Source organism: Gigantopelta aegis, chromosome 4 (genome assembly GCF_016097555.1).
Source record: "Gigantopelta aegis isolate Gae_Host chromosome 4, Gae_host_genome, whole genome shotgun sequence".
NCBI classification, from domain to species: Eukaryota; Metazoa; Mollusca; class Gastropoda; order Neomphalida; family Peltospiridae; genus Gigantopelta; species Gigantopelta aegis.
In genome coordinates this window covers 113,478,536-113,588,980 of record NC_054702.1, presented here as the reverse complement: position 1 = coordinate 113,588,980, position 110,445 = coordinate 113,478,536, and the positions used below count along the sequence as shown (strand labels likewise).

General features: G+C 36.5%; 2 protein-coding genes across 9 annotated transcripts; one reads left to right on the top strand and one right to left on the bottom strand.

Moving 5' to 3' along the window:
• Positions 1–2,331: 2,331 nt before the first annotated feature.
• On the bottom strand, positions 2,332–71,265 carry LOC121371834 (phosphatidylinositol-binding clathrin assembly protein LAP-like). Of its 7 annotated transcripts, none has more exons than XM_041498017.1 (21): positions 70,962–71,265; positions 48,126–48,268; positions 47,438–47,513; positions 46,498–46,600; positions 43,399–43,438; positions 42,802–42,858; positions 42,316–42,427; positions 41,842–41,948; positions 41,116–41,157; positions 37,614–37,637; positions 33,327–33,415; positions 32,188–32,308; positions 28,651–28,957; positions 27,658–27,729; positions 24,808–24,873; positions 21,187–21,216; positions 17,799–17,967; positions 17,144–17,270; positions 8,551–8,637; positions 7,794–7,930; positions 2,332–6,612 (listed from the first exon to the last, which is right to left on the bottom strand). In XM_041498017.1, the coding sequence occupies exons 1-21, from the start codon at positions 71,089–71,091 to the stop codon at positions 6,597–6,599; spliced, it is 2,055 nt and encodes a 684-aa protein (XP_041353951.1). In that variant the 5' UTR covers positions 71,092–71,265; the 3' UTR covers positions 2,332–6,596. The 7 variants fall into 7 exon arrangements, with proteins under 7 accessions (XP_041353951.1, XP_041353952.1, XP_041353950.1 ...); XM_041498018.1 differs by having other exon boundaries at positions 7,788–7,930; positions 32,185–32,308; positions 70,962–71,262; XM_041498016.1 differs by having other exon boundaries at positions 32,185–32,308; positions 70,962–71,262.
• A 21,375-nt stretch (positions 71,266–92,640) lies between these two features.
• LOC121372537 lies at positions 92,641–109,677 on the top strand. Of its 2 annotated transcripts, XM_041498918.1 has the most exons (9): positions 92,641–92,749; positions 95,507–95,735; positions 96,445–96,508; positions 98,028–98,189; positions 99,436–99,545; positions 100,356–100,690; positions 104,118–104,195; positions 106,674–106,882; positions 108,276–109,677. In XM_041498918.1, the coding sequence occupies exons 2-9, from the start codon at positions 95,659–95,661 to the stop codon at positions 108,945–108,947; spliced, it is 1,707 nt and encodes a 568-aa protein (XP_041354852.1). In that variant the 5' UTR covers positions 92,641–92,749; positions 95,507–95,658; the 3' UTR covers positions 108,948–109,677. The 2 variants fall into 2 exon arrangements, with proteins under 2 accessions (XP_041354852.1, XP_041354853.1); XM_041498919.1 differs by lacking the exon at positions 104,118–104,195.
• Positions 109,678–110,445: the final 768 nt, after the last annotated feature.

The following is a 110,445-nucleotide window of genomic DNA, read 5'->3' as shown; positions in this document are numbered from 1 at the left end:
TTTTATCTTGTAGACACTGTGGTGACCCGTTTAAAGGGGGGGGTTGAGTCATGTTTTGTGTTTGGGTGCAGCATTCAAAAGGTAAAAACCCCTGTGCGTGCTGTAACCTCACTGTGGTGCAGGGGTGTAACATTCTCTTTGAGATTGGCCAATACAGCACAAATCCGCTGTCAGGTTTTTTCCAAGAGAAAATAGAAATTTTGAGTAAAAGTCTATCTATCTGTGATATTTGTATATTTGCACAGTTGTTTACACTGTTTTTATTTAAATTTTGAATTTTTATATTGATGTTGATCATCACTTTATTTGTTTGCATTACCATAGTTTGACACCCAATAGCCAATGTATTTTTCGTGCTGGGGTGTCGTTAAACATTCATTCATTCATTCAAAAGGTAAAACCTACAGTACATGTACAAATCCATTCAATAAATGGAATAACTCGTCAATGGACCAATTTTTTTGCTACCGATTTACCAAAAAAAGTTTGTTTTGTTCGACACCACTAGAGCACATACATTTATCAATCATTGGCGATTTGATGTCAAACACTTAGTAATGTTGACATTTTAGTCTTAAAGGAAACCTGCTACCTTTTTCCATTAGCAGCAAGGGATCTTTTATATGCACTATTCCACACAGGATAACACATACCACAGCCTTTGATAAACCAGTCGTGGTGTACTGGATGGAGAAAAAAATACCTATTTCCAAAGGCATCTTATAAACATTTCCCCTTCCACGGTCTGGTATCAAAGTACTATAAAACGTTATAATTATTCCATAAAATTGTTAAAAAAACCTTCCATATTACAAATGAGGCCCATGGTGACTGGGGTAAATCATTGACTGTCACCTACCAGACTCACGAAGTGTAGAACACCCATTTTCGGGAGAGATGTGTTTCAGAATTACCAAAATCATAATTTAGTTTTTCCACAAGTAAAGGAAGCTTCCTGTGAGACAATTGTAGGTCAGCTGCTCCATACAGCTAGTAAACCTGGGACACTATAAACCATAGGACGGCCCTCGACAAAAGTTGTGAATGATTGATCAGGTCATGTATCCGTTACAATTGTTTTTTCATAATGAATACTTCATTCGCGATCAAGTTTTTGTTTGCAATGGATGCAGTGGCTTTGATGATTTTTTTCAGTCCCATGTACTAACTGTTACAAATATTACACTAAACAAAATCATGTTGGTTTCAAGCACACATGAACATATTGTGGAGTGCAAATAATTTGACAGTATAAGTAAAATTCAACTCAACTAAATGCCATGCTGGGCCGAGATTGTTGAAGCCATCTCAGCACTACGATATAAAACCATTACAACCGTTTTATAATATTGTAATGCTAAGATAGCTTCGGGAATCTGTAGCCTGGAGTTTATATGATCCATTTGTTCAGCATTTAGTAGTCTATTTTGATCAGCAACCAATTTGGCCGACATTTGGAATGTTACCACAAATGCCACATAACCTGCTAATCAGTTGCCCAGACAACAGCTTATTTCGAGAATTGATATAACTGTTACATATATAATTCAGTGTTATTTCTTGAAAGAAACTAATTTTTTAAATATTGGCTTCATTTAGCCCCATTTGGACCCCACCCATGGGTGTGAGCATACATGTCGGAATTGCCCTGGAAGGGTTGAAATAACCAAATCCACAATTAAAGTAATGCTGAATTTTCCCCTTTTGAGCCCTGACCTTACAGCGCTTGGAGGGTAAAAAATATAAAATTAGTTTTTCCATGTGCCAAGGAAGCTTCCAAAACAATTTGGTTGGAATTGGTCCAGGGGTTTTGGAGAAGTCAAAAGTTTATGCAGGACATGAAACAGCTCGCAATAGGTCACAGAAGTCTTTGGTTCAGTGGCCTAATAATATTCAAGGCAGCTACTGCAACACTAGTTAGTAGGGGTGCAACGATACGGTCAAAACCGTATTGCGATATAAGAAACCGTATTGCAATATAGTTGATATTATTTAATATTTATGGATTAATTCCATTATCTGTAATCTAATTCGGTCATTTAATTTCATTATCTGTCCTGACTGGCACTACAAGTCATGAACACATCTCGGTAACAAATGCAAATAATGTAAAGACCGACTGGCATGATTGTTACATTTCCTGTCATCACCAATTAATAACATGATGGTTTTTTTGTTTGTTTGCCTATTTCAAGTCAAATAAGATACAAGGAAAAAAATAGCGTGTAAAAATCGCAATATGCAAAACTGTACCGCGGTTTGTATCGAGCCGATCAATTATCATGTGAGACCAACATGATAACCTCGCATAAGTAAATAACAAGACAAAAGTATGTTTTATTATTTATTTACCGTTTGGACAGGGTTTTCTCTATATTTGTGATATTTGCTCTAATCACAGTATACATCGCACATGATGCACAACAACAAATATTCTTGAGGCTTGTGTAATGACTGCAGAGACAGAGAAGCCAACACTGATGTGAATATCTACACACACTTTAATAGCTAGACACCCCTGTTTGCTTTACACTATCAACAACCAAATACATTCTAAGTGGGCTGGTTTTTCACTAACAGTACCCACAGATTAAAGAAAACTTGCAAAAACATCTGTTTTGCTGAAATAGATTTTAAGTATTTTACAAAGTATAGTCGGCCAATGCAAATACTATTGTGACGATCTGATTACAAGTTCTAATTAAACTGATTACAATTCCCGATGTAAAATGCAATATTTACACGTACACATCAATCAACAAAGAGATCATCTTCCTCTCCTTCATTGCTAACTACAACTCTTTGTTTACAGTTTCATTTCTCACTAAGAAAACATTGTTAACAATTAGTACAAAACTGCAGACAGCCGATAAACGATGTTAATTGACTAACAACCTGGACTGATTTGAAACCCACTGATGAAGAAAAACCTATCCATGCCACAAGTGTTCAGCTCATTCATACTAGGCTTTCAAGTTATGCTCTTTGACCAGTTACAAGCTACCATTTTCGCACGAAATTAGAATGCCCAGACAGAGATCTTCAACCAGAATAGAAGTCTGCCACATCAATCATCAATTTATTACATATTTCAAGGAAGAAATACAGAAAGCTTTATTTGCAGAATTCACAACACACAACCAAAAATCTGCCATTTTTTTTACCAGGAGTAACGACATTGCTTTATGTGACACTTCCACAACGCCTCACAGTAATCAGTGTTGATAATAAACATGGAATTAAGGAGCATACATTCCTCCCAGAAACCGTTAACAGGGGGCGTGCATTTAGGTTAGCTCAACACACCTTCAGTAGATTCTCAAAATTACAATAACCTGTGGCATAGAAAAATTATAAAGTATTTGAAAATTATAAAGATTGTAAAACAAACAAAACCAAATTAAAAAAGTCCTAGGTTTGTCAATTAAAAAAAAAATTGATGTTGAATTAAGTTGTGACCTTAAGAAATGGAACTATTAGTGTCTATCTAAAGCTAGCTGTACACATTCAAACTGGTTGCTATCAAAGTCATCAAGACACTGGTGATAACCAAACCACCCACACATGCAACAAAACAGCAGACTAATGAAGTGGAATTTGCCCAAACAGTTTTACATCATTTCCCTTTGATTTATGCAAGATGCCTATAATATGAAGAAAAGTACATTTTATTGAAAACCAAACCGTGTTGAGTATTATCCAATGAAATATTTGTCTGTACAGCACTGTGAAAGGTTGATGCCCTGATACCCACGGATATATACATGTCGTACAAAGCAAACAACACAACATAGACACCAATCATATCACTCTCTTCAGCATTTAACATGACAAGTCCCGGGAACTCAGTCTTCTGTATGCATATTCATATATTCATATATGTATATGTACATAAATATAATATATACTCAACATCGACAAATAACAATTATGTAAATCAATAAATACATATGTGAACAAGAGCAATTCATCACATTTTACAACATTGTATCCTAATGAAATGCAAACATAATTTGTGACAGTGTTTATAATGTAGAATATTTCTAGTAAATTTGTCATTATCATACACAGTAACTATAATATAGCTTTGTGAATTGGTGACTTGGTTATACAATATACATAATGTAACTTGGTTCATGATGGGGCGTACGTTACATCGTATCCTAGTGAAATGGAAACAGTCTGTGATCCATGCACGAAACATGTAGCACTATACCGGACTATTCAAGCTTCTCTTACAAAATAAAAACAACAACAATACTTTCAGCTAAACGTAATAACATTATTGCATGATATAAATAACATGAACAATAACTGCTTACAACAATGTTATTTTGCATATATTACAGAAGTATGCACACCACACAAACTATAATTACCAACAGAAAACTATTCTTCCATTTGTACTCCTACCAATTCATTCAATGAAACTTTTAAAAACTTAAGACCACAATAAATGTCATGTGAAAAATTATATTACTGGATTTTGTTTTATAAAAACTAAAGTTCATTTTTTAATCATTACATTAGTATATAAAATGGTTTTTATTTTTAACCACTACATTAGTAATACTGTATATAAGATTTCATTTTTACATTAAGATTTGTATATAAGATTTTATTTTTTATTTTTACTAAATTAATATTTAAGTCTTCAATGGGTTTCAACCATCCAAACCTAACAGGTCAATTCCTGTAACAGTCCAGATGGTCTGAGGCCATCTTTAGAGATGTTCTCAATCACATACTGGGTTGTCCCACCCTCGTAACACTGCAGATTTCAAATGTCAAGAGGAGGATCATAAATGAAAAACTAACCCAGCTTATCCAATATGGCTACCATTATGGGATACAAATACTAATAGAGGATATATTCAGCATATCTTGAACCCAATTCAGCAATCTAAGTAAGCATTCACTGTTGTAGTTTACCGTTTCTAGTAATAACAATTCAAGTTTAGCTTCATTTAAATGGTCCAATGATGAATTTGAAAACATTTTTTGCACCATTACCATCTGAACAGCTGAAAGCTACATTGTTTGTTTGGATGTTCTGTCAACAACTTCTCAACATGCCCTCGAAAACATTGTGCAAGCACTGACAGTAATTCATGTTCTGATACTTCTTGTTTTCAACTAGTCCTTTCTTTCAAGCACTAATGATCATTTATACAGCAATACATGCTGTTTTTAACTAGTCAATTCTTATAATATCAAGGAAGCATCTAATCCAATATATCAAAGAAATGTGACCATGACTGAATCACGGAAATGCCTGAAGTGAATCCACCAAATGAAGGAAACACAACATAAACAGAAGACAAATGATTATGGATCAGAAACTTTTAAATCAATAGATGAAGAAAATGTCCGGCCAGCTGATGGTCTGAACTGAGGTTGAACTAATTTTCAACACCAAGTCTAGCTTCAATCAATGTTGTTCAGTACTAATGCTTCCATCACATAAACCGACTTGTTAAGCAATGTTTTATTTCACCAATATTTTATATATTAAATAAAATTGAGACCAATTCTTATTTTAAGTTATGATTAACTATGTTTGCCAACTATCACATTCATAACACATCTGCTAATAAAGCCAAACTGTTAACATTACAGTAAATACATTTCAAAACTGGTGACTAGGGTTACTATTTTGACAATGGAAATACTTCAGCATTACAAAGCAATTTCAAAAGGGAGCTTTTTTCTGTAACAAATGTGAAAGTACATTTCATTAACACATGACAGATGCTGATCGACTTGATACTAAAGACAAAATATACACAATTATGGCTGCAAAGGATTATTATTTTGTTTTTAACCCATTCAAACATCTAAATATAACAGCTGTTACACAGATGGAAATAACCTCTTGTGAGTTGACCAACAGGTAGATGTGATATATTATAATTAAGCTAAATATAATTCTCTTCCAATCATCAAAAGTCCCTAACTGAGAACTTCAACATTATATGTTCTATATGTTTAAATACGTACAACCATCTATAGTAATACACAATACATTATAGATTTATTTTAAAATCTACCTAATATTGCTAGCACACTGGTACTATATATGCTTTCAATACAACCAGCTTTCCCCCATCTAATACTGTTTACAAAGATAATTATTTCTACCTGGTCAAAAACAAAATAACATGCATCACAAATACGTTAGACACTAATGCTAAATGTAGGTCTAGTAAGGTAGGTTTACAGAAACAACTTGGCACCATGATGACACTGCTTGTAACTATCATGCTCCCATCTCTGTTTACAACAGTCCCAAGTGCTCGGACCAGGCTACATCTACAACAATGTAGCCTTGATAAATCAACTAATGTTACGTTCAGGGCTAAATAACCTGGGCTACGTGGAAATGTATTCAACAAAGCAGTCATGGTAAATCAGCTAACTGTACCATAACACAAGTGGTCAGTGAATTTATTCTTCTATCACATATGTACAAAATAACAGTGAAAAGAGAATCTGTCGCAACAGAAAGTAATTCAACATTCATTGCCTGCCCAATATTGCACCGTCATTAATGGGCAGATAACTCAACAGCCACAGATTCCTGATAACAAATATGTTCATCTTTCCTGGTACCTGTCCAAAAAAAAGATGTCTTTAAATAAAAAAAAATATTTTTTTAAATTAAGTAAATAATAAAAAAAATATAATAAAAATTATATATATATTGTCACAGGTATAGCAAAAAGCTAATTCAAAATTCATCTCTTTTGAGAATGACTGTCTAATTAATGCCAATTCATTAAGTAATTATGTCTATTCATCGTGGCAGGTAACAAGAAATTTTCAGAATTAAATGTTCTGCCTGACATTAACTGTTTTGGTGTTGGCCAAATATGACTTTCGGGTTTTTTTCACTCCAAATTTTAACACAAAATTTATTATTATTTTTTAATTTGTGATGTGAAAATCATGACATTAGTATTTAGAAACATTTTAATTAAAAATTAATAAGTAAAATGTATTTTAACATGCACTGAAATTTAGCATCCAAACTAAGTTTTATTTTGTTTAATAACACCACTAGAGCACACATCTTTTAGACAGGACAGCACATACCACAGTTTTTAATACACCAGTCGTGTGTCACTGGTTGACACTGGGAAAGGCTGCTACAACTGGTGGAAAAGTAACATCGGTCTCTCACATTTTGACTTTATTGAGATGAGAAAAATGAAGAGAGACAATAAATGTAACCTGTTTGCTAGCTTGTCATTTAAATATAGACCTATACTCCAAAACCAGCCATTATTTGAAGTGTTTTTTGTCAATAATTCATTAGGCTTGACATAACAGGATTATTTTTTTTGAAATAAAAAAAAAGAGTTCTTTTTATGAAATATCTGTAAAAAATTCTCAATCATAGTGAACAATGTTGTCTGCTCAAGATCCTTCTTCAAGATAAATGAATGGGTCAAGTAAGTATGACCAATGCAAGCATGACACAAGACCATTTTTTTTATAGGTGTAGGATAAAAGAAGAAAAAACAAAATCAGAATTTCAAACTCTGTGAGCAGATGATCTTCAGTGGCAAATACTATTATTTTATTTATAATCTGACCAATGTTTTCTTAAAAATTGCACATAAAAATAACTTTTTTTTACATTTTCAAAACATATTTCCTTTGAAACTGGAATTATTGACAAAAAACACTTTAAAATCTTTGCTGGAAAGGGATATAGGTTAGACACCAACACACAAAATGAAATTGTAAAAACAGAAAATTGAGAATGTCCCTCATACTAATACCCTCACAATGCCCCAAACGGATCATTGGGTTTATTTGTCTGTGCCAGGTGAGGAGCTGGCTGCTGGTATCCCATTGGCTGTGGCACGGCACCATACATCGCTGGCTGGGCAACCATTCCCATTGGACGAACACCGGGCATGCCCTGAAAAACAACAGAGTTGTTAAGAAAACACAACAAGAGTTTCACAAAAACATGACATTGTTAAGATCCACTCGAACCCAATCCAGGGTTTATGCTTGCCATTCACCAAATATGATTAAAATCAAATGCAATGAATATATTTCATGATTAATTTGCCAGAAAGCTCATTCGAAAATTGCTAGCCTTCTGCAGATCTTCTGCCATTTTGACTAGTTGAAACCAAAATTGTCAAATTGCTAAGCATTTTGAGGGGGCCCCAGCATAAATGGGAAAATATAATAATAATAATAACCACCTGAATACAATAAAGTTAAAATTAGATTTGTAAGTTTAAACATATATACTCAACACACTACCGACAGTTATCACAAAAATATTAAATCTATTATTAGAAAATACATGTTTATTTATTTTTAGTTTAATCAGGAATGTGTGAAAAACTAATCCTGTTTTATTTTGTTAGCATGAGAGAACTGTGGGTAATGAAAATAAAGCAGTTTACAGAAGTCAATACCATCATAGCTGGCTGTGGGTAATGAAAATAAAGCAGTTTACAGAAGTCAATACCATCATAGCTGGCTGTGGGTAATGAAAATAAAGCAGTTTACAGAAGTCAATACCATCATAGCTGGCTGCGCCATCGGCTGGACCATTGGAACTCCCACTGGCTGTGGGTACGCCATCCTAGGGGCCATGCCCATCGGAGCCTGCAAAATTAGGTTAGTGTTTTTATAATCATCTCATTTTATTAGTAAACCATAACGTCTACCAGGGAATGAAAATGTCCATACTTTTAGGTGGGGTTCAATTTTCACATTCAAACAGGCCGACAGGCTTGCTTCACACTGCAGTTTTATACAAGTAATGGGACAACAACACTTTTGTGCTTCAAATGGTGAATCTTACATCACAAAATATTTCAGATTAACCACAAACCCCCTGCCCAAAAGTCTGTTAAGCAAGAAGAAAATATTAGCAAATTTAATGGTTACTACAAACCCATTACAAAGAGGCATTTAAACAAAAAGATATGATGTATATATATGACTGGACATAAAAAATCAGTGCTTGATTTACAGACTCTAGGTATTAATGTAAAGATATATGTGTATATATAACTACAATCGGTTAATGTAAAGATATTTGTGCTTGATTTACACTCTAGATATTAATGTAAAGATATTTGTGTATATATAACTACCATCGGTCAATGTAAAGATATTTGTGTATATATAACTACCATCGGTCAATGTAAAGATATTTGTGTATATATAACTACCATCGGTCAATGTAAAGATATTAGTGTATATAACTACCATCGGTCAATGTAAAGATATTTGTGTATATATAACTACCATCGGTTAATATAAAGATATTTGTGTATATAACTACCATCGGTTAATGTAAAGATATTTGTGTATATATAACTACCATCGGTCAATGTAAAGATATTAGTGTATATAACTACCATCGGTTAATGTAAAGATATTTGTGTATATATAACTACCATCGGTTAATGTAAAGATATTAGTGTATATAACTACCATCGGTCAATGTAAAGATATTTGTGTATATATAACTACCATCGGTCAATGTAAAGATATTTGTGTATATATAACTACCATCGGTTAATGTAAAGATATTTGTGTACATATAATGACCATCGGTTAAAGCCACACACCCTAGTTCCATCCAGCGAAAATAAATTATAATTTGGTTAATCTACAAACCTGTAACACACTTAGATCACGTTTTATCAAATGGAGTGAAAAAGCAGGTTTTATATCGATAAATACCATGTGAATCCCCATGTCCCAATTGCTTGAAATAATTTTGAAAGTTAGTATTTTGATGTCACCGGTAGATGTCGCTCGAAGCACAACAATGCCTACGTCACGACAAATTTCACAGACTTGGGGTGCGTTTCTTTCACCTCTCCTGGACATGTTCCAACTGTTCTGTCCTGGTTGTATCCCCTCTCCAGATATCGTAAGACTTAGCAAAATTATTGGTTTTAAGGGTTTGTAACGTTTTGTATTGAGACACTTACTTGTCTAAACTTTATTGTTACTGAAAATGTTCACGAACTGTGAAGAAAAATCTCACAAATGAACAACAACAAATCGGATGTTGATTGCGCGAACCGTGCACGAGAAAACAAACCGAACCAAAATGATAACGGCCACGTGGTATACCAACGTCTGTGACACTGAAATGGAAATATCCCCTCTAAAAATAGATTAGACCTTGTCTGCTCAACGGTTTTTTCTCAAATGTGCGCCCGTTTTTAAGAAATACGAAAAATGTATTTTGTGGTATTACAAACACCAGGATTACCAAAAAACACTTCAGGTGAATGGAAATGTATATTCTAAATAATAAACAGTATTCTAAATAATAAACAGTAAGTAAAGTGCAATTTTATTTGTGAAAAAAATGGGTTTAATAGCGAAAAACAACGCCGTAATGGTTAACAACTAGCCGTAACTAGGGTATGTCCCTTTAATGTAAAGATATTTGTGTACATATAACTACCATCAGTTAATGTAAAGATATTTGTGTATATATAACTACCATGGGTTAATGTACAGATATTTGTGTATATATAACTACCATCAGTTAATGTAAAGATATTTGTGTATATATAACTACCATGGGTTAATGTACAGATATTTGTGTATATATAACTACCATCAGTTAATGTAAAGATATTTGTGTATATATAACTACCATCAGTTAATGTAAAGATATTTGTGTATATATAACTACCATGGGTTAATGTACAGATATTTGTGTATATATAACTACCATCAGTTAATGTACAGATATTTGTGTATATATAACTACCATGGGTTAATGTAAAAATATTTGTGTATATATAACTACCATCAGTTAATGTACAGATATTTGTGTATATATAACTACCATCAGTTAATGTAAAGATATTTGTGTATATATAACTACCATGGGTTAATGTAAAGATATTTGTGTATATATAACTACCATCAGTTAATGTAAAGATATTTGTGTATATATAACTACCATCAGTTAATGTAAAGATATTTGTGTATATATAACTACCATCAGTTAATGTACAGATATTTGTGTACATATAACTACCATGGGTTAATGTAAAGATATTTGTGTATATATAACTACCATCAGTTAATGTACAGATATTTGTGTATATATAACTACCATCAGTTAATGTAAAGATATTTGTGTATATATAACTACCATCAGTTAATGTAAAGATATTTGTGTATATATAACTACCATCGGTTAATGTAAAGATATTTGTGTACATATAATGACCATGGGTTAATGTACAGATATTTGTGTATATATAACTACCATCAGTTAATGTAAAGATATTTGTGTATATATAACTACCATGGGTTAATGTACAGATATTTGTGTATATATAACTACCATCAGTTAATGTAAAGATATTTGTGTATATATAACTACCATGGGTTAATGTAAAGATATTTGTGTATATATAACTACCATCGGTTAATGTAAAGATATTTGTGTATATATAACTACCATGGGTTAATGTACAGATATTTGTGTATATATAACTACCATCAGTTAATGTAAAGATATTTGTGTATATATAACTACCATGGGTTAATGTAAAGATATTTGTGTATATATAACTACCATCAGTTAATGTACAGATATTTGTGTATATATAACTACCATCGGTTAATGTAAAGATATTTGTGTATATATAACTACCATGGGTTAATGTAAAGATATTTGTGTATATATAACTACCATCAGTTAATGTAAAGATATTTGTGTATATATAACTACCATCAGTTAATGTACAGATATTTGTGTACATATAACTACCATGGGTTAATGTAAAGATATTTGTGTATATATAACTACCATCAGTTAATGTACAGATATTTGTGTATATATAACTACCATCAGTTAATGTAAAGATATTTGTGTATATATAACTACCATCGGTTAATGTAAAGATATTTGTGTACATATAATGACCATGGGTTAATGTACAGATATTTGTGTATATATAACTACCATCGGTTAATGTAAAGATATTTGTGTACATATAATGACCATGGGTTAATGTACAGATATTTGTGTATATATAACTACCATCAGTTAATGTAAAGATATTTGTGTATATATAACTACCATCGGTTAATGTAAAGATATTTGTGTATATATAACTACCATCGGTTAATGTAAAGATATTTGTGTATATATAACTACCATCGGTTAATGTAAAGATATTTGTGTACATATAATGACCATCGGTTAATGTAAAGATATTTGTATACATACAACGACCATGGGTTAATGTAAAGATATTAGTGTATGTAACTACCATTGGTCAATGTACAGATATTTGTGTATATATAACTACCATCGGTTAATGTACAGATATTTGTATACATATAACGACCATGGGTTAATGTACAGATATTACTGTATGTAACTACCATCGGTTAATGTAAAGATATTTGTGTATATATAACTACCATCGGTTAATGTACAGATATTTGTGTATATATAACGACCATGGGTTAATGTAAAGATATTACTGTATGTAACTACCATCGGTTAATGTAAAGATATTTGTGTATATATAACTACCATCGGTTAATGTACAGATATTTGTGTATATATAACTACCATCGGTTAATGTAAAGATATTTGTGTACATATAACTATCAGTCAATGTACAGATATTTGTGTATACAGTGGGTTCCACCTAATCGCATGCCAGGTAATTGAATATATCGCCTAATTGCAATATTTGTTGAAACACCAAACCATTTCCAACAGTTTGAATGCAAGACGTGCCGTTTAATTGAATAGATTCTCGGATCAAAATCCGTGTAATTGCAAACCAAAATAGCAGAAAAGCGTGTATAATGTGTATAATTGAACAAAATAAATTAAGCATGCCTTTATTTCATGTCAAAACAAGTTGTAGTTTAAAATAAATTATTTAAGCGCTGTAATCAACAACTGGTAATGTATTACACTCCTGCGAAGTCGTCCATCTTTGTTGTGTCACGTGACACCGCCGGCTATCGTAAATCTGTATTACAGACTGTAGTAGTCGATAAAACTTGAGTGGTATATATGCTGGTTAATTGTTTAGTCCATTCACAAATTATCTTGCGTGGGATAACTGTTTTTATTGTTGTTTATTTTAGCTAATAGATACATAATAAAGGGATTATTGGCAAATAAAATAATTCTCTTGAAGTTTGTTGTGAGAAGCTGTGAATGTGAGATCAATTAATGTTTACCGCTGGTTGCTAAAATCATTGAAAGATTACTAGAGAAGAGGTTTATTTAGCGACTGAGCTGTCGACGATCAAAGGGCTGGGCTGGTAATTTTGTATTACAAGTATACTTTAAATAAAATAAAGTGACAAAAGAAAAATAGTTGTTTCTTTGATAATGACTACGGGTATTAATGAGCAATCAATTGTTTGTGATTTCTGCTTGCCGACTTCACAGTATACTCCACTTATTTAAAAAAAAAAAAAAAAAAAAAAGTTAATAAAATTAAAATTTACGGTCTTTTTAAAATCCTGCTAATTTATTAAATGTCACCTCACAGTCTTACAAATTTATAGCAAAACTTATCTAACAAATATGATTATTGTAAACTACTTTTATTCAGTGTACATTTAACTGCATTTTGTAGCCTATAAATACTGCATGTTCATTTTCCGCGATCACGATCTGCATGCGTGCTCTCGACCATAGGTACAAAATTAACAAAGACAAAGGAATAAACAAAAACTGCAGTTAGGTATTCATTGATGCGAACAACTATTTGTTTTTCTACAAATATACATCAAGATTTACTTTTGCGTAATCGTATTGTTTAATGACCGCAACAATGTCTCTTGACACGCGGGTGTCAGCTGACTGAAGCGTGACGTATATTTGCGCCGAGAGCGGTCTTCAGTTCAGACAACTATTTGATTGGTGTTCGTCATGTCCATTTGGTTTAACGTGAAGCGCACAAACCAGCCTAGTGAACGTTTTGTTTTCGTTTGGTCTGGCTGAACTCAGTCCTACATGTCTTTCGGCCCTGAACTGGCATGTGTATTAAAATTGACACGCATTGTCGGGCTGTTTTTATTACTTTGGTTCAAAGATTTTACGAAGTAAAAATAACAAGTTACAGATCTTCCAGACAATGCTGTCATACATGTTGAATGCATGCCGTTAAAATTAATAACGGTGATTATTAAAATAAGCAAACATTATAAGGCCTACGCTGAATTCTGCATGATGCCATTTGTTACCGGTCGCGAGATCGCCATTACGCTAATTGAATATTTGGTATTATTATTATGTTTGAGGTGTTGGATGGATTATGTAACTGTTTGTTCACATCAGAAGATAGTGCAATATGCAAAGGAAAAAAGTGTAACGTTTAAGCAGAGCGTAATCTTGCAAAATAGCCCGGCCAAATGTACACTGTTTACACTACTTCTTTCCGATGCAATGGATACCAGTTTAGTATTAAACGGAACGAATGTGTAGTCAGTGTATACATACATGATCGGGCTATTTTATGAGATTGCCGTAATGTGCAGTAGCCTTTCGCGTAAATGACTAGATCGGGTAATTGACTAATAGTCTATTTGAACGGAGACTATGCAGTTACGCGGAATCCACTCTATATAACTACTATCGGTCAATGTAAAGATATTTGTGTATATATAACTACCATGGGTTAATGTACAGATATTTGTGTATATATAACTACCATATACCATCGGTTAATGTACAGATATTTGTTATATATATAACTACCATCAGTTAATGTACAGATATTTGTGTATATATATAACTACCATTGGTTAATGTACAGATATTTGTGTATATAGAACTACCATGGGTTAATGTAAAGATATTTGTGTATATATAACTACCATATACCATCGGTTAATGTACAGATATTTGTTTATATAACTACCATCAGTTTATGTACAGATATTTGTGTATATATATAACTACCATTGGTTAATGTACAGATATTTGTGTATATAGAACTACCATGGGTTAATGTAAAGATATTTGTGTATATATAACTACCATATACCATCGGTTAATGTACAGATATTTGTTTATATATATAACTACCATCAGTTAATGTACAGATATTTGTGTATATATATAACTACCATTGGTTAATGTACAGATATTTGTGTATATAGAACTACCATGGATTAATGTAAAGATATTTGTGTATATATAACTACCATATACCATCGGTTAATGTACAGATATTTGTTTATATATATAACTACCATCAGTTAATGTACAGATATTTGTGTATATATATAACTACCATTGGTTAATGTACAGATATTTGTGTATATAGAACTACCATGGGTTAATGTAAAGATATTTGTGTATATATATAACTACCATTGGTTAATGTACAGATATTTTTGTATATATAACTACCATCGGTTAATGTACAGATATTTGTTTATATATACTACTCAAAAGAATTTAAGGGTCAGACGATATTTTCGACATTATTTTCTGAATGTCAATTATATTAGCTAGACCATAATGTCACGCATGGTATTGTTCCATTTTGACGAAAGTGGGTCTAAGCAACCCATAAATGAATTAAAATCCACTGTCATTGACACTGTCGACTAGTTCTAATGGCGAAAACATGCTTACATTTGCACGTAAATTAGGCCGAAAGCGAAAGGTCTGCTAAGTGCCCATAACTTGCTTTTTCACAAAGCGCTTCATTTGCATGCTTTGCATGTGTATTCCATGTTCCCAATGCTGAATTTCCGTATAATTGGAGCTTGCGTTCATGTACGGTGCACACTCCAAATTCGACAATGGTATGACGTCAACGGACTATCGAAGATCGAGGAAGGGCTATTGCTTGGCTTCAGGATGGCAATACGCAAAGAAATGTTGCTCTGAGACTTGGTGTCAGTCAGAGTGTCGTTGGCCGACTGTGGCAACGGTACCAAGCAACGAATTCTGTTCGAAATCGTCCACGTTCGGGAAGACCCCGAAGCACTACAAATAGAGAGGACCGCTACATCACCAATATGGCTCTACGTCAACGCACAACCACTGCACGCCGATTACGTGACAATCTGCGGACTGCGACTGGAACTCGAGTGTCTGATCAAACCATACGCAATCGTCTGAAAGCCAATAATCTACGCTGCCGTCGCCAGGCTGTTCGACCACCACTCCTACCACATCACAGAACGGCCAGACGTCACTGGTGCACGCTTCATCTGCGGTGGCAACGTGTTCATTGGGGTCGAGTGATGTTCACTGATGAGTCCAGGTTTAGTCTCCAGTTCAACGACGGTCGGGTTCGTGTCTACAGACGTCCTGGGAAGCGCTTCGCTGACGTTAACGTTAGACAACGTCACCGGTTCGGTGGTGGCAGCGTCATGGTGTGGGGCGGCATCTCTATCCACCACAGGACCCCCCTCTATGTGGTGGATGGCAATCTGAATGGAATCTGCTATCTGAATGAGATTATCCGGCCGTTGGTTCTCCCAGGCCTTCAGCAGATTGGCGGCGGGGCAGTTCTGCAGGATGACAATGCCAGACCCCACCGCGCCAGGGTGGTAACGGACTTTCTCAGACAACAAGGTATCGCCAGGAAGGATTGGCCAGCATATTCGCCTGACTTGGCCCCAATAGAGCACGCCTGGGACACATTAGGCAGGAGAGTTCGGGATAACCATGCCCCTCCGGCCAACCTTCATGATCTGGGTCAACTTCTTATGGCAGAGTGGCAGGCCATTCCCCAAGAGTTCTTCAGACGTCTGATCAACAGCATGAGGCAACGATGTGTCGAGTGTATTCGCGCCAGGGGTGGATTCACACACTATTAAACAAATGTTCTAATGTGTAAAATCCATGTTTGACAACCTTCAACTTTGACAGCATGTCATGTGACTTTCTTGTATACAGTGATGTTTATTTGTGTTTTTTTGTAAATATGGATCAATAAATTAAATTTTTGGTGTAGTTTACATCATCAATCTAATACACTCTGAAACTTATTTGGTTATAAATTTTTGACCCTTAAATTCTTTTGAGTAGTATATATAACTACCATCAGTTAATGTACAGATATTTGTGTATATATATAACTACCATTGGTTAATGTACAGATATTTGTGTATATAGAACTACCATGGGTTGTGGAGCATACTGCGGCTGCTGGCCCCACACCGTGGTCGCTCCTATTGCTGGGGTCGGCTGCCAGTTCTGGCCGCCCGTCAGTTTCTGTTCACCTTTAGGCTGCCAGTTGTGTTCAGCTCTGAAAATACAGAACACTCTCAAATGAAATTTCACGGGATTACTAGCCAAAATTCATTTATTTTATAATAAGCACATTCATATACAGAAAATTGGGTTCACAAGTTGTCCTACTTTACTACATATGTTCATATTATTTTCTTACCAACGCAAACACTTGGCTATAAAGCAAACATAGCTGATCAATTCACATACACTGACTTGCTATAATGGCAGAGATGATTCGAGGACATTTTACAAAAAAATTGGGCATTTTTCAGCCTTAAAACTCGACACATTTGTAGACAATATCCTTCTGATATGGAATCATTCTGATAACACCCCCATTGATCTTAATCAAAAATTATAAATCTGTCTACTATTACGTTTTGACAGTTCTAGAATGGTAGCTGTTACAACAAAATGGCGAACAACATTGATAAGAATAGTGTGTGTGTGTGTGTCCAAAATGACACCACATCTAAAAATTATTAGATAAGCATCATCTGTAAATACCCCCCCCCCCACCACACACACGAAGGACACTCACTTTTTGACCTGGTTGGCCGGTCCCCCTATGTGCAGGTTGCCAGCTATTTTTGTCAGACTCGTGTTGATGTCTTTGTCCAGCAGGTTAGCCGTGTCCTGGTTCTGTTGGGCCTGACTAGCGGTCAACCGGGCATTGGCCGGCTGCAACACTTCACCAAACGCATCGAATCCTGCAAACACAATGTATACAACATTTTACACATAACTATTGTATTTTATTATTACACGCTATTCACAAGCTACACCTGACACCGTATCGTATTTATTAATTTATGAAGTTACTTGCTTGCTACAAATATGACTCAACTACTAAATGATCTAAAATGTAATTAGATCTGTTTGGCATACTGTTTAAAAAAATATCAGTACCACTAACAAGAAAGATTTAATTTTATTAATTTTAGCTTATTAAATATTTTCAGCATACTATGAAAGTCTACCTAAGATATTAAAATCTCTCTAATGGTCTAAAATTAAAAAAAATTCTCAAATAGCTAAAATTCTCTTAAAAAGTCTGCTAAGATCATTAAAACTTTTAAGTCACTCATTATATATTATTAAAGACTTTTTAATCTCAAAGAGACTATTAAATTGTTAAAATAGTTAAAGATATTAATTAAATCTGAAACAGTCCTCTAACACCATCAGTGTTTTATCATAAAAATGTTCAGTCTTCTAAGATGATCAAATCTCAGTTTTAAGATTATCACAGCAGTTGAAAAATATTAGAAATAGATGCTGAAAATGAACAATCAAAAACAAATTCTAAATCATTATTTCATCTGTTTAAGAGTAACACTGTGAACAGCCACAAAAAAGAACACAATGAAACAAAAAACTCAAAGTTACAACACTGCACGCACTAACAACAGGTGGATGTAACCGTACTAAAAAATAGGGGTTCAAAGATAATACAAGGAAACGGGGTAACAGGGATTGTAAGACGTCACAGTACAACAGCGTATCACTGTCACCTGATGATCCAGGGTCACCCATTGCTCCCTGGGAAGGGCTCACCGAACGGCGGTTAGCAGCTAAGAGAAATAAATCAAGGGGTCACCGTTCACACAAGCATGTTAAATATAACAAACTTTAATCTTACAAATGTTAGTCTGTCTCTAATGAATTAAACCAGAACTATTCGATATTGTTATAAAGTAAACAATGTTAGGAAGAAAGCAATTAAACCAGAACTAATCGATATTGTTATAAAGTAAACAATGTTAGGAAGAAAGCAATTTAACAAACAAGCAGAAAAATAATAGCATGTCAGTCCATGTCGCATAAAAATATCAAAATCTGTAATTTTATAATACGCAGAATTATACAAACTCATCTAATTCATATGATACTAATTATGTTCAACCAATCTATGTATTAAAGGTGATTTAAAGCTAATCATTTTATTTCTATCTATTATACTAAAAACATAACAGGAAAAATAACAACTGTGATAAAAAGAGAGAAAAACAGCAAGTTTTAGATATAGTCAGATCTGAGGATACTAACTGTTTAATATCTAGCTTTTGTCCATAAAATCAAGAATCAACTGTAGTTATTTACCCTTCAAAATCTCTAAGAATTTAACTAACATAACCAAATTTGTGTAACTATACATGCTATCGACAAAATCAAGAATCAACTGTAGTTAATCACTGTAAACAACTGAAAATCTTTCTAAGAATTTGACTAACATTCTGAAGACTGATGTAACAGCAGCATTGATTTAAAAAACATTTCATTTTATAAATTTCAATACTCTAATAATATATATTATGAACAAACAAATTCAGTGCAGTGTATTGAGTTGAAAGACCTCATGCATCCATATTAAGCTATAACACAAACTGTAACTATACATGCTATCGACAAACAACCAGGAGATCGCTAAAAAGATAAACTCTCTTCAAACGTAAAAGATGATGATGCTGATGATTTGTCATGCCAAATGATCCTAGGAAACGTGTGATAGCATGTATTGCCAATATTACAAGACAATTACAGTAAGTAGGTTGTGGACAACGCCATACCAGATCACATCAAAGACGAGCCTATAAAAACGCTCATAAGAATAATCTCTCGGTAAGAAAACACCAGTAACCAATATATTATTTCATCATTACAATTTTTTTTTTTTTTAAATAAGAGTTTAATACAGTAGCTAGAATGTTCTCATCAAATTCAGCTTTAGCAATGCAGCAGTTGGAATGTTGTAATCGATGCATACTAATGCATACATCTTTCAACACGTCTCAGTGTACGGGTTTGACTGCTGGTTTGCATGCACAGAGTACTCAGGTAAAACTAATTAACAGGTTTGATAGTGAACATGTGTTCTCATTTCACCTGATTACATATTTTACTGACAGTTGAGCTACTTATACATAGAAGAATGGCATGCTGCTGGGCACGGCTTATGTCAGGAAAAGATTCAAAACCGTTTTCTTATTAAACTAAATTATTTTAAAGTTGTTTTGTTTAACAACACCACTAGAGCACATTGATTTATTAATCATTGGCTATTGGATGTCAAACATTTGATAATTTAGAGAGAAGTTTGTTTTGTTTAATGACACCACTAGAGCACATTGATTAATTAATCATCGGCTATTGGATGTCAAACATTTGGTAATTCTGACTCGTAGGCATCAGAAGAAACCCGCTACATTTTTCCTAATGCAGAAAGGGATCTTTTATATGCACTTTCCCACAGATACGAAAGCACATACCACGACCTTTGTCCAGTTGTGGTGCACTGTTTGGAATGAGAAAAACCCAATCACTCTATAAGCTAAATGGATCCTATGACGCAAGCACCTGAAGTGATCACTCAACCGACTGAGCTAAATGCCACCCTATTTAGAGAGGAAACCCGCTACATTTTTCCCATTAGTAGCAAGGATCTTTTATATGCACTATCCCACAGACAGGGTAGGACATATCACAGCCTTTGATATACCAGTCGTATTGGCCGCAACGAGAAATAGCCCAATGAGCCCACCAACAGGGATTGATCTTAGAATGATCACACATCAGGTGATCACTTTACCACTGGGCTACATCCCGCCCAAGTTTTTTAAATGATCATCATACTAACGGAACTAACTAAAATTGGATCATCACTACCAAACCAGTTTGGATAACTTAGGAATGAGCAATGTATGGATATCTGAGTCTTTCATATCAGTAAACCGTCTCTTGCAACAAATAAAACAAAGGCAATACGATCAAAATTTATAAACATGGAGAAATAACGTATCACAGTCATCAAGAGTCAAAAGTTACGAGCTATATAATGTAGTGTTGTTTTTTTAAAAATTACTTTAGTATTCTTCCTGAAAAGCTGTGATCAGTTATCATAAAATTTAGAACGTCTAATCATTACTTACCCATTGAAAATGGTTGTGGGAAAAACAAACCTATAGGTAAGAGACTTTATACACTATGTGACGTAACTGTTATTGGCAATGAGTTTTACTATATTTGTGTTTGTAAAACAAAATTATAATTCAAGTGTCCAGTATTTACATTCATATTACTATACATGACCAAGTACAGTACTTATAAATTTAAAGAATTGATGAACAGTAAGCAATATTCCTCAGTCATCCACAATCATAAATCCGAAATTTGAGCTCTGTATTGCAAGTATATTGTCATTTGGCTAAATGTGGTAGGTGTTAAACTTAACTAAAAAATTACACTATCATTTTTGAACTATTTATTTAAAGTCCCATTATATCAAGAAATAATGATTTGAGATGGACTGACCCTATAAATATTACTTGGACATTAGATGCAATGACAGAATATTGTTATTATTAATAGCTTCGTCGTTATAAATGACCTTTTATATGGATATTCCACATTATTTTCACCCTCTAACTGGAATGGTCTATTCTACGGTGGATCCCACAAATCCCCCTCCCTGGTTACCATTATCCTCACCATATACACATGTTGAGATTTCCTCAAATGAATTGGGATTTATCATCTCATTGTTACTCACTAGTTGTTTTTTTTCTTCTAACTTTTATCTTAACAGGTGTAAATATAGGCTCCAAATGAAACTACTCCAGTATATCACCCATAACCATGTTTTTTTTTATAACAAATGCACCACGATCGCTGTTGCATGAGAAATCTGTCTTGGAATCTATTTATTGTTAGTGGCTTCGTTGTCTTTCTGTGTAAACTCCTGCAGGTCACGTAATCATATTCCGATAGTCACTCCACATCCGCTTTGTAGGGAGACAACTCCTTTCTTAAAGATGGTCATCTCCATAAAGTAGAAATAATCAGGATTTTTTTTTATGAATTCTGGTAATGCACTTTTTCTATTTTTAGATGCATATATTGATATATCCACTTTGGATAGGCGTCTTTTCAATAATACTCCTCCTTTAAGTAGTAGTTGTACAATGGACAAATGATTAAAGGTTGCAAAACTGTACACAGGTGTACGAAAGTTGAGACTGAATAAAGGAAAGGAATATTTATTTTAACCACACCTCGGCACATTTTAAACTATGGTGTCCAATACATGGTTATTTTGGCATTTGGCTGAAAGAGAGAAAACCTGTGATGCCATATAGGCTACTTTTACTGACAAAACAGCAAGCATCCCCCGAAATAAGATGCGAACAACTGGTCAGGAATAACCGTAACAGCAAGTCCAGCAACTAATTGTGATTTACTTGTGTGAAAAACATTGGAGGATTGGTGATTAATGTAGGAATTAATGAAGGAATAGCTATAAAATAATACTATAATACCACAAACAGTATCTGAAGTATTAAAAAGTGACAATGATAACTTCAAGTTAACCAATTTTTTTTTACAATGATGACTTCAAAGTTAGCAAAAAATAATGAGTGACAATGTTAGAAGAGACAGCAAGATAAAAAGACCATTCACGGAAATCTAACTACCGTAGTGTTAGCTTCATGCAGCTAAAATATTAATGAACTAATTCCAAATACATTTGAAACATGTAACACACTAGGATAGTAATATTCTACAACACAAAAATTATTTAATTGTTAAATTATAAATTGATACTAATCTGTACAACAGTTTTCTGTGCATACAAACCATAGACATATATATTAAACAAATATTTTGATTAAACTATGTGACCAAAATAAAGTTTAAAAAATTCCAACAAGATTGTGCTTTCAACAAGTACAAATGTATAGTCTATCCCTCATTAGACACTAAACTAAGCCCAGCTTTAATCACGTTTTATACAGTGTCAGTTAACGGATACTCACAGTAGCTACTTGTAACAAGAACATGAGATTTCATGTTGCATTGTTGGTATTAGACAGACTACAAAGGTAAACAAAACCTTTTTTTATAGCTTGGGTATTTTATTTGCCAAGAAATCCTATCAGGAGAGTAGTCTTTTTTGTGAACTGGATATCTGGTTTATTTTAATTGCAGTTGTAAAGTTTATTCTATGTTGGGGTTAATATTCAGCTGTCACCGTATGCCACAACCAAAAGAAGGGCTCTTTTAAAAATCTTTTACAGTGAAATTTGTCCAGTTGGTTTTTAATATCTATGTAACAATTGAAAAGAAAATGGTTCCTTAAAGTATTATATTCACAAGCACTCTTTTATATTTTGTAGTTGACCTAAGGTCTGTAAATTTCTATTTCTAAATGTTCCACCCAGCCAACGTTTGTACAGATTGAAGAGATAAGAACAGTATTTTCTAACAAGTGACATAACAAGGGTTTATCAACTACTGGACTAAGCTACAACCAGAACTAGTACACCCTGTGAGTCACTATTTATTTGTAATCTCTGATCTACCTGGACTCATAGCTCTTCTTGGAGACCTTGGTGACAACTTGGGAGACTCACAGACATTTAAGCCCAGAGCTTTGCTTGCCTCCTCAACTCCAAAATCAAAGGGTTTTGGTGGTCCTCCAGTGGCCACTGCTTGGGATGGAGCGTGCCTGGGACTAGCTGCAAGAGGAGGGGGACCCCCGGGACCGGTCATTCCTGGAGGACCACCTGGGGCACCCATGGAATATCCCATTGGAGAAGGTCCTTGTGCCATGCCAACCATGGGAGCTACTTGGGACATGCCACCTGGAGATCCATGTACACCAAAGGCAGACATGAAGTCGGACCCAACAGGAGCAGCGGTAGGGTCTGGCATACCAGGAACTCCCCTCCCAAAGCCAAGACCTCCAGACATGAAGTCTGGCCCTGCTGAAGGCAAGGTGTAGTCAGGAGTAACTCGGCCGAAACTTGCAGACATAAATTCAGATCCTACTGGGGCCAAGGAGTGGTCAGAAATGGGTGTAACCCTACCAAGGTTTCCAGACAGGAAGTCTGAGCTTCCCTGAGACAGGGTTTGGTCAGAAGGAATGGGAGTAATCCTTCCGAGGTTTCCAGACATAAAGTCTGCCTCGGCAGGAGTGGATGCACGGTCAGGAGGAACAGGTTCACCCATCAGGTCTGCTACAACAGGGACCTGGGTGTGCTCGGCAGGCAACGGCTCCTGCTGCTCAGAACCCCCCAAACTGGACGTGCCAACACCTCCAGATGCAGACTGAGACGTCGACTCCATGCCTTGGGCTGAAGAAGCAACATCACTCCCAGCTACTGGCAGCATTAACAGGAAGGTTGCAAGTCATCACAAACAAAATTAACTTTCCTTAAAATATTACATTATAATTTAAACATTGTACCTGTATTAATATTATCAAAACGTTTCAATACAAATTTTATTTAAACCATGTACAAAACTGTAATACTAAAAAAAGTAAATATAATTTTAAACTTTAAATATGCATTAAGAAGAAAACTGTATTCCATTCTAAAAAGAATGTTTTGTTGCTTACTAATGTATTCCTTTACATTTTCTAAATAATATCCAATATAAAGAGTCACGTCCAGAGGCAAAGCACAGAGATAAAGAAAACAGATGTATGCCCATAATAATATGCTACGATCTGAAAGAAAAGCAAAATGTCTTCAAAGAAGCGACCGTACCTTGTGCAGTGCTCAAGATGGAGGGGTGCATCACCGCACCAGGAGACGGTGAGAGGTCCAAGCCAGCTGTTAGTTGATCACATGCAATGAAACATGCACCAGTTAGAGAGAGGTCACAGGCATCAGTTAGAGAGAGGTCACAGGCATCAGTTAAAGAAAGGTCAAAAGCAGCTGGATGTGCCTACTATTCAAACTCAAATGATTATAAAACATTCTCTCTTTTAGCCAATTTAAAACTTCTTTTTGGCTAATAAAATAATCAACTTGGACAAACTCCTCTTTGTGTCAGTTACTTTTGTTAACTCTGCAGATTGTGATAGAGTGATTCATCATGTGGAAACTTTAGAATGAGCACAACTGATAGCATAGCTAGTATGTCTTGGAACAGTTAACACCAAATTTTGAGTACAAGTGACAGGAAGACTCTAGAATTTTAAGACATCAATGACATTAGCACAGCCATCCAACTGCTTGGTTAGTTATAACAAAAAGACAGAAAGACGGAAAACTAACAAAATTCAGGATTAAATCATAAATCAGAAGATAACAATGTTCAATTATAACCAATTTACAATATAAATCATATATAACTTATGTTTATATCATAAATCATGTCCTCACCCGGGGCATGCAGCAGTCATCTCAATACCTGTTACTGTCATGGTATCACAGCACATTCACTATTTGTCAGTCATATGATCACTGCATATTAGCTTGTCAGTCATATGATCACTGCATATTCGCTTGTCAGTCATATGATCACTGCATATTCGCTTGTCAGTCTCATGATCACTGCATATTCGCTTATCAGTCATATGGTCACTGCATATTCGCTTGTCAGTCATATGTTCACTGCATATTTGCTTGTCAGTCATATGATCACAGCACATTCGCTTGTCAGTCATATGATCACTGCATATTCGCTTGTCAGTCTCATGATCACTGCATATTCGCTTGTCAGTCATATGGTCACTGCATATTCGCTTGTCAGTCATATGGTCACTGCATATTCGCTTGTCAGTCATATGATCACAGCACATTCACTTGTCAGTCATATGACCACAACACATTCGCTTGTCAGTTATATGATTACTGCATATTCGCTTGTCAGTCATATGATCACAGCACATTCAATACTTGCAAGCAATATGATCACTGCACTGTCACATGATCATTCCATATTCACTACTTGTTATTGTCATACAATTGCTACACATTCACTACTTGTTACTGTCATACAATTGCTACACATTCGCTACTTGTTATTGTCATACAATTGCTACACATTCGCTACTTGTTACTGTCATACAATTGCTACACATTCGCACATACAATCACACATACTTGTTACTGTCATACAATTGCTACACATTCACTACTTGTTACTGTCATACAATTGCTACACATTCACTACTTGTTATTGTCATACAATTGCTACACATTCGCTACTTGTTACTGTCATACAATTGCTACACATTCACTACTTGTTACTGTCATACAATTGCTACACATTCGCTACTTGTTACTGTCATACAATTGCTACACATTCACTACTTATCATAGTACCTCTGCACATTCACAACTTGTCACTGCCATATGGTCACTGTATAATCACTTGTCAAATGATCACTGTATATTCACTACTTGTCATTTCACTTGTCATTGTCATATATGATCGCTACACATTCAATACTTGTCACTATCATATGATCACAGCACAATCACTACTTGTCACTGTCATATTATAACTTCAGATTCTTCAACTACTTATCATACTGTCAATTGGATGTACCACTTCCACCATAAGGTTAAAAGAGAAGTGTCTAAGTACTAAAGGATGTACTTTGTTACAATGTAAATACTGAAGCTTAAAGCACAAAGAATGTGATGACTAAAAAGCCAGTGAGAACTAAGTGATCCCAAAAATAGTAAAGTATTGTTTGACAGTGTAACTCAAAGGGCGTAAAACCTTCTGATTTTACAGTTAAAGCTGTGGGAACATCTAGAAATTGGGACATCAAAAGCCTCAATAAACATAAAAATGAATGTCACAGTGTAGAAGCAACATAATGAGAGCAAATGCTTTGATAAAACCAAAATATAGGACACCAAAAGCCTCAAAAAAGTAAGCTATATCAAATATCTAAAGCCAAATCATTGAATGAAATTAAAAAAAAAAAAAAAAATCATAACCAAAATATATGATACCCAAAATGGTAGAAATAATCCATAAAAATTGTTAAAATATCCATAAATTGTTGGGGTTGGGTTTTTTTTTTTTTTTTTGGGTGTGTGTGTGTGTGTGTGTGTGTGTGTGTGTGTGTGTGTGTTAATGAAAGGTTGCCATGTTAAGGACCCTGGATGGGGATCACACTAGTGATTAAGTGGTTTTGAAAATGCTACCACCACAGTTTTTGCATACTGTCCACTTGTTAAGATATTATCCATGACCAAATAAAAACATGCAACAAGCCATGACATGGGTGAACCTAACAGCATGATTTTCAAAACCAGTCAGTATCTGCAAAACAGAATAATGGCCAAACGGTTGGGTTTTTTCCAAAACACCTGTAATTAAGAAATTCTTGTGCAACCACTGGTGATATGAGAAATGCCAAATGTCAGTACCTGTTTTTATTCAATGATTACGTCACTGGTCTAAGCACCTTATTCGTGAGTTTGTATGAATTGATGTAAAGCTGCAGAAATAACCCCGGCTAAATGTTGGGTATGGACCATTCCATCCACAACTATGTATGGCACACGATGATGTTAGCTATAATTTTATAATTTTTAAGTGACAAACCACTTGTTATTAATTACAGCCACAATAATCTCTGATCAGCTAACCTGCAGGAGTAGAGTTTGCATTGTCGAATGCCTTTGAAAAATCTACTTCATTGCTGTCGAAATTTGACCCTGCTGAAACAATAATAAACATATTATTAAATCACAAGGACAAATCTAACAAAGCTGAAATAAAAGAGACAATTTTTATAAAGAAACCACACACTCTAACTTAGGGATGTGAACCATTAAAGACTACTGTCCTTCAATGAGGTCATACTTTTATTGTGAACTTCTTCTTTGAGTACTAACAAACCATAACAAAACACTTTTCACTAAGGTGTCAACAATCAATTTCTCCTTTAATTAATTTCCAAATACTACAAAATATTAGGGCTCACACTAATAAATTTTGGTTTAGTAAATTTACAGATATGTAGTCTTTTTTTTAAAACTTATAAAAATGTGGTTAATTTAATGATTATTTTATAACCCAAAAACTAAATGTTGTAGTCATTTTGTATAAAAATTAACAATTCATTATTTTGGTAATGGACAGGGTGAGCCCTGAATAATGTAGAGCCCATACTTTTTACTGAATTACAGGGATGCTCATTATCTTTGAAAGTAGGATGCAGTTTGAGAACAAGGTGGTGGCTATATGTACTGAGCACAGCAAAGTGTACAAGTTGTACACATGAAGATATGGCAGCTGTAGCCACCACAAATCACCACTAGCCAACTAGTCTACTGATGAAGATCCTGGCTTTACCAACTTGGATAGCTTCACTCAACTATAGATTATTTATGCCAATAGAAATTCAGCCCCAAAAGGGTTAACAATAAAAGAGTAGAAACAGTGAAACCTGTCTAAACCAGATAACGCTGGGAACCTAATATTTATCCCATTTAAACAGGATTTGGTGTTTAGAGGGCTGCATTTTAGAATTTAAAAAGATTCGAGACCATGAAACTGAGGCCAGTTTTGACAGGATTCCGATTTGTTCAGTGTCTGGTTTAGACAGGTTGCACTGTAACCATCAAAAATCTTCTTACCATTCCAGGCTGTGTTTGTACTTGACACAAAAGGATTGCTGGATGTGGTGTAGGCCGTTGCCATGACGTTCTCTATGTTCTGCTGAAAGGGGTTTTCCGAGAGCCCCAGCAGGTCGTCACTAGGTTTGGTCCCGTTGGTGAGAGCATTATTGGCTGCCGTCGGTGATGCTGGTGTGAACAGGTTGGATGACTTGGGTGTACTGCTCGTCGTCGTACTGGCGGGCGGGGCAAACGGGTTGCTCTGTACCGGCGCTGTCTGGGTCGGTGAGGTGGTGCTGGTTGTCTGGAGTTCCTTGATCCGTTGTTCCTATTAGCAAGAAAAACATCAGTAGAAAACAGACCAACAACAGTTAAAACTTTAAAATATATATCCTGTTGTTATCATAAATCAATGTTTAACTTGAAATTTCAGTTCCATATTCCATATTAAAATTTAAGAATAAACCAAGGGTCACAATTACTGTCATTTTAACAAGTGTACAAATTGTACTCTCGTTTTTGTGTGTATATCCCTGCCCCTCCAAAATGTTGGTTTAGTCGGACTATTTATATCAACAATTCTGGTGGGGTTAAACCCCTTCCCAAACGGTTTGTATTTTCATGAAAGTATTGATAATAGTGAATATCTCCTTATGTGACAGGGATCATGTATACAGAGTTCATTCTGAAAAATTGTGGTACTAAAACCAAAGAAAATGTTTATGAGACAGTAATGTAAAACATATCAACTCCTGTTTATAAAAGAAAAAGAAGAAAAGAAATGGTATCATCTCTCTAGCAGCTAAGAAAGGTAGAAACTATTAGAATGTCTTGTAAAGGTAGTAAATATAGACAGTATTCTACCAGCAGGTAAAGAAATACAGGCAATATATTACAAGGTATATATAAATCACCGTACATTTATGATATGCTTTGTACTGAATACCAATAATAAATTTCACCATTTAAACCATTATGATCATCTTTTAATCAATATCAAGTAGGCATCAAGGTTATAAATAACACCTATACTATGCTGCTTGGGACTGTGGGAAATTAAAATTGATAAATAAATAAATAAATATTTTTTTTTTTAGCATAAATCATCAAAACAATCTGTACGAAGTTGTAAAGGTTACAAGGGGAACCTATAAAATTACATACCTGTTACATACTGAAAATGAGATAAGAAAAGGAAAACAACTTGACCACAGAATAAAGTGGAACATTTGTGGAAACCTACATGACCGTGAAAATCATCCTGATTTATTTTTGTCTTTCAGCTGCATCTAAATCCTCTAATTAAAATACAACCGCTTCAGTGGACTTGGCCCCGGGGCAGACATGCTTGAAGCTCTAGTGGCATGTAAGCATGTAAAAATTTACAACCAACCAACCGCTTCAGTGCATTTAAGCTTGTTCAATAAGTCGATGGAGTAAAATCACGAGTGACAGAAGACCTAGCCATGAAAACAACTGAGGGGAGTGATAACCTGCTTAATTAACTTAGACGATGAGGAGTCTGGGACTGGCAGAAATTAATGGAACTTAGAGGCATTATTTCTTTTCTGGTCTCCATTGCTTAAAATTGGCTTGGAAACCATTAAACTAAAAACAGGCATTACTTCAGAACAGAATTATTATATTTATTTTAAAAACCCCAAATCATACAGTGCGTATGTGACAATCTACTGGAAGTTAATTGTAATTTTAAAGTAATATCAATCACAGAATAAATGAATTAATTGTAGTTTTATCTCAAATTGTTTTGGTAATCCAATAAAAGTCTTCTATCAGCTTGTCACATCTGCTGATTAAAAAGATGCAAAAATTCAGTTCATTTGTTATTCTTCTCACATGCTTATTATTCACACTTCACCAATTTACAATACAAATACTCAGATCACTGAAATCACACACGGAAATTTAAATGCATGCAGACATAAGCTTAGCACATCACGTGAAGCCCACTTTATCAAAAAGCTCCTAGCAATTATATGGCTAACAGAACCCACCAATAAAGGGGACTGTTAGAACATGTTAGTAGAGAATGCAGGAGAACCAACCAATAAATGTGTTGATCATAAACTACCATTGTAACAGGCCAAACCTAACAGTAATGTTGTGTCCACCACTCAACCCACCCAGTACACAGAAGTCTACTGCTAAATCATTGACAATAAAAATTGTTTCATTCAAATGTGAGGGTAAGATTACTATTTGTTTTTTGTATTAAACCAAGACTATTTCTATGTTCTCCAGTGTACAACCACATTAAAACACTGATGACAAACATGTCCTATGATTTATCTAAAGTGGTGTTTATGTGGTGAACATATTCATATCCAGAGTTTAAGATGGACCAGAAAACATTCATTAAAACATGTGATGAATTTGTTGTGAAAATCTGTAACCAAATTCAAATTTCACTTGGTAAAAATAATATATAACAGTATTAAGACTATTTAAAAATCAGTATTTGATTTAATAAAGAATTATATCTTGCCAAACTCAACTTTACTTCACATCTGGTAATTTAGCAAAGAAATGCTTAACCTTCTGACTACTGCAGGTGAGAAATCTCACCCAACGTCACGGCAGTCGACATACTGTACACTGTATACAGTGCATTCTCCAATTTATATTTCCCGCCGTTTTGCACATGACACTCACAAGGAAAAAATTATATAACAGGAAACAGAAGACAACTCAGTTTCCTGTATCTTTAGGTTTTCATTTTTTTTCAATGGAAAATACCTTGAAATTTTGAGTTAAAAAAGTGGTTTTCTACAAGTATTTTTGCTTGACAACAATGGTGTCAGGTCACGGTATTTTCAGGGATCGATAGCTGATTGTGACAGCTAATTGGATAATACATTTGATCCTTTTTACCAACAACGAAAATCACCAATTTTTGAATATGAATAGTAGTTCATTTCTAAAAAAAATATTCTGGTCAGAAAACCACTGTTATTGGGAATAATGGATATAAAATGCCCACAAGTAAATGCACATTTTTCAGTGAACTTTATTTTATGTATTATAAAACATTTATGTGAATAAAAATTATAAATTTGTACCCACTCAATGTGGTTTTTGTCCAAAATTAATCCAGTAGTCTAAAAGTGTACATATAAACACAACATGTGGTGAAAAATCTCATAACAGATGTTGTTCCCACAAATCAGTTATCAATGTTCATTGAGAAACACAATCATTAAAAATTCTCCTCCAAAAACGTAGACAAAAAGCAAATACAACAACAAAAACAAAATCACAAATACTGCAAAAGGTCACAACTTAGTTATCCACTATTCAGATAGAATTAACGAAAATTAGTAAAACATTCATGACATTTTTTTTTTTTTTCAAAAGTGTTAACTGAGTTAATAGAGAAGTTGGAATACCTGTTCCTTTCCATGCACGAGGCATGCACGACTAGGATGTGAGGATAGCAACACTGAGTAGCAGCAAACAGCAGCAGTAACGTAGAGATCACGGGGCAGTCGACATTCAAGAGAAAGGTTGATGAGAAGAATAAAGGGTAAAACTTACTACCTTCAGTTGCTGTAGTCTGCGGTTCTCCTCGTCGAGGATTCTCTTCTTCTCCTCCTCACTCACGTCAAACGCGTTGCTGTTGTTGGTTATCGTGTTGAGTGCTGTCGAGAAGCCGGCCGGTCTGAAACACACACACACACAGTCTCATCAACATAACTCAACTGTGGTGATCATTGTCACATAACTTAATTGTGGTGATCATTGTCACGTAACTCAATTGTGGTGATCATTGTCACATACCTCGACTGTGGTGATCATTGTCACGTTGACAGGTACATGTGTTCGTCTTGTTATCAAAATGAACACCCCCAGTATCAGTGTAGTCACAGGATTGAAAACAAGCAATCTGAGATTACCAGGCCAAACAATGTTTTGTATCTCCTACATTCAAGGGCCATACCTGTGAAACATTAATAAATCCCTATGAAGGTCAAATGTGATCTGTAACTATACATGATAAAGCTATACACAAAATTTCAGCTCAATATCTAGAGGCACTGTGAAAAAAAGTCAGGAAAACTAATTTTCATATCTCCTAAGTTCAAGGGCCGTAACTGTCAAACTGTGAAACTATGTGTGGGTCAGACAGACAGACAGAACCTATAGTTCCCTCTGTTTGGAACAAATAAAATGCCACACCCAGTTTTAGGTTACCACAAGATTGAAAACAAAAGCATACAAATTATAAATGTGTTTTGTTTTTCTTTCTTTCCTTTTAATGCTAACATAATTGCAAGACAAACAACAGAATTTTGACAAATTAAAACTAATCAAAGGACCAAAACATGTGACTAACACTGATTGAAGACTAAGCTAATTATAAGCTTCCTAAACACCTCAAATACCTTCAGAATCTCAGAAGTTTTCAAATTACTTATTTTTCTTTCAAACTATATTTCAACTCATTAGTTGATTTGTATATAGTTAATAAAGTTTAAAAAATAGTTAACGTATCTAACTTTTGAAGACTTGTTAGAAATTTAAAACAAATTATTTTTAACTTACAACACAGTTCAAGATCATCTTTATTTTCCCACCCAACAGAAGAGGTATATGATGACAGAAGAGGTATATGATGAAAACACTTTATATTTTGCATGGTAACCCATACAACAGGAAAATTTAATATTTTTACTTACTTTGCGGTTCCTGTAGGAGTTGTCACTCCCTTCTTTCCCTCCAACTGCTGCAAGTGCTGTTCTAGCGCGTCCAGCAAACTGGCAGGAGCCTGCAACCAATCACAGAAATAATCACATGGCACATAATTATAAAAACGGTAGATTATAAAATGCCAAATAAAAAAACATTTAAGGGGAAAAAACAAAGAATAAACATCTATGAAATGGAATATAATGTCTGAACATAAAATTCGCCTTAATAGTCAAATTTTTAAAATTTATTAAACCAATAACTTTGTGAAGACTGTCAAGTCTATTTTAAATACAAATATTCAGGCGATTTTTAAATTCTATTGTTGAAAAGCAAAAAGGTCATTATTATGATGACACTGAAATAATACTTCTATCATTGGCCTGACTTTTGATTTGTATCAGATAAAAAGTATATCAGGGTCAGCTGAATATGAACGACCACATGGCAGGGATCTTGATACTACAAAATTGGGTAATGCAATATTCAGTGGGACAATGTTTTTCCCCCGTGATATTGATTAAAAAGGTAACATTAACCTGTGATAGACAGGAAATGAAGGACCCCATAAATATACTTCTACACCAGCACTGAATGGTATAACAAACTGGAGTTACTCAGAGAAATTTAATAGCCGTGTAACGACAGCTGATCTAAATATAAGAAACTACAATATGTATTGTAAAACTGGTGATTACTGGCATGTTGGGAGGGCAATGAACAAGACCGTTACATTGAACAAATAACATGTGAAGTCTGCTTATGTATATAAAACAGCGTATCATTATACAGCATGCTCTAACTGAAAGGAACTACAGGAAGTACCTAAACTTGCAGAAACCTCAAACCGAAATCATGCACAAAGCAAACAGCATAGGTGACTATAGCTCCCAACTTTTGACTATCTACGAGTACAATATGTCAACAGAAAACTAACTGCCTTCCTAACTGAACCATCGGCATGGTTCAAAACAGGATTCAACCCAATAGTGCATTAACCTTTACTGTAACACAGACATGAACTTTGAATCTAACACCAATTACTGAAACTTTGAAACAAGAGTTCAGAAAACAGATATGTATCTCCAAAACCAAAAAATGCATAGTACATAACTCCAGGTATTATTCCCTACAATATCAAAGAATATTTTGGATAATACTTTTTTTTTAGCATTGAAGTCAGCATTTGGTGTTGCAAAGTATGGAAAGAAAGAAAGAAATGTTTTATTTAATGACACACCCAACACATTTTATTTACGGTTATATGGCGTCAGACATATGGTTAAGGACTACACAGATTTTGGGAGGAACCCCGCTGTCGCCACTACATGGGCTACTCTTTCCGATTAGCAGCAAGGGATCTTTTATTTGCACTTCCCACAGGCGGGATAGCACAAACCATGGCCTTTGTTGAATCAGTTATGGGTCACTGGTCGGTGCAAGTGGTTTACATCTACCCATTGAGCCTTGCGGAGCACTCACTCAGGGTCTGGAGTCGGTATCTGGATTGAAAATCCCATGCCTCGACTGGGATCTGAACCCAGTACCTACCAGCCTATAGACCGATGGCCTAACCACGACGCCCGAGGCTGGTTGCAAAGTATGGGTTAATAAGCCTACAAATTATCACAAGGAACAAATAAGGACCAAGTGTTAAAACTTCTGACATTTGTATTGCAACAAGACATAGCCAGAAACTTTCAAATAACTGAATCACCACTATATGGAGCCACAGGACTCAAAATAAGATGTGAAGGGTTGTTCAGCTTACCAGACTTATTGCAGTAACCTAGCTACATTAGTTTTGGGAAATAATTATTTTCAAAACACTCAAGTCAGCATGGACTGTAGCCAGTAAGGAATAATTCCCTTTGAAACACTTCAATCAGCATAAACTGTAGCCAGTAAGGAATAATTCCCTTTGAAACACTTCAATCAGCATAAACTGTAGCCAGTAAGGAATAATTCCCTTTGAAACACTTCAATCGGCATAAACAGTAGCCAGTAAGGAATAATCCCCTTCGAAACACTTCAATCAGCATAAACTGTAGCCAGTAAGGAATAAACTCCTTTGAAACACTTCAATCAGCATAAACTGTAGCCGGTAAGGAATAATTCCCTTCCGAACATTTCAATCAAATCAGGATATACAATGGCTTTAGAAATTTTCTTTCTTAACCATTTGAAAAATAAAACCAAAACTAAAAAACCCAAAGCACCACGGCAAGGCAGAATTCTCCAATCTAAATAACCTAAGATTTGCTCAGTGTGCAATATTCTTTGATTACAATTCACAGCAAATGTACATACTGCAGCCGGGGTGCCAAATGCGAGTAAAAATTCTGACGGACAAGTTAAAAAATGAAACTACCAGTCCGACCGTTATTTATTTATTTTATTATTTTGCATTGAATCTGTGACTCCACCCGCGTCAGCCATTCCAGAATTCCAAACCATTCAATCAAACGGTTCAGAATGATGACGAATTACACAACAATACATGTAAAGTATTGCCAATAGACTACATGGGAGTTTCAAATGGCGCAAGCGCGACATTCCAGAAATGGGTTATAGTGAAAACGTCCCCAAATTAGACAAAACAGAGCCAAGCATTGGCTCAAACGGCACTAAAATCTATGGGTATATGGCTTAAACAGAAGTAAAAATTAAATTTATGGCTAAAATGGCATTACAAACATGCACTGTTTACATTATTCAACATTTAATAATGGATGTTCGGACCAAACATTTTCAGGTTGTAACACGCAAACACTGTTTTCGTCAAATGATTCATTGAAATGCAGTTACAGCTAAAACACCTCCCCCCCAAAAATCAACAACCCCAAAACAACCAACAACAACAAACAAAATAACGACAACAAAATCACAAAATAACGAAAATGGTTCCGTTTTGATAGTGATTCCGATTTAGTCTCATTCCCCGGAAACGGAGCCAATCAAAGGTCAATAGTTCTTACACATTATTTATTTACGTTGAAAATATGTTGCCACTGTGCTTTGAATGTACTCTTATGAATACTTGCAGGATGTCACCTGAATTTTGTAAAATCTATATGAAAGAAATGTGAAAAACCGAGTATTGACCAGAATATTTCAAAACGTTTATATATTTTCCGTTTCTCCACCCCTGTGCAAAGATATTATAGATTAATTCTAACTGCAGAAAGCATTAAATTTATTAATATTTGCATAAAATCCATCTTCACTTGAAAATACTAATACTCTAAGTCACTACATCAACACAAAATGCTAAGCTTTGGTGTGTGTTTTTCCTTTCAATATTAACAGATTCCAAATTCACAAGACAGATTATTTTATTGGTCAATAAAAATACATACCGTAAGTGCAGTGAAGTTGTTGCAGAACAAGCAATAAAAATACTTTTGTTTTTGTCACTGTTAATGAAAATTGCTACATGATATATATCAGCTTATGCACTAGTTATTCAAACAATAGTTGCGTTTATTTTAGTAATACAAATATAAATGTTAAAAGTTCCAGGTGGATAATTAATATACAGTACAAAAGAAAACTGCATCAATGCCAATGGGGGTAGGGGGAGATAAAGAAGAATTAGCTATAATTGTAAGCAAGATGCCTTAAAGTTATTATCAGTATACAAACTATAAAGCATCCATATAACTGATAATGAAAAATCTGGCTTGTTTCTAGTTATTAAATCCATGGACAAATTGTATTACCAATATAGTCCATAATCAAAAACAAGAGCAATGCAGTTGAAAATGGTCTTGCCTATCAATTTATGTGCAACCAGAAAGGCAACATAAAAATATATAAAACAAAATATATAAAACAAAATAAACCCCACACAAACAGATAAAATGTGCTATATGATACTTGTCTATGTCTTAATAAAATTTTAATGCATAATATTTTACACTTGATTTTTGATCGAGTGAGCGATTAGTTAAATAAATAAAAACCCAAAACCTTAACAGAGGGTGGACACCACTGGCCATGACAAACAAGAGAATAACCCATCCATACAGCATGAACTTTAATTTAATCACATTTTACAAAGACAAGGAGGCAAAAGGAGACAGTCAGATGTTTCATCATGGGGGGTTTGGTGTTAGGTGTTGAAGAAAATAGAGTATGTTTTTCATATCAAACAGCACTGGCAAATGCTGCAGGCCATAAGAAAGTTTTCATGTCAACAGTGCTGGCAAATACTGCAGCCATCAAAGGGTTAACATACATGTAGTTAGCAGCACTGGCAAATACTGAACACTTACACTGTTTACATTGTTCTTCATACCCTGGCAATGAAACAAAACAGGCAAACTCAAAAAGGAAAAAAAAAATATAATAATAACGAGTATGGTGCCCTTGAAGTTCGAAACATAAAGAACAGATATGAATTCCTTGGGGTTATATTTACCCCAAATAGATTATCTTTTCCCAATCAACCACCAAATTTGAAACAAGCTAAGGTAGAAAACACCCAAATTATTTACTGAAAACTAAAGGATGCATACAAATTGCTCCAACTTATTTATCTGCCAGCAATGTTTAAAAAAAGAAAAAAGAAAAGATAATAGCAACCAGAATTCTGCAGAATTAACTGTCTTGCCTACCATAAACGTTTTGGTGCAGTGATGAACATCCATAGGTGCAACTATAAACCAAGTTTCACTGATCTACGACTTATAGTTTGTGAGAAACTGACCTAAATAATACAAAAATTGACACCACTGCTATTGACAAAAAAGTGAAATTACATCTGGCCTTTTCAAATCAAAGGACAGACAATAAAAGTAACCATGTCTCATTGTTAAAACGGTGGGCCTTTCTACAGACAATCCCAGGTACTTTAAAAACATTAAGCCTGCAGGTGTTTGGATGCCTGGTAAATAGTGTGTATTTGGTTCACTGGCAGGATGTACTCAGAGATAGTGGGTAAAGGTGTTAGGGTAGCTGCCTGCCAGAAAAGTGCAAGGCAAGTGCCTTTAAATTTTGTGTTTAACATGCCCCTTTTGTCTATGCCCTAATACCCCCCACCCCCAGCCACCCAGTTAGTGAAGGGTAGGTAGAGTCCTGGTGCTGGTGAAAAAGCATTGTTTAGCAGGTCTTATGTCCTATTCTAATTCAACAAATTTGTAACAAAGAATCTGACTGGATATTGACTCTTGAATATATAGCCACAGAAGCCATGTTATTTTGTAATGGTGTTATGAACAGCTATACTAGTTAGCATACATATTGTGTGCAGTGTATGTTAACTGTTAGATATATGCAGGAGAGATATCTCGACAGACACCCTATAAACCACATGCAGCAGCATTCACCAATTCATATTCCCATCGATTTACACAGGCCACGGCCCAGAAATGATAACAGAACAGAAAATAGATTAATAGAGGCAACGTCTGATTTACTTTTTTGTTTTTCTGTGCAAAATACCTGGGAATTTTGAGTTTAAGAAAGTATTTTTGAGTATTTTTACTTGACAGCAAGGGTGTAAATTGATTGCGACAGCTTGTTTGCCAATATATTTAATTGCTTAACCAACAATGAAATTAATGAAATATTAGAATATGAATCTACAAAATACATTGTGGTGAGCAAAACACTGATTGGGAAAAATTGACGTACGTAAGCTGACTTAATAGGTTTTTTTAAATTTTAACATTAACTTTTATTTTTTCAAGCATTTTATGATATATATTTTAATATATCATAAAATGCTTGAAAAAATAAAATGAAATAATACTCTACCTTTTGACAGTAATGAACATTATTTATGTATTTATAAACTTTGTAAGTGAAAATAGGTGAGCAAAAATTATGAACTTGTACTCCCGTAATGTGTTTTTGGTCAATATTAGTCAGGAAGTCTAAAGGTTAAATACCGATTCATTTTAAAATCAGTAACAAGCACATTCTTTAATTAGACCATATCCATAAATTCTAGCTGATGAATCTTGGCTAATTAAGTCAGCCTAACTAAGGGTTAAGTCTTGTTCTTAGGTTTTTAATGAGGTCACAAAATGAGAATGGTAAAATCAGATAATTTGTTACAAAAATAGTTGAAATGAGAATAAAGATAATCCCACTGTTTTGTGATCAGGTGAAACATATTGGCTATTTTACTTCAATCAATTTCCTGTTTGACTGCATCACCAATAAAAACAAATTTGTAACTAAAATCACCCTTACTTTTAACACATTGTAAAACATGTCATTGGCTTAAAAAACCAGTAAGTTTTCATCATCCATGACTTATAATGTATTTCACAAAAATGACTAACAAATAACGTTATGAGATATTGAAGAATGCAAACTGGTTTTAAGTCAGAATTTGTCTTTTTAACATTATGTATAATGGGTATCTCCAATACTGTAGAGGACATTTTATACTGCACCTCATGGGCACCACACTAGGAACATATAGCATGCAAAGATAAATTACGCACAATATTTAATTTTAGTGGTTGTGTTGTTGATCTGAAGGAAAGCTTGACAGTAAAAATAATAAAAATAAAAACTAACTCATAAACAACATATAAATATACTGTAGAAAACTTGGAATTGTTTTCTCTAATAGTGACCTATGGCATTTCCCCGTTAAGACTGGTGTGAACATCCCAACAGCCAATGAAATTGCTTTATCTTTAAACAAGTCCTCGGTTACCGTTTCTAGCCACATGACAGCATCTTCTTTCTGCTTCACTCTTACGATCTGGATGTCTTTTGTTTTTCTATCAAATTTATCCAAGCCATCTCGTCTTTAGCGTTGGGTTGGTTTGTTAATATTTCATCTTTTACAAGTGTTATTTTTCACTTATTGAATTCGAAGTGGTTCCTTGTCTTTTGAGCCACAATTTTTTATTTTTTGTTTGATAAGCAGTTTGGTTTTTGATCTAATAAGAAGTCTTTGGATTCCAATTATGTTTTGCTTGTTCTTCTGTAGTGTCTTGAAAGATGTCTTTGGAATCAACTACTTTTGCTAAAAGGTATGCCTGCATTAAATGTAACTGTTTATCGTCGGGGAAAAATCATCCCGACATGTGTCCTGCTTGTTTGTCTGCTTGCGATCTCATATCCAAGTGCTCCGTTTGTGCTGGTTTGTCTGCTTGCGATCTCATATCCAAGTGCTCCGTTTGTGCTGGTTTGTCTGCTTGCGATCTCATATCCAAGTGCTCCGTTTGTGCTGGTTTGTCTGCTTGCGATCTAATATCCAAGTGCTACGTTTGTGCTGGTTTGTCCGAGGACTTCAGCAAATACCTTAACACTCTCACCGAATGAGAACAGAAGAAGTCAGACCAGTCTTAAGTTATGAGGGAGAAATGATATTGATCAGCGGTCAGGCTAAGTTAAAAAGAAAAAAACATTTATGTACTGACAGACAATACCAGAAAAGATAAGAGAAGGCCTACGTAATTATCATCACATACACTTAACAACCAGTTGTCAACCCATATTTAACAGCACAGTGTAATGCAATCATTGGTATTAGCTTGTCATCAGGGAGATGTGGGGTGTGTGATAAAAAGAGAGGAATGTACAGTGGGGTATATAGGGCGACTTCAGTGGGGTATATAGGGCGACTTCAGTGGGGTATATAGGGTGACTTCAGTGGGGTATATAGGGCGACTTCAGTGGGGTATATAGAGCGACTTCAGTGGGGTATATAGGGTGACTTCTGTTTTTTGTATAAGTGTGAAGCTGCACCTATACTGATGTACATTAAGCACAGACACATTAATCTAACAATGACATATAGTCAACACTCACCTTGGCTAGGTCAGGAATATCACCACGGTCAATGCCAACATTCTGTAATGCACAAAAAATAACAACTCATACTAACAATGTTTTTCAGACTGAACAAATGAGGTTATCCCAAAATAAAAAATTTAACAAACTTTTATTACTCTGCATCTATATTAATGGTTTATTTTTGCATAAAAACAGATTGTAATCAACCCCTTCTCTAAAAATACAGTTTGGTTTAGACTTATAAGTATAAAAAAAAACAATTAAAAAAACCCAAACTCACTACTCTAAAAAGGCCAAATATCAAACTAACCGAGTAATAGTACACGCGAACTGTCATTCTGTTTGCCAGTCTGTTAAGCAACTTTAAATTCACACAAACCGCGAATCAGTTTATGGCGAACCATTATAGGCCAAATTATCTCAAAAATGCAAAACCTATAGCTATTTTCCAACAAAATATCAATTATCACACCTTTTTTCCCCCCAAATTAAAATAAAATTTGCAATTGGCGAATTTGGTAAGTGGCAGAGCTAGACCTGCATTATAATCTGGAATTAAATATTCAATGTAAACTTCAGAATCACTGGCAATTTATACACGTTATACCATGCATTTCGACAATATTCTAGACCGATTTTTTAACACTTCGTGACTGGCTAATCAGTAGAGAAATTGAAAAATACTACCTTATAATATAAAATCATTTTATTTACGGTTATGCAAATATCATTCATACTCACCTCTGCAACTTTGAGAAACTCAGACACTTTGTCCATGCTGACCAGGAATTTTTTGTAAATGTCTAAACTGTCCTTGCACTGCTTTTTATTCATGTCAAAGTATTTTTCTGAAATACAAAATCAGCAAGTTACAAAACATTATTATTACCATAATATAATTTGAGCAGTAAAATATTTCATATTTCATTAATTTTATAACCTCACTATATTGACTAATATAAAAATGCAAAGATTAAATTTCTTCCTTTTCATGACTTTCGTTAATTATATATTGATTTTGAAAAAATATTTATGTGGTTAAGAAATAAGTTTAAATGGTCACAGGTAGAGATGGTCGAACCAGTCAATGAGTAAAGGGAAATGCATATATGTGAGAAGTCATGTTAATGTTTTAAAAGAAAATGAGTCTCTAAATACATGTGTGTGTGTGTATATTATTTTTAAAGTTCTTCAAAATATTGTAATAATACTTACCTAATAAGTTAATGATGCCATCATTGTAACAAGCAAACAGACGAATAAGGTCTTTAAAAAGCAGCATAAAACAGGCATTAATTACTCCATTGGTCAGTTCATTAGGTGTGCACTGGAACAAGACAAAAACACTGCAAGTGATTCAGGTAAATTTTGAAATGACTTACAAATGTTCAAGACTCTATGACTAATCATTCTTGAGATTTTAAACAAAATGTATATTGTTCACAGGTGACAGACATTCACATAATCAATAGCTATTTCAGATTTCATGTCAGTTTAAGTAGAAAACATGCTCAGTTTCAAAAACCTGTTTACAGCAAATCAAAAGTTGAAAATATGTCAACGATCTCAAGTTACTATATTTAAATTCCGTTAACACGAGGTCAGCCATTCCAAATTTTGTTTTTAAAATTCACCTATCAGAAAAGGTGCCCGATTAGTATAAGATGTAAATTAAGCTAATAAATAGAAAACATGACTTACATCAAATTCTAATAAAGCATTCAACTGTTGCTGTAAAACTGGCAATGTCTTCAATAACTGAAAGATAAAATGTTTTAAATTAGGATGATGATACTTGATAGAATAGACAATATAAAATTGCCTCACAAATAATGAATGTAAATAGAGCCCTGAATAAATTCAAGTTGACACTAGTTAACTAAGCAAGTAACTATTCAGTTTCAGCTTCAATAATCAATATTATTTGTAAATTTAATATTTACTTAACACTAATAGATAAGTATACATTTTTAAAGTCTAAAATCATGGTTTTAATCGGCTGATACTTGTTCTCTTGACATGGTTTATTATATAATATATATGCAAAAGGAATGTAATATACTTTTTGTCACAAACTTTAATTTCTGAATGGTTATCTTCATTTTGGATCATTTGTGTATGTGTTTACTTTATAAGAGGTAAGAAAAAGCATTGTACTGTACAGGATATACAGGGTAGCATGGTTATGCAGTTTTAAACACAAACGTCTTTTTATTTGAATTAAATATGTTCAATTCAGACTGAAATGAAAAAACCCCCAGCCCAAAATCTATGTGTACTGAAATAAACAGTACTTACCTTATCTGCATTCATTGTTCTGAGCAGACCATCATCCTTCCTGAAAAATAACAACAACCCAAAACAAATCTTTAACTACTAGTTGAAACGTCGAAATGTTCATCAGAATAACAGAACCTAACTTTATGTGCCCCAGTAGACATTAGGTGGCTGTTAATCTTAATATAGGGTTAATGATGGCCTGTAGTGGTTGTTACCCATGTTCCAAGCCATCTATGTGGCAACGAAGAAGTGAAGGAAGGAAGGAAATGGTTTATTTAACGACGCACTCAACACATTTTATTTATGGTTATATGGCGTCGGACATATTGTTAAGGACCACACAAATATTGAAGGAGGAAACCTGCTGTCGCCACTTCGTGGGCTACTCTTTTCAATTAGCAGCAAGAGATCTTTTATATGCACCATTCCATATACAGGATAGCACATACCATGGCCTTTGATGTACCAGTCGTGGTGCACTGGCTGGAGCGAGAACGAGATGTGGTTCTAAAACGGTTGCCATCAAACTGTCCTCCTCAGTCAATTGTTGGTGGAAAAAGAATCGGTATTTATGAAAACATGTCTCGATGGCCTACACACTCTGTCAGCCACTATGACAACTGCTTGTTTAAGGTGTTAAAGTTTGTTTTGTTTAACGACACCACTAGTGCCTATTAATTTATTAATCATCTGACTATTTAATCATCTGACTATTGGATGTCAAACATCTGGTAATTGTGACACATAGTCTTAGAGAGGAAACCCGCTACATTTTTCCATTAGTAGCAAGGGGTCTTTTATATACACCATCCCACAGACAGTATGGCACATACCATGGCCTATGATATACCAGTCGTGGTGCACTGACTGGTGTGAGAAATAAAGTTTGTTTTTAAAGTGGGCCAGAGCATGCTGAAGAGGATATCCTGCCATGTAAAGTTAAAGTTTGTTTAACGACACCACTAGAGCACATTGATTCATTAATCATCGGCTATTGAATGTCAAACATTTGGTAATGTTGAAATATAGTCTTAGAGAGGAAACCTGCTATATTTTTCCATTAGTAGCAAGGGATCTTTTATGTGCACCATCCCATACACCACGGCGTGGTGCACTGCCTGGAATGAGAAATAACCCAATGGGCCCTCGACTGGGATCAATTCCAGAACAACCGCACATCAAGCGAGCGCTTTACCACTGGGCTACGTCTCGCCCTGGTGACAGCACATCTGACGAGCATGTTGCCACTGGGCTACGTCTCGCCCTGGTGACAGCACATCTGACGAGCATGTTGCCACTGGGCTACGTCTCGCCCTGGTGACAGCACATCTGACGAGCATGTTGCCACTGGGCTACGTCTCGCCCTGGTGACAGCACATCTGACGAGCATGTTGCCACTGGGCTACGTCTCGCCCTGGTGACAGCACATCAGACGAGCATGTTGCCACTGGGCTACGTCTCGCCCTGGTGACAGCACATCTGACGAGCATGTTGCCACTGGGCTACGTCTCGCCCTGGTGACAGCACATCAGACGAGCATGTTGCCACTGGGCTACGTCTCGCCCTGGTGACAGCACATCTGACGAGCATGTTGCCACTGGGCTACGTCTCGCCCTGGTGACAGCACATCTGACGAGCATGTTGCCACTGGGCTACGTCTCGCCCTGGTGACAGCACATCTGACGAGCATGTTGCCACTGGGCTACGTCTCGCCCTGGTGACAGCACATCAGACGAGCATGTTGCCACTGGGCTACGTCTCGCCCTGGTGACAGCACATCTGACGAGCATGTTGCCACTGGGCTACGTCTCGCCCTGGTGACAGCACATCTGACGAGCATGTTGCCACTGGGCTACGTCTCGCCCTGGTGACAGCACATCTGACGAGCATGTTGCCACTGGGCTACGTCTCGCCCTGGTGACAGCACATCTGACGAGCATGTTGCCACTGGGCTACGTCTCGCCCTGGTGACAGCACATCTGACGAGCATGTTGCCACTGGGCTACGTCTCGCCCTGGTGACAGCACATCTGACGAGCATGTTGCCACTGGGCTACGTCTCGCCCTGGTGACAGCACATCTGACGAGCATGTTGCCACTGGGCTACGTCTCGCCCTGGTGACAGCACATCAGACGAGCATGTTGCCACTGGGCTACGTCTCGCCCTGGTGACAGCACATCAGACGAGCATGTTGCCACTGGGCTACGTCTCGCCCTGGTGACAGCACATCAGACGAGCATGTTGCCACTGGGCTACGTCTCGCCCTGGTGACAGCACATCTGACGAGCATGTTGCCACTGGGCTACGTCTCGCCCTGGTGACAGCACATCAGACGAGCATGTTGCCACTGGGCTACGTCTCGCCCTGGTGACAGCACATCTGACGAGCATGTTGCCACTGGGCTACGTCTCGCCCTGGTGACAGCACATCTGACGAGCATGTTGCCACTGGGCTACGTCTCGCCCTGGTGACAGCACATCTGACGAGCATGTTGCCACTGGGCTACGTCTCGCCCTGGTGACAGCACATCTGACGAGCATGTTGCCACTGGGCTACGTCTCGCCCTGGTGACAGCACATCAGACGAGCATGTTGCCACTGGGCTACGTCTCGCCCTGGTGACAGCACATCTGACGAGCATGTTGCCACTGGGCTACGTCTCGCCCTGGTGACAGCACATCTGACGAGCATGTTGCCACTGGGCTACGTCTCGCCCTGGTGACAGCACATCTGACGAGCATGTTGCCACTGGGCTACGTCTCGCCCTGGTGACAGCACATCAGACGAGCATGTTGCCACTGGGCTACGTCTCGCCCTGGTGACAGCACATCTGACGAGCATGTTGCCACTGGGCTACGTCCCGCCCCAGTTTAGGGTGTCTGCAACCCAGGCATATCAAGGTGAACTGCCATTTAGCAACTCTGATTTTCTCTAAATACTTTCTTCACAAGGCTACTGGAATGAAAACAAATTGGGTGATGTTTTTCTAGGACCCATTTTAAATATACATATCTAAGTTAGGTTAACAGCACTTCTAAAGACACTGGCAATGAAAACACACTAACTGATCATCCAGTGCTATGTGAACGTATTAATACAATTTTTATTTTATGCATACCCTCTCTTGACTTTGCAAAAGTCAAAAGCCATCGTCCTGTAGGAGGCAGCCTTTTCATTTAAATATTTTGCATATCTTCTGATAAATGTTGACATGTCATAACCTGAAAGAAAACACACAATGATATCAATATCATGGTATCTAAGTAATAAATATATGTGAAAATGTAACACCAACAATTGTTCAGTACATACCATGACCGTTGATGTACTAGTCAGAAGACACAAGTTAGAATGGGAAAATCCCAGAGACCACTGAGGGTGATGGATCCTACAAGCCATCACACCTAATCTGATTTCAATAACATCTTGTCGGTCCGTTACTTTACTTTGGAATTAGATTGCACATCAACACGTTGCACCAGTCTAGCATTGTTTGGTTCTATGGCAGGTTCATGTCAGTAATGCCAGAGGGTATTAATTGTTACTTTCATTTTAATGTGACACATTAATTATCAATTTCTTATTATCAGATTTTTAATGAAAATATTAAATTGTTTTGTTTAAATTTTATTACTGAAAGTAGTAGTATTGATTATTAAATATTACCATTTGAACAGAGTGACAGTGTTGAACATTTCCGAATGTACAAAAGATGAAAACGATATGTACTGATAAATGTTCAGTTCATTTATTTTTTTATCAAACTTCTCCCTTTTCTTCTGGGAAGGGAGAAGTCACTTCCACTTTTTCAAATTTGGGACTAGGCCTGCACGCGAGGTGGGCGTTCTCCCACTACGTCAGATCCAGCAGCTATTTTAACAAGTGTAATACAGAGTTAATAATCATACAAAATTGTCTTTCACTTTTCAGATTAAAGTATAAACAAAACAATATTGTGGCTGTATGAATACAAATCTTAAAATTTGTCATAATAAATATATATAGAAAAGTATGTGCACAAGTGCATGCGAATGATGAAACAAAAGTGTTGTGTTCACCTTGCATTCCTGCTTTGTCAATGAAGTTTCCCAGCTGAAATGTGCAGTTATTGGAGGCCAGATACTGAGTGAGCCTCTGTAAGAAAAACACACACACACATTTTAAAAACAGAGCATTTTCACACCCCACTACTCATAATATACTGACTCGTCTCTCTTCCACACTGCAAAATTTGGGGCCACAAGGATATTCTGTGCCACAGGGATATTCTGTGCCATAAGGATATTCTATTTGTCTGACAGCAATCAACCAAGTCCTACCATGTGTCAATGATAAAACATAAGAAAATTTCAGTTTGCAAATGCTGTATTATTATCATTCATATAAGTAATTTTATCATGAATCTTGTATTTTGTTTCAAGTAATACATGGCCAGTTAGTACAGATATAAACTGAAGTTACACCCAACTTTGATTTGAAGACTTTCAGCCAATTATATGAAATGAATCAAACCTCAAAATTACATATCTTGTTTAGTCACTGTCATTTCAAAATGTGGACTTAATTTTATTTAATTTTTTACTACCATCAAAGACATTTGTTAAAAATAATCATACCAAATATTTGCTGGAAATTATCATTACAGTGGCACTAAACTAATATATTAATCAATATATAAGTTTAAATAGTGGGTAAGCAGTCTGTAAAGACATTACGTTGAAGTGGTTAAGTTTACAACGTTCTCACCTCATTACCGTAGTTCATCATGTTGTGGATGGTGATGAGAGACTTGAAGACGACAATCCAGTTGGCGTGTTGCGTCCGCTCAATGAGCAGATCAGCCAACTGAGGTATGGACACGTTCGGCTCATTCGTACACTGGATCAGATCTGAAATATCAAAACAAGCTGAGGTATGGACATGTTTGGCTCATTTGTACACTAGATCATATCTGAAATATCATCAAATAGCAGGACACATTTAGTGACAAAATTAAAAACAGCACTGTGAGAGTACTGCTAAAGTAATGCATGTCCCCGACGGACTGAGACCTCACCCACTACAGATCCTGGTTTGGCTGCTGGTGCTCTCTTGAACCTGCCAGCATGGGCGTTCCCTACTCCCATTAGCCCCAACTCCTTTCCTGTCCTCGACGAAGGAGCCGGCATAAGTTTACACCTGTGCCAATGACAGGCATGCACTACAACAGCTTGCTCTGAATGTGCCTTATGACCAGACCTGGGCAGACTGATGGACCAACAGAGAGAGAGACATAAAACCTATAGTAATAAGTTATTAATAATAATAATCAAACAAATAAGATTCAACTTAATCAGTCATGTGAAGGGTGTCATTGCTTAAAAAGTTAAATTGTCAACACTCTGATGGGAGCTACTATGCACAATAAAAATTAATTTTCATTTGAGCAAAAAACACTTGTTATTGTGTCCAGTCCATTTGTCAGTAAATGTATCAGTGAAAGGATATTCCAACTGAGCAGCGAGACATTCTTCTCTCGGTCCTTTGATTGTTGCTTCGAATCGTGCGCCATTGATTCAGAGCTAACACCCTGTGATGTCACGCACTGTGGACGCCACCTTTATGAGAAGTTTCTGTAGGAGATAACCATGCAATATATGTGTGCACCCATTTGTGGATCTTTATGTTGGTAAACACTTAAAACAGGTTTACTGGTCAACACCTGCAACTGTCCACAACAATCAGCAATGCTGTGAAGACTGCTGTGGGTTTTTAATTATCCATGCCATTGACTATATTCAATTTTTCTTCTTCTTTTTTCTCTTTTTTTTGGGGGGGGGTGGGGGGGGGGGGGCGTTGCCATACATTACTCAATTACAAGGGTTTCTGGTGACATGACACAGATGCAAATGGGGATATCTTCAGTAGTAAAACAAGCAAAAACATCCTCAAGTGGCCAGATGCAACATAATTATTTTATTCTAATTTACAAAATGCCTGTTTTCAATTTGTTCATGTAAACATCACTTTCTTTGAGAACTCAGCATTAAAAAAATACAATGTTTCAAATCCATGTTCTAACTTAATTTTTTTTTATTGTTCCAATAATTACAATATATTATTTCCGATTTTACTTGTTCAATTATCACGATTTAACTGAAGGTCAAATATGTGTTACATTTTGGGTAGTTACCATTATTTACTTCCAAAATCCTGTAAGCATCAATCAAAGCCTATTGAACAGCATTTATCAAGGCAAGCTCTGGCACTCCTCAAATTTGCCAATGGCTATTGCAGCTAATTCTAAAAACTGGCAAATTTTAATTTAATTTGGTGAAATAACTGCTTATAATTTAACTGATATTTTGTTAGAAAATAACTGGGTTTCAGCAAGTTTTGAAGGCTAATAGATAATTGGGCCTTTAATTTTCAATGTTTCACACTGTAGTAAAAAAATAAAAACCGTTAAATGGTAATATTTAAAGAAAAAACTTCCACTATTTACTACTGGTCCATGGTTATTTAACAGGAACAACTAAAAACTAGCAATGTTTAAACATTTATGTACTTTGAAGGCTGTTTACAATTACCAACATTTTCACAGCACACAAACCATATACCAAGAGGAAGAAAGAAAGAAAGAAATGTTTTATTTAACGACGCGCTCAACACATTGTATTTACGGTTATATGGTGTCAGACATATGGTTAAGGACCACACAGATTGAGAGAGGAAACCCGCTGTCACCACTTCATGGACTACCCCTTTTGATTAGCAGCAATGGATATTTTATATGCACCATCCCACAGACAAGGTAGTACATACCACAGCCTTTGATATACCAGTCGTGGTGCACTGGCTGAAACGAGAAATAGCCCAATGGGCCCACCCACCATGCATCGAGCGAGCACTGTACCACTGGGCTATGTCTCGCCCCCAAGAACATGGTTCATACAGGCAAGGACCCATAAAATTCAAGCACTTTTCAAGGACCTACCTTATGTTTTCAAGGACCATAAATACAAACCGTAACCAGCCTTTTCATGCGATTTGAGTGCGCTCTCGCCCATGGCGCCAATATTAATATCCTTGCGACAACAGGAACACACAGCCTTTGACACATCCTTACTCTCTCTGATCCACACCTATTTTCGACACCACGTTTTGTTAAAAACACACTTTTCACTAGGCATGTTTAAATTTGAATATGTGCTTGCAAAAACTTCAAAATCTAAGTGATTCCGTGTCGTCTCGCCTGACTATTGTTTGCAGTTCTCAAAACAAGGCCATTACGCTCGTCAATAATCGACAAATCTCGGCTGAGGCATTCGGAACATAGCATTTGTCCCGGAATGGGAGAGTACATTCGGGTCGCGGAATGAAAGTGCGAACACGGAAGTAAAAATGCTACATTTCTTTCGAGATTGTTCCGTAATTTCTGGTTAAAATGACGCGCTAGTCGCACTGACATGAAATTCAAGCACTTTTCAAGGACTTTTGCACTTTTCAAGCACTTATTCCTCAAAAAGTGAAAATAAGCACTTTTCATTTCAAACTCCTAAATTCAAGCACTTTTCAAGACCGTGCAAACCATGAAGAAGAAGAAAACAAATAAAATGTTTCAATAAAAATATTCAGTATAATATCTACATTTTTAATGTACATTTTTACAAAGCATAACATAGTTTGTGCATGTCAATATGCTTATCAGTGTGAGCAATGCTTTGCTGTATCTTCGACAGCAAACAATATGTTAATGGGCTAACATCAACTCAACACAGAGAAAGGAATTTGTAAATAGATTACTGTATTTACCCACAAAATCTCTTACATGTCAATCAAATTCTGCTGCAAAACCTATGCAGAATGCATTAGTTAAAATTGTATCAGGTGTTGACGACCTTATTATGTGGAAAATGTTTATATTATAAAATGGCATATACTATCTACTAAAATGCTAGGTCACGCTGTATTTGGGGTGAATAAAAAAAAGTGTTATAAATCAGGCAAATTGTGTTTGCAAATTTTGAATTTCTCAACCAAAGAGCAACAACTGAAGGTGTGTTAATAATAATAATAATAATAATAATAATAATAATAGTATTATGTAACTCTCAAATATGTGAACAGCAGCTTACAATTAATTTAACAGTTGTGCACTGCATCACTCACCGACCTGAAAAATATCCCAAGAAAAACAACCTGGGTAAATTTCTGTAATCATCGACTATTGGATATCAAACATTTGGTAATTTTGATATAGTCTTAGAGAGGAAACCTGCAACATTTTCCCCATTTAATAGTAGCAAGAGATCTTTTATTTGCACTATCCCACAGACAAGATGGCACATACGACAGCCTTTGATAAACCAGTCGTGGTGCACTGGTTTGAACAAGAAATAGGTAATTTGTTTTAGAAGTGGATGTATGTACATTTATCTCATTTGTTATTTAGTTTGTGTGATTCTGTTATTTTTGATCCCATAATGCTCTAAAATATACCTCAGACGTTCTACATTTTCACATTACCACAAACCCTACACTGTCTTATTTCCAGTAGACCATATTTCTTTTTCTTAGCAGGGAATATTTCTTTTGGCCTGCTATTTTTGAAAAGTAATAGCAGGCCTTTATTTGTTCAGTTTCAAGCCCTGCAACACTAATCTAAGTACCTGCGATACTAATCAACATGGGAGTTTACTCCAATACATACTGACTAGAATAATTATTGGTAAGTAAGCTATGGCCTGATTGTGGTTTGCTAACGTTCAGTTTTGTGTTAACTTGAGAAACAGTGATCACTAAGCAATGTTGATCCGTATTAGCTAGACTACTCTATTCTGGGGACAGAACAACAGTCATTTATTGCATTTACAATGCCATGCCATTGCAAGATGTGTACGGTAGGTATTAATTATTAAACAGGTGATTTACGTTAATTATATATACATGTACTGTGGTAAATAAACAACTGTTAAGCTAAGTTTAACCGATGTGTCGTGAAGCACTGTGTGGTTGTGCAGTGACTGCTCGTGTCTTGTTTATACTCAAACTGATCGACCGACAGAAGGGGAGCCACTAAGCTATCATCGATCAATGAGGCTTGCTGCTGTGAGCGGCTTGTGTTCCCACTGATTATATTGACCACCAATGCGCTGCACAACTCCCGCAGACAGTTTCCATGCCGTTTAGGCCTTGGTTGCATTTAAAGCAAACCTGGACAGAGAATGTGGAAAAACAGTTCCTCATAATGAGTTAACCATTTTGTCCTGAACGGGACGCTGCATACAGCAAGAAAACGGTATGTCATACTCAACGGAAATAAATACCACAGTGGCTTCCTAACACAGTGTCAATAATAGCCAGCAGTTTAAAGTTTAAAAATAAACAAAAATCATATATATAGACAGACAGAAAGTTGAAGGAAGTACATGTACCTCAGTTCATTTTAACATTACAAAGTTTCTCCCAAAAGGGACCCTTAAAAATGGTTTAGATTATATCCTGGAAACCACATTTTTGTTTCATATTTTTATATTACAGAATTAAACAAGTTTGCTTATATTTACTTGAGGCTGTATGTGGTATTATGTTCACAAATACTGGTACATGCCTACTCAGGAATGCTGTTATAGAAAAAAACCATCTGTTAGTAGGCGTGAGATGTTTATTAACCAATTCAATTCACAGCACAGCCTCCATCAATGACCGTCATGGTCTTCAAGTTAGGAAAGCGCGACTGCAGTCATTTACAGAATGCTCTTTGAAGTGTAACATTCCCATCATTTCATGGGTTCATGCTCAGCAAGGAAATTAATACACCCAGCACAAATAATCACTAGTTACACCTGTCATGGTACTATAAAAGATTATTATTTTTGCAAACAATGTTGTACAAGCAAGGAAACATGAAGTGAGATAGTTTCTTGTACAGAAAAGCTTTATCAATCTCAGGTTACTCGTAAACTGTAAATTCAGCTATAGCCCAAACGAAGCTCTAGCATTTCCTAAGGTTATTAAAGTGCCAACCATTTAAAGATAATATTTCAGTTGTTGAATTAGTATCGCAAATCAGATGACCTCCCTGAACATAACACGTCACTAATGAATCAGTACAGTAAGATAAGCAGTTTGTTTTAATTAAGATACACGGATCACATTACCTGTAATAGACTGATCTGACCTTCCTACACCTGTATATGTCATAAGTAGATCGGTGGAGAACCGCCTTCTTTCAATTACAATACGTTAGTCACAGATAAAACACTGGTCTGGAGTCGGGTAATACACATGGAATGGCGACTCCAGACACACAGGTTACACTTTATCAAGGCTCACCATGCCCACAGCATAATTACCCAGTTGCATTTTTTTTTATACAAAGTGGCTACAGCATTTACAAATTGACTAGCACAATTTTGTTTGAATTAGTCATCATAAAAACTGGCTACGACAAAAAAAACTTCAGTGTTAGCCCTGCTTTGTGAACAAAAGCAAAGAATCTGTGATATGCATATTTTCCAAGACACAGGATCAGAGCACATACCGCTGCCTTTGATATATATCACTCGTAGATCACTGTAGAATGAGAGATAACCCAATAGGTCTAATAAACAGAGATGTCAAAAAGAAACGATAAAAACATTTGTAGTCAAGTTTAGTAGAGGAGGGGATGTGAAGCTCATAAAAATAGTCATCTGTAGCATTTGTGTAATATAAATTTATTGTGAAATAATAGACACATAGGATTTTTATTATCATTATTTTTATAAGCCTAATTACATATTCTAATAATAAATGTTAAAATGTTTAAAATGCACCGTTCCTTTTCACATACATTTGTACCTTGGTGCACTATAGGCTATGATAGGTTAACTTATGTCTGACTGCACGGATGTCATTAACACTACTAGGCCGCAGCCAGTGATTTTTCACTTTTTTTTCTTTTTTTTTAATTTGTCACCAGGTATCAAATTACAAAGACATAATGCTCATTTGCACATGTTGACGACCCTGTTATAGATACCTTTGTAAGCTTCTTCCTGATTGGTCAGTATTATCTTACTATCAATGTATACTTATTTAAGATAAACTAATGATACTGCATCATTCTTTAATTTTGGTATAATTCATGACCCATGACATGACAACAGAAAGCTATAATTTCAATTTCACCTGTTATTTCCATTCTTAATGATACCAATGCACTTTTAAAATGTATGGTTCATTGGCATAGCCAGGATTTTATATTGAGGGACACCCACACCACACACACCCACCCACCCACCCACCCACCCACCCAATGGCTACACCAGTTATTGTTACAATTACAATGATGTCTGTCATTCAACACCGAGAAATTGAATTGCGGACAAAATTTGTTTTGGTGAACTCATCAAAGTCCAAAAATAATTTCAAAAGATTTCAACATTACAGAAAAAGAATACAGATATTTGAAAGTGATCCCAAAATGAATAATAACAATAAATGATTCTGTAGTTCTTTCATTTCAGATCTTCCCCAAGTGAAACAACATCACTTACTAATAAATGCAGTTTTGTTTTAATAATGGCACAGTAAATAATTGTAATGAAAAAACACTACAACTTCCAAGGTGATATCCCTAACAAAATAAAATGTTTCTAAATAAATTTTTTTACTAATTGCTGATTAAACAAATGTGAACAAGTAACAAAAAAATCTTCACTTGCATCCAATTAAATTTGTGATCGAAGACAAAAATATCAGACACGTCAGTGGTCACAAAAGAATCGTAGTTACTGTTCTGATAATATGACAAATTACTTTTACACCAAATGAGTAGTTTCAGTCAAAGATTGCAGATGTTTTTATTGTTCAATATAGTATACATTTTATTATGTGTATAAAATAAACTATAGTGACATTGGTATTGTATTTCATGAGTGTAAGCAATAATTCAACAGAATTTGGACTAATATCCTTTTTTACTTTCCACTCCACCCCCAAACCCAGCATAAATGGACTTCTGTTGTTAGTATCTTTAATTCCAGTAACCAACAAGTAACCTGAATGAATGAATGTTTAATGACACCCCAGCACGAAAAATACATCAGCTATTGGGTGTTAAACTATGGTAAATGCAAACATTAAGTGAACATGCAACCTGAGTGACCGTTTGGTGTCTTATATCAAGTCCTGCTTCAGGTTGAGTATTCAAATCATTATACTGCACAGACAGACTTCAGTGAGTAATGTGATACACATAATGCAAATGTATGCTGGCAACTACATTATTAATGGCTTCTCTTTACTGGCCTGTGCAAAGAAATCTGATATACCCAACACCCGATATCCCACATATAAAATCACCAGATTACTCAATACAGTAGTGTTCTTTATCCATATATTTTCTCCAGCACATGATCTCATATCCCCCACAAAAATCATCACATCACTCAGCTTATACCACTATTACCAGTAATATGTAGTTGTTGTTCTGCATATAAATGTACATTATGTGTATTGCTCTGCCTATATATATTCTTATTCGTATATACCCAACACATACAAAGTCACCACATTACTCAATTATATTTGTGTAAATTGTCCTGTTGTAAGATTATCATTTATGCACTTAAGGTGATCTTAGCCCTTAACACAGGGCCCTGAAGCATCTAACACCCCATATAAAGAATCACTAGGTTACTCAATACAAAATTAAATTTCAGGGTACAATATCCTGCTGCAGGATACCTGATAATATGTCACACCCCACATACTCAAGGGTCAATCACGAAGTCGGCCCAGACCTGTGTGACCTGTATGGTTTCCAAAAGCAGCTTAGTTACTGCCAAACAACAGGGTTTCTAGAATTTTTTTAGAAATCCACTAGCCATGGGATCAGTGATTTTTTTTAATTTACTAGCCACGATTAAAAATTCACTAGCCCTACTTTACTTTAAATTAGTACAATTTAACCTAATTAATAGTAATAATCAGATATGTCACCTAAAGAGGGAGACAGAGCTTAAAAACACAAACACTGGGGTGTGGGTGTGAACTGAACTGCAACAAAAGATTTTTTTCACTAGATGTTGGGGATGGCAATAATAGTTATTTACTAGCCCAACATTGAATATCACTAGCTATGGGAGTAGGGCTATCATAATCTAGAAGCCGTGAACAAACATTAATTGAAACGTGAGTACTGAACATATTTATTTTTAATACAGGATTTTCAATATTTCTTTTACCAACCTGAAATAGCCTTTATTAGAAATGAAAACAAGTGTAATGTCATCGGATATTTTACTACAACTTGGCCAAATATGTTTTTGTCTGGTTTTAACTGTATTTCAGTTAACTCTTAAACACCATTCACATATACAATCACTCAGTTGGCCTTGTAAATATGTTATGTTGTTACTTTTAACTTGGGCATATACATACATGTGCAACATATACTAATTCAATTCTATTTGCAATGCTCAACTTGGGACTATTGATTTTTGTTACTGGCAAATCTACAAGCAGTCTCAATGCTTTGTTATTGTGGTATGATTCTGAGTTAAATATCTGCTGCATAGTCAGGGGTAGCAATCGGGAACTAACAACATCCAGTGTGGAGTACACACTTTTAATTTGATAGAGTACCATGTGTGCAGCTCAAACATACAGGTTTTTTTCATCAATTATTTCCTAATAATATAGTGTAATCATTGGAATATGAAGGACGCTATGACCTTGGTACATCTAAAGGTATTGCACAAAACAAACCTTTGTACATTTCAGGCTTCAGTTGTTTGTTTTTGGTTGTTTTACACAAAAACAAGATGGATTTTTTCACCCAATGCATTTAGTTATTTGCAAGTATACTAGAAGCAACATAAATATCCCTAAATGGTCATTTGGTCTCTTTTATTTACATATTCTGTAACTAAGGCTTATTTACAAGTATTCTGCTGCCATTGGACAATTAAATATATTTGACATTCACCAGATATGTTTTGTAAATCGGGCAAAGTGCTCGGAGTGATTTGGAATACATTATCCGGTTATAAACAAGTTAGAAAACATCACATTTGTTCATAAAATAACATACACAAACATCTCCATAGTAAGTAGTCTATCAGTCATTTCATATTGTGTGCAATGGAGCTGAAAGTACCTTGTTTTCCTTCATACAAGATTTTAAACATAAAGATAAACTAATATAAAAAAATCCACCTGCCAAATTACTGTATCAAGCAGAGATGTCCCATACTGAATGGGGAAGAAATACCATTAGACTGTACTAGGTAATTTAACTAACAAGCGTATTATGTCTTCAGTTGTTAACTTTACACCACCAGTACTACTACTACTACATAGATCTGGAAAGAAGAATGGGTATGTGCTCTATGACACTATGGCTACAATGTGCCAGTTAAAAATTAGTGTGAAATCAGGTGAAAAGCTCCACACATTATTTCTGTCCTATTTAATAACGTATATTCCCGTCTATAAGTCTAATGTTAAAATCAAAAGTTTATTACTTCACTGGGAGGGGGCAACTTATGGGGGTAAGAAAATTACACTCCCAAAAATATTACCATTTTTGGAACACTAAAGTTTTTATTACTGAAATTATGCCCATGGCATAAATACTCAAATTTATATGTCAATTTGATACTTGTAATTGAATTTTTAATAACCTTATTTTTTGGCAATTGGTTGTTTTTGGTTATAAAATGTGTCATGGGAAAGACGTGATCTCACACAGCAAGACAAACAATCCACTTCACTAAATTCATAACCACTACTAGGCAGTGTCAACCATCTGTTGCCCATGTTTATGCCGACATCTGGCCACTGTCATGAATTGTTGTCTTTTGAACAGTACATATGAGTGTATGATATAAACACTGACACCGCCACATTCAGTTTAATGAATGTTAATCAGTTTACACTGAGGTAACTTCATGTGATGAATCACATTTGGCCAGAAAACCAGTTCTGTTTCTACAACAGAATTACAATCCTCTGAAAATTGTGAGAATAATAGTTTTGTGCACACAGTGCTGGCAAAAGTCTGATTTTGCATAACCCTCTTTTTTTTTCATGCATTACCTTTAGGACATTGTTTACACAGTATTAACGGGTTATGCAGAAATGAAATGGATTGCCTATATTTGTTTTGCATAACCCATAATTCAATTTTCAGAAGCTTAGAGTTATCCACCTTTAAACAACAAAATATAGTGGATACAAACCTTGCTGTCAAAAAAAAAAAATTGAGGGAAGAGATTAAATGCTCTTCTAACTTAAGATTATGGGGAGCCTCATGACAGTATCATTGATATTTAATCCTATTGTAATACTATTCAAATTAAATTCACATGCCAAGGGGAGCTGGCCTCAGCAAAGCAATGTGAAGCAAGAGTGATAGTTTCCTTCAATGTGGTCTGTGGATGCATTCAACTTGAAATTTTCACACTAGATTTCATAATGATTGGCTGATAAACAAAGTTGTCTGTACACAATCGTAGGATAGGACATATTCTCTTTTGATGCACATTTATACACACATACACACAACTTAAAATTAACACTGTGAAGCACTTTAAATTAAAAAGTCTCAGTAGACTGAACTATAAACCAAAAAACTAAAAAAGCAGCCTTTTTTGACACTGAAGAAAATGACACAGGTGATCTTGACAGACTGAAGAATACATTGAAGAAACCAAGTGGTAAAAGGGTTATGACTTGAAACTTTTTTTCTCCTAAGGTTGGCTCAAGTTGCCAAGTTATTAGAAGAAGCCAGAAGTCAATCGTCCCCATCATATTTTGGACCTAATTTTAAAAACAAAATCACACAACATATGTCAAGACACTGCCTTGTTTAGTGTTATAGCTCCTTAAAATCCAGAATTTTTACTTGGTCCCATGTCCACCGGCCTCGGTGGCATCGTGGTTAGACCATCGGTCTACAGGCTGGCAGGTACTGGGTTCGGATCTCAGTCGAGGCATAGGGTTTTTATTCCAGATACCGACTGCAAACCCTGAGTGAGTGTTCCGCAAGACTCAATGGGTAGGTGTAAACCACTTGCACCGACCAGTGATCCATAACTGGTTCAACAAAGGCCATGGTTTGTGCTATCCTGCCTGTGGGAAGCGCAAATAAAAGATCCCTTGCTGCTAATCGGAAAGAGTAGCCCATGTAGTGGCGACAGCGAGTTTCCTCGCAAAGCTTGTGTGGTCCTTAACCATATGTCTGACGCCATATAACTGTAAATAAAATGTGTTGAGTGTGTCGTTAAATAAAACATTTCTTTTGGTCCCATGTCACTCAATTATTTTACTTTTGTGCCATACGTACAGTATTCTGCATGATGCACCGTTTGCAGTGACCAGTCAATTATTGTTTAGTTCTCGGCCAGATTCATTTTCGTAATGCAAAAAAAGAAAGAAGCTAATTATTACTTTCATTTTAAAATAACAACAATACATTAATTAATTATTAGCTACTTACAATGTAAAACTATTGTCTGTAATGAAAATATTCATTTGCTTAAATTTTACTACCAGAGGTGTTAATATGATTTGAACTGATTACACTGTTCATATATAATTTGTAAGGCAAAATTCAAACACTTTTTAAAGTACTTTTCACTGTAAATTTAGTTTTTAGGGCTTAAATGCATTTACAGTATCCAATTTTTTTTTGATATTTGTGATAAAATAACACTAACAGCTGACAAATTTTTGAATAACGAGAAAAACTTGAAGGTCAATTTTAATATTTATCAGCGAAATAAAAATGAATGAATGAAAGAATGTTTAACAACACCCCAGCACAAAAATACACATCGGCTATTGGGTGTTATAAAAAGGTTATCAGCAGAATAATGCAATTAAAGCATCTTTTAAGATGATGTTCTCAGGGTTCTCAAATGCAAACATTTTTCATGAGTTTTGACAAATTCAAGCACTTTTCAAATTTGTATGAACCCTGCATGGAATATTACAGTGAAAGCCCTCTAAAGCGGATACCCATGGTACCAACTAAAACATCCAGTTTTAACGAGTATCCAGTTTGGACAGGTTATGTTCTGTACCAATATTTAAGAAGCCTCTCTCTCTAACAACTCTGACAAAAATCCAGTGTTTAAGAAATTCCTGCTTACAGTGTCCATTACTGAAGGGTACCACTGCATTATTTATATTATAAGCCTTTGCCAAGTCTGTAAATTTTAGAACTACCAATGTGAGCATATGCATGCTTGTTTTAAAAAACCCAGCAGGATTTCATGATGCTTAACTACAGTTTTCCAATAAGATATTCAATCAACTTATACACTTTGCTATTTTGGTCTATGAGCATTGCTTAAAATAACCACAACAAAGGTTAAGTCAGATATCAACTCCTTAACATAAGTTAAATTACGCAATAATGCCAAACTGCACCTAACTTGACACATTACTGTATGTCTGTAATCAAAGAATGCACATGTGCATTGGCAGTAATCTTTTAGACCAGCTGCCAACCTGGGTGAATCATTTTAAAACTTGATACTGATTAATTAACCTCCTGATCTTAATATCTCTCATCAGACTAATGACATACTGCACCAAATGTGGTCTTCAATATGTTTTATTAACAACATGATTATCAGATTATGAAGACAAACATTTGTTTCTTTATAAATCATACCCATGGTTGTTTTTAGCTGGTTCCGAACAAATATTTATTATTTCTGACTGTCAATGTTTTATCAATTAGTCCGTTTTGTTAAATGGCACCACTAGAGCACATTCATTGATTTATTAATAACTGCTAGTGGATGTCAAACATTTATTTTTGGGGGGATTTGGAATGGGAAAAACCCAGGTTCAATTCTGCTTCATTCGATTTATGAGTATCAGACACATTATTTCTGACTATCATCTGTGTTTTATCAACTGGTCTGATTTATACAATCAACTGTTGATTTTGCTAATATCTCTCAAGACCGTACCCTCTCTAAACCAGAATTCTCTCACAACTGGACTTTTCCATGGTCCCGTATTTTACTTATCTTTTAACACTAAAGTTTACCTCTCTAAACCGGAAACCTCTCTGAACTGGACATCAGACAAATAATCAGTCTCAAACTTTTTATTTAGTGCAAATTGTACCTCTGTAAACAGAACAATCAAACCGTTATCAATTATTATGATGCCACTAATTGTTGCATTTGCCATTTCGCTGTCTGGATTACCTGATTGCAAACATAGCTAGTGTAATGTGCACATGCTCAGGTTAGCCATTAAATGTGTAATCACTTTTACATTTGACTGGGTATGGTTGACAAATAACAATTAAGCAATTAATGATCAAGTGGAAGCTTTGATATCCTCCACACACCTGTTTAGCCTACAATAGTTTGCTTCAAGGATCGACAAAACAAAATGAATTTAATTCACCATCTTCATGTTGTCTGAATTTGATTGTGTTTTAAAACCATTTATTTAGCAAAATAAAGAGGAGGCAAAAGTAATGTTGGCTTTGCAGTGTCGAAAAGATGTCAGTAGCATAACCATTTATGGAATGTCCAGTTAAACGTCTCTGTAGTAAACTATCACTTGATGATAAAACTTAATATAATTAAATGTATATAAGCAAACCTTAAAATATCTTAAGTCTAAGGTTTTTTATTGGATTATTATCTGTTGGAAACGTTTTCAATACATACATACATACATACATATATATATATATATAAAAGACCTAATATGAATACAACACCAGTGGAAACAAACAACAGAACAACAAAAGCTTTTGTGTCAATGCAAACACCTCAAAACCGGACACCTCTCACAACCAGACAAAATACTTCTCTTGGGTATCCGGTTTAGAGGGGTTTCACTGTATATAAATATGTTTGTATTCCTAATATTAACAACTATTTCACCAGATGTACCTTTATGATCATCATCTTTGGAATTTCAGAACAAAAACATTGATACTTATTTTATTAGTTTACATTAAGGACCATTACAGCATCCAAATGACTACTTTTAAAGATCAGTTGGCTTTATAATCAGATTTTTTTTTAACTGCACATACATTTAAAACTGATGTGGACAAAACCCCCACAGAAATAAGACTTTATATAACCTAGTAACTATGAGCCAGTATTAATGGTAAAGCAACATGTTGCTAGTATTAATGTAGTGTTTTCCCTAGGTTGTTTTAGCATGGTGCAGCACCATGCCTCAATAGTCTAGCACCATCTTGCCTCAATCAGTGCCATGTTGCCGTGAGATTAAACAAGCCTTTTTCAGTAATTAATTCTAAAATTGCCTTTATAAACTCCCAAAAAGGTATTATTAATTAATAAAATATGCCTTTTATATCTTTTGCCATTCATTTATTAAAGCAAGCACATTAAATTACATTGTTTATTTTAATTTAAAAAAAAATTGTATTTTTAATGAAAATTGTGAAGATTCCTCAAAAGTGTTTGGTCTACCATGCCTTGCCTAATTTCTAGGGAAATCACCATAATGGTATAACAACAAGTTGTTCTTAGGATATAGCCTGGACAAGAATTTCATTTAATGTGGAGCAATCTATGAAAAGTGGGTCACAGTAACATAGTCATGATATACGACAATCCACCATGCCAAGATGTACTTGCATGCAGTTTGATGATCCGATATGAACTGATAAGAAAGATATGCCCCAGACAAGGATTCACTTGCATGTGCAGTTAACCATGAAAAGTGGATTACAGTGATCTAATAATGGTTTGCAACACAACTCTCAGGGCTTCTAGATTATTGTAGCCCCACTCCCGTGGCTAGTGATACTCAATGTTGGGCTAGTAAATAACTATTGCAATTCCCTATGGCTAGTAACAAAGTTGTCAAATCTGCATTTTAGTCTATTTTGTAAATATGAATATCCTGACCAGACTCCCACCCTGTTTAAACATCACAGACTTTAGCTTCTCTCTGTCATAACCATATCCAAATATGTATTGCAGGTTTGTAGATTAACTAAACTTAAGTGTCCATTTTTACGGGCTGAAACTAGGGTCTTCGCCATAAAACAAGCTGAACATATCACTCTCCAAAAATGATGTCAGCCAAGCAATCATAGTTTCAAATGAAATTCATTACAAATTTTATAACAATGTAATTAAATTGCAGCTCTCCAGGCCAGTGTGGAGGGGAGTGGGAGTGATCACTTTCCTGGCAAACACTGTTACGAGATCACCCCCAACCCCCGCTCTTTTTGTGCCCAGGGTTTTTCAGGGGAGGGGTATTTTTAAAAAAATAAAAAATTGTGTGGTCATAGAAAATAATTCTGAGGATGGTTGTCACATATCTTTTACTACCACTGTTGCATGTCACTGGCTTTTTGAAAAGCATCCAGAAAGAATAAAACAATTGTTTTAACATTTATATGAAGAAAATATCAATGCAATTCTAGAGGTACAAATCCATATTCTAAGGAAGCAAATTCGAGAGTACAGATCTGTAGCTCACGGACAGGCAACTTTGAGGGTACAGATTTTAGACTGGAAAAATACCTGCAGGTAGACATTGTGTGTGCTATCGTAGGGCGTATCATAAAATATTGTTTGTTTCCGGTTACCCGACCGACCCTAAAACTTTTTTTGTATATCCAAAAATGTTTTTTTAATATAACAACGATTTCCACAAAAACATTCCAAAACTATCACAAGCACTAATTATTTTTTGTAAGTGGTCACTGGGAACTTCACGGGTTTCCGCTAAAAAAAGTTCATGCTGACTACAAAGAAATTGAACGCAAAATTATTTTAAAAAAAATATTTCATTACAATGTTCTTGTTAATAATTCTAACATGATTTAAGTTTTACATCAACATTCTTCTGAAAGAGTAGCCTGTGTGGCGACAGTGGGTTTCCTGTAAAACAGTGTCAGAATGACCATGTGTTTGACGTCAAATAGCCGATGATATTAAATATAAAAATCAATGTGCTCTAGTGGCGTCGTTAAATAAAACAAACTTTACTTTTCAACATTCGTTTGAGCATCCTGAGCATTTGTATTGCATTTCTATTCATTGGACCAATTGATTGCTTCAAACCAAGTGTGTACTTTAATACTGGATGCATACAGAATAAAACTAACATTGCAAATTATAAAATTGGCACGTCTACCATTTCTTAGATACACTAGGAAAGATAATATTCATAACATTATAGAACCCTTCTTTTCAGTTTTCATTAAAAGAAATTGTTATAACTTATTTACTGGTTTCTATCCAATTAAGGTTCAACCAAGTCTGTCCTGGACCAGTAAAGAAGTTAAGTGTTAGTATGAGAGTAAACTGTCTGCCTATTATTAAACAGCAAGGGGTCTTTTGTATGCACTCTCCCACAGATAGGTTAGCACCACGTTGCCGTCAAAATCAAAATGCCTTGCCTTTTATAAATTTATAAGTTGCCCATGTAAAAAGAAGCCTTTAAACACACCTATGTGGATAGCACTACATATTTCCTTTTTTTAATTAAGTTATGAAATAGATATAGAAAATAAAATGGCCATAAGGTTTTTGTCCTTTTGAAAATTGTATAATGGAAAAAAAAGCCCTTATATTTAAAACTGCACATAAAATATGCCCCCAAAACGTCAATTTACCGTGCCCTACTTCATTTCTAGGGAAAACACTGTGATGAATGGTATTGTTGGTTTGCATAATGCATTTCTATACATGCAGAGGTTATTTTGGATACCGGTAGTCAACACCTTTATTTAATATCCATAAATAAAATTATTTTTCAAAATAAAATATTTTTCCTACCTACCTACCCTATATTTTTCCAGCATGTAATAGGAAACAAGTAATATTTTTTTTCCGGCCTTGATCATTATTTCTAGCTTCCTCCCTCTCAAAATAAAAAGCATCCAGAACATAAATTTCAATAAACTTCACCGAGTGACAGGGGAGATTCAAGCAATAGCTGACTGGCAAATTGCAAACAACCGTAACCATGCTTTCGCTGCAAATCATTTTGGTGCATTAAATGTTTTATTTTATTTTCTGCAAAGTGCTAATGAAACTAGTGCCACTTTAAAAACAAAATCAGACATGCACAAAATAATATCCTGCATGACTAGTGCCCAATGTCATCAATGACTATATATAATTTGGGACGGGATTTAGCTCAGTCGGTTGAGGTGCCTGCGTCGCATGATCGAACCACCTCGATAGACCCATTCAGCCGATTGGTTTTTCTCTCATACCAACCAGTGTACCACAACTGGTCAAAGACTGTGGTATGTACTTTCCTGTCTGTGGGAAAGTGCATATAAAGGGTTTTCTCTGATGACTATGAGTCACAGGGCTAGCCCTGGGTGGCTATTTTTGTTCGCCAAAAAATTCGCCAATCTTCAATTTCTTTCGCCAATCTAAATGTATATTCACCAATTACATTTTGGCATTTCAGTCCAAATATTTTGTTTTTAATCTTGTTCTTTATGATAATATAGTATATGCTAAAATGTACTTATTATTCAGTTTACATCTTGTATGACATTGTTTTAGGGAATCTATTTTTTCCTAATCTAATAACGAAATGCTGCTGATGTCTTTAGGGCTGGCCGTAACCCAGTGGTAAAGTGCTCGTATGATGTGCGGTCAGTTTAGGGTCGATCCCTGTCGATGGGCTCATTGATGTCAGTCACAAGTGGTATATATCACAAAAGAGGCAATTTTATTTTTGTATGCATCAGATAATGATATAAATTGTATGTTGTTCTGTAATTCGAAAGAAGCAAGTGAAATTTGATCCAATATATGTTCCCCAAAAAGATTCAACAGACTAATATATACACTATACATATATTTTTGCAACACAAGTGTGAAATGATAAGTACCGGTATATAATGTTTACATATTTAATAACCTAATAACTTATATCATTTAATATCTTTCGAGATATGTGTGTAAAATGCTGGAATAAATGTAGTCCAGAACATAACCCAATGCCCTTTTGTTTTTATTACATTTTTTTTTAAAAATATGATGAGACATCAAAATAATTTGAAAAGGAGCTTATAAATGTCCAATTATGGAGATTGTCTCCCACCCACTTCCTTCTTTTCTTGTCACTGACATTAATTTTATCAACATTATAAATTTATAAACATTAGATTTTCTGTTCTTACTTTGGTTTTCTTTTTAGTTTTTTCTTTATATAAAGATAAAACTCGTCCCACCAGACACTGTGCTACCCTTCCAGATATTGTTCCAATGTCAGAGGCCTATATGCATGTATCTTTAATTTCTTTGGTAATAAATAGATGTATTATAGTATATATAATTGAAACAAAATGACCAGACTGGCTGTTTTATTTTAAGAAGAAAACAAATGGGGTTTTTTAAAGTGCGTAACTCTTGATCATACCCCTACCCCATGACCTCGTTTTGTAAGTACCTTCCTAACTTACCTGTATGATTTATTACTGAATACTGTTCATAATTGTTTTGGTGTCCAAATCAAGAGTATTGCCAGTCACCCAAAATAAAGACAAAAGAAACGTCTTTATATGTTATTGCTATCAAAACACTGGCGTGTGACTCTTTCTCAAGTGGAAAAATGCTCATTCAAGTTTCACGCCGGTTTTGAGAGAGTTGTATTTCTGTGCTAGAGGCGGAGTGATGTATCATGTTGGCGTTTATATTATATCAGTAGATATAGCAGAAATTAATTATAATTTCGCTATTTAATATGTTTGAAACATAATCTGTAAATGTAGAAAGTTTAAACTAATAATGATTGTATATAAGTGAGAAACAATAAGTGAAAAACAATATGTATTCCTCAACAACGTACCCATTTCGTGGAAATGAACTCAACCATGTGGCCTAGATTTACAACATTAACTGGTTCGACAAAACACTACTAATAAAATTTAAAACTTGTTGTCGCTAGTAATCAAACATTTAATATCAACAATGCAACATGTCTTAAACAGTATTTCATTTTATTTAATCACATTTTCTAACTTTACGACAAGCACCTGGCAGTACACTATTGAATAGTAGACTGGCCTCACGGACATGCAAATAGTGCTTATTCACACCACGAAGCGAATCAACAGAACAAACCTGGTTGAAGAAATGTTTGGTTCTAAAAATCGAGTTGGAAAAACATCTTTCGCCAAACCGAAAATTATTTCCCAATTGGCGACTTTGGAGAACGACTGCGCGAGCCCCAAGTCAGAATTACCAAATGTTTGACATCTAATAGCCGATGATTAATCAATATGCTCTAGTGGTGTCGTTAAACAAAACAAACTTTCTTTTTATATATAATTTAGATCTTTCAAGAGAATCTTTCACTGCTACTAAATTATAATGAATCTTTCACTGCTACTAAATTATAATATGTAAAATGTTTTAAAAAGACTAAATCAGACCTCTGGATTTCTCAGAAATTATCATTTCTGGTAGTGTGTTAGTAGCATTTCAGCAAAACCATCTTACAATCTACAAATACATCATTACTGAAACAGGGGAAAATGCTTCAAAATCTTAGGTAACCAGAAGTCAGTTCACATGATTTTTATCTTAGTAACTGATTGCTTGGGCATGTAAATTATACTCATGCAACTGGTGAGTTACAATTTGACTACTGGTGTGCTGCACATCAGGATTCAAAAATAAAGCCAAAAACAGTATAGAATAGATGTTATTATTGAACGATATGAATAAAGTAATGATTCACCACAGTTACTCAAGTAACTTTGTGTAACAAACATACAAAACAGAAAATTCCATGTGAAATATATCACCTTGCTCACGGCAATATTGCAAGTATAATACTCGCCTATGTGAGTGAAATGCTATGGTGATTACAGGGGACAATATTTAAAAACCGTAGGTAAACAGAAGTCAGTTCATGTGAGTTTTACTCAGGTAACCGATTGTTCGGTTACGTGAATACAGTTCTCGTAACCGATGTGTTAGGCCTACCTAATCCTGAAACACTTGAACTACGGTTCTGTGCTACACTGGTGGTTCAAATGTATTTAAAAGTATAAACTGATTTTCATTTTCAATACTGATATATGGTACTTTTTTAGAATGCAATTGTTCACCATGTAAACGATTGGCTGTTCTCGTGATTTTCAAGTTGCATAACCAACACGTGAACAGTTCTCGTGAAATATTGTGCCCTGCAGGGTTTATGCTAGATGTTAAAACGGGTATAGCACCATACCCAAAACATTTAGCAGATTTTATTTTTATAAGTTAATCTCTTGACAAAATTAATTACTCTTATCATTACTGTATGATTTTCTAAACCCTAACCCTAAACTTGACCCGTTTTCTATCTGGGGAAGGTCCCTCATACCCCCTGTTGACTGGTTGCATTCAATTTCATAGCGCCATACCCAAACATTTCTTTCTGGCAGAAGAACTGCCCTGTGATTAAAATTTACCAAACAAATGTCTTTTGGACAGCAGATTATTTTGTCAGCACCTGGCTGTCATTGTGATATATTTAATTTACAATGTTAGTCAAAACTAAAAACTTCAACAAACGTTTGAATGCTAACCACCATCGGAGACATTTACATTTTCTGATTATAATTCAATGCTCATCATGTTAAACCAATCTCTGATTTTGTACATCATTATCACCATGTGTTTACGTATTGCATTAAAATAAATAAACAAATAAATAAATAAAATTAATAAATTAATAAACCCACATTAAAAAACAAACAAGATCGTGTTATCTGTAAATTGTGTCCTCTGTAAACCATGTGATCATCTTTTAATTTCTTGATGACTGAAATGGTTTGTTTATACAAAATTTATGATTTTGCTTTAAATAAAGTGTTTCCTAAGGTGCCCATGGGAAAAATGTGTAGCATTTAGATATATTTTACGATAATAATATTAACTTATTTTTTCACTTTTAATTTGATCGCATGGCAAACATGTTTTTGCAGTGCTGCTTTGCACCCTGTTCCTAAAAATGTTTCCCATAAAATTTGAAATCCAATGCCTGCTAAATTTGTATGTTTTTTTTTTATTATCTTTCATATGCTGCAAGAGTTCAAGAAGTCTACATAAACTGCAGTAGTTGAACTTGAACTGTGGCTAGCAAAACCAGTACACTGTAGTCACAATCAATTCTAAATATATTTTTATTTTATGAAATTGTGTTTAAAATGTCAGCATACTATCAATTGATGACTCATAAGTTTTAAAAATGTACTCAAAACTCAGAAACTTTAGATTAAAAAAATAATAATGGTAGGCCCAAGTCTAGAATTGAAAAAGTAAGAGAAGTGACTTCTTCCTTTGCAGAAGAAAGGGGAGTAGTTCTATAAAAAATATGCAAAGTGAACATTTATTGGTATATTTCGTAATGTTTTGCAGGTCTCCTAGATTATGGTAGCCCCACTTCCATAGCTAGTGATATTCAATCTTGGGCTAGTAAATAACTACTATTGCCATGCCATGTTCCAATTTTATTTAGAAAAATTCCAATTATACACTTTGTTCTAATCATAATATTTTGATATAAAATACTACTAGTTCTGGTAATAAAATTCAAACAAAACAAAATTGTTTTTTTCATTAAAAACATGATACTATTAATTGACAAAGTGTTATTATGTTAAAATCAAAGTAATATTTAGTATTTACTAACATTACTGAAATGAATCTGACCTAGAATTAACGCTGCGACATTCCGGCGCCAAGGTAAAGACACAAGACTGACTTGGTGCCAAATGAGCTATAATGTTCAATAAACAAGTCGGGGCTGTGACGTCTGTTGTGTGATCTTGTTTTTGAAATTGTATGTCCAAAATATTACGGTGACTTCTAGTGCAGGGCGCACATTAAGTCAATACTTTTCTTAATGTGCAGGGTGAGTTGCTTCCCTCAATTTAGCAAATTTAAAATGATGAGGAAATTTTTATGTTGTTGTTGGAGGATTTATTTTGTTAATATTGATGCAAGTACTTAAATCGGATTTGGTTTGTGTTATCATTTGTTGCACTATTTCGGTTGAGAAATAGTTGAAACATGGTGCCACAAGTTTTGAATACCAACTATATATATAGGGTATGTAACAATATCCGGATGCAGAAAGAACCACACTTTCTATGTCCCTTAGGACTTGATGACTTCGACTTCTCACTAATGCTAATAACTCTGTGAACTGAGCGGACTCTTGGCTGAAGGACTTTCCTTTGGCACTGTCACATTATAAATAGGGTTAGTGACAGTCCTACAAAAAATTATATCTGACACCTGCTTCCTATGTTAATAGTTTACAGTGACAAAACTGAATCAACCAAATAGCTGATTGTATTTGTTATTCAAAAGATTTACTATTTTAATAATTTTCTGAAGAATTTTTTTTTTTTTTTTACCTGTAAATAATACCCATGCTGTCTGCATGACCAACCTTCCTTTACCGTGACATGTCAGACTCAATGTGTCATTCTCGGCCACCTCCCATTGTTGTATGATGGCGATGTATCACGACAATAATGGTAAAAACCACAATAATATGTTGCAGAGCACACACATCTTGACATTAAGAGTGATATTTTATACAAATGCAAATACTTACAATCCAAATGTTTTTTCTTAGGTCCGATAATTTCCTCGGTTGTCGCTTTGCAAACAGACTTAGCCAAACCTTGACCGGCGATGCTATGCCTGGCCGCTTGAACGCGGTCCATTATACTTTGACCAGACATTGTTAGATTGAAAGGAAGATCTAACCTCCAGACAGTATTGAAGGGGGTCAGTAGTTTGACCCACAAGCTTGAAAATGTTGTTTTGACACCTTACTGAATAAATAATAAAGGGGTGGCAATCTCCTCTTTCCAAAATGGCGGCAGAAGACCGATTTTTTTCGTCGTCACGTGATCAGGGACAGGTTATTATACTGAAATAATAATTTGATATAAATGTTTTTAAATTTTTAAAATGACGTTAATAAATATATAATAGCACTATAATGGCACTGCTAATATTATATATGGACTTTTGAAGTGTTTGGTAAGAAATTATTAAAACAAAACATTAATTAGTATAATGTTTAGACATTTACGCTATTTCTGAAGGTGCCATTGGTCATATCCGGTCGATGTCTTATTTATATCTTTATTGCATTAATATGTTTGTAAAACCTATAATAACCGCAGTGTGTGAAATAAATTGTTTATATTGCACACCTAGTAATTAATAAACTGTGAAGTGAACTGAACTTTTTAAAAGACTAATAGACAGACGAAAACGCCATAAGCTGTGTAAGATGTAGCCCATATAGGCCCTAAACTTGTCAACGATGGTACACCCACTTAGGCCTACTTTTCACTTTTCCTATCAAGTTCTAATATTAAAACATATGGTCTAAGGAATAAAGACAATTTAAAAACAGTACTTAGCTGGTCGTACAAATTCGTTCTGAAATAAGGTGGAATGGATTAAATGCTGAAGTCCGGAAAGCTGAATCACTGACATATTTTTAAAAATCTATTAAAATAATCGGACAAAGCTGTTTCTAGATATTTTTATCTGGGTTCTAGTCTAGAGCAGATACTCCACTGTAATCTTCGTCTAGACATCATCTTATTGGGAAATCCAAAATTTAGTGAACAAGAAAATGAAAAAATTATCAAATACATAACTGCTACTAGGCCTAAGCGTTTTTGCTATTAAAGTTAACACTAATTTTATGCTAGAAATTCCCCAATCCAATGTAAAAGTTCTGCAGTTTTTTACTCACTATACCCACACCCTTTTCTCTACCCTTCTTTTTTTCTTCTTCTTTGTAGGGGGCGAGACGTAGCCCAATGGTAAAGCGCTTGCTTGATGCGCGGTCGGTTTCGGATCGATCCCCGTCAGTGAGCCCACTGGGCTCTTTCTCGCTCCAGCCAGTGCACCACGATTGGCACATCAAAGGCCGTGGTATGTGCTATCCTGTTTGTGGGATGGTGCATATAAAACATCCCTTGCTGCTAATCGAAGAGTAGCCCATGAAGTGGCGACAGCGGGTTTCCTCTATCAATATCTGTGTGGTCCTCAACCATGTGTCTGACGCCATATAACCGTAAATAAAATGTGTTGAGTGCGTCATTAAATAAAACATTTTCCTTTTTCCTTTCTTCTTTGTTTAAGTCTAATATGTAACGTATGTGGTATTTAAACATGTAGGCATATCCGCAAGTAAAATGTAGGGGGAGGTCTTAATATAGGCTAAACCTGTTGACCAATCCCAGTATGTTTTTGTCAAATAGATCTATATTGTTTTCAAAATCAACCTTTTCGCAATCGCACCGTTACAGTTACGATAACGTAACAGTTATTCGTATCCGTAGCTAGATTGACAAATCGTTACGGTTATAAACGGTTAGAAAGTAATCGATAATTGAGTCTAAAACTATTAATGAGCTTATACACAAGATCGGATACTATTATTGAGAGAGGAATATATATATATATATATATATATATATATATATATATATATATATATATATATATATATATATATATATGCCTACTAGCCAGAGCGAGGTACACAGAAGTTGTTGCGTTCAGTAGGCCTACGACTTGATTAAGTCTTATAGTATCATATCCTGTGACAGATTCTAACAAAATACAGCACGTTTACCGTCAGCAGTGAGGTAGGTCCGTCACAAACAGCAACGTTGTCTGCTACAACTTCCTTCCGTGGCACATTAGAGCGGCTTCGCAACCACACCGTTACTGTTACGTATAGTGATAGTCACCACTTTAATTGTTGTTGGTGAAATCACAGTAATTTGCTCCTCGCTCTTTACGATTAAAAGGTTTGATACACGTAATGAGTTTCATGACTAATATATAATTTAATAATAATAAATAAATAATACTTCTGAGAGTGCCTTAATATTTAAGTCTCAAACCGTGTCGATCTGAGAAACTAACAATGTTCACGATTTGTAGCTTACTGTTACCGAATCATACTTGTGTGTGTTTTCTTAAACACGTGTTTTTAAGCATTGTAAATGTGTGTAGTAACAGACGAGTAAGACAAAAAGACTTTCTAAATTCGGTTCGATTATGACTGTCCGTAACAGTAACGGTGTGGTTGCAAAACCTATAAGTTAATGTTACGGAGTGGTCATTTTAACTGCATGGCCCAAATGCGTCCATCGTCCTCCAAAGTGTCTCTACTAGTAGCCTAAATTAAATTAATTGGTTGTAATTTTTTTATGAGCATATAGTTAAAGGTTTAACATTTCAAAGCTGAAGTTAATAAATTTTGCGGGAACTAGACAGACATTTCGCTCTCTGCCGTCAAAGACAACTCAATAACGAAAACGCGGGATTTTTACCTTCTCCCGAGCAGGTAAAGATTTCCGCTCTAGTAATAATCCTGTGAGTTTGACATTAAATACGTTTGTCATGATAAATACGTGTGCTGTTGGGGTTTTTTCTGTAGTCTTATTATAATGTGTGAACTCGGGGCTTTTAATTGACATCCAATAGCCGATGTTTAATTAATCAATGTGCTCCAGTGGTGTCGTTAAACAAAACAAACTTCTTCTTCAGTTGTACTCATTCATATTTATTATTATTATTATTATTATTATTATTAAAGTATAATTTTTCTTTTGTATACATGTATACTGGGTAAGAAAAGGAATATTACATGACCTATATAGGTTACATTGTAACAAGTATTTAATAGTTTTTAGTGGGGTTAAGTAATATATAAATATCACGATCCATCGTTTTAACAGTAGTGCAATATATTCACATCCTATCCGAGAATGGTAATGGACTAAGCCAATATACAAAGAGAAATCCAAATGATCAATGTGCCGGAGTATGTCAAAGAGGAAACCCCGCCATTTATAAATTACTCCTACCAAATAGCACAGACAGGATTAAAACGTATGATTTTTTTTTCTACTCTACATAAACAAAGATGACAATGTGGCTTATCCACCCCACCCCACCCCCACTAGAGACTGGCCCCCTCACTAGAGATTGTTACCCCCACCCCCCACTACAGATATCGTTGTAGCACATCGGCGTAGCCATGATGTTATGGGGAGAGCATTATGTATGCGAGCATGTATGTATGTATGCATGCATACATGTATGTATGTATGTATGTATGTATGTATGAATGTATGTATATGATTGTATAAAATTTAATACGGGGGGGGGGGGATATCCAGCTGGTCCCCTCCTTTGGATCCGCCCTTGATGCGACATATCATGGGCATTGGCTGGAACGAAAATTCCAATGCATCGATTGTGATAATTACCTCCAAGGACTTTACACTGTGCTACATCTTTAACATTCTCCGACAAAATCTCAGCCAACCAACAAACCACCATAATCACTAGGGAGCGGGACGTAACCCAGTGGTAAAGCCCTCGCCTGATGCGCGGTCGATCTGGGTTCGATTCCCGTCGGTGGGCTCATTGGGCTATTTCTCGTTCCAGCCAGTGCACCATGACTGGTATATCAAAAGGCAATCGTATGGTATATCAATGGCCGTGATATGTGTTATCCTGTCTGTGGGATGGTGCATATAAAATATCCCTTGCTACTAATGGAATAATGTAACGGGTTTCCTCTCTAAGACTATATGCAGAATTACCAAATGTTTGACATCCAATAGCCGATGATTAATAATCAATGTGCTCTAGTAGTGTCGTTAAACAAAACAAACAAACCATAATCATCTGAACAACACGTAACTACTATAATCATCCCGTAGTGATATCTATTATTAAATTCTATGGGTTTTATTCATTTTATATTTATCTTTATGGCTCGAAATTAGTTGTATTATGTTGCTTGTAGACCTAACACAATTTCATTTCATTTCAACTTATTTTCGTGTTTATATCCAATTAAGGTTCAAGCACGTTGTCCTGGGCACACACCTCAGCTATCTGGGCTGTCTGTCCAGGACAGTGGGTTAGTTGTTAGTTGGTTAGTGGTTAGTGAGAGAGCAGAGGGTGTAGTGGTCTTACACCTACCCACTGAGCCCTTAAGAATTCGCTCTGGGTTGGAGCCGGTACCGGGCTGCGAACCTTGTACCTACCAGCCTATAGTACGATGGCTTAACCACTGCGCCACCGAGGCCGGTTCTTACACCATCCCGACCTTCCCCACGCGATTGCTTTTAAAACGACAAAACATCCTAGTATAAAAATAAGCACAACTCAGCAACTACTGGAAGGTAAATGTGGCAACAAGAATTATCTCCCATTATCAGAAATGTAGCAAATGTAGTTATCCGTTACAGTGTATAGTAAGCGTCACTAGGTGCGCGCGTGTAGGACATTATATGCATCAGAGGGGGTCTATGTGGCGAGTGAAGTTTCTTGGGGGATCGAGTCATGCTTCCCGGCAAATACTTTTTTAAAAATCGCTTTGAGTAAGGGTGGGTGTGAGTATCGTCCCCATAACCCCTCTCCCCTACACATGTGCCTAATAACGTCGTATATATCGCATGATTACCCAATAAATAAATAAATAATAATAATAATAATAAAAAGAAAGAATGAAAACAAGAAAGTATGCAGAGAAGAACTGTGAAATATTTTCACAAGATCAGTTTAAAATGTAAATATCTTCAGTTTGAGAGACAGGGAGAACTGCATGCCGATATAGCACCAGGGTTTTAAGCATGTCTATCCCGGGTCCGGTCTCTGGCATGGCCATGGACCTGACCTGGAACACTTTCATTTTGATATGTCTTCCTTTTAAATAGTGTCATTTCTGTAAAATGTCAGTACCGTAATATATACTGCTCACAAAAAGTAAGAGATATTGAAATATTTTAAACATTAACATGTTATGATACTTAGAATATTTAATTACAATTTATACACAGTGTAGCTAAATCATTATAGATCACGAACATATGATATGATGTCTCGATTCAACAATTGTGTTTATTTCTTTCACATTCGAATGCAAAAGTGGGTAGGAATGGCTTTTCACATGTCTCTCATGCACGTGCAGTTTTTTTTAGCATAAAAGGCTGTGATGATTGTGATTGCTCGGTCACTTGTAATCTCTTAGAGCCATAGGGATGCTCCAGACTGGTCAAACACAAACTTATAGTCTATCTGACGAAACTAAACATATCTGGTACTGATTCTCAACTGTCATCGTCTGTACTGTCTGGGTACTAGATGTTCATTGAATTGCTCAACAAGTGCAGGGAATGGCGCGGCATTTAAAGATTTTCGTTTGGAGAGTGTTATGTGATAAGGGAATGGAAGAGGTAATTTATATCATAGGTGTCAAGAGCATTCATGGTTTCATTAGCGATACGACAGTTAATATGAGATGCAGTCATGACCAGTGCTATGATGATAACTGGGGTCATTATTTCGTTACAAAGTGACCTCCATATGTTTGGACCTTGCCTCTAGATATAGAACACACAGGAATGACATGAGGTGTCTGTTTATGCATTAACATATGCGTATCCTTAGTGTTGATGACTACTGACATCAGTGGTGCGGAGTTGTAAGTGTATAGCTGTAGTAGTGTTGGTATAAAGTGCTCCTGCTGGCAGTAGCTAGTGGGAATTTCCCTATTAGCTCAGTTGGTAGAGCGCTGGACTCTCGTACTGAGAGTCCGTGGTTCGAATCCCCTCAGTGGAGGTTGATTTTTCTGTTACATAGCGATAAGGATGTATCTATTTCAGCATGAATCGTGATGACACGTTGCAGTGATGGAACGTCCTCTACTGTCAAAAAAATTGTACACCAAGAGCCGATAGAACATAAGATGTGTAGTATGTTGTCCAGGGCACGTTTGAGGAATAATGCCTTCAATAGCTGCTGAATCCTTAGTTTATTAAACAAGAATACAATAGTTTTGAACTCATGTGCCAAGAAACAGGCGACCATCCTATTCATTAAAACACAACATGACTGAATGCAGCAATAACTATGGTCTATCAGGCCATGGTAAGAAGTTTACATTTGATACAGTGTGAGTATATGGAAGGTCGAGCTCAACTGTGCCACTTTGGATCATCACTTCCTATCCTAAATTAATGAATGTTCTTAAAGGGACACACCCTAGTTACGGCTAGTTGTTAACCATTATGGCGTTGTTTTTCGCTATTAAACCCTTTTTTTTTTCACAAATAAAAGTGCACTTTACTTACCGTTTATTATTTAGAATATACATTTCCATTCACCTGAAGTGTTTTTGGGTAATCCTGGTAATCCTGGTTTTTGTAATACCACAAAATGCATTTTTCGTATTTCATAAAATGGCACGGGCCTCTGAGAAAAAAACCGTTGAGCAGACAAGGTCTAATCTATTTTTAGAGGGGATATTTCCATTTCAATGTCACAGACGTTGGTATACCACGTGGCCGTTATCATTTTGGTTCGGTTTGTTTTCTCGTGCACGGTTCGCGCAATCAACATCCGATTTGTTGTTGTTCATTTGTGAGATTTTTCTTCACAGTTCGTGAACATTTTCAGTAACAATAAAGTTCAGACAAGTAAGTGTCTCAATACAAAACGTTACAAACCCTTAAAACCAATAATTTTGCTAAGTCTTACGATATCTGGAGAGGGGATACAACCAGGACAGAACAGTTGGAACATGTCCAGGAGAGGTGAAAGGAACGCACCCCAAGTCTGTGAAATTTGTCGTGACGTAGGCATTGTTGTGCTTCGAGCGGTGACATCAGAATACTAACTTTCAAAATTATTTCAAACAATTGGGACATGGGGATTCCCATGGTATTTATCGATATAAAACCTGCTTTTTCACTCCATTTGATAAAAACGTGATCTAAGTGTGTTACAGGTTTGTAGATTAACCAAATTATAATTTATTTTCGCTGGATGGAACTAGGGTGTGCGGCTTTAAAACATTTGTGTATTGTGACTTGAATAGCTGAAATCGTACAGAAGCGCAAGCTAGCACGTGGTATCAACAGAAGAACAACTCTAGGAACAGTGAATCTCCCATCAGACAGCGACTCTCTCTTGGATAACATTGCCAGTTAGCTCTGCTATTCCTTTGTCACACAATTCGTTTTTGTTTATCTTGACTGCAGCTTGATCAGTGGAAAATGATGTGCAGTTTTGTTTAACGACCCCACTAGAGCACATTGATGTCAAACATGCGGTAATATAGTCTTATATATTCTTACATATAGTCTTAGATCGGAAACCCGCTACATTTTTCATTAGTAGCAAGGGACCTTTAAATGCACCATCGATCGTGGTGCAGTGGCTGGGACGAGAAATAATTAAAACCAATGAAATCCATTGCACATATATGTTAATCTTAAAATAAATGTTGATATTATTTCAGTGTTATAAAGTTTTGGTAAATATGGGCGATATCCCCTACTTTTTGTCAGCTGTATATTTTTCGTTACGGTGCTGACATACTATTACGGAAATGAAATAATGGGTACCATGAAGTGCAAAATAGACATTAATGTTTGTTATTTTATATAATAACACATAATGTTCAAAATAAGTAGGGGATATTCAAATATAACACAATATAACAGATATGTATTAATTTTTATTGCAATATTAATTAATGGTAAAACACAAGCACTCATGTGACAAGGAGTAGTATTAGGGCCTGTTGAGTGCCATGATTGACCTACTTTCCCGTGATCACGTGACCTTGGTAGGAGACAATGGGCTTTGTGTAGGAAACAATGGCTTTTGTGTAGGAAACAATGACACAATGGCTTTTGTGTAGGAAACAATGACACAATGGCTTTTGTATAGGAAACAATGGCCTTTGTATAGGTGGGTGCAGGTGTATGGCCTCGGTAGGAGACAATGGGCTTTGTGTAGGAAACAATGGCCTTTGTATAGGTGGGTGCAGGTGTCTGACCTTGGTAGGAAACAATGGCCTTTGTATAGGGAACAATGGCCTTTGTATAGGGGGTGCAGGTGTCTGACCTCGGTAGGAAACAATGGTCAAGGAAACAATGTCACAATGGTCTTTGTGTAGGAAACAATGACACAATGGCTTTTGTATAGGAAACAATGGCCTTTGTATAAGGGGGTGCAGGTGTGCGTCCTTGGACTGAGCTGGGGGTGCCTCCCTCAGCGTATAAAAAGGGTGCTTTTGGCTTCATTGTCATTCGTTCGCCGAAAAGTCCACAGACAAGATCTACGTCTAGTTTGTTTTAGAGGTTGATGATATTCACATTTTTGTGTTTTGTTGCTTTTTTTTTTTTTTGAAAGAAGAAGATGGCATCGGGACATTCATCAAGTACTACTCAATGCCCTGAACAAGGTGAAAGATCGCGATGCCAACTAGAAATTGGACAAAATGTATACGTTGTGGCCCAACCATGGAAGCAAGAACTTTTGATACATATCCGGAAATTCGACAGTGATAAGGGAAAAAATTCCCCACCAAACGAGGTATCGCTCTAAATCTAAAGCAGTGGGTTGAACTGTGTGGATGTAAGAGTCAGATAGACGAAACGATTTCAGCCTTGAAACAAGGGAAGGATGAAACATTGGTCAAACACCTTGGAGCCAATGTTCATGCTAGTATGGACAAGAACTTTACTGGGGTGGACCTGCGTCAGTGGTGGTGGTGTGATGAAACGAAATCTGTGAAACCTTCGAAGAAAGGAATATTCCTTTCTCTACAACAATGGGAGAAATTGAAAGGCTGTTTCACAGTCATGTGTGATTTTGTACCAGAGCTGAACTCGAGTGTGCCCTGCGCCATGCAAGATGACCATCAAAACCAGATGGGATTTCTTCAGTGCTCCTTCTGCACCCCCAACGGGTACCATCAACAGAATGATTCCAACTAAACTGACTTGTATATAAGGCTGTGTTTTCTCTCCCAAGGGCTCATTCGTGCTTGAGAACTCGAAGAGAGCAGACGTGTTTGCTGATGATTTTGACATTTTTGTATCTTGTTGCACTCTATCTGGAACGAAGACGATGGCATCGGGATATTCGAGCAGTGTTAGCAGCTGCAGCAGCGACGAAGGCGACGTCTTGATCTGTAAATGTTCAGAAAGACACACGATCAAAAGAGTGACTACCAGACAAGAAGATCAGACAGATCAAACGGACGCTGCACGTGAACCCGGTGAAATTGTGGATGAAGACCCCATGGATATCCGTGGACCCGTCGAAATCGTGAACGAAGAACCCATGGATCAGACGGATGCTGCTCGAGAATATAAAACGGATGCTGCTCCCTACGATGATGATGCTTACGACGCCGATGACGAATGGGATGGCCTTTCGAGACATTACTTGTTCTGTCATCGACCCGAAATGAGAGGATTCTATACACGAATGCAGACATTTGGGTGGTGGCCCTTACAGTTACGCCAGAAACCGAGGGAGCTCGCCAAGGCCGGTTTCTTCTACACGGGAGACCATGATGCCGTTGTCTGTTACTGCTGTGGACTACGCGCCTACCGATGGCAGAGAATGGACGATCCAGTGATGGAACATTACAGACTGTCCCCGAGATGTCCCTATGTGAATAACGTGTTCAGACATTAAACACGTATTGCATGAGTGTGATACTTTTCGTTTTGTAAAATAAACTCGTGAATAACACGTTTTGTTTGTTATTAATTTAAGGGTGACCCTGTGTGTGTGTGTGTGTGTGTGTGTGTGTGGTGTGTGTGTGTGGACCTGTGACCCTGAGTATGGCCCTGAGTGGCCCTGAGTGTGGCCCTGTGTGAGGCCCTGAGTGTGGTCCCGGGAGTGGCCCTGAGCCGTGCACGAGCTATGCTTTGGGATGGGGGATGGGTCATACGTACCACACAAAATTTAATCTTTGTGTGTATGCGTGAAATTGTAGAGAGTATAAATAAAAGGGTAATGGGTAACATCGTCATTTGAGGTAGAACCTTCAGAGAAGCAACATGTCAGACCAGTACAAGTTATATGTACCCGACGTGGATAAGTGGACCCGTTTCTACAAGTTGCAAGCAGAAGGTAAACTTCAACCTCATTTTCCAAGTGCAACGTGGTGGGAAAAGTCAGATGATGTACAGTGTAGATCGATGTCTAGAACTGTATGACCCTACATGGAAAAAAGAAAAAGAGGAACAGAACAAGCCCCCGGCACCCAAAGTCGTCATGGTGTCCCCAACACAACAGGTGGTAGAGCAAGCCAAGGCCGAGCAGAAACGGAAACGTGAAGAGAGTGGCGTGGAACAGAAACGACGAGAGCAGACTGGGCAAAAACGGCACAAGCATTTTTGAGAAGACTATAAAATGGGGCATGGCAGTTTCAACATGGTCAGTTCACGTCGAACACTTCAATAGACAACATCATGAATCAGAATTGGTTTATTCCGGAACATGTCATGAACAAAAGATCGTGTCCCGTATGTCCAAAGACTTTTTCAAAACCATCAAATATGCTACGTCATTGGAAGACCTTCCATTCAGCTCAACTCCAGGCTCCTATGGCTCCTATAGCTCCTGCTCCGGCTCCTATAGCTCCTGCTCCTCTGGCTCCTATAGCTCTTGCTCCCCTGGCTCCTATAGCTCCTGCTCCTCTGGCTCCTGCTCCGGCTCCTCTGGCTCATATAGCTCCTGCTCCGGCTCCTAGGGCTCCTATAGCTCCTGCTCCTAGGGATCCTATAGCTCCTGCTCCTGCTCCTCTGGCTCATATAGCTCCTGCTCCTGCTCCTCTGGCTCATATAGCTCCTCTGGCTCCTATAGCTCCGGCTCCTAGGGCTCCTCTGGCTCCTGTAGCTCATATAGCTCCTGCTCCTAGGGCTCCTATAGCTCCTGCTCATAGGGCTCCTATAACTCCTGCTCCGCTGCAGCAGCAGCCCCTAAGATTGTTACATCCGTTCACCATGATCGTGTCGGGACCCACGTCGTGTGGAAAAACATTTTTGTTGTACAAACTGCTAAGGGATGGTAAAATCCACCCGCCTCCTCAGCGCATCATCTGGCTCTACAAACGATGGCAACCTCTCTATGATACAATCAAAATGGTTGCTCGAGTAAAATTTGTTCAAGGTATACCTGCGAATTTGGAAAAGGATCGTTATTTGGATCCAGGAGTCAGAAATCTCATCGTGTTGGACGACCTGATGTCTACAGCTGAAAAAGACCCTCGCATCACCGATCTGTTCACGGAAGGAAGTCACCACAGAAACCTCTCTGTGATTGCCATCAACCAGAACCTCTATAACAGCAAGGACCCGACACAAAGAAGAAACTGTCATTACCTGGCACTGTTCAACAACCCCATCGACAAGCAGCAAGTCCTAACCTTGGCACAGCAGATGTATCCTGGAAATACTCGTCATTTCATGCAGCGGTTTGAGGAAGCTACCCACAGGCCCTACGGACATCTCTTGGTGGACTTAAAACCGACCACGCCCGAACATTGGCGCCTTCGACCTAATGGTTTAGAGACGGGGCCGTCCGGATGGTATATAAGCACGAGTGTAACGGCGAATGTCTCAGAAGAGTTTCAACCACCGTCGGAGAAGGAGCTCTACGAGCAAATCATGCAAAGAAACGCATTCAAGAGAAAACTACCAGGCATACCCGCCTACGAGTGACGACGAAGAAGAAGAAGATGAGGTAGAGCCCTATCTGAAAAAGGTCAAGAGGATGCAGTCTTGCGATACGTGTGGTCTGGTCTTTAAAGACGGGAGTGACTTGCAGCGACACGTGAAAACGTGCGAGGAGGGAAATGAAGAGCCGTCGTCCGATCTGGAAAACGAAGGCGTACGTCTGATGATCGAGCGTGAATTCGACATCAATCGTGACTATTTCGAAAGCAAGAGGAAACGCTACGAAGAAAAAAACATGCCCCAAGATGCCATCGAAAGAAACATGAAAACATTGCAATGGAAGTTATTTAAAGACACGTACTCTCGCTTTCTGACGTATATGCATTACTTTGACAAAGGCCCCAACACGAGAAAAATTCTACAGTTTGTGAATCCAGACAGAGATCTCAGACCACAGATTCGTTCTAAATTAAATCAGTATCATTCCTGGATCGGCGAATATTTGGACGAACAAGACGACGACGATACCGACGATGAGGATGAAGAGAAATGAACACTCATATTATTCACATGTCGCCCTTAAGGCCTCTCGATGTAACCCAATGTGTGTCCATTGCATGTGTAGTTGTCTCTAGAAAGACCAGCGATTGTACTTTAAAAAACAAAAAAAAAAAACCCCCCCAAACCATTGCGGTTTTTTTTTTTTTTTTTACTCCATGACTAGATTTGTGATTGGATATTTCTACCGCTACTTTATAGCCTATTTGGCCATCGATGGGGATCGATCCTAGATTGATCACTGTATTTACCCATTTGGTAATTAAAAAGTCCTGTACGAAGGCTAGTACTCTAGAGAAATTTTCTGTTTAAAAATGCAGCTATTTCCCTTTGGTTAACACGTACTACTTGTTAAACCCATGGCGGCGCGCGTGTCGCCGACTTACACTAATGGATTAATCACGTGTGACATCTCTCTCTCTCCCTCCCTCCCTCCCTCCCTCCCTCCCTCTCTCTCTCTCTCTCTCTAACTGTCTCTTTCTCTCTCTCTCTCTCTCTCTCTCTCTCTCTCTCTCTCTCTCTCTCTCTCTCTCTCTCTCTCTCTCTCAACCATTGCGTTTGTTTTTTGTGTATTCTACTCTATAACTAGATTTGTGATTGAATATTTCTGCCGCTACTTTATAGTAGCAAGAGTTGTGTGTACAGGACAGCACATACCACGGCCTTTGATATACCAGACATAATACACTGGTTGTCTCTAAAGGCTTGTACTCTTGGGAAATACTCGTCTTTAAAATGTAGTTAAAAGAGCATAGGTTAGGTTGGAGCGTTGAGTTGCAGTCACGCGTTCTTTCTTCATAGGAATGGGATGTAGTGTTTCACACACACACACGCGCACGCACGCACACGCACGCACGCACGCACAAAACGTTTGTGTTTAATTATGAAATACTGGCCCCATAAGGGGTATGAGGTTGTGTATATAAAAGATCCCTTGCTACTCATGGAAAAAATGTAGCGGGTTTCCTCTCTAAAACTGTCAAAATTATGTTTTTCATCCAATAACCGATGATTCATAAATCAATGTCCTCTAGTGATGTCGCTAAACACAAACAAACTTTCACGGTCGGTGTGCATACCATAACAAATTTATTCTGCTACTTAAGACGGGCACGCGTCGGTATGTCTTTTGCAGTTCACCTGGTTTCATAAACACTCGGAGAGGCGTAATACAATGCCTTTGTATGAGGGCTGATGAAGAGGTCTGATAAAGTACTCCTCTATTATAAAGCGAATGAATGAATGGCTGAATGAATGGCTGAATGACGACAACAAAGAAAACGTCGACAATGTGCTAAAGAAATACAAATGAATGAAAAGCCTCACTTTAAACCAAACAGTCAGCAAACAGTTACAGTCCTTCCCCACGAGACATATTTTAACGGCTATTATTTTGGGTTTCTAGAATAAAACACTGTGAAAAAACATTCACGTCTATGTCCACTGTGAATACAAAAATACAACAACACAATAGACGTTATACAATGAAGCCAAAACCAACATCAACGTCACTTACACCTGGCCTATACATATTGTTATTATTAATTGTTGTTGTTTCTTTGCTTTTATTTGTTTGCTGACACCAGTTTGTTTGGTAATATGCAATACATTAAATTGAATACACCATGATCGCACACCTGCACCAAGGTCATTGTCTCCTACACAAAGGCCATTGTTTCCTCCATGGCCATTGTCTCCTATACAAAGGCCATTGTCTCCTACACAAAGGCCATTGTTTCCTACCGAGGCCATACACCTGCACCCTTCTATACAAAGGCCATTGTTTCCTACACAAAGCCCATTGTCTCCTACCAAGGTCACGTGATCACGGGAAAGTAGGTCAATCATGGCACTCAACAGGCCCTAATACTACTACAAGGGATTGGCATTCATAGCCAGGATAGTGATGTAGGTCCGTAGGAGACACAGATAGGCAACAGGGGTGGTGCTGGTCAATTTGACGTTTTCAATATTTGCACTAGTAACGGTTAACATCCCCGCGGTTCGCCAAGCACGCACGAATCCAACGTGGTATACTCCTGATTAAACGTCCAATAACATTTTTGGGAATCCTGTCCCATTCCTATTGGAAAGCGGCGCCTAATTCAGCCAAGTTGGTTGGCTGACGTTGACGTTCTCGGAGACGTCCCACATGTGCTCAATGGATGCCGTTTTAGCCAACGCAGGTACCGTTTTGTCCAATTTGGTTCCGTTTTCGCTTGGTGCCGTTTTGGCACGGTTCCGTTTTAGCTATACCCCCCCCCCCCCCCACCCACACACACACACTATAACGGACCCTCCTCCAGATCAAGGTCAATCAGCCAATCAAATCGCAAGAGAAGTCCGTGTTACAACTGAAGTTACAGGGTCTGGTTAGACTATTCTTAACAGACTGCATAGAATAAACATCCACGTTTGTCGACCCTACTTTTAGTAGGGTCAATATGGCGCCTAACCCCAAACAAATTGCAAGAAAACGTTTTTTGATGGTTTTATGTGTTGTTGAGTCTGGAGAACAACATATGAAAAGTTGGACAGAATTGGACCACTGGAAAAGGGTCAAACATGACGTCAAAAGAAAATGGTTGCTGGGCTAAAACAATGACTAATATTTACGATTTCTGCTGAGTTCCACTGTTTCAAACCATTGTAAGTATGAACAGTACTTACATAAACTAATATCTTTGTATGAGAATTATTCTATAGCATCATGGTGTCCCTTATGACGGCATGCAGTGGCGGATCCGGGGGAGGGGGGGGGAGCACGGTCCCCTATTCGCGGCAGACGTTTTATTTTTTAAGTTATATTTTACTCTCAAGATTGCAGGAAATCGCATCTACGGCACATCTGCGCCCCCCCCCCCCCCCCTTATAGAAAATCCTGGATCCGCAACTGTCATGACGAGGAGAACCCCCAAATTTGCAAAATAACATGTCTCTAGCCATTGTTCCTACTTTGACAATAACCCACCAGATCAGTCTTGTTCCTCTTCATCTGATATTGGCTCCTGTGACATATTATCACAATTGCTATCCTGGCAACGTCCACAGGCACTTGTACAATCCATTCCCTGCTTTCTACAGCTGCATCTGAGCGTGTTACAACCAGCTGAACAGTTGCAGTGAATCATCTGAAGTAGAATGTCAGGAGCAGGACTCTTATCCATCATAATCGGAACTAATCTTTCGCAATGAACATCCCAACCCCATTCAGTCACGTCCATACCCTCACTAGTGCCCATCCACACCATAATTTGATAGTGCGTCCTCAGAGAGTGAAATTTCGTGGCTGAAGCCGTTGGAGGAAGTCGTTCTGGTGCGACGAAGGTCTTAGCTGTTGCAACCTTCTTACAAAGTAAACTATACCTCATGGATTCCAGGGAGTCACTTTGATTGCCACCGAACAATGAAATCATTGCCCTGGAGCCAGCATTTTCCACAGCAACTTTGTCATTCTTGGGTGAACAAATGACTGTTGAGCAACTACGTAAGACCGAATCATCCTTGATGATCCTTTGGAAACAGTTTTTTTTTCCAATCCCAAATATCCTGGACGTTGTATCACATCCGGTAAATGCATGGGTAAACAGAAGATCAACACATACTCTATCACTTAGTAGTTGTTTTAGAACCCCAATGTTATAAACATATGGTGTGGATTTGTCTGAGCGAAAGTAGATATCCTTGCAATCCTTAACCTTTGCATGATACAGGAGGAGGATCAACAAGTCTGTGTCTTCCCCGATGAGAGTTGTAGACTTGTAGGAAGACATAGAAATGGCTGCTTGCACTATATCCACGTCTGCATCTCCCTCAGCCTGGATGACATCACAGCCTTTGTGCCGTAAGCAGCCAGCAATGAGATCAATCATAGTCTGTTTGTTTGTCTCGTTTGAAAGGAAATCCTCCTTTTTCCCAACGAACTTAGTTGCATCTGATATGTTGACTATATTTGTGATCTTATTTACACCACGTCGCTGATGTGTGTTGTCCTTTATGCTTGGCCCTTCGCCATAACCGTCAAAAACAACAGTGGCACTACCATAGTGATTCAAAGTGAATGACGCATATGTATCAGCAATTGAACTGTACGTGGATCCCTCATTCCATTTTAAACGATGTAGAAGAGATCCTCCATCTAGAACATAGTGCTCGGTGTCTGGAATAGCCTGACATACTGCATCATCAGATAGGGCAGCGACATGATTCCTCAATGCTTTCACCAGTTGTGCCTTATCAGGTTTGCGTAAACAATTCTTGGCTTCAAATAGAGATGGTGGATATGGGCAAAGTTCGTAGCTCATTACATCATTAAGGCAGAGATCACCCGACTGTGATACTACAATGAATCTTTGAAATAATAGAGCTGGATCTACTGTTCTGTCCTCACTAACCTTGATGGCCCGGGCAGTTGCTAGTGTCCTGACTTTTGTATTTCGTTTGTGCGAATATGAAAACACAGACTGTCCTTCCATCTTTTTCACTACATCACTGCCTACTGCGTAAAGGTCATGCACATTTACATCTTCATTGGCACTGATTCCAGTTATTATATTGCGTAATTTTGCATTATCAGAGAATGGAGAAACACGTCCAAGTTTTTCTGCAATTTTCTTCGAGTCCACTTCATCTCTGGTCATCCTTGAAACGGCTGTCTCTTTATGCTGTTCGCTGATAGTATAGACATTCCTAGTGAATTCCTGCATGACATAGTTGTAAACTGATGTTACAGTGGAAGACATTGTCCAAACAGCTCTCTGATGTTCTGTCATGCCACTTCCTCGTGTAAGCCCTCCTGTACTTTTAAGGGACCTCATCAGTGTTTGTTCAATCACTAGATCTGAACTAAGACCAGCCCAATACTGGTTGGTGCGTCTGATGACATGGAATCCATTTGTGAACTTCTGATAAACTGCAGGTTTGTCAGTTTCCAATGCGTTCATCTTCTGAAGGTATAAATAGCCAGACTTGAGGTAATTTGCCGCTGCGAATATGGGTAGACAATCGGATATAGCATGGAGGTGCATTTTCCGTGATCCTGTACTGTCGGCCTCGATTAGTTCCCTGGCAACTCCAAGCATTTGCTGATAATTCAGCCATAGTTTACTTGTTTTCAAATAATCTGATAATTCACCTTTTTTCAAGGTCAGCGCATCATCAATCCTTTTGATACAATCAGACTTCAGCAAATAATCCAAATCAATTTCACCAGTCTTCAGTTTAGTGTATAACCATTCAAGTTCTTTCAAGTGATTTGCAGTGCCTGGGAAATGATCAATGAATTTAGCTACAATTAGATCTGTAAGACACTGATCAACAAGAAGATGCCCACGAAATGCTCGCTGCACAGCTTTTCCAGTCATCATATGTATTACTGCATTTCCACCGTATATTGTCTCCATGATGTCCCTCAGACCACTTCCATCCATCAGTGTTCCTATGGCCCCCAAAAGATTCATGAATGTATGGAAGCTCCCTAATAACAACACAACATCTCTTAGTGGACTGTTGTCTGATACCTCGTTTATAATCTCTGAAGCTTTCCAAAACAGCGGCTGGTCGAACGTAATGATTGGTGGGACGTTGTGTTTACCAGCGAGCTTGCATATGTACTCAAGTGTAGAGAAGATACATGTCTTGTCTCCAGAGTACAAGTCAATCATTGGTAGGAAGACTATGGAAGACTGGCCAGGATGAACACATTCCTTGTGTAACAGATGCATCATTCCCTGCCAATTGGGTGAAGTTTGCCTGAATCGAATGGACATCTCCCACAATAGATCAATGTTATGATCAAATGCACTTAGAAATGGCAAACGCTGAAATTCAACATTGCAACGAATGTTTTTTGCCTAACGGTATTCCTTAATGTCAACCTTTGTCATATCAATGAGTTTCAAGTCAGATATATTTCGCCTTTGAATCGTGTGATTAACTTGGTTTCCTGGTGTTGTGGCTACAATCATCCCCATTCCATGGAAAGTGCCTTTTCCATCTAGGGTAACTATGTTGTGATCGACGTTATCTGCCGCAAATAACAACATCATATCATCGTAATCTCCACCTAAGACATCGGGTGCAACTGAACAAGCGGCATTCTCCTCAAACCTTTGCACTTCAGAGTATGAAAAGCAAAATCCCATAGTAGACAAACTGTCTATCAGGAATCGAGATCTGAATATATGGTGCAACTGCACTGCGAGCCCAATCTGTAAAGGTGATATGGCAATCCTTGGACGAACTGTTTGAACGATGGACTGGCCAATACTTGCCACTTTTCTACAAGTGTCTTTTCCAACGAAAAGGTGCCGAAGCATAGACCGCAAACTTTCTGGTACATATTGCAAGGCAGGCTCTAGTTTTAGTTCTGAAGCATTTGGATACTCGTCATTCACAGGCATAGTCATAGCTTTGATATCACTTTTGAGGAGTCTAGCGGCAGTTTCTATTATGGCTCTCTTCTGGGCTTCCTCATCATCTTCATTCGGCATGCTGAAGTAACTTCGAAGGATTCGTCCAGTCTTTTCATGGAAAGTCACAATGTCATGTATCCCCTCACCTTCAGCTACAAATATCGAGTCTCCGTAGTGTTTCATCATTTGGGTCTTTAGATACTGATTCCCATAGACAACAGACTCGTTATTATTTAAATACTCCTTCATTTTATTTGCAAGGTCGCTAATAGTAAACTGTTCTTCATCATTGTCCTCAAAGAAAGCACACATCTTAAGAAATGCTTGTTCCTGGTCCGTGTCCCTTGGTCTCCCAACTTTCTTTCGTTTACTACCACTAGGATCTACCCTATACTGCATAGGAATATCCCGAAAAGTGCGAAAATGTACATCACAAGAATGATGGTACAAACAGTCTGCTGCATGCAAATCTCCGCCATAATATTCAACGCGTCCTTTGACAGTAAATGCCCATTCATCACCACGTCTGGTACAGCTGACCAATATTTTACCAATTTTAAGTAGTCTTCATTATCTAATTCCTTCTGGCATAAAGGACATTTTGCTTGATTTGTGCTCATTTTCAAGCCCTGAAATTGCAACGGCAGTATATGTCACTAGCTGTTGTTGTTCATCATATATGTACGTGGTCTATTCTTGCGAATGAAACTATAATGAAAACTTTACCTAAAATGATGCGGTTGGGGTAAGATCATCATCAATGCAGTATCACATTCAAAATCATAGAAGAAACTGTTCTACGGAGGTCGCAGCGATGACTGCGTGTGTTATCATTTCACGAATATGACATATTTTACAAGCGACTGAAGTGACGTCGTGGATGACGTCAGATTTGGACGTCACATTAGGATGACGTCACGTTTCTAGTTCAGCAATGATTTATATACTTTCTACTAATGCTAAAAAATAGTTTGTGAACTTAAAAAGGTTGGAAACGGTAGAATCCATCAGCTAATAGTAGATATTTGCATTTTCCTCCCTTGGCAGCCATCTTTCTTTGACGTCATGTTTTGACCCTTTCCAGTGGTCCAATATCGTCAAACTTTTGATATGATGTACTCCAAATATAATAGTACAAAAAAACATCATAAAACGTTTTCTTGCAATTTTTTTAGGGTTTGGGGTATTTTCAGCTTATTTTGACCCTACTATTTACCCAAAATTTGACTGCGAGACACGTTGCTGCCAGACGTCAATGATGTAAACATTGGGCTAACAGGTGTTGGTCTCGGGTAATGTTTCAGACGAGTCCAGATTCACACTAGTTAGACTTCCATGATCGACGACAGCATGTCTAGCGACGTCCCAATGAACGCTACGCCAACGTCAACATTCGTCCTCATAACCGGTTTGGAGGAGGGTCCGTTATGGTGTGGGGTGGCAGCATGAAAAATAGCACGGATTGTTTTGATCGCGAATCACGTGACGTGTTGTAAATAATGTGACTGCAAGGTTCCAGTAAAAAAAAGGAAAGAATATTGCCACAGTGTGCACACAACGTACACGCAAACTATATGTGTTCAATTTCAAATTACACCCTTCGCACGTGCAACGTCACGTCACGTGATTCGCGATCAAAACAATCGGTGCGTTTTTTCATGCTCTTTGAGTGGGAACATTAAGGCACGTTGTGCACTTATTTTGAGTTTTGTATCTCGTTTCATTCATTAATTATTGATATTTGAAATGGAATATCCCCTACTTAGTTTTAACAGTATATTAAATTAGACCATAACAACTCAAAACTACCATATAAAAGTATTTACAGACACATGCATACCTTTTCATGACACATTAAATGGAACTCAGGCACGGCAGAAGCAAGTAGATATTCGGGGGAGGGGGAGGAGCTTGACTGAGATCGAGGGCACAAAACAAACTATATGTCCTGAAAAGCAATGTCCTGCATTCTACAAGTAAAAGTAATATCTGCCTTAAGATTTACTACCAATAATATTTTTGATTCAGAATTATTGGGGAGAGAGCCCCCAGCTCCCCTGCTCCGCCGTACCCGGAGCTTCTTAAAATCTGAAATCAATATGTTTTTTTAAATGACATGGAACATTGTAAGGTCATACAGCTACTTAACTGTGTGCGATTTCATGAATCAATGGTCTGTTATTGCCAGTCCTTGAGTGAATGTTGTGTTACTCACCCACCCACCCCAACAACTACATGACTGATTTACGCGGTTAATGTAGACAAAATTTTAATGACCTAGTTTCGACTAGATCATTTATTAACGTTTTGAAAGAAAAGTGCTGTGCTTAACACGGACTTATAATCCCCTGATGGTTATTCTAATTTCTATGATGTTGCCTAATCGAATAATTTAAACACAAATAGTTACTTTTTTATTTTTGAAAGTGTGTGTGCGTACACGTGTGGATGTGTGTGTAGGTGTACTTTTATTTCTCCCTATATCTATTAACTATCACTCACTCTCTCTCTCAGCTGTCGTTTTGAAATTTGGAAAATCGTTTATAGCTGGAAAATATGAATTGATGAGATCTGAAAATTAACTGAAGATACAAGGCAATATAAATTCGTATTATATTTCTTAAAACACAAAATTTTGGAACCCGCTTATAGAATATCGCAGATCCGCCCCAGTTTTGGTCTCTATTCAAAACAGACGTCCAATCAACTGACCGATAACAGCAGATTCACAGTTATGTGACCGCCAAAATGTACAATGACTGCTCCTTTCTTATGTACTTCCGGGGTCATCTGAGTTGCTTTTCTGACCGTTACTCTCAATTTCTTTACTAATTTTTGGCCATAATTTAGCAACCATGTAATAATCCAAACAACATTAATGCCGGGATGTAAGTATTTATATGTAAACCTTATCAAACTGTGCAACGATGGATATTTCTGATCATTTTATAGTGTTTTAAATGGAAAAGTACAAGAGTCGCTTTCGCATTCATCTGCAAAAAGAAATGGGTCAATTTCATCGGTGTTAAGGGGGTCACCTAAATTCATAGTTGAATTGTGTTTGTTGTAAAAACAATGCATGCTAATTAACACCATAAGTAGATGCTTAATGTAAAGTACAGCTCGCTAAAGTGATCTTATCAACACGTTTATAATTAATGATATTTAAACATTTTAGGGTATTTAGGCCTAATACACATTTGGTTTTGATATTCACAGAATATGATTATGATATACAGTAGAATCTTGTTTGCTCGACCTCGGAAGGGTCAATCACACGGCAACACTCAAACCAAACACAAAGTCCCGAGTTGTTTGTCCGGTAAACCCTTATATTAACTGATGATGGGTCGAATACGTCCAGGGTCGACTATAAGCCTTCTCTCGAACTAAATTATCGGTCCCGTCTGTGTTATTAACTATATTTCCCTCGAACTGGTGATCCATCAAATATCAAATAGAAAACCACAGAAAAGGACCAACAATAGCCGCGCTTGCGCATTTGGTTATTACAACCTTCGGATTATAATTATTTAGGCGAATCGCAACAATAGCCATGCAATCCTTTCTTTGCCATACCTTGTCATGTTGTATGTCAAGCGGCTATCGGTAATGGTCTTTCAAATACAGCTAGTGTTACGGTACCTGTTCGATGAACTGTGATACCAGTCAAATAATTAGTGCACAAAATGGCATCAGCGTGAAGCATTACTCTGAACACGTCTACAAGACCAGTTTTAAATGAAACAGTGAGCAAGTTACTCAGCTGTCATCACTTCAGCAACCACACATCTAATTATTACCGACAAGGGCTTCTGCATCACACAATCGGAGTAATTTGTAATAAATCCTTTTACTCTGATATTTTGCTATATAACACCTTTATGAAATTTTTATGTTTGCAGTTACCAAAATAATATGTATCTAATTAACCTTCTAACTGATGTTACGGAAATAACTGATGTTGACCGAATGGTTCGGTTGAACTACCCAATGGGTCGAACACTTTCTCGAGCACTGATGGGGTTCGAGCCAACGAGATTCAACTGCATATACCTAAATGGTTTGATAAATTTTTACAACTAGCCTGCCACAGTGTATCAGTACTTATGACTTTCCTGACAGGAATTGCATACAGTCTGCACAGTAAAAACTAATTTAAGGGGTGGCAATTGTATCTCATAAGTATAAAATCCAAGTAATATGATCTCAACGAATCATAGTCACTTCATACCCTAGTCATTTCATACCATGCTGCCTGGTCATTTCGTACTGTAGTCATTTCGTACCATTGTAAAAAGTCATTTCGTACCAATATATAGAAAATTAATCGACCATGTCATTAAAAGCAGTTTTGGGGTGTTTTTTAAACTCATTATCAAAACAATCAAATCAGTATTGCGTTTTGGTTTGTGTGAATTAGAAACATAAATTGTACAGTTAGTATTACATTTATTTATTCACATATTTGGTTCAGCTAGTGACCAAATGCGAATGCAACTATGATACAGATCGCTGTTTGGTGCACCGAATATTCAAGTATACCCCTATTGTTGGGGGGTGGGGTGGGTGGTTGGATACCGTTAGTGTGATGGTCTTGCAGATGAAAGTACAGATATATTTGTGTTAAAATATGGTATGTATGCAACTATGATACAGATCGCTGTTTGGTGCACCGAATATTCAAGTATACCCCTATTGTTGGGGGGTGGGGTGGGTGGTTGGATACCGTTAGTGTGATGGTCTTGCAGATGAAAGTACAGATATATTTGTGTTAAAATATGGTATGTAAAGCCACCTGAGAACTACCAGAGAAAAATGTGTGTGTGGGTGGGGGCTTGACACTCACCCACCTCTGTTTTGCGTACCCTACCATGGACATTTCTCATTGAACAAAATCGCTTGCATGTAATTTGTTAAGACTTAAAGTTGCTATTTCTCATGAGCCACGATGACTACAACAAATTGTGTAGAGAGAGAAATTAACTAGTCGAGGTGGTTATCAGGGTGCAGAATAAGTTATAACATGAAAACATAGTCATCAATATTACCCACCTCCCTGCTAATGAAATGGAAACCGCACTAATTTAGCTGGTAACAGAAAACATTTTGAAAACGATAACTCCCTCATACCAAAATACACTACTAGACCACTACATTGATATGTGTACAAAATTTTATGATGTTATTTTGAACGGTTTTAGACTTGTGCTCTGGAAACAGTGAATATGGTCATTCATTTCTGGCTATTTGTTTCCATCATAAAATAAAAAAAAATTGAAAATTATAACTCGCTCATAGTAGAAGGCACCACCGGAGCACCAGATTGATGTGTATCATTATGTAGTCTTGAACAGTTTTGGAGTTCTCTGGGAACATTCTTGGATGGATGGATGGTGCTCATTTTAATGTCAATGGCAAATTGCATTGCAGTGTTTTTTAATCAAGTTGTGCTTGAGATTTATTTTGATGAACTATTGCAGGGGATAAAAACTGAACAGTGGTGTTTGATTTTTTTTTTTTTGTGTGTTTTAGTTTGTTATTATTTTCTAATAGGTCAAGCATGTTTTCAGTTTTGACAATGTTAATCTTAATGTTACTTTTGTAAGGTGAGTTTAAATGACACCAGATTAACTGTGTTTCAGCCAGAAGATCCTACAGTACAAGTGCCATCTGTGTCTGATGAATTTACCGGTGCTATCGCTGGGCTGCCATCATGGTTGTCCAGGCTGCAGCCCCACCCCCGTGACAGGATGACAGAACAGACTTAAATCAGCGTGTTGTAGTTTTGGACTATATGACCATGTTTCGGAATGTCTTTAGTGGCTGTGTTTCCGACCGAAGCACAAGAACTAAAGCCATGCGATCTCATAAGTAAGTTTGATATTTTTGTCTCTGGACCACATAATAAAGCTCTGTTTATAGAAGTTGTGACTTTATCTCTCTGTATGTTTACAAAAGTAGAAGTAGATATCTGTGTTTGCAACTTTTAATTTTAAAATGAAACAGTTAAAACGTAATCAATTGGCAGTTTGCATGAATTTAAATTTGCACAATCAGTATGCGGACATAACAACAATTGGTGGGGAATAGTGTGCCCTGAACATCGTACAGTTGTTTTGTATTCAACATTATACTCTTGAGTTGAATGTGCTCAAAGATGTCAGGCTGGAAAATTAAACTGAACACCAGAATGCATTTATGTGATTCAGACTGCCTTCAAAATTGAAATGAAGATATGATGTGCTACATATTTTGTTTTTTAACGGTTTGGTAGTCATTTGACTCCACAGACATGGTATGAAGTTGGTTTCAAAACATCTATTCTGCATTAAATAACATGTATTAATTATAGCTGCAAGAATTTATGAAGTACTGAGAGAGAAGTAAAATGTTCAATGTGTCCTTTTTTCATCTTTGACAGTTAGTGTTGGGAAATTGTATTTTGTATAATTATAACAACCAGATGGATGTATTTGGTGTATAGCACAGAACATGTTGGTTGCTGTGTGAAAATGTGGATGATGAAAGGTTAGAGTACTTATTCCATTCTGTACTTAGGTTTTGATTTTGATTTTATCAGGCTCAAATTTGGCGCTCCTATGCATGTAGCTCTGAAGAATGGATACCTGCCAACACCTCTTATAGTAAGTATTTATCTACATACATATAGCAACCTTGCAGTAAGTATATTATTATCTTGAAACAGTTCTGTAGAAAATACAGTGTTAAATAGTGTAAAGATTGTTTGCTAATGAAGCTGTATTGTTCTGTTTTATGCAGTCAAATTGTCCCAAAGGATTTGCTTTTATCATGTTTTCACCGTGATATGGGTTTCACTGTTATGAATCAATGTGACATGAGGTTGCACAAGAAATTAGTCGAGTGATCCATGTCACCTCAACTGATTGTTTCTACTCGTCTTCATCCTTCTCCATAGGAGCCAGGTTGAGCTGTTTTCTCACAATATTCGCTTGTGTTTTATTATCATTTTAATGACCACTGGCTTTTTTGTTTTTTTGTTTAGGATGTGTACAAATTGTGTATATAAGAAATGTTTGTAATTTGTGAATTTATCAGTGTATATCAGTTACAAATTGTATAAAATTGTGTAGTGTAACGATTTTATACTAAATTTGTGATTGTTATATATCGATAACTTCACAACAAAATGACAAACAATTCTTTTAATTATAAACAGCAGAACTTATTTAGTTAAAACTAACATAATTCATAAATCAGTTTCTAACGTGCTTCCCATTATCTGCTTTACATAATGATGTCCCCATTTGACGTAATGACGTTATTTTCTGAGGAGTTTAGTTTAAAATCCTTCACTACACTACACAATTTTATGCAGTTTGTGACAGCTGTACATTGATAAATGTATTTAAAAATGACAAGCAGTTCTTATATAATTACATACATAGGAGCGGGTGCAAAGAGTGGGTTTCGGCTGACAAACCTTCCTCTTGATCAAGCAAATTTTTCTCTCTTTTTTTCAATACTTTTTCTGTGGAAACATGTCTTAACCCTTCATAAATTTTGATAGGCACAGTTTAGTCCACACCCTCTTCTAAAATTTATGCACAAGCACCCGGACACACCATATTTAGTTAAAACACACATAAATCAGCTTCTAAAGTCTTTTTCATGACCTGTTTTACGTAATGACATCCCAGCTGGCATAATGATGTAATTTTCTGAGGTTTATCGAAGGATAACCTTCAATTTTTCTTCGATGTCATCCAATCAGAATAGAGTAAATTGTATAAATACAGAAAGTTTATAATTATATATGATTAGTTCATTGTCAGTGTTGGAACTGTTTATTTTAGAATGTACTAGTGTATAAAACTCGGAAGTGGGTATGAACTTGTAAAAACTGTTGTTTTTATTTTAGGGTATACTAGTGTATTTAACTGAGATAAGGGTTGGAACTTTTAATAACTGTGTTTTTGTTTTAGGATATACTAGTGTATATACTAGTAGCTCAGGAAGAGGTTGGAACTTGTAATAACTGTGTTTTTATTTTAGGATATACTAGTGTATTTAGCCCAGAAAGGAACTGAAACTTGTAATAACTGCTATTTTTATTTTATGGTATACTAGTGTATTTAACTGAGGTAGGAGTTCAAACTTTTAATAACTGTGTTTTTATTTTAGGATATACTAGTGTATATAGCTCAGGAAGGGGTTGGAACTGTTGATCTGTTCCGTCGTCCAGGAAACCCAGCAGACATTCGCCACATTGTAAAACGTTTGTCCGAGGGAAAACCAGTGACATACACTCGATACAGCTTCTATACTCTGGCATCAGTCTTAAAGGTATGCATATGAAATTAAATGCCATGTTTGTGTTTGGATATCAGCCCTGAAGGATTTAACTTGAACTTAATACCAGATTTTAAAAAAATTTATCAATGGCATTCAATTGAACCATTATGTCTTACTGTCAGTTGCAGTATAAAGTAGTTTGGGATTAGCCAGTGGACAGAAGAAACCTATATTATCCTCCAACCACCATTTCACAGAATAGGATGACAGATAAAGCAAAGTCATATTTGTATAGTAGCAGGATATGACTTTTGATGTCACACACTTAGCTACGTTACAAAATCGCTTATTGCACCTCTAGGTCATTGTACAATGTGGCTGAAGTAACAGAAATCAAAGCTTTTTCCCTTAATTTTTTTGGTCTGCAGGATAAAGATTATAACTAGTTAATGACATCGGATATTGGCTTTAGCCTGTTAAGACCGAATGAGTAATGTTTGCATTCTTCTCTTCGAAGTCATTTAACTAGTTATTCTCTATTTAATGGCTTTTTTGTTACCATATTATAAAGTAGACAGTATCTAAAACAGAATCTCTGTTACTGTATGTCTTAAGTGAGTTTAATTAACTTGAAGTGCAGTTCTTGTGAGAGTTATTTCCCCTGACTAGCTGGCAGAGTGAGTGGATTGTGAGTGAAAGATTAATGTTTATTTCTTGTGAGAGTTATTTCCCTTGACTAGCTGGCAGAGTGAGTTTAGTGTGTGAATTGTGAGTGTGAAAGATTAATGTTTATTTCTTGTGAGAGTTATTTCCCCTGACTAGCTGGCAGAGTGAGTTTAGTGTGAATTGTGAGTGTGAAAGATTAATGTTTATTTCTTGTGAGAGTTATTTCCCCTGACTAGCTGGCAGTGAGTTTAGTGTGTGGATTGTGAGTGTGAAAGATTAATGTTTATTTCTTGTGAGTTATTTCCCATGACTAGCTGGCAGAGTGAGTTTAGTGTGTGAATTGTGAGTGTGAAAGATTAATGTTTATTTCTTGGGAGAGTTATTTCCCCTGACTAGCTGGCAGTGAGTTTAGTGTGTGGATTGTGAGTGTGAAAGATTAATGTTTATTTCTTGTGAGAGTTATTTCACCTGGCTAGCTGGCAGAGTGAGTTTAGTGTGTGGATTGTGAGTTTGTGAAGGATTAATGTTTATTTCTTGCAAGAGTCATTTCCCCTGTCTAGCTGTCAGAGTGAGTGGAGTGTGTGTTTTGTGGATTGTGAGTTTGTGAAGGATTAATATTTATTTCTTGCAGCGTTATCTTCTGCGCCTGCCTGGAGGTGTTTTTACGCCGCAAGGAGAAGAATGTTTGCTTCAGGTGTTGAGTCTAGGACACCGATCAGAACAATTTCAAGCAGTCCATGAGTAAGTTCTTTCAGGGGTTTTAAAATTATTATTATTCTGAAGAAGAAAAAAAAATCTGACACCTTTTTTGACAGATTATACCTATCAGTCTCTTAATAGATCAAAACGGCCTCAGTGGTGTTGTGGTTAAGCCATCAGACATAAGGCTGGTAGGTATAGAGTTCGCAGCCTGGTACCGGCTCCCACCCAGAGTGAGTTTTAACGACTCAATGGGTAGGTGTAAGACCACTACACTCTCCTGTCTCTAACCACTAACAACTATCCTGGACAGACAACCCAGATAGCTGAGGACAGTGTGCTTGAACCTAAATTGGATATAAGCTCAAAAATAAATTGAAATGAAAAAAAATAGATGAAGCAGGGCCAAGTATGTTTTAGTTTTACTGGAAGTTTGAAAAAAACATGGTTAGAAATATCATCAGAATAAAATGCACAACATTATGTTGCATTTGACCAGGCAATCATGGTTTTCTACCTGTTTACCTACCTATCCACATAATACATGTCAACGTGACCTGTCATTTAACAGTGAAGTGATTTTTCAGCATTTGAAATGATTTTTTTTCCACAAAATAATTCTCGAAAATAGAATGAATTTGATCTAAAGTATTGTTATATAACATTTACTTAGCTATGGTATACAGTTAATATCTTTCTTGAGATAATTTCAGCTTTTATTTTGTAAGTGGGTGTCACATGTCTGAACAAACATAATCACTAATAATATCTTTCGGCCAGATTAAATATGAGATACGGAGATCTCCTATGTACAGCATAGTTTCAGTGCAGCTTCTACATATGTATTTTCAGCTTCATTCAGACCCTCAGCTCTGCCCACCAACATCTCATTTCACTTCTGTTTGGCACGTGGTTCCGTATCGTGAACCACTCGGAGATCAACTTCATGACGCTGGAGGCGTTGTCGCGGAGCTGCGCTGGCTCTGTGTTCCACACCTGCGCCGACGACCCCGCGAAGGTGGAGAAGGCGAGCCGCCTCATGCAGCTCATGGTCGACAACTTCGGCACATCCGTCATGTTCGGGCGCGAGAATATTGAATACTTCACCGAGACCACGCGCACAGGGATACATGTGCGGGAGATGTTCCGTTATGAGTACCAGTACCCATCTGAGGATCTTCTACCTCGTACGTCACTTTTGTCTGTTTTTTATGTTGTTGTTTATCCCTTCATGTATTTTTTTTTTTTGCTAAATGAAAACTTTAGCGAAATTTTTGTGTTTAACAATCATGTTTATTTTATAAATCATAAATCTGTGGTATTTCCCCTCCCCCCCCCCCCAAAAAAAAAAAACCCCAAGCAAAAGAATATAAATAAATTATATGATGTCATTTTCAGTCACACCTCATGAATGTTTTATTAAAAAAATTAAAATTAACAATTACACATTTATACCTGCTTGTTTTGGATCGCATATAAATGTTAACATATGCTTTTCTACATTTTTTTTTATTTCACTGTTAGTGTTTGTCTTGTTCCCTTGTACTCAAAACTGACCTAATGATACTAATTATGAATTTTATAGAAATGTTCCATTGTTTCCTTTGGTTGTTGTGACTCCAGCATGACTCACCATTAACTGTTAATGTTTGTCACCCAGCCTTTGCAATTCACATCAGTTTTCAGCAGAGCCGATATAAAAGCTCAAGTAAAATTGTTAACATCATCATTTGTTTTGCTGATGCAACTTGAGTGAATGTCTGAGTGCCAGTTTTTGGTACCGCCAAATAGTTGGTGTTTAAAATTTCAATCCCAGCTTTCTGATGAAATACTAATGCAGCAGGGCTAGCTCTGCCACTCGCCAAATTCACTAATTATGAATTTTAAGAACAATTGACAAATTCTATTTTAATTTTGCAAAAATAAATTGTGTAATAATTAATATTTTGTTGGAAAATAGCTAAATAGCTGTAGGTTTTGCTTTTTTAAAAATAATTTGGCGAAATTTTCTGATCACTCAGAGCTAACCAGGCGATATTTAAAATAAAAAATTAATTTTTATCTGAAGCATTTTTTCTGCTGAGCAGTTTTTTGAATTGAAAGGGCTGGTCACCGTGGTTATTTTATAGCACTCACTTTAGAATACTAGTGTCTTACAGTTAATATTTTACACAACTAGCATTTTACTCTTACAATATAACACTGTGGTAATTTGATATACTAACAACTGATTAGCTAACTCACATTTAGCTATTGTACGTCTCCATGGTGCTTTCACATGACTCAGTTTTTACTAAATTGTCTCAAACCGTGGTAAATTTATAGTATGAAAATTTGATAATATGAAAAAATCACCATGGTAATTTTATGTGACTAATTGTTTTACTAATAACATTTGCTATCATGTTAAATTTACATCTCTTTTTTTATTTAAATTTACATCTCTAACATTTGATTTCGATTCACATATGTGTCTTGTTGTTTGTCACTGTTACAGTTGTGTATTTTTATTGTGGAGCTGCTAATGTTTGTGAATGTTGATATGTCCAACTTGTCTTTAAAACGTGTTGTCACCATGCAGATCTTGTGTTATTTGCTGGTGTATCTACTACCCTCATGCTGTACCTCACTCACCTGTATCTTTGTCTCTGTCATAAAATGTTCACATCATTTGTCCTTTTCAGGGAATATTTTGTTCAGCTTTTCGTTGATGGTATTTGGTATACTAATGCTAAGCACACACCTAACAATAAATGCCACAACTCGATAGTCAAGTCAGCAGTGTGAAAATATGCACCAACCAGTGTGATAGTCATGTCAACATTATGTGGAATTGTGGAAAACTTATATTACAAGCAGCAATTGCATCTGTACCAAGCATACCGGCCTCGGTGGTGTCGTGGTTAGGCCATTGGTCTACAGGCTGGTAGGTACTGGGTTCGGATCCCAGTCGAGGCATGGGATTTTTAATCCAGATACCGACTCCAAACCCTGAGTGAGTGCTCTGCAAGGCTCAATGGGTAAACCACTTGCACCGACCAGTGATCCAAAACTGGTTCAACAAAGGCCATGGTTTATGCTATCCTGCCTGTGGGAAGCGCAAATAAAAGATCCCTTGCTGCTAATCGGAAAGAGTAGCCCATGTAGTGGCGACAGCAGGTTTCCTCTCAAAATCTGTGTGGTCTGACGCCATATAACCGTAAATAAAATGTGTTGAGTGCGTCGTTAAATAAAACATTTCTTTCTTTCTGTACCAAGCATATGCCTAGCTACTAACCAGTCAAGAGTCATCAATATTGTTAATGCATTGATGTTGGTGCTATCTGTTAAAAATAAACCAGTGGGAAAATTGAAGCCTAGATGACAGCAAAGCCAAAAATATGACTTGTTTCAATATATTGGACATTGTATGCTTCTAGTAAAAGAATTTGCATAATTGTCTTTGTGCGGGTTAAAACTGCTCAGTTTAGTTTAGCCTTAAGTCTAGAATACTAGAATATGTAACAACATCATGATTGTGCCATGAAAATTTTAAGTAATGGACAAAAAGTCATTATGTTCATGATTTCTGTCTGTATTACTGGTAATAAGATGTTTACTGACAGAATATTGGTGCTGGGATATATGCCTAAATTGTTTGAAAGTGTTGGGCAGTGATATGGAGTAGAGTGATAGGTAAGTTACCTGGTATTAGCATATCTCTGCGAGTAGTCTGTCATTGTTTATGACTTCTTTACCTCCTTGATGAGTTTCCCAGCAAGTTTGTTAATGCAGAGTGAAATATCAAACTGTTACATCAGACCATGTGGAATAGTCAACAGTAGTAGTTAAACATTGATGTGTAAAGTTTGGTGCAGCTTAAAGCAGGGTATCCATTCTCACATGGTACGAGTTTGTGTCTGCGTCAGTGCATGTGTGAAGTCAACATCCATATACCAGTGAAATGGCTGTTTACAATTCTAAGTAATCTTGGATGAGACTGACATAAGTCAGATCCCAAAATAGCTTCTGTGTCCGTGTGATTCCTTGCAGACAGACGTGGAATTGATCAGTGGATTCTTCTCTATCTGATGCGGACCACGTACAAATGGATGCCCTGCTTTAGTGAGTGAGGCTGGCACCTTTCCCATCACACCTCTTCCAGGATCAGGTTTATTGTGCAAATAAAACTTTACGTCTAGATTCAATGCTATGATGAAGTTATGCCTATACAAATTCGGTCTTTATGGTTTGACGCAAGCAATTGCTAGCGTAAAACAATTTTTGCTTGGATGAAAAACTGTTTGCTTCATCATGATTTTATTTTACTCAAAATTACTGTGAATTTAGGAGAGCAGTTTATTGCTCATCATCAATTTTCAGTCCATAAGCACTGCAAGTTGCATGTGGGTTAAGTCTGGACACTTTGCTAAAAGTCTTGAGTCTAGCCGTCACAGTTTTATAACCATGATCGCTCTATTACATTACAAATAGAAAGAGTCAAAAGCTTTGGACCAAGATTTAATATTACTGGTGTATAACCATCAACATGCCGTACCACCATTGAGTTGACCACAAACAGTAGCAGCTCTGCCTTGCACCCAGTGCATGTTGTTTTGTTCCTTGCATGTGTAGGTGAGGTGTCTCTGGGATGGTTTTTCATCTTCCTCCTGGGGGAAGCTAAAACACATGGCTTTGATCTTGATCACAATGGTAAGATCTGTCTTACATGGTTTTCTTCAAGCTCTCTTTTTATCAATAATGGAATTAAGTTATATTTTATGTTAAAATATTTTAAAATATTCTGTTTCAAATTTTATTAACATTGCTGTTACAAAAACAAATTTGCTTGAATATTTTTTCAGCCAGTTTTTACATGTGTGCAATTTGATTTCTAGTTTAGACAAATGATTATGTATCAGTCATTGTGTCCATGGCCATTCAGTCATTGTTTTTGTGGTATCTGTATTGAATTTACTTCTTAAAAACAACCATTCCAGTTTTGATGATTAATGCTTTTGAAATTTAAATAATATCCCAGCTATGGACTGATTTAAAATATATAATATCCATGTAGAAGATTTTGAAACAGTTCAGTATCCGAGTATAATATTGTTATATTTAATACGGGGCAAACTGACCATGATAGTTTATATTTAAATGTTGCTGAGAGATCCAACCCCACGTGTGCTTATTGTTTATGTCAATTGTTATTTGTTTTAGGACTGGTTTGTGATTTTGTCTTGTTGTTTTGTTTGGCAAATTGGTTTATAGATAATAAAATCAGTCAGTCTCTGTATAAACATTTTGTTTACTTCACTGTCACATTGGATTTTCATTATTAATAGAGATATTTGTGCTACAATGAACATACTGGTTTATTGATTACTTTATTTTATTTGTATTTAAATATTATAAATATTTTCACGTTTAAACAGTTATTTTCCTTATTTAGGTCATGTTTACTATGCTAACACTTGGTACTGCACACGAAGTTACAGTTACCATATTGTAACATTGTTTAGTAATGCAAGATACAAACACACATTCACTTTTAATAAATCCTTGTGTCTTCACTGTCAGCAGGTGTTGTCAAAGTCTGCACTCAGATCTCTGCACCTTTTACCATGAATGAAAAGAATATTAATCCCAAGCAGTTTTTCATTCGTACCTGTAGCATGTGTATATTTGGATTTAAAATTGCAGGGCCATCTTGAAAAAAAGAAAAAGAAAGAAATATCATGCTATGTGAAGAACTTTTGGTTGAGGGTGGGTGTGCTTGATCTTAACAACATCATGGACTATTGTAACTTCTCTGGGGTCGAAATTGGCTAAAATTCCTGTTAGTCATTCGGTCCAGCAAGCTACAAATTCTGTTGGCCCGAATCAAAACCTGCTGCACCAAACTTGATTATATTATTATTATTTTGATTATTTATTTATTACTGGATGCTTGAGGTGATGATCAGTGTAATGTATCTGTTCTTGGTAGATGTGTCTCATGAGTTTATTGCGATATATCAGTTTTTGGTAGATGTGTCAGATGAGTTTATTGAGATGTATCTGTTTTTGGTAGATGTGTCAGATGAGTTTATTGAGATGTATCTATTTTTGGTAAACGTTTCGGATGAGTATATTGAGATGTATCTATTTTTGGTAAACGTTTCGGATGAGTATATTGAGATGTATCTGTGTTTGGTAGACGTGTTGGATGAGTTTATTGAGATGTATCTGTTTTTGGTAGATGTGTCGGATGAGTATATTGAGATGTATCTGTGTTTGGTAGACGTGTTGGATGAGTTTATTGAGATGTATCTGTTTTTGGTAGATGTGTCGGATGAGTTTATTGAGATGTATCTGTTTTTGTTAGATGTGTCAGATGTGTCGGATGAGTATATTGAGATGTATCTGTTTTTGGTAGATGTGTCGGATGAGTTTATTGAGATGTATCTGTTTTTGGTAGACGTGTCGGATGAGTTTATTAAGATGTATCTGTTTTTGGTAGATGTGTCTGATGAGTTTATTGAGATGTATCTGTTTTTGGTAGACGTGTCGGATGAGTTTATTGAGATGTATCTGTTTTTGGTAGACGTGTCAGATGAGTATATTGAGATGTATCTGTTTTTGGTAGATGTGTCGGATGAGTATATTGAGATGTATCTGTTTTTGGTAGATGTGTCGGATGAGTTTATTGAGATGTATCTGTTTTTGGTAGATGTGTCAGATGTATTTGTTTTTGGTAGATGTGTCAGATGAGTATATTGAGATGTATCTGTTTTTGGTAGATGTGTCAGATGAGTATATTGAGATGTATCTCTTTTTGGTAGATGTGTCAGATGAGTTTATTGAGATGTATCTGTTTTTGGTAGATGTGTCAGATGAGTATATTGAGATGTATCTGTTTTTGGTAGACGTGTCAGATGAGTATATTGAGATGTATCTGTTTTTGGTAGACGTGTCGGATGAGTATATTGAGATGTATATGTTTTTGGTAGATGTGTCGGATGAGTTTATTGAGATGTATCTGTTTTTGGTAGATGTGTCAGATGTATTTGTTTTTGGTAGATGTGTCAGATGAGTATATTGAGATGTATCTGTTTTTGGTAGATGTGTCAGATGAGTATATTGAGATGTATCTGTTTTTGGTAGATGTGTCAGATGAGTATATTGAGATGTATCTGTTTTTGGTAGATGTGTCAGATGAGTTTATTGAGATGACGAGAATGGAGGGAGACTCGCAGCGGGAACATGAACACCATCCGAGTGAGAGTCCGGAACCAAGCTCACCATTCATGGGCAGACCACGCACCTCGAAGCCGGAGAACTCGCAGCTCACCATTACCGTGACAACAGTCTCGGCTCCTGAAGTCTCCATCATGCCTTCGCCTGAAGTTTCTAAGGTTAACAATTTCTTTTGTTTAACGACACCATTACAGCACATCAGCTATTGGATGTCTAACATTTGGTACTTTTAGAAATCTTTTACATTTTCCCACTACCGTATATCTTCGCCTATAAGTCGAATTTTTTTCACCCAAAAATTATTTTACAACTTGGGGGGTCGACTTATAAGAGGGTAAAAAAATTTCACCAAAAAATATTACTGTTTTGGGGATTATTTTACAAGTTTTATTGTTAAAGTATGCCATGTATTTATACTCAAATATGTTAATTTGACACATTTATTTTTTATAACCTATTTTTTTTGGCATTAGAACGGTTTTGGTTATGCAAAAAGGTGTGCGATCTCACTCACATGCCAAGACAACAGTCCACTTAGTTAAATTAACAGTCATCACTAATAGTAAAAGTGTAAACAATACTAACTACCTGTTGCCTGAGTTTATTTTGAAATCTGGTCACTGGCATTAATGGTTGTTCAAACAATGTTTTGGCGGTGATTAACTTCATGAATATTACTGAGCTTTCCCTTAAAATAGACTGATCTCTGCAGTTCACTATCTAGAGCAATAGGGACACACATCATTTGGTACAAAAACCAGTGTACTTTCCAGAGTTATCCTCCTTACATGTATTAATATGGCGGCAAAACGTGATACTTACAGTTTTATCGTAGTGATCTGTTGTCAGTGTTTATAAATAAAGTCGTTGTCTGTGCACAAAACCATCTGTACAGTACTATACAGTAACAGTCAAACAGCTTTCACTCTCTACTAAGGGAATATTTCGTTTTGATGCTATGTAATAATGATAGTTTGATTGGAAAACGTACAAAACGTGAAAACCGAAGTTTGTAAAATAATTTTCTTTTGTTCAAATATTATTGTTCTCATGTGCTGAAAATAAGAAATATTTCAATATTTATAAGTAGTTTTTCATGGGTCGACTTATAAACGGGTCAATAAAAAAATACGTTTTCAGGGCTTGAAATTAGGGACTCGACTTATAGCCGAGATCGACTTACAGGCGAAGATATACGGTATATGTTTTTTTTACCACAGACAGGGCAGCACATAACACAGCCCTTCATATATCAGTTTTGGGGGCACTGATTGGGGCGGGGGGGAAACCCATTCAGAGGATGGATCCACTGACATGATTCAGTCCTACGAGATCCCACCCCAGTTTCTAAGTCAGTCAACCGTATATATCACGACTAAGTTTTGGGTCATAAGCAATTGTGTGATATCAATAGTATGCTCGATTTAGTAAAAGTTGCAACTAATAAGGTACATGAAATTGCAGAAATAGCCAAAAAAGTAACTTTTTAAATTTAACTATTGTTTAACATGTTATGCCATCAAATTGATGATTTTTTATTGTTTGTTTCAGAGACCAAAATCTGTAGAAGATAGTTTAAATGAAGTAACTAACTATTATCAAAGTCGAAGTCTTAGTCGTTTTAACTCTGTGAAGAGAAAGCAGCTAGAACGCTTGCGGCAGAGATCCGACTGGTTTCTAGGACCCAATCGGGAGCGAATGTCGATTGAAAAAAAAGAAAGTCTATCGAAGAAGGGTTCGGGCAACTCGGGCGCATCTGTGACGAAGGCTTCCTCGGAGGGCGCCGTGCTGGACGTGTTGAACGACACAGACAGTGTGTTTTCTGACAACACTAGTCGCAGCGAGAGCCCGGCCTCAGAGCCAGTACGCAGCCTCTTCTACACCGGGCGCCGCGACATCATGCACAGCGACACGCTGGCTGAGATGAGCACGCCCGAACTGCACCACTTCCACCACTCGGAGGAGGTCACCGACGAAGAGATGTCTGCGAGGGAGGACCATGGGGAGGTGACTGACGAGGAGATGTCTGCGAGGGAGGACCATGGGGAAGTGACTGACGAGGAGATGTCTGCGAGGGAGGATCATGGGGAAGTGACTGACGAGGAGATATCTGCGAGGGAGGATCCCGGGGACATAACGGATGAGGATATGACGGAGTCCGATATAAGATGTTATGTTGTCGACCACCAGTTCGGCATGGGCGGCAAGCACCTCGATTCCTAGCACCTGTGATAAGAAACAAAAACTAACAAAAACTCTTAGGGGTCTTGTCTATTTTTATACATGCACATCCTCATCATCATTTCCCCGACTCTCATCTTGGACTTCTCTCATTCAGTAGCTGGCGTGCGAAGAATTTCACTCCATTTCTGTGCATTAGTGTGTGGTTGCTGTGCTGGTCGCCATCATGATCAACTTGAAGCAGCTGGAAGAAAGAAAACAAATTGTTGGTTAATTTTTCTAGATGGTTGATCTGTTGTTAAGAAGATAGTTCATTATTTTTTAGGGAGATCATTAGTTTGTCTTAAGATCTTTGTTACTTTTAAAGAGTCCTTTGGCAAGGCTTCTAGAATTTTCTAAAAATCTTCTAGCAATGGGATCAGTAATTTTCAAAATTCACCAGCCATAGGTAATAATCTACTAGCCCTACTTCTGTATTTTCTATTAAAACTAGAAAATAAAAACCAAACTCAAATTCGGCCTAAACTTTATTATCACTATATAATAATTAAAATGTAATTAGTAATGTTATTTGTATAAATACTATCAACTATTCCCAATACATTAATGTTTATGTATATATATTTAGTACTATGCAGAGTACACGAGATTGAAACCGGGGTATGCAGGCCTTTCCCCAGGATTTTATTTAAGGCGCTTACATTTTTAGCATCAGTATAACACAAATCAAGCCAACATAAGTGGGGTAGTGGGTTGAAAATAGTTACGTGTTTGCCTTCAATCCAGCTAATCATACTCTTTTTTTTTTAAAGTAACCCATCAATTCCCCACCCCCAACAATTTCATAATTTGTGCCATGTTGTTGCTGTTGATTTCAGCGTCGTGTTAAATGCTTGTTGTGATTTCTGCTTGTAAAATACCTAGGCTAAGAATGCTGACTTCACAGTATATTCCATTTATAATATTAAAAAACCCCCAAAAAACAACAACCAAACAAACAACAACAACAAAACAAACTGTTAATAAAACTAAAATTTACTGTCTTTTTAAAATCCAGCTAACTTACATAGTCGTACAAATATATATCTAACATTATCTAACAAATATGATTATTGTAAGCTAATTCAGTGTATGTTTAACTGCAATTTTATAAATAATGCATGTTCATTTCCCGCAATCGCGATCTCTCGACCATAGGTACAAAATTAACAAAGACAAAGGAAATAAATTAAACGGGCCAGCATACACTTCTTTTGAAAGTGAAAAATGTCGATCAACATTTTTCATTTTGTGGATGTACACTTTTAAGGGGGGAGGGGGGTTGTCAAAAGCGTACTCTTTGTACACTTGTGAAAATGTTGAAAACTATGGATGGCCCCTAAGCATTTGTTCACATCAGAAGATAGAAAATGGTTTAGCCAAAATTTTAGCCATTTGCAAATTTTATTAGCCAATTTTTTTAAAATTATTTTTAATTAGCCAATGGCTAATTTGGCTACCGACAGTGCGAGCCTTGGATGTTTTCAGTGTGTGGAAGTTT

What these genes read in the sequence shown, in the direction of transcription:
- LOC121372537 (XM_041498918.1), top strand. Translation starts at nt 95,659, where the DNA reads ATGACCATGTTTCGGAATGTCTTTAGTGGCTGTGTTTCCGACCGAAGC. An exon ending in AAAGCCATGCGATCTCATAA is followed by an intron (nt 95,736 to 96,444) that starts GTAAGTTTGATA and finishes TGATTTTATCAG; the next exon opens with GCTCAAATTTGGCGCTCCTA. An exon ending in CTTTGATCTTGATCACAATG is followed by an intron (nt 104,196 to 106,673) that starts GTAAGATCTGTC and finishes TGTTTTTGGTAG; the next exon opens with ATGTGTCAGATGAGTTTATT.
- LOC121371834 (XM_041498016.1), bottom strand. Translation starts at nt 71,091, where the DNA reads ATGTCTGGTCAAAGTATAATGGACCGCGTTCAAGCGGCCAGGCATAGC. An exon ending in TGAAGAACAATGTAAACAGT is followed by an intron (nt 33,416 to 37,613) that starts GTAAGTGTTCAG and finishes GATTGGTTGCAG; the next exon opens with GCTCCTGCCAGTTTGCTGGA. An exon ending in CCGGCCAACCAGGTCAAAAA is followed by an intron (nt 17,271 to 17,798) that starts GTGAGTGTCCTT and finishes CTGTATTTTCAG; the next exon opens with AGCTGAACACAACTGGCAGC.